Consider the following 127,806-nt stretch of genomic DNA (forward strand, 5'->3'; position numbering starts at 1 on the left):
GACAGCTCCACAACTACAAGGCCAAAATGAACAACCTTGGACTCTGTCAGGGATCAGCAGGGAAGGACCCAAATGCAGACACAACAAGCAGGCTGGTGAAAGTGACAACAAAACTTTAATCAGAGAAACACTTTGCAGGGTGAGGAGGAAAAACCCCAAACTAAAAAGTCCATATGAATTTCTAAAAGGTAACTAATCCAAATGCAAAAAACACACAAGCCTGGTACACATGAAGAGCACTCACTGGTGGTCAAGCTGGGATTGGTAGGAGAACCAGAGATTACACATGAGACAAAAGAGGAAACACAACGGAAAACACGGGACCATATAGTTACATGTGAACTAGTTGAGAGACAAGACACAGCTGAAACAGGTGAAACAGATCAGGGCTATCATAAGGAAGGGAAACAGACAAAACGAGGAAGTAGAGACACGTATCGGCAGGGATTTAACAAATGAAACAGAATCACAGACAGACTCTATGAATAAGAGACACTTGGCAGAATTTTAAGATTCACTAAGTCTCTGTATCTCCATCACCAGGCCGGAGTGGAATCTACTTGCTTCCACCTAACCAAAATTGTCATTTTTAGAGTGAATAACAATTTTTCAACAATGAGTCATCGACGCTAATGTTACAGAGCCTGTTCAAAGATTCTCATCCACAACTCTTTCAAATTTGAGGTAACAGAATCACACAAATTCTGCATCCATTTCCATCCCAGTGCTACCAAACAGCACTGAAGGCTCTGCAACTTTTTAAAAAGTGGCAAAAATTGTGTTTTAATATCAGAAACAGCCTGTTTCAGGTACAGTGGGTTAAGCAAGTGAGGATTAACACATAAATGATAGATTTGTTGAACAGCTGGAAGGCAAATGTGGTTCCTTTGGACAAGCGCAGACTAACTCTAAGTGATATTGATCTTCTCACCCCACTCTTGGCAAGAAAACAAAAAAGGGGTATTTCACAAAATGTCAAACTAGTTTATTTGTTAGTGAGAGTAAGTGAATTCTTATCACAGGAAATTTGTAGCTGTCTCCATCCTCCCCACCCTCAGCAACAGGGAGCACTTCTTGCAAACTAGGAGAACATTTTTTTTATTATTTTCTCATTTATTTTTGAAGCATTTCTTCATCTGTGACCACACTGTCCGCAAACAATGAGTGTGACACAACTTTAAGCTGATCTTTGTCTCATCTAACTGGCTGATAGATGGTCATTCCAGAACTGGAGGACATTTGGGCTTCAAAATGTTTGAAAAATAGACCTTCTCTTTTACAGTTTTCTGCTACATATTCATCAATAATAGTTAATAAACTATCAAAGGCTTGATTGGCTCAGCTTACACATTAATGGTACTATTTTTATCCCATGTTTTATTTGTTGTTTGCTCACCCTACTCTAATCACAGTAACAGGGTTGCTAATCCATGCTAATGTGATCTTTTTCTCAGCAGTAGAAGCTAGATATTTAGCTGCTGTTACTGCTGACCAAGAGGACAAACTGACTGATGGAAAACAGTGAAGAAAAAAGCAAAAAAAAATTGTCTTTTCTGATAATTTGCATAACAAGGTTCCATGAGGTAGAGTGAACCATTCAATCAAGGCTGACAAAGTTATGACAATATGAAAAATAAAATAATACCAAAAAAAAGTAGATTTATATTTCATTTAACAGCTTTTTTTTAAATTCAATTTGGTCATCAGAGGGGTGGGACAAGAGAAAAATGGCATTTTAGGGGGATCTCCAGACTTATCTAATATTTGAAAAAATATTTTCAAACATTCTTTTCTCCTAGTTTTTTTAGATTTGGTCTCAGGACAAGTACATTTACACAACAACTGCATGTTTTAGTATTTTGTACATGGATAAATTTAAAATTTGATGGGTGGGATGTAAAATGTCCTCCAATTCTGGAATGACCCACATGACTTTTAGTTAAAGTCTAAATACTGAATGATGAAATTTTGCTTTTGTTATCACTCCGTCACCATGCTCACGCACATAAAACACATGCACAAAAACAAAATGTACACAACCTGTATTTTCTGATGATGAGCAGCTGTTTTGCATGTTTAATCCCCGTAGGTGGGTGTTATTTTGCATGATCGTTGCCTGTGGACGGAGTAACAAACACTCCTGCTTCAGGATTGAGGAGTCGAACTTTAAACAAAGGCCAAAAATGTCCTTCTTGTGACACCAGAAACAGTTTCTCAGACACAAATGTCAAAATCTCTGGGACACTCACAGACTCGCATGTAGGCCAACTAAGGTGCAGTTCAAAGGGGACGACCCACTGTGACCACAGCAGCTGAGAATTTTATAAGAGAGGGAGGAAAGAGGAGGAGGATGGAGTGAAGAGGGAAGATCTGAGGGAGAAGAGACACAGAGGAGGATCCAAAACAGAAAATGAACCGCAGATATTCTGCTTTTTCAGACAGTATCTCTAAACACCGCATTAATTTCAAGAATAGAATAGAATAGAATAGAATAGAATAGAATAGAATAGAATAGAATAGAATAGAATAGAATAGAATAGAATAGAATAGAATAGAATAGAATAGAATAGAAATACTTTATTGATCCCCAAGAGGAAATTCTGTGTTTAGGGTCGTAAGCAGAACTGCAAATACAAATATATAAGCAGAAATATCCAGTTAAGTAAGATAAAAAAGTAAGAAATCAGAAAAACAAACTGAAGTACAAAATGCACAGTAAGTGTAAACTATACTGTGAGTAATACTGTACTAAAATGTCAAAGGCACCAATATACTATAGTAAAAATTAGACCAATAATAGAGTTCAGATAAATAACTCTTAAAGTAAATGAAAATATAGTTTGAATAGCATCATTTGTCACTTGTGATCTCACAATAATTTGGTTAGTATTGAATAAAATACCATCAAATATTTCGGTTTTCAGATTGAGCATCTTAGTATTTCCAACCAAAAATTCCTTTGTAGTATCTATTGTACCAGTGAAAGACGCAAAATGAGCGACAAAACAAACATGTGCTTTGTTCCCAACTGTATTTCATTTCCTTCACACTGAGCTTGTAAACTGCATTTCCAGGTCACACCCATCGCTTTTTCCATAAACGGCTCACTTCCTCTTTCCTCTTCACTCGTGTGACATCTCTGCCACATCCAAACACCCCTTTCTGTTCTAATCCTTATAGGAAAAGTGTGAGTTATGTTAAGGCCGGCTGTGTAAGTGTGTGTGTGTTTGTGTGGCATTGTTCCCAGTGTGACGGCTTAACTTTTGTGCTGAGTAACTCTGTGACCACAATCTGACCTGAGTCCATGAGTGTGTGTGTGTGTGTGTGTTTTTGCAGACCACTTGCTGAATCGACAAACTGTGTGACTTCATGATGCGCCATCCAGAGATTTGATGGTTGATGTCATCAGTCAAATGTGATGCCTTTACACAAACAAAGCAACGCAGTCCACAATTAATAAGAAAGCCAAGTATCATATGACTGAAAATGTCAAACTATTCCTTTCAGTTATACACTACCGGTCAAAAGTTTGGGGTCGCTCAGACGATTTCATGTTTTCCATGAAAATATCATACTTGTATTCATGTGCTAACATAATTGCGAAGGGTTTTCTAATCATCAATTAGCCTTTCAACACCATTAGCTAACACAATGTAGCATTAGAACACAGGAGTGATGGTTGCTGGAAATGTTCCTCTGTACCCCTATGGAGATATTCCATTAAAAATCAGCTGTTTCCAGCTACAATAGTCATTTACCACATTAACAATGTCTAGACTGTATTTCTGATTAATTTAATGTTATCTTCATTGAAAAAAATGCTTTTGAAACTTTTGAATAGTAGTATATATGGTTGTGGCTTCAGATCATTCAATTAAAATCTAGTTTTGTTACAGAGAATAAATCCTTAATTTATTACAGAGAATAAATCCTTAATATTTTATACATGTGTATGATTTTTTCCTTATGCTGGCAGTGTGAGTCTGATATCTGTCCATTAAAATTAAGGCTACAACCAGCAGCGGGTTTCAAACTGCAGAACTCCTCCAATTTCTGCAAAAATGACAATTCAAACACTGGACACAAAATAATATTATCCTTTTTTTTTCTTTTTTTTTTTAAGCAATATTGCTTTCTCAATAGTGCAAGTTTTCACAGTTGTGTAAAAGTTCAGCAATGTGCATTATTCTTAAATGTACCATCAGTTACCCTTCTGTTTTTATAGTGAACTGCCCTTACAACAATAAGCTAAATCACTGTTCTCCTTGATTACACTTGTAACTACTTACTGTTTTGCACGATATATTTTCCATCTTTATATTTGCACAACTCTCACTCTGCTTTTTAACTGTCATCTGGTTGTGTGAATGCCCGGTATTGTGTGCAGTACTTCATCATCATCTCCAATATTACTGCTTCTTACTACTACTACTACATCAGTATAATTGACAGTGCTACTTCTATTTTTTCTATTCTACTTGTACTTTAACTTATTTTTATTTTTACTAATAGACAGCATGTTCCTAAAGCCGGGACACATAGGAAATATCATTAACTATATTTTTTTTGCCTCCACAGATTAAATATGGCTTTGTCCATCCTTCACATGTACTGAAAGGTACCAGTTCACCTCCTTTTTGTTTCGACAAAGCCATAGTTAATCTGTGGTAGTTTAAAAAAAAAAAAAAAAAAATATATATATATATATATATATATATATATATATATATATATATATATATATATATATATATATATATATAGTTACTGAGATTTCCTATGTATCAAACTTATATCTTATTGCTGTTCCACTAGACACTGCATGTATTATTATATTATCGTAATTTTTTTCTATGAGCAATATTAAGTTCAAGAACTTCCTTTGGGATTAATAAAGTCCAATTTATCTTATCTTTTAGCTGAACTTGGCATAAAGACTGGAAGCAGAAAACATATTTCTTTACAATCAATCTTGTTGCTCTGGCCGTCAGGTCATTTATGTCATTTCTGTAGTCTACAAGTTCACTAGATACACATTGGCACTAACTGGCAGTGTCCAATGTGTGATATACAGTTTGTTCTTTCCCAGTTAACAGATTCATCTGAGCGCTGTCCACTGGATAATGTCAGCATCTTTTCTCTTTATTCAAAGAACTACTTCAGTATTTTCAGTGCTTCCATTAAAGGGTGCAGCAATGCAGGGGAGGATTAGTAAAAGAGAAAGAGGAAGGATATTAAACCCATGTCTAGTTCTGTTGTTTTTCCTCTTCACTTCATACAGCTATGACACATCAGGCACATTTCATTGGAACATCTTATTTTTGTGATTGTGTGTGTTCCATTTGTTCTTTAAGGTTGCTTTCGATCTTTAAAATTCTAGTTGAAGCATCCACCACTATGCACAGATCGGTGCCCAGACTATACAATATGACTCTGGCTTTAATACACTGAAAGCAGCGTTGAGCAGTGAATGAAGCTTATTAATGGCTTGTGTGAATAAAGCTTGACAGTTGAGTCAACACAAAGAAAATATCACATTACACAGTCTCGACAGTGCAAACAGTTGGAGGCGGGGAAGCCACATGTACATACAAACATACACACACACATGCACACACACACAAACACAAGAGCGCTGAGCTACACAACCTTAGAGCTCTTAGAAACTGTGTGCAGACGAACGTCGACTAGGATCCTTATTTCAAGACTCTTGCACATACTATTAGGACCTCGTTTTCCAACTCACACACACAGTATGTGCAGTCATGCACAGACACACATGCAAATTCTTGCAAACACATCTCTTTTGTTCTCTGATTACAGCTACAGACAAGAGATGCTCTGTCAACCAATCAGCTCCTCCGGTACTGTCAGTGAGCCAATAAAACAGCTTGTTCATAAAGTTTAGATTTGTATGAACCATACAGAAAGGATTTTAAACTGACCCACAAAAATGGTGTGAAAACCTTTGTAGCATTTTTAAGAAATATAGCATCATTGTTAAATCAACTGTCTAATTATATGTAGAAAAGCCAGCTGTGTTATTGAGGCTTCTGAGGATATTATTACTCATTGGACTTTACAGTAAATGCGTTCAGAGGTTCTCCTGAATCATTCAAGTCTAGTCTCTATTATGACTTCAGATTTCCTCACATTAACATGAACATAATGATGCAAAGCCAAATGGAGCAGTTTTATGATTACAGCATACTTTGTGAAAGCAGACACTGTTGGAAATCTCTTCATTTCAACAGCTTCAATTAAAATTTGTATTAAACTTGAATGTGCTTAACTTAAACACTCCCTTATCCTTTTTTTCTGTCTCTTTCTTTTTCCTATGTGTTGCTGATGTGAGTGTAACACTTCTTGATATAACAGAATCAACATCACTCCCTAGTGGACACAGTTGCTCTAGTTTTGGAGCAATAAATGAACTTCCTGCTGTTAATTCAGTTAATTAAAACATACCTGTTAAAAACGACACAGGGGAATGCAGAACACTGTCAAATACTGACTAACACTAAATATTAAATACTTAAAAAAAATTTCCAGCTTACATTTCCCTTTATTTCATTTTTGGGAAAATGGCAAAACAGACTTCTATTTTGTTAAAAAACCAACAGACTAAGCAACTGTCAGTAGTACCATTTTACTGTAAATAATGGAAAGTGTAAAGAGGTTGGAAGACTGTGGGGGACACATATATTGTCATATTTTATTATATAGCACAGTGTATTACATTTCATCACTTTTTTCATCATTCCAGAATTAGAGGGCATTTTACATCCCACCCATCATATTTCAACAATATATGTACAAGATACTAAAACCTGCAGCTGTTTTGTAAATTGACTTGTTCTGAGAACAAATCTAAAAAAAAAAAAATTAGGAGAAAAGAATATTTGAAAATATCTTTCATTTTTCTATATTTTTGTCAATAAATTAACATTTCTCTTAATATATTTCTGTTTTAATATGAACTTTTCCTGTCTATTTCTATTACTTTTTTCTAAAAATGATCCTACTTTATTTTTATTCTGCATTATTTATTCAGATTATCTTCAGTGTTGCTATTAGGTATGTTTGGTTTAAAATCCAGAAGTAGAAGTGTCCCGAGGAGTTAAAACTACGTATCCGGAACCTTTGAAGGGGAAGACTTTAACGGAGGGACACCTGTGCAAAGATGGGAGACGTACCAGACAACGCACCGGAACGTGAGCGTTTAAACTTACTTTTTTGGGACTTTTATCCGCCAAATAATACAATAGTATCGTTGTTTTGATCCTTGTAAATATTGTCTTTACTATACAGTTGTAGTAAACATTAGATAAACGTCAATATTTCCCTTCTTCGCGGTTGTTTCTCTCACTGGTGGAATTACTGACGTTACACTTATAATAGTTCCTAACTGTTTGTATTTAGGGGAAATATCAGTCAGAATATTTCTGTTTGTGCTTTTGGCGGTGGTGTATTTTAAATCAAATTTAAGAGGAATCTATTGTTGTCTTCAGAAGTTAAATGACGCAGTTATTAATGTGATTTTCTGGCGGCCATCAGTGAATTAATGTTACTGCAGTAAAAGGTCGTTTTGCCTGACGAAGATGTAAAAAAACACAGAGCTGCTTAAAATGCTACTGAATGTATTTGTCTGATGAAATGCCTGAAAAGTTTGCTGAGTCATGGTGACAGTCCTCCAGGTTCAGTGTGTGAAATTACAACCAATATAATCTGTTATTTCTCGATGATCAAAATGTTGAGCATTATGAAATTGTGCAAATGTTGTAAGAAAATATATATATTCTTTATCACACAACGCATAACCCCTTTAATATAAATTTTCCTGTGTTTCACCCTTTAAACTGCTTTGGTAAATTTGTCAGTCACTTCTGATTTGAAGTGTGGAACATAGTAAAAAGAAAAGTACAATAAAACAATAATAAATATATGACTCGATGTTAGGACTGAATGGTTGAGTGAAAATTGCATTTCTTCTGACAGATCTCGCAACTGCAATTTGAGTAGCAGTTTTTAAAAACTTCTGTTCAATATTTACTGTGTAGATTGAAAACAAGTTATGAAGCATTACTACATTAGAAACCATCAAAGCTGTGACTGTCACACAAGGAGAACAGCGTGAATACACAACAGTTTAAACCCTGCATCCATATGCTGCAGTATACCCTGAATTGCAGCCTTTTTGCTTGGCATTGCTTCAAATTGTGATTTTAAACAATTAATTATTTAATACCTTGTTTAACATTTCATACACCAATATCGCAACATTCCCTGTTGCATGCTTGGGGTGTTCAAAAAGTCAGGCGTCTTCACTACGATCTAAATAAAGTATGAGTTTGACAACAGTCCCACTGGTATTCAATAAGGTGTAAAGAAATTAAGGAAATACTTTTTAAACATGGGCTTCTGTTTAGCATCAGGCACCAGAACTGGGTCCAGATCATGTATAGGGTTCTGATCAGTATGCGATGCTTAAACAAAAACAATATCCTGATTTCTGGACTCTGTTTTCCCCTTTTAGACTGCCCGGGCACAAAAAGTGAACAAGCAGGAAAGTCTGCATCATGTCAAGGCTGTCCCAACCAGAAACTGTGTGCTTCTGGAGCCACAAAGGCCCCCGACCCTGGTAAGACCACATCTGATTATATATCTCTGTGATATTTTGATATATAGATAAAGGCAGGATTGTTCAACAAATGCATATTGGATTAATAATGGGCTGAGTTAAGCCTTTAAACAACAGATTTTAATGTCATCCTCTCTGTCTCGATTATTATAACTCCCTCCTTTCTGGGCTTCCTATAAAGCTCTTCTGTCACCTCCAACTTGTCCAGCAGCTCGCCTTCTAACTGGTTTTAACAGATGACATCACATTACACCTATCCTGGCTTCCCTCCACTGGCTCCCTGTTCATTTTAGAATTGATTTTAAGATTTTAAAGATCCCTTTTAAAGCTCGCCAGACTCTTGCCCCAAGTTATATTTGCGGTCTGTTGACTCTGTATGAGCCTGCTGGCAGCCTTAGATCCTCAGGCGGATCCCTTCTGGTCGTTCCAAAGTCGAGGCTTAAATCTAAAGGGGACTGAGCTTTCTGCGTCAGGGTCCCTCGGCTTTGGAACAACCTGCCTGAGGAGATAAGGCTTGCAGAGTCAATAACTTCTTTTAAATCACTTCTTAAAACCCACTTTTATACACTCGCTTTTATGTGACGTTTACTTTTAGCTTTAAATAGTTTTAATGTTTTGTATTATGTCCTGTTTATTTTATATGTTCTCTCCTGTTTTATTTTTTATTTTAGCTGCCTGGTTCTTTGGTGTGATGCCATTTCTAGTTGTTTAATTGTCTGATTTTTTTAGATTTTTAATTTCTAACTTTTAACCCTCCAGCTGATTCTTTAACTTTTAAACTGCGTAGTTCCCTTGTTTAATACGAGTGCTAATCTAGCTAATTGTTCATTTAACTTACTATCATCATGTTTTAACTGTCAAAGCACCTTGTGAACGCTGTTCTTAAGGGTGCCATATAAATTAAGATCTGATTATTGATATTATTGTAATGTGAAGCCTTCTTTTGTTTAATTTGTCACTTTTGCTTCTGTGTCACAAAACTTATCTCCGTCCTTCATGTCCTCCCCATATCTCATCTCAGCCATCGCAGAAATAGGAATAAAGCTGTCAACAGTCAAACACAAGATCCTGGTGCTGTCTGGAAAAGGAGGAGTGGGGAAGAGTACTTTTAGTGCACATCTGGCCCACGCCCTCGCTAGTGACACTACGAAGGAGGTAGTATTTCAGTTTTCATTTATAGACTGTGTCAATCACAAAGCTACCAGCTCCAAGGCACCAGTTTATTCACACACTGTTCAACAAACAAAACTATTACGGCTACTAAAGTATTTTGTTTAATTCAGATTTGACATATGATTGCTGAATTTATATTTTTCTCTGGGGTCAGAGAGGGAGGGCATTGCATCACAGCTTCTCTTTAACGGTTTACGACGAGTTAAACTGTGTTACCTGAAACAAAACACATGATTTCTTCACACTCCGCTGCTATGCCATATGACACTGCTGCTTATGCAAATCAAATAAATGCCACTAGAGGTCGCTGCAGACGTGGCCGAACCGAGGATTAAGGTGGTAAAGTCAACTACAAGCACAGGTGTCTACACCTGAAATCATTTTAAAGTTACAGTCTTTCACTGTGATGGCAGCATTAAGTTTCTAACTAATGAAATTCTATAAATTAGTTTATTTAACGATTGTTTTGAAACAATTCATAGCAGTCACACACTGTAAATATTTAATGAAGCTACAGTAGGATACTGTTTGTTACCTGAGGTTACTAAGGTTGCAGAATGTCTAAAACCGGGTTTTTTTGTGATATATACATTTCATGTCTTAGCTGTTACAGACTTGATGTGGGGTGAAGAGCCAGAGCAGCTTATCATCAGATTAATTCAAAGTACAGATTAATCATTTGAGTGTTTCTGGTTTGCTCTTATATCAGTGTCTCTATGTTCAGCTATACATATAACTGCTCTGGCACAAAGAATATGGATGCAACCTTGCAAGAAATTCTCCTCCTTTTTCAGATGTTCATTTTTCTCTATTGACTTTCTAAACAAAAATACAAAGCCATCTTCTAACTGACTAAGTTAGGAGAAACTCCTAAAAATAAGGGGGTTTTAGTTATGACTTGAAGCCTTAAGATTTTCATAAAATTCTACAAAATAGACCAGAAACGAATGGATTAATTCACTAAGCATTTTAGCATTTTGTCAAAACACCAGTTTTATTTATTATTGTTGAGTGTCATTAATGTGACATGTTACACACTTTGTCCTCATTGCAGTAGAATTTTATTTTTATGGAAATTTCAGTTTTTAATAAATGTGACCTTGCACAGCAAAGTTGGTGAGAGAAGTGTTATGTGAGTTTTGGCACTTTTTGTGACATTTTTTGATCAATATTGTGCTGAAATGTTGAAAAAAAAAAACCTTCATTAAATCCATCCATTATCTATACATTGCTTAATCCTCATTGGGGTCGTGGGGGACTGGAGTCTATCCCAGCTGACTTAGGGTGAAGGCAGGGGACACCCTGGACAGGTCACCAGTCTATCACAGGGCTACATATACAGACAAACAGTCTCACTCCCATTCACACCTCCGGCAATACATTGTATTATAGCACCGCTTCTCCTATCAGCCAGACAGATTTAGATTTACTGAATCAAAAACAACAAAAAGCAAGTGTATAGAACTGGTGTAAGAACTTTATAGACTTGCTATGAATGCAACAGGATGCTCTAAGTCTCCAAGACGACACCTGAAGACAAAATGATCCCTCGAAAGTCATATCCTGTCTTGAGAGGGCGTAAACTTCCATCCATCCATTATCTATACGCCGCTTAATCCTTATTGGGGTCGTGGGGGGCTGGAGTCTATCCCAGCTGACTTGGGTGAAGGAAGGTTACACCCTGGACAGGCGGACAGTCTATCAGAGGGCTACACATAGAGACAAACAGTCGTACTCCCATTCAAACCTACGGACAATTTAGAAGTACCAATTAAGCTCAGCATGTTCTTGGACGGTGGGAAGAAGCCGGAGTACCTGGAGAAAACCCACGTATGCACAGGAAGAACATGCAAACTCCATGCATATCTGGGAAAGCTGGGATACAAACCGAGGATCTTCTGGCTGCAAGGCAAAAGTGCTAACCACAAAGCCACTGTGCAGCCCCGCCTTCCTTAAGTTGCTTCATACAATTCCAACTATGTTGCTTCTTGCCGCCTATCTGTTAATACAACCACATGCAGTTCAGACTTTTGCTGTGTTGAAAATGATGAAGAAATGTGCAAAGTAGTACACTGGAAAAAATGCCCCTCTCAAAACAAGGAAAAAAAAAAACTTATTGCTAAGAACTTCTACCTTGAAATAAGTGGAAAAAATCTGACAATAGAACAAGTGAGAAATGGCTTGGTAAGATTTCTTGAAATAAGATATGATATTTAGAATGTTGAGATCTTAAAATTAGCTGGGAAAACTTATTTTAAGCTATATTTTATCAGGATTGTCAAGCTTAGGTGTATTAAAATAAGCCAGACATGCTAAAAAATAGTAGTTTTTCACTCAAAAATAGATTTTTGTTTCCATGTAACCTCCTAATTTGAGATGTGTTAAACTCATTTTGAGTTGTATTATAGTGTCACTTCTCTAGATTTAAGACCATCTTGTACTTGAAATACAAAGATTAATTTAAGCATTTTGAGATATGTCCTCTCACAGTTAGCAAGAAATCCTAATATTTAGTCATGTTTTGACAGCATTTGGAAGTGTTGCGTTTCAGGGTAAGCCAGCTATGCCCAAAAGCAGCTGTTTTTAACTCAAAAGTAGACATTTGCTTTTTAAACATTCATGTTTAGTACAAAATGTAAGATGTATTTTACTTATTTTAGGTTGTATAACAGTGATATGGCTGTAGATTTAAGACCACCTTGTCCATGAAACAAGATTAAAAAGATTTAAGCATTTTAAGGTATTTGTCCGCATACAGTTGGTTGAAAATATATTTGTTGCTAATATGACCATGGTTCTTACTCCCTCATTTATAAATAACTCTACACCATGTAAACAAGTCTAGTACACTTCACTTGATTCAAGTAAATGCGTTTTATTGGAAAATCACCAATTAGTTCATATTGTCAAATTTGCTAATGTGTTGCATGCAAATTCGAAAATAAATTGTTGATTTCAATACGTATTTCTTAAATCAAGATTGTGTAGCTTCTACAAATAACACCTCAGCTTGAAAAACGTATGAAAAGTAAAATGAACCTTGTTCCTTGTAAAATACAATAATAATTTCAAGATTGTTTGACTTAACAAGATATTTAAGATGCATTGTCTTAAAACAAGTCCCTCCATCTTGCTGAAATGTCACTTGTTAAGTGAATTTATCTTAAATCAAGTGCGATGAGACATTTTGACTAAAAACAAGACAAATAGACTTGGTAAGATTTTGAGTTTTTGCAGTGTACGATTGCATTTGCAACTTTTCACAGCCAAGTGACCAGGATGCTCCTTTACACATGATGCTGACGTGTTGAGATGCTGTTAGATTCATGGAAAGGAAAGCGTGTCTGAAAGGAGCTTCAGTTAGCCTCAGTTAGTGCCTTTTTAAAGAACTCAGAGTGGTAAAATAAGGCACTTTGTGAATACAGCCCCTCATCAGTGTGACCTAAGACCCGGTCATGTAGTCCAAAAAAAATCCTTTGTTTAGTCTATGAGAAATGTCAAGAGTTCGGCTTCCTCACCATCTATGCTTGTTCCAGACGTTTATACACAATTGCAAAACTGGACCTAAGTTTAGCCTGTCGCAGACTCTACTACTCTGGAGACTAAAGAGTGTTTGTTTGTCTGCTCTCTGTCTCTTTTTTTGGTTTTAGGTTGCACTGTTGGATGTAGATATCTGTGGTCCATCCATTCCTCGGATCATGGGCTTAGAGGGAGAGCAAGTAAGTTGTCAATAAGAGTCATATCATTGTAGTTCATCTACAAAATGTTTTTAAAAAGTAGCTCAGTTTGAGATCCTTCCCCATAAATGACTCCACTTTTTCACCACATGTAATTCTCACTAAGAACACAAGGAAAAATGTTGTCTGCTTTGACATACAGTGCCATGAAAAAGTATTTGCGCCCTCTCAAATTCTTATTTTTTTTCTATTTTTTCCCCACTTTAATGTTTAAGATCATCAAACAAATGTAAGTATCAGACAAAGATAACCCAAGTAAATACAAACTACAATTTTTAAATGATTACTTTTTTTGATTAAAGAAAAAAAAAGCTATTCAAAGCCACCTGGCCCTGTGTGAAAAAGTAATTGCCCCCTAAATCTCATAACTGGTTGGGCCACCCTCAGCAGCAACAACTGAAATCAAGCATTTTTCAAGAACTGGCAATGAGTCTTTCACATCCCTGTGGAGATATTTTGGTCCACTTTACTTTGCAGAATTGTTCTAATTCAGCATCACTGAAGCATTTTCAAGCATGAATGGCCTTTTTAAGGTCATGCCACAGCATTTTCAGGTTTAAGGTTAAAGTTCAAGTCTAGACTTTGACTAGGCCACTCCAAAACTTTCATTTTGGTTTTTTGAGGGGGGGTTTTGGTTTTATTTGACAGGTTAGTGAAGAGGCAGATGGTAGGGAGTAGGGAGAAGAATGGGGGGAAGACCTGCAGCAAAGGGCTATGAGCTGGAATCGAACCCAGGCCACTGCATTGGGGACTATAGCCCCTCTTCATGGGTCGCCTGCTCAACCAGTTGAGCTGTCTGGGCACCCATTTTGAATTTTTTTAAGCAATTCAGAAGTCGGCTTGCTGGTGTGTTTTGCATCATTTTCCTGTTGCAGAACCCAAGTACGCTTCAGCTTGAGGTCACAAACTGATGGCCGAACATTCTCCTTCAGGATTCTGTGGTAGAGAGCAGAATTCATGGTTCCATCAAAGCAAAGCAGCCCCAGACCATCATACTACCACCACCATGTTTGACTGTTGGTATGATATTCTTTTTCTGAGATGCTGTGTTTCTTTTACACCCGATGTAACGAGACACACACCTTCCAAGAAGTTCAACTTCCATCTCGTCAGTCCATAGAACATTCTCCCAAAAGTCTTGGGGATCATTCAGATGTTTTTTGCAAAAGTAAGATGAACCTTTATGTTCTTTTTGGTCAGCAGTGGTTTTCACCTGGGAACTCTGCCATGGATGCTATTTCTGCCCAGTCTCTTCCTTGTTGTTGAGTCATGAACACTGACCTTAATTGAAGCAAGGGAGGCCTGCAGTTCTTTAGATGTTGTCCTGAGTTCCTTTGTGATCTCCTGGAAGAGTCATCACTGTGCTCTTGGGGTAATTTTAGTCATTGGTCCACTCCTGGGAAGGTTCACCACTGTTCCAAGTTTTCTTCATTTGTGGATAATAACTCTCACCTTGGGTCGCTGGAGTCCTCAAGCTTTAGAAACAGCTTTGTAAAAAAAAAAAAAAAAAAAGAAACAGCTTTGTAACCCTTTCCAGACTGATAGATGTCAATTACATTATTTCTCATCTGTTCTTGAATTTCTTTGCATCGCGGCATTTTATTGCATCTTTTTAAGGTCTTTTGGATGACTTCATTTTGTCAGACAGGTTTTTTTTTTTAAGTGACTTCCTGATTGAACAAGTCTGGAGTTAATCAGGCTTGAGTGTGGTCAGTGAAATTGAACTTGCTTTCCAAAAAATGTGATTAGCCACAGTTAATTCATGATTTAACAACTACTTTTTCACATAGGGGCAGGTAGGTTTGGCTAGCTTTTTTCCCTTAAAGCATTAAATCATCATTTAAAAACTGTCTTTTGGGTTTATTTTGGTTATCTTTGTCTAATATTTAAATTTGTTTGATGATCTTAAACATTTACGTGTTGGAAATATTGAAAAAAATAAGAATTTGAGAAGAGGCAAATACTTTTACTCATGGCCGCTGTACATCATGTTAAGCTTTGAGCATTTGTATTTTCTGTGCAGGTTCATCAGAGCGGCTCAGGATGGTCTCCTGTGGTGAGTCAGTTCAAACAATGCTTAAATGTTTAATTCTTAAAAGAAGCCTCTTTTGTTCCAACTCAAACTGTGTCTGTGTTGCAGTACGTGGAGGACAATCTGGCAGTCATGTCTATTGGCTTCCTGCTCGGTGGCCCCGATGATGCTGTGATCTGGAGAGGACCGAAGAAAAACGGTGTGTTAATGTGTGTGTAGTTGTTTTTTTATGATTTCCAAATGCCACAAAACAACAATCAATGTGGCGTGTGTGTCCAATTAGGGATGATCAAACAGTTTCTGAGGGATGTTGACTGGGGGGAGCTGGACTACCTCATCGTGGACACTCCACCCGGCACCTCTGACGAACACCTGTCCATCGTCCAGTATCTGAGCTCCACCCATGTAGATGGAGCCGTCATCATCACCACACCACAGGTACATAGTCAGTTTAAAATCGAACAAAGATCATTAAAGTTTCAGCTTTGATGTGAGCTACTTGAGTAAAGAGTAGAGCAGAGTATAATTTCTTTGTTGTCTTTCCACAGTGTGCAACGGAATTTAGCAGCAATCCCATCAACGCATTTTTAAAAAATCAGACAAAATTTTTTAAGTACAGTAGGAAATGTACAAATATAAAATATGAAAGCCTATATACCTATGCAAACAGTTGGATAGCATTCTTTAAGATAGCTTATTTTGTGTATTAAGAACAATAAAACCAGTAATGGAAGTGATGTTGCACTGCTGGATATTGCATATTGCTGAACATATACGAAAAATAATGCCTTGATGTGGTGCAAAAATGACAAACCAGGTGCAGTCGCATGTGCTGTTTCCATAGAGGTGCGGTACTTTATATTGTAAGGGGAAAATGAGCCCAAAATGATGGGAGCAAAAACTGCTCAGAGGCTGTTTGATGTTCAGAGAGTTAATGTATACCTTTTAAAATTATAGCTGGGACTGGTGGTGTGTAGTGAAGCACAGCCTGATGAACAAGAACTTCTGAACTATCCAAATACTTATAGCTTGCACTGATGACAGTTACTTCAGAAACGAAGACCAGTAACCGTTAACAAAGTCCCACCTATTAATAATGTCTGGGTCTGTTCTCAAAATTGTCTGCGGCTGTTTTCACTGCTTGTGATCTGCCTTTTTGTTCTTCACTTGGTGATTTCTTGGATTTCCCAAAATGATTTACAACCACCTCAAATTGCTCCTTCAGTTGGTGGTTTATATGTAACTTGAGTAATTATGATAGTGACACTACAAGCCACATCAACGGTAACAGATGGCAAACGACAGCTGCCGGGGGACTAAAAGACTTGAAACGCACACTTTAGTCAAAATGTAACGGCTGTGTCGCATTATGCAGCTGTGCAGCTCCCCATAGGGGAATTAGTACCTCTACGTCTTTGTGATATGACAATGTGCTGATATATTTGTAGCACATGTGCAGTGTGAGATGTTTCTAGCTTAGAGACCAGTCTTCTCCTCGCCCACAGGTTTAACCCACGGCAAAATGCACTTGTGGGGGCTAGTGGAAAGTAACACTGTAAAATCTAAATAAAGGAGGCAGATTAAGAGGAAGCAATCATTGCTAGTTCTTGTCTTGCACTTTAATATCTTGTCCTAATGAAAGCAGTTTTATGAGCATAAATTTTATTATTCTTAAATTATTTTTGTGCATATTTTAGATGCATGATATAAAAGATTTTCTGTGATACACTGTTGTCCGGGTGATATTATATTGCTGATAAGTGCATCATGTAACTCTTAACCATGGGACTGTGGCTGATTAAACTGCTTTTATTTCACACGATGCTTTTACAGTATGGCAGCCAACAGAGGATGCTGTTTTATCAGAGACCCATAAAAGTCTGTTCTGACGAGACAAAGCCTGTATGGCACCAGAAAAAGTTACAATACTGCCTGTTTAGTAGATTTTTGTTTGCACAAAACACAGTATATAAAATAAAAATTTAGCAACACAGACATAAAATACAGAACAGTTGTGCAGAAGAAAAGCAAACTTCCTCTAAGGTTTACATTATATACAATCTGCAGGCAGTATTCAGTACAAGAATGAAATCATTTTATTGTCACAGATATAAAGACAGCAATAGTTGCTGAGTGCAGATTCTTCAACACCTGAAGGCTACACTACGAAGCAAGTTTGACATAGCCGGGCTTTCTTTGTGGAAGCCAGTTCGACAAAACTAAAGTCCCAGATGTCATGAAGGTGGTTTTCGATTTTCTTTGTTAATTCCGGCTTTCTGATTCAAACTCTGTTCACATTAAAGGAGGCTTTAACACATCACGAGACTCTTCCTCCACAAAAATGAAGTGATCAGGTTGCTATAATGGAGAACTATGAGAAAAATAAAAAATTATGCTGGTGAAAAGCGCTGCTAATGCAAATGAGTCAGTGCAGCCGCTTATTTCTAGCTGACAGCTGCGCATTGAAACTGTTAAACTACAGACTTCATACACTACCGTTCTAAAGTTTGGGGTCACTTAGAAATGTCCTTATTTTTGAAAGAAAGGCTTTTAACAATGAAGATAAGATTAAATTAATCAGAAATACAGTCTAGACATTGTTAGTGTGGTAAATGACTATTCTAGCTGTAAATGGCTGATTTTTTTATGGAATATCTACACAGGGGTACAGAGGCCATCACTCCTGTGTTCTAATGCTACATTGTGTTAGCTAATGGTGTTGAAAGGCTAATTGATGATTAGAAAACCCTTGTGCAATTATGTTAGCACATGAATAAAAGTGTGAGTTTTCATGGAAAATATGAAATTGCCTGGGTGACCCCAAACTTTTGAACAGTAGTGTATATTCACGCATGATATTGTACTGAAGTGCATGCATGTCTGACTGTTCCAAATCACTTATTTTTTGCCAAATCAGAGTGAAATTATTATGATTGATTGAATATTCTCTGTGATTAATACCAGTAGAATAATCAATTTTCTAATCAGTGTTCTACAGACAAAACCTAAAAATATATTCATGCACTTTCTGCATCACGACCTGAATACATGTTGGGTTACCGTGGCAACACGATGCATACAGTATGCGATACTGTAACCACACAGCTTCATTTGGTGATATTGATAACGCACAGCTGAACAAGTTTGCAAATACAACATTTTCCTTCAGCTGAAAATCTGTCTCGCTCAAAAAGAAACAATTTGGTTAAAGGGAGACGCTTCTTACAGCCGATTTAAATCTGAAACTCTGAACACAACCTGCTCCCGACAAGGTTACCTCCACAGCATAAGTTACCATGGAGATCTAGCAGGTTCAAAGAGACACTGAAAAACTGTGACTTTTGGCTCAACATACCTCATAACTCGCTAATCTCCCTGCGTAGTTCAGCCCTCTGGTTTGGTAAAGATATATTTGTATAACAAGGACAGACGGCTTAAGCATGAGATTAGGTGTGTGTGCTGAACAGGCACCACAGAGTCTGTCACCATAGCAATAACACACATTTAGACTCCTGCATAAACACGCGCACCTGTAAATTCACCCATTATGTTCTTACATGCAGGTAAACTGAAATAATAAGCCTTCACACAATTAGCAGCCAGTTTCTACTTCATCTCAACAGAATTCAGTGGTGTTTCTTGCCAGAGTCCGGTTCCATAAATGTGACTTATTCCTCTTCATGCACAGCATCAAATACAAGCATTTTTATGTTAACAGTGTCCTAAAATCTGTCTGTACTGTCAATCAGTCATTCGAGTGCCACGCCATTCAGCGTAGGCGATCATTCCTCTACATCTAATCCGATCTTTTGCTTTCTGAACTGTGACTGTTGGTCATTCCATGTGTAGCCATGATGTCATTCCATCTATCAATTTCACTCTCTGTCTGCCTCAGCTGCATTGCGTTGGTGGTTGGCACTTTTGCCTTGCAGCTAGAAGGTCACCAGTTTGCGTCCCGGCCTTCCAGGGATCTTTCTGCATGGAGTTTGCATGTTCTCCCTCCTCTGAGGTTCATTGGTGATTCTAAATTGTCCGTAGGTCAAATCCATAGGTTTGTCTGTATATGTAGCCCTGCGATAGACTGGTGACCTGTCCAGGGTCTTCATTATGTCCAGGTAGGATATAAGTAGCATGCGTCTGTAAAACCACATCTCTGCTGCAGTGATTTCGTTTGACATTTTATTATTTATGTTCCAAGAATCACCTCCGTACATCTGAAATGGTAGGATGCAGCAGCTGAGAATTCTCATATGGATGGCAGTTGCTATTTTCTTAATTGTCAGTATATTTCTTTTCATTTTCCATTCATTATGAACTCCAGTCAGTGTCGGTTTGTACTGCACTGAGTGAAAAACTGATTGTCAGCAGACATTTCCTGATGCTTTAATTAGGCTGGAATCTATGAGGTCAGATAGCAGCAGAATCACTTCCTCATTTCTCCAGCTCTCACATAACTACAGCTAACAACACGGCAGAATGGAATTACCCAAACGAAACAGCCAGTCTGTTAGATATCAGCGTCAGGTATTTCTTTTACTATGAAGCATTTCAATACTTTTACGTGTGGAAGCTGCCAAGTTTATTGGTGCCAACAGCTTTCAGTCATTGGTAGCAGTTAACCTTATCCTCTTTTGTTTCCTGTCATATTCTGTGCCCCCCTCCCCAACACTCTCTTTGCCTTTCTCTTTCTGTCTGCGTTTCCGTTCCTCTGTCTCTAGGAGGTGTCGTTGCAGGACGTGAGAAAGGAAATCAGGTTCTGCAAGAAGGTGAAGCTGCCGATCATTGGAGTGGTGGAGAACATGAGCGGCTTCGTCTGTCCCAAATGCAAGGTCTCTGATAGATCAAGTCAAGATTCTTTATTGTTGTTAAGCAATTATGTAGTTTTTACTAGTCACATGACGAAATTTTTTTGGTAGCACCGGCTTAAAAGTCCACACTAAAAGACGTGGACGGTAAAACATACAGTGCATTAAAAAAAATAGTACAAATACATTAAAATTAAGAAAATATACACTGGCATTAAAAAGTTGGGTCATCCAGACAATTTCATGTTTTCCATGAAAACCCCCACTTTTATTCATGTGCTAACATAATTGCACAAGGGTTTTCTAATCGTCAATTAGCCTTTCAACATGATTAGCTAAACACGATGTAAGGATAAGGATAAACTTTATTGATCCCACAGTGGGGAAAGTTCACCGTTACTCCAGCTCCAAAGAAAAAGTATAAAGGCAGTGCAGGAATAGATAAAAAAAAAGAAACACAGTGCAAAAGTTGCAGAAAAAACATTATATACAGATGATTTTTTTTCTTATAAATATGTAGAAGATTATATAAGAGGATGAGGTATCAGTTATTGCACATAAGTAGGAGGATGCGTGTCTAAAATGGGGGAAGAAAAAAAGTGCAGCAGTAAACAGCATTAGAACATGAGTGATGGTTGCTGGAAATGTTCCTCTGTACCCCTATGGAGATATTCCATTAAAAATCAGCTGTTTCCAGCTAGAATAGTCATTTACCACATTAACAATGTCTAGACTGTATTTCTGATTAATTTGATGTTATCTTCATTGAAAAAAACTGCTTTTCTTTCAAAACAAGGACATTTCTGAGTGACCCCAAACTTTTGAATGGTAGTGTATATGCAACAGACTGATTACCTCCCTCCTGAGGACAGAGACACAAACAGTTTGTTACCAGGCTGGGTTGAATCTGCTGCAGTGCTGCCAGCCTTTCTCTGGAGGCAATCAGCATAAACAGAGTCCAGTTTTGGCAGAGGGCGTCCCACAATCCCTTGAGCTGTCTTTAGCACTCTGGCCAAGTCCAAGGTGGTAAAGATGCACAGTGATGCAAACATGGAAAGATAGAAAACCATGGCGTTGTAGTTAAACCAGGGGTACAGCCACACTAGTATGTTTTCATTTTAAAATGCGTCATTTTTGCTACACTTAAGCCTAGCATCTGCATTACTTGAGTATTTTAGGACCCCTAAAATGGAGACTTTTGGAAATGCACCCTATTTTATTTTGCTATGTTTTGGTCTGTATGAACAGAAAAAGAGACTTTTGGAAGCGACTACAAACCCCTATGTTCACTTCTTGATGGGCTACTATGCTCTTCAATTCTCCATACCCATTTCACAGTACCCTTTTCTGGAAGACACCAAAGGCATCAGCCTGTGTAATGTAATCTGAGTAAAATTTTCACCTCACTGTCAGTACAAATATAGCAAGCTCTGATCTGTCTTCTCACCATTGATGTTCTTTTCCTCTGTAGAATGTTTTTCAGCCAAACAGCCAGCCCTCTGTTTTTTGGTGACAAATAGATAGACATGTCATATGTATTTACAGGAGTGTTAGTATGGACAGAAATTATTTTTGGAGCATGCAAAAACTCTGCAGAATTGGGGTGAATGTATCCTTTGAGTGCAGGTTTCACCATACATCAGTAAACAAAGCATATCTTTGCCTACAATGCTAATTTACTTCTTACAACTTCCCCTTCTTTTTAAAATAGGGTGATTCTAATTCAGTAGCCTCTTTTTAAGCCAGACTTCTTTTAAAGTACTATAATAGAATGTAGACCTTTTAAAGGGTCAAAATGTTGTAGATTTAAAGCTAAAAGTACTCATAAACATGTCTTTTTTTGCACAACAAATTTTTAAGAGACTGACTTGTGTTTCTTTTTCCACATTGAAATCCCCTCTCCTGTAACTGAAAGTGACAACAAAGAAAAAAATACTAGTTTCACAGGCCTTGGATGCTGTGGTGTGACCAACTTCCTGGGGATTTCAGCAGTACCTAGATTTCACTGTGGAAAAGTGGCTTTGTAACTTTTGTCACATTTATATTCCTCCACAATTCAACATGCATTTATTAGCACCGTTAGAGCCGTAGAATCAGAAAATGCATCCATAACTGGATTTTTTTTGTCTTTTCTCTTGCAGAACACGTCACAGATCTTCCCTCCCACCAGCGGGGGCGCTGAGAAAATGTGTGCAGATCTAAATCTACCGCTGTTAGGAAAAGTGCCTCTAGACCCCAGAATAGCACAGAGCTGCGACGAGGGCAGGTCTTTCCTCAGTGAAGTACCTGACTCTCCTGCTGCTCAAGCCTATCAGAGAATTGTGCAAAGTGAGTGCGTTTGATAAGAGATGCACAATACACACACGTACGCATCCTCAACGTCAATTTGCTGCCTCTTACATCATATTTTAGGGGTTTTCTTAACGTTTCAGAGTAAGGAAGTCGGATGCAGACTCAGACATAATCCGTCTTCCAGTGAAGTCCTTTACTATTTTTGATGACTTGATAGTTTGTGTATTGGCTCAACTCCCGATTAAACAATGCGAAAGAAGAAGTGACGACTTTATAAATGGGAAGCAGTAAAATTAAGAGGAAGAAGACGGATTGTATCGAAATTCAATCGCCCACCCACGGCTAGAAATTAAACATGTGGAATCAAATGTGGTTTTCATAACAGACAGTTGACTCGCGGCTTTTTGAAAATGCAAATGCACTCACACACAGGTAGATTTGTTTGTGTCCTGAAAATCTTCACCAAAAGAATCATTTTCAACATCTTTTCCTCAGGCATCCAGGACTACTGTTCCAACAGAGTGACGGAGGAGCAGAGTGCAACCTGAACCCAACGAATGGCGGCCATATTGGAACAGACAAATCACATGACAAGAGTGTGGTAGAAAACTACTGAACAAAAAACACACACAGGAAAGCTCAAAACAACAATATGACAATGTTTAGTGAAGCTTGTCAGAATTATCTCAATATTATAAGGAATTCCTGACAAGTAGTGAGTCTATTAGATCTCGTTGTGCCATTATTCTTCTGTCAGTACAGTATTTACTTGAAGAGTTGACCAAAATAGATAAATATATGATAATTAATAATGTTTCAATTGTAATACAATTCAAGTTAGTTCCACTTTGTAATGAAGTAGAGAATTAGTCTTGTTGCATCTTTATAATAAAAGTGGTCCTATTTAAATAAGCACTTTGGCCTAATTTTGAACATGACTGTTTGCATTTTATAATGATCCTAATGGAGATAAATGGGTTACACATTTAGAGTTTCACTTTTAGGCAATTATTTTGTAAAACAGCAGGGCACCGGAGTTTTTATTGAGCTCAGACATGAGTAAATAGTACATTTGTTGGGTGTGAGTTCATCTACAAATACACATTTAGCGCATGAATAAGTATTTACAGCCGAACAATAATGTTAGTGGGTCAGACAGTGATTAGTTAGTGGTCATGAAGGGAAAATATTGCAAGGTGTGGCTTATTACAGCACAGAGAGGAAGGGTTTATGTGTGTTTTAGGGTAATTATAAAGTTTTTTGACTCCAAGAATAGACTTTATCAGCCGTTGGCTACACGAATAACACATGTTGTAGGATACATTCCATTCAAAGTTTGTCTTTTCATGCTATGCTAACAATAGGAAAAATGCAGAATATAAGACTTTCCTTTATGGCAAATAATTTAAAGGAGGAACATTTACAGGAGTAATGGCTCATTATTTCAGGACCCTACATGATAAGAAGGATAGTGTAGGTTATTGTCCATGTCTTATATAACAATGTTTCCAGAAATGTTGGAATGCTGTGTAAAATGTCAAAAAAGGAAAAACTAAATGCAATGATTTTCAAATCCTTTAAACCTCATTTTTATTTACAAAACTGCAAATACAACATAATAAATGTTAAAACTGTGAAATTGTATTGTCGGGGGGTTTTTTATTAGGTTTTTTTGTAATGTTGCTCATAAATCAAAAAAACGCGATGAAGTTATGTGACAGTCGGCGTCTGTTTGTCCATCTGTGCGCAACATTATTCAAAAGCGGACTAATAGATTTGGATGAAATTTTCAGGGAAGGTCAGAAGTGACACAAGGACCACCTGATTAAATTTAGGCAGTGATGCAGCTTATAATATGGATCCATGAATTTGTTAAAGATTTCTGTATCATTGCGAGATAGCGGCACAGCGTCACTGTAACTATGACTACAAGTGAACAGTACATCAGCTGTCTGCTGATGATCACATGATTGCGATCCTCCTACAAATCCGCCGCTGTGGATATATCGGGACTTATCCGTCGGAAATCATACAACTGAGCAGCCTTGGCAGAGTACTGTGCTCTTTGAGTGCTTTTCTTGTTTTGAATTTGATCCCAGCACATTTTTTTTCCAAAAAATTGTGACAGTAGCGTGTTTTTTGCAATGTTGCATCGCCTCTTTTAACAAACCTGTAAAATATTTAGGTACGTAGCAGAACTACTGCTGCAGTTTGGAAAATGAAAAGTTTTCCCATTCTTCATTCAGGGCCATCTTTGTCGTGCTTTTCCTTTCATTCTGCGACAAATGTTTTCAATGCTGACAAGTCTGGACTGCAGGCGGGCTAGTTTAGCTCTCTGGGTTCATGCTACCTTTACGGATGTGCAAGTCACACCTGCCATGTGCACTATCACACCCTCATACCATCATGTTAGCTGGTTTCTGAACTGCATGCTGGGAACAACCTGGGTGGTCCCTCTCCTCTTTAGACTGAATGATACAGCATCCACGATTTCCAAAAAGAGTTGGTCATACCACAGCACAGTTTACCTCAGTCCATCTTAAATGACCTCAGCAGTATTTTCCTGATCTTATTTGTATGTCTTTACTGGTGTCGTGCAGTTTTAACCTGTATATATCATATGTTGGTTTTTTGAGATGTTCCGGAGCCCATGCAGTGATTTTCTTAGAGGATTATGTCTGTTTTAATGCAGTCCCATCTGATGACCTGAAAACAGCTATTCAGTTCGGGAGATTTCTCCAGACTTTTCGCATCTTCTAATGATATGTACTGCAGATGATGAAATCTGCACAATTTTATGTTGCAAAACATTATTCTTACATAATTGAAATTATTTTCTCCTGCAGTTATAGCGCAGGAGAAAACCTCTCGCCATATTCACTTCTAAAAGACTAATTTTTTGTAGTCAAACATGTTGCTGACCTGCTGCTAAATAACCTAATCGACAGTGAGATGTTCCACCAACTTCTCCAGTCTTTTGTTGATCTTGCTGCAACAGTAGAAATTCTCTGTTTCAGCATTTGATATCTTTCTATTTTCAATTCAATACGAGGTTTAAATGATTCGCAGATCATTACATTCTGTTTTTATTTGCATTCTACACAGAATCCCAACAGGATTATACGGTATATTAATTTGCTCACTGTGCTTTAGCAGGCGAGAGGATGTTTGTTCAAGGTAGACTTTAGATCATGTAGTAAGCAATGTTGGAGAGACATTCAACCATTTCCTACAGGAATATTTTGCTGCCCTAAATCTAAAAGAGAGAAAGTCAAATGAGTAAAAAGAAGTTAACCTTCTTTTCTATACCGTTAATTCTAATAACTTTGAAATCTAACAATGCACATTGTGCATGGTAGGAAGCTTAAATTTCACTTTTACAGGTGTGATGTTTGTTCATTTCATGAAATCTGGAAACACTGGCTGTGTTTTGCTCATAAGAGCTTTCAGTTTTCTTACAAGTTTAGTTTACATCACATTTATTTACTACTTAAGTGATTCAGTTTTTCCTGATTTGCAGTAAATATACCAGCAGCAACATTACATTTAAATGTGGATTCCCTGTTTTGTGTTATTTGAGCATTGATTTGTTAAATACACCAAATGTTTTGTTTAATGGACTTGCTTTAACTGATTTGCTAAATAAATGACCGAACCAATGTCTCAATAAAATAGACGTCCATGAATTTTCTATTACCATTTTTAATCCGCTGAGGAATGCGGTGGAGTTATGTGACGATCAGCGTTGATTTGTCTGTCTGTTTACAACATTACTCAAAAACAGACTAAGGGATTTAGATGAAATTTTCAGGGAAGGTCAGAAACGACACAAGGACCACCTGATTAGTTTTCGACAGCGATGCGGCTTATAGTCTGGATCCACAGATTTGTCAAAGATTTCTGCGTCATTGCGAGATAGCGGCACGGCGTCACTGTAACCGTGACCAGTGAACACTACATCAGCTACCTGCTGATGATCACATGATTGCGATCCTATTACAAATCAACCGGTGCAGACCATGAATTTTTTTTAAAGATTTCATCCGTCACAAATGATACAGCTACTGAGCAGCCTTGGCAGAGTACTGCGCTCTCTGAGTCAGCAAAATTCTGGTAAAACTGCCCAGCTGAATTTCATCAAACTTGATGTAAAGATGGAGGATGTCCAAAAGTAAAACCGGTTAAATTTTGGTGCAGATCCAGATCGCTTTCTTTAAAACTGTCTTGGTGGATGACTGCACTCTCAAAGTGTCCTTCCAGTTGAACATATTTCACTGATACTAACTAGTTAGGCAGTTTTTGTATAAATGTTGTGGGCACACGTCCACCATGTCTACTACGTCCTGCCAGAATTTAGTGTGCGTGTGTGTCCTTGTTTGTACTTATGTAAACATAGTCATAGTTCCTCCGGGGTTCACAAGAAAACACATGTGAAACTGTATCTGCATCCTGCCAACAAACAAAACAATCATAGCCACAATCAGAGTATTTCACACACTTATGGCACACAATGCGTATTTTATACAGTGAGCTCTAGTTTTTCTTAGCAATATTAATGCTTTAATGCAGTTAATTGAGCGTTAAGAGTCCAAGCACTAAAAGGTTCCTCTTCACTTATTTACAGCTCTTCAAAGTCTTAAAAAGCACTGAATTCAGTTCTTTCCAAAAAGAGATCTTATGAAGGTTGAAAACAAAAAAAAGGTCAGCAACATTAGTCAGTTTTGTATGAACCACAAGCACAAGTTTGTTGTGACAATGGATTGTACTTTCTGAGGCTGTTGTTTTTGTCGTGGTTCAATTCATCACTGTCAATTACAATAAAATTATAATGCCTAAAGGATGTCAGCCGGATACAGGAAGCTTCATAGAGGAGATGAAAAACTGGATTGTCACTAAATAAAATACTGCAGTGGGCAGTTTTCAATGAGGGAGATCCTTTAAAAGTCCAGGCTGCCCTGAGGGTCTTAGTGTCTTCCCTTATTCCAAAATTTACCATTCCACTAGTAAACAATGAGAAAGTTAGAAAAATCTTGACCTTTAAAGTTAACCTTACAGTTAAACAGTGTTGTGTTGAGAGAGGTTTAGCTGATTGGTTAGTAAACAAATGGAGGATGATGATTAATGGGTTTGGTAGTGAGGAATGCATGGTTTTGTCAAACCAGTTCCAGTCCTAAAATCCAAACAACACAACAGGCTCCTTTTTTCCTTCCTACGACATATTTGCGCACCTGCATTTGTGTCGTGAACACTGACCATATGTTACTGATTGCAGGTAAATGTGTAAAAAGCCATGTTCAGGGAAATAGATGGGGGGAATTAATTCATTTAGGAAAATGAACAAATGTATTATCTCTGTGGTTAGGATCTGTTACACAAAGTAATTTTAAAAAAAACGAACCTGATTTATATCCGAAAATTAGGTGATTCTGTGAGTGTTTGTATCGAGGCAATGGAATAATGAACAATACTTAAACAGATGGCTGTTTGTGCTTTGTAATTTTGTTAAAAAAATATATTTTTTAGTTGGAAAAAGTAACTCTGTGGTGTGATATTTGTCTGTTTAAAAGTAGCTAAAAAAAATTATATAGAAAAACTTACAACCAGAGTGATTTTCTGACATGAAATGTCTGATTTGTGTGAAACCAAAAGGATGTCTTCTTTCAGATTCTCTCTCAGTGTAAGCATAATTTAACCTCACTTCCTAATAATATTAGCACAGCCTCCTAACACGAGTCTTTCACATACATTTCCACACATTTCATGGAACAGACCTCCTCCGAAATGACAAAATCACCTCCCTCCATTAATAAGAACGCCTCCTTGATAAAATCATTGTGTCCCTTTAAAAAAAAAAAAGACAAATATTCAATCCTCTCTACTAGTAGGTGCCTCTTTTGCAAGACCTTGTGAGCAGATGTCACCACTATGACTCAGTTCGAAGAGGTTCTGGATAACGTGAGGCTGGTTCTGACCATGGCCTCTCCTGCTGAGGTCCAGGGTCTACTGGAGGGTTTGGTGGAGGAGGGGATCATCTCAGAAGCCTACAGCAAGAGCCTGAGTCTGCATGGACTTACTGATCGGATCGCAGCAGAGCCAGCATGTAAACCTGGATGTGATTCTCGAGGACCCAACTCCTACCAGCACCTCAACCAAGAAGAGCTCAGCCAGGTGAGCAAATATGGGTCAAAATCTGAGCCGGTTTTGTCAATGGATGAACAGAACAGCACAAACTGCAGTCCGCGTATTAGTCGCCTGCATGGATATCAAGTTATTCACAGCAATATTCAGGAATTGATGGGCAAACACTACCTCAGTCAAATGCTCTTTTCTACAACAGCAGTATGTGACTACAACTGCAGCCCCCGATTAAATGATGAAGTAGCAGAAGTGCTAAGAAGTGCAGAACTAATGCAGAAGCCTGTAAGTGATAGTGAAAGAAGACATGAGGGGATTTTGGAGGATGGGGAGGAGTGGTTAGGGCAGGTAGATGAGGCAGCTCGGAGGATAGCTGTCCCTCTGTGGCAGCACTGGGCCAGAGGAGGGAGGATGTTATCGGCCCTGGTTCCTTGTGTAACTGGCTGTTCAGCAAGTGAAAACAAGTCAACAGATAGCGCGGCACAATGCTCTGCCTCGAATATGGACGAGGAAACGGAGCTTGCAGCTGCTCTGAGGGCAGTCGACGAGTGTGCTGGGAAGTTTATGGACGGCTTCTCACTGGATGCAGAAGGGGCTTCTGTCGCACCGCAAGGCCCTTATTTCTCTCCACTCAGAAACTGGGAAACTTCTGATGATTCTGATATATTTGGAGCGACGGGAAGCGCCTCACCTGTTGAAGCCTGTGCAGCAACAGATGCAAACAACAACATCAGAGACAAACTGGAAGGCCACCTGGATGCTTACTGGTCAGCTGAGAGGACCACCGACACAGCAGATGACCTGTTTTCTTTGACTGCAGACGCACAATACAATGCAAATTCTGGCCTCACACAAGATACTTTTACACATTTTCTCTCTTCATATATGCCAAAAGAAACTCAAACTATCAGGCAAGATTATTCACTTTATTTAAACACAGATTGTAGTATGGCAGTAGGGGTGACAGATGACCTCGAAAATGCTTCCACCACTGGATTTGGTTCAACAACGTGCAGCGGAGATGGAATTACAGACATCCATGAGAAGACGGATTCACACTGGGGTAAGTTATCATCAGCATCACTTATCATCCTATGACTTCAATATGAGCTCTGGTTTAAATTCCTGCGACATTTTCTTCAACGTTTTCTGTTCTTTTCAACAACATCAGTTATCTTGGGGCATTTTAATATGCTAAAATCAAGACCATACAGTGTTACATGGTAGAGAGCAGCCAAATGAATGCAGTGACTTCCTTAGAACAAGGAGGGAATAGTCTGTTTAAGCAGGTAGAAATGTCCAGCAGAACCAAGCTAAGGGAGAGCAGCTATCTGCCTCGCACCTGTTGGGTTTTTGGGCGAGGAGAGAGAGAAGAGGATAGCAGTGACGCAACAAATAAGATAAAAACAAACACCCGACAGGTCGATGAGCAGTAGAGGGAGACGGAGGGAAAGGAAAATATACAAACAGCAGGAGAGAGAGGAGGCAAAATGTAAATGACATGCAAAAGTGCCACATAAATGATGGAGAGTGAAAGAGAAAGTTTTATTGAGTCAAATCCTAAAATCTAATTTGCATGAAATGGCAGGGTTTGCAGGAATACTCTCAAACCCTCATCGTGCATGAGCACCACCACAGAATAGAAAGTAATTTTTTTTTTTGTTGTGCTTTCTGTGCCAGATCTCTAGGTGCTTTCCATTCACATGTTTTGGCAACTGAGTCAATAGAGCCCGTTATTTTTGGTGTTTAGGGTGCAGTCCAGACACGATTTGAAGATGGGCTGTGTCTTTGTTTCACTTTCAGTTTGAGGCATTCTCACGCCAGCAGGAAAGTAAAATTTGGGAAGCTTCCACAGATCCACTATCTTTCCTGAATGTTTTCCAAACCCTTGTGGGTGCTTTAAAAACATATCCTGGTGCTGCACAGCATATGAGTCATACCGATTAGAAAAGAAGGGACTCTTAAAACAACTGAATGCGGTAATAGTGGAGAAATAGGTGAGGGCAGGTGAGTTCATTTGCATTGTACAGTGGTGACTTTAAAGTGTTTTACATAGTGCATTAAAATGTTTAAAAAGAAAGAAAAACAGCCTTCAAAACTGAAGTGAAAGGACAGAAAAAGGTAACCGAGAATGAAGTACAAAACACATGAAAGGAGGGCTTTGTTTCATGCCTGTTCAGGAAATAAACTACCAGTGAAAAGTTTGGACACGCCTTCTCATTCAGTGTTTTTATTGCATTGTTTTATACATTGTAGATTAATACTGAAGACATCAAAACTCTAAAAGAATACATATGGAATTATGTTGTAAACAAAAAAAGTGTTAATCTTCAGTATGAAACTATAATGTGGAAAACAATACACATTTTAAAAAGCATGGAGTGAGAAGGTGTGTCCACCAGATGACCAAAGTAAGATGAACAAAGCAGTGACTTCTTTAAAATATTCATACATAGTATTTAATTATCAGCTTTAGCTTGAGGAGGTTTCAGTGAACCTCGTGCAGATGAAGACACAGACAAGAGCACAAAAGGTTCATCTTTGATTGCGTTTTTTTTTTTTTTTTTGCAAGTGCAGGTCACCTGTCATGATGGACTTTGCCTGGATGAACCTTCCATCCTTCAAAGTTCTGGCAAAGGATCTGGTCTTAATGTTTAGCTGTGTCGAGATAACTGTACTGTGGCTCATAAAGCTTCATGCATGTAGGTGCGACCTATTGTGCTCTCCTTTGACCTAATCAAAGAATACTTTTGTGTGTCTGGTAACTGAAATTCTTTGCATGATTTCCTTGTTCCTGCAGTGATACAGATCGAAAACAATGGCAAGATTTTGTTTTGATACAAAACACTGCAAAGACGATTTTGTATTTTCATTAACGAGAAAGAAAAAGGGGAGATACAGGGTCACCTCACAGAGAGTCAACTTCTGTCTCCTTTAAGTAAATCATTAATTGTTAGTTTGAAGACTTGGTTTAAGGTTTGGTGAAGTTTCAACAACATGAATAATGTAATGTAGTTTGTGTTTATGTGTGTGTCTCTCAGGAAAGATTATATATTTTGTGCGTGCTTGTATGTGCGACATGTTCATGGCTTATAATGACACTTTGTGAGCGTTATATCACCATGTGGATAAACTAGTATTTTTTGCATGACTCAGGGTGTTGCAATGTGTGTGTATCGGATTGTCTTTGGTAATCAGGTAGAACAGGTACTTTCCATGGCAGTTTCCTTGTACACACCAAGGAATGATCAATCCGGCGCGTTGTTTTGCCTTCACTGTGGTGACAGTCATAGCTGAAAGATTTCTGTTTTTTTGTTCGTGTCCCACTCTCATGATTATCTAAGATTCAAATTTTATACAGACGTCCACTTGGACACAAGAATCTGATATTATTTTGGTGATCAAACATCAAGGTCACTGTGACCTCACAGAATTTACACGCAAGTCGTGACAAAAGTTTACACAAATGTCTCATATAACAAAATGATGACGTGATGACATGTAATATCTAAAAGATCAAAATTCAACTTCACTTGTGATGTTCTGCAAAAACAATATTATCCACTGCCATAATTTAAGAGTAGGGTGTTTAGATTGTAATCATAACTTATGCTTGGTCAGATACTGACTCAGTGGCACTCATGTTGGACTTTGTTTCTCTCAATGAATTTAGACACTTTAAAGCAGGGGTGTCAAACATACGGCTCGTGGGCCAAAGCTGGCCCACCAGAGGGTCCAATCCGGCCCACAGGACGACTTTGCAAACATTAACTGCAATTTTTCAATAAAAGTAACTTAACAGTTCCCATTTAGTTTATGTGGTGTGGTGGTCCGGATTACTACACAGATGTGGAAATGAACATAAATTTAAAATCACTTCTAGATCTTGATAAGTTGTAAAACAGTATATTGTTCAGTTCCAGGTACCTGTGACTGAATGTATTTTGCCTTTGTAGACACACTGTGATCTGAAAGTTGTAATGTGCAAATGATGAACTGAAGCATAATATTGTTGAAATTGCACTGATTTTTGTTAAGAAATCAGTTTGTTCAGAATGTTTTGCAAAAAGATAGTTCATTAACTTTAACATTAACTTTTGTCATTTGTCTCGTTTTTGTTGTTTTGTTTCTTGCTTTTGTCATTTTGTGTTTCATTTTTGTCTCGCTTGTGTTTTTTCTCTTGTTTTTGTTATTGTTTTGCTTTATTCATTGCTTTATGTGTCGTTTTTATCATTTTGTATTTTTTTTCTGTCTCACTTGTGTTGTCTATTTTTTTGCCGTTTTGTTTCCTTTTTTGTAATCATTTCTAGATCTTTTTCTTTTAGAAGTTATAAAATACTATATTGTTCAGTTCCACGTCTCTGTGACTAAATGTTTTGTGCCTTTTGGATATACACTTTTATCTGTAAGTTATAATGTATAAATGATAAACTGAGGCATAATATATTGTTGAAATTGCACTTAAAATTTCAGTTTGTTCATAATGTTTTACAAAAATATAGTTCATTAAATGTGAACCTTTGCACAATGTACTTTTTTAAAAACTAAAACAAAGGGAAACATTTGGAGTTGTGGTTATTTATAGGTTATTATGCTGTGATTTTACTAGTCTGGCCACTTGAGATCAAATTGGGCTGAATGTGGCAACAGAACTAAAATGAGTTTGACACCCCTGCTTTAAAGCCTTCATTTCCCATATTATAAGAGTTTGGACAGACAAGGATATAAACAACAACTTGTCTGGTTGGAGGAGGCACTTAAGTGCAAGGCGGTAAAATAGTTGTTTTTAATAGTTTAATAGAGGTCACACAGAGAGTTGGAATTAGGCAGCTGAAAGCACCTCACTAGCATAAACGCTTAAAAAGCCAAAGATGAACATGTGTGCCTCTTTTCTGCAGATCCCATATTCAGATAGCACTGAATAGAAACAAAGTAGAGCTTACATGTTGAATAAAATGTCTTTTAAAAAAAAGTGGCAGGTGAGAATATTAATGATAATAATCATTAATAATCAATATTTTTTTAAATACTGAGATGAAATTTTAAAAATAATTCAAACAGTATATATATCGAGAAGTGATGCATGCAATATGAACAATATTTTTTGCTTTTTGCACTATTCTCACTTTAACAACTGTCACTTTGCACTATACATATACATATATATATATATATATATATATATATATATATTTTATTTTTCTAGTTATTTTATAGCTCTCTTTGCCTTATTCATAGTGTGACACCGACAGCCGAAACCAAATTCTTTGTATGTTGTGTACATACTTGGCCATTAAAGCTGATTCTGATGCGAGGACCTTTTGAGTGAGTGATGACTGTCCTCACATCAAATACTAACACTATAAGATAAGATAAGATAAGATAAGATAAGATAAGATAAGATAAGATAAGATAAGATAAGATAAGATAAGATAAGATAAGATAAGATAAGATAAGATAAGATAAGATAAGATAAGATAAGATAAGATAAGATAAGATAAGATAAGATAAGATAAGATAAGATAAGATAAGATAAGATGCTTTATTGTCATTACAAGGGTGCAATGTAATTCTGTTCGGCAACATCTCTTGTAGCAGCTAGGTGTGTGTGTCTGTGTGTGTGTGTAAACGTAAACAAAAAACTCTTTTTATGTTTATTTTGTTTCCCTAAGCAATTATTTTTAGAAATATAATTGTATTAATATAGCTCCAATATTAACACAAAATCAGTTTATGCTGTCGGGTTGCAGAGTGTTGGTGGTGGTTAGCACTGTCGCTTTGCAGCTATCGGATCCTTGGTTTGCATCCTGGCCTGGGATCTGCATGGAGTTTACATGTTCCCCCTGTGCATGGGTGGGTTTTGTCTGGGTATTCTGATTTCCTCCCACAGACCAAAAACATGCTGAGATTAATTGGTGATTCTAAATTCCCCAGGGTGTGAATGTGAGTGGGATTGTTTGTCTCTATATGTAGCCCTGTGACAGACTGGTGACCTGTCCAGGTGTCCCCTGCCTTCACCCTCAGTCAGCTGGGATAGACTCCAGCCCCCTGCGACACTACAGAGGATGAAGCGGTGTGTAGATAATGGATGGATGGAAGTTCATGCTCTCTCAAGGCAGACGTGAAGATTCTGTTTTGCTGTTCAGCTGATATTCAGAGGAAACGTAATTGGATCATTGGACTGGTGGACAGCAGCACCTAGAAGTTAACAGACTGTTAGTGCCTCAATGAAGGAAAAAAAAAATCTTTTTCTTTGCTACTTCTTCCCATCACCTGATGTTCAAACCGTGAATGTTTGACAGGAAACAGACACAAGACAGTAAATCGGAAAGAATTTAATTTTTATTCCAGATTTTTGGACTGAATCTAACATGTAGCTTAAAGGGACACTGCAGTGATGTAGCAACGCTAAAGTTTGTGGACTCACCACAGTTATATTTACCAAAAAAACAGGAAGAGATCCAAAAATGTTGGTTCCTACAAGTCCCATAATGCCCCTTGACAGCATCTTATTTTATTATCTAATCCTCCGAATCCTAACACCCATTGGCAGTTTTAAAGGGCATGATTTCTTTTTGAGAAAGATCACACAAATTATGCTGATTTATCAGCCAGAAACGTAAAAATAGAAAGAAATGGGACATTTTCAACTTTTTGATGGTCCTTGAACTAACCATCTCTTACGTTTGAGCTTCAAATCTTAATATTTCATCAAAAATAACCCTTTTGAGGGATCATCTTGTCTTCAGGTGCCATCAGTATGTTGTGTGGGATGCAGGCCTTCCAGTATTTACAGCATCTGACACAATGTCATGTTTTTTAAAGCATTTTAAGCACTTCATCTCATTGTGTTGTAGACAAAGATATACCAACGACACATTCCTTTTGTAATTTAGTTTGGAAGTTGCTGTCAGCGGTAGCAGGATGCGACAAAATATACCTTACTGAGGATGGGATTTGCAGAGAATAAGGGAGGGAAAGGTGGGAGCTCTGCTCTCCATCTCAGTTTTAACTCATTCTGACTGATAAAATATTTAGAATTTTTTTAAACTCACCCTTTTTTAGTCCTTAATATATATAATGTATCTTTCAGAAAATGCCACATGTATTCAAGAAATGGCAATATTTTTACTGATTTAAATACAGCAACAAAAAAAGTCTAAAAAATACAATCAAATACTGCAAAAATAATGAAATACCACTTTATAAATAAAATACTTTTTTTTAATGTGGACACCATGTAATGCCTGAGTAAGTAGTGAGTAGTGATGGTCATATACAGGCATTCAACCTTCTTCTTTTTGGCCTGTTTGAACTGGTCGCCTGTGCAGTGTCGATGGGGAGCTATAAAACTTTTTTCCCCGTCTTTACATGAACACTGAAAAGAAAACTGTTGTTTTCCCTCCTGCTGGTTTGGACCCTCATCTTGCACATCGCTGCGCCGGAGGCTTGGCATCTTTTGTGTTGCAAAAGTGAAAGTAAAAGCAGAGTTTTCTTATTAGACGGAGCAGGTTTTGCGCGCTGGCTGGATGCGTAGGTCATTTGAGGATATAGGGTTTGACTTTACCGCGCTGAAAACATACAGCAGCCAGATTTACGCAACTGAGCATCATCCAGAGAGACTCGACAGGTAGGCAGAAATATTTTCCTCTGATGGCACAGTGTGGGCGCACTTATCCAAAATGCGCATTCATGGATACGCAAAGATGTCGGGGGTTTCCCTTCTATTCACACTTATGTATTCGGTAATTTATGAAACATTTTTCCTGAGAGTTTATAGCTTCTATAATGAATTATGTAACTCTTTAATAATGTTTTTTTTCTTTGACTTTACTTGAGATACTTAGGATGAAGTTTGCAGAAATGCCCTTGTTTTTTTTTTTGTTTTTTTGTTTGTTTCATTCTAACTTAAAATAATCTTAAAGTACCATCTACATTGATATCAGTTTTCATAAGGGTCGAAGTTTGTTTTCAGTGTGATGTTTCATATGTCTTTAAACCCACAACTTTCAGCCTTCATCACGCAAATCAATTGCATTTCACCTGCGCCACTGTGCGCACTGGTGTGGGTGTGCCCGCAAGCGTTGCCCCCCATGCGCTAAAATGGTGCATGAATCAATAAGAAGAGGCGGTTTCAGGGAAAGTTGTTATCAAAAGGGTATTTGGGGGGATCTCCAGGCTACTTGAATGATAGAACTGCTAGGAAGCACTGCTTATGAGACAGTGAGGTGGTGGCCACATGTGTAGGAGTCTACTGTCTGTGCTCAGAAACATGGATTTTCACACAATCCTGGCCAAGTTTTAGCTGTATTTAAGCTTTGCCTTTTCTTAGGTGTAGTTTTTCTCACCTGTTTTATGTTGTATGCAGTTATGTGTCTTTGACTTTCTGATGAGGATTTTGCTATGGAAGCATGTGCTGTGGTGCATTGTTTAATCTGCCCAGTTCCTCATAGCTGAAGCAATTTCACCCTAGTGCCTTTCCCTTTGTGAAAACGTTAAAATAGTTCGTGTGTATCCTTCATCCATAATCTGAAGCTGATGCAGATAAATAACAATGTAAGAGAAAACTTTTTATGTTTTGATCATGCGAGGCACAGAGTCAAGATTTATTGGTTCGCAGATAAAGTGATCAGATGAAAGTCCAAACTGGTCACTGGAACCTCAAAATAAATTGATTCCCAAACAGAAACAAAAGTTGGCAGTAAAATCGAGATGCCTTTGTACTCACTTAGACAGGAACATGTTTGTTTGGACGCAGTGGTGAACAGAAACTACATACATTAACTGAAGTACTGTACTTAAGTATAATTTTGATGTGCTTGTGATACGTCCACTCAACTACATTTTTCTGACAGCTTTAGTTACTTTAAGGATGACAGTGTTACATAATGGGTAGTATAAAAACAGTTCATTACATGTAAATCAGTGACATGCGATGTTTTTGCCTTCTTACAAAAAGCAGTGTGACATTTTGGAGTGAGTTGTTAACAGCTCCACCAAACCTTCTAAACTTCTCATATAGTTTCATATCAGTAAATATTCAGATGATCCAGTAACTCACCGAAAATCAAAGATTAGAGAAGAACTCCCAAAACTAAAAACAGATTTATGTATCAGAACTTTGTTTTCTCTTCTACTGCCCCTGTATATAAAACGGCTACGCTCAAATGAAGCCATAATACATCAGTCAGACAGACTTTAACTACATTTTGCTGCTACTTTTACTTAACTAACAATCTTCATAATACTTTTACTGGTAATGCAGCATTTTTGTGTTGCTGTTTGGGCACAATTTTTTGGTAATTACTCAACTCTAGATCATCTGTTATTTTAGTGTTTTATTGTACTCAAGGTAACGGGTAAAGGTTACCCATCATCAAGACAAGCAGTCCAGTCGTTCCTTGGTACCAGCAGTGTCTCTTCTGTCCCATTTTCAAAACTCGTTTTATCCTGTTTGATTAAACAGCATTGGGAGTTGGAGTGTGGAGGAAAAACAAGACAAGTGCATTTACACGTTGACATTTTTTTCCCCAAGACTGAAGTATAAACTCCCTCAAACATTCATACCAACAGCCGTGATGTTCTAATCACAGAGGCACGGGCTTCACATGTACCTGGATTTCATCCATCCATCCATTATCTATACATCGCTTTGTCCTCATTAGGGTCACGGGGGGCTGGAGCCTATTCCAGCTGACGTAGGGTGAAGGCAGGGACATCCTGGATAGGTCGCCAGTCTATCACAGGGCATTCACACCGACGGACAATGTAGAATTAATAATTAACCTCACAATGTTTTTGGACTGTGGAAGGGACCGGGAGTACCTGGAAAAACCCCATGCATGCACAGGGAGAACATGCAAACTCCATGCAGAAAGATCCCTGGAAGGCTGGGATGCAAACTGGGGATCTTCTAGCTGCAAGGTGAAAGTGCTAACCACTACACCACTGTGCAGCTCTCTGTATTTCATTTCTGATCAAATCTATTAACTCAGGTGTCATTTAAAAGTATCCAAGAGAAAAGTAAGAGCACACAGTAGTACAGTATGTAATGTGAACCAGGTTTTAGTCTTCATCAGTTAAAAATGTTGCAAGTCCACACCAGTAAAAAAGTTAGTTTCATCTGAACAGTGACAAGATCTGTTGTGTACTGATTGTAATCAGTTGTGTTGTTTGTTTTTTGCCATGATGCAATAGGTCAGTCTTTCTTTCTTTCAAAGATCATTTGAGTGTAGTTTCACTTTAAAACAGTCCAGGATTATGACGCACTTCCAAGTAATATGAATGAAGATGAAAACCTTGCTATAATATTAACATTGGTACAGTAGTTCTCTGCCAGTAAAACCGTCTGGGTGTCGACAACAGAAACCTCTTTGTTGCCTTTTCATGGTCACTTCCTTCATTCTTTCCCACCTGACTCTCCCAAACTGCTTTTCTCTGTGCTCTATATTTGCTACTTTATTATTACCTTCATGGGCCTTTTATGCCTGTGACAGAGACGCAAGAAAAAATAGATTCTGACAAGGAAGTTGTGGTTTTGGTGAGCTTTCACCTCGAACAGGCCTCTTGAATCACCACTGTACAACTGTACTCTGTATTTCTGCCGCACTATAAGTCCAAAAAAAATATATACAAACAATGGACTTGTATTTATCAAAGTGTACAGTAGGGCCAACTGATTAGTGCATCTGATAAACAGCATTATTGCAATTATCAGCCAATTAAATAAATTATTTTAAAATGGGTTAGTTTGGCTCTGGTGCAGTGACATCTCTCTATTTGTACTCATCGGAATGTGGTCCTGCCCACTGCACTTCGATTAATGACATATCTGGAGTGATAGCATATCAGCATTGAAGCATCTTTCTTAAAACTGGTGAAAAGCAGCTAAAACCTCTTCTTTTCCAGTAAAAAGCTTCTTTGCATCGAACAAATATTGGTATTTAGTCAGTTTTCTGTCTGTTTTTGTTGGAGAGGTTTCAGAAAAAGACGTCACTGGAGAAAGTTCGGGAAATAAAATAACATTGGAATAGAGCTGCAATGATTAATCGATTAGTTGAACAAGAGTTTAACAACTGATTAATCGATTGGAGAAGGTTTTTACTTTTTTTTTAAAAGTCTAAATTCTGTGATTGCAGCTTCTTAAATGTGAGTATTTTCCAGTTTCTTTCCTTCTTAGTGACAATAAACTGAATATCTTTGGACAAATCAAGGAATTGATCAACATTTTTCATCATCAACTAATCAATTAATTGAGAATATAGTCATTAGTTGCAGCTCTATGTTGGAATAACGTTTGGCCACAAACCTTCACCGATAAACAAAACAACATCATGTTCAGACAAAACACAAAGAAAATGTTATTTCACCAAACCCATGAAATTAAGTTAAGAAATATTTTTCTTTGTAAGAAGTTTGGCTAGTCTTTGATCACACTAAAATGTGCTCTTTTAATTAAACACATTTAAATTAGTGAGCGAATTTGGAGATTTTTTTGTGTGAAACTTTGGGGTATTACAAATTTCGACACTAAGGTTTTAAATTTCTCTACAACTGTATATTGGCTACTGTTTATCGTTATAGGTCTTCTTGATTATGAGTCATCTTTATTGATATTAATCGGTCAACCATCACTGCTCAAAGTAAAATTTTGACTTGATTGACAGGTGGTACTAAATTCCTCTCATTATATTTAATTTGTTCAGATTTTCCTCCCCACTATAGTTTTGTTTTCATTTTGGACATTTAATTTGAACAGTTCTTTATTTTGGTGATAATTTTATCTCTTGAATTCTAAGCATTCGATACAACTAAAATTCATATTTGAATAGTAATAACAAAAATATAGTTTTTTGTCATGCTGAATCCATGTGGCATATGTCTAAAGACACATTTACACTAATGAAGGTTTTCTTAGATATTTGTGAAGCACATTATAAAATATTACATATGTTACAGCGTGAAAGTTAGGTAGATATTCTTGAAACAGTTGTACAGTAAGCAGGGCTCACATTATAGGAGTTTTAAATCCAAACTGATTTTGTAATCGACTTGCGTCACACGCTTAACCCTTAACCCTTTGATGCACAGTGTGGGTCAGGAGATGCCCATTTTCCATTGGATTTGGGTCACTTTTGGCCCATGTTGCGCATCAAAGGGTTAAAGAGAAACTTCACAGATATTCTTCTCTCTAATCTGAGACATGCATATGATTGAAAAACAATGGTGCATCCCACAGTGCAGGTAAATATTAAGACTATCATACAGGAAAGAGCAGTCAGGGAGCAGAGCAGCAGCTTGTGTGATCTCATGGTGAAGTTGACAAACAAAATGGAGATGGTGGTGCAACAACCTGCTGCAACACTAAGAGAACTGTTGTGGAAAAAAAAGCTGAAGGCTAAAGGAATTTTGGGTGGGAAATGTTGTTTATTGAGACCTGAGTGCATCATTTTAACAGTTTTAATATCTAATGTTTATGTAAGGGCCAGAATGTTCATTTTGTAACAGCATCCAGTGCTGTGGGCAGTAGCATGGAAATTGTACTGGTCCAGATTTTAACTTGTAAATGTCAAACATCATTGATATTCATCTGGACAGCCCTGCAGCAAATCAGGAGATTTAGGACCAGATCTATTCTCCCTATTGCATAAGCAAACAAGAAAAGCACTCAGAGAGCGTAGTACTCTGTCAAGGCTGCTCAGTTGTTGTATAATTACTGACGGATGAAATCTTTAAAAAAATTTGTGGACTGCAACGGTCCATTTGTAGTAGGATCACTATCATGTGATCGTCAGCAGGCAGCTGACGTAGTGTTCACTTGTCATAGTTACAGTGATGCCGTGCTGCTATCTCGCGATGATACAGAAATCTTGAACAATCCGTGGATCCAGACTATAAGTCGCAAATCTAATCAGTTGGTCCTTGTGTCCTTTCTGACCCAGTGGGCCAGAAATTCCCTGAAAATTTCATCCAAATCCTTTTTTCCATTTTTGAGTAATGTTGCGAACGGACAGACAAACCAACACAGATCATCACATAACTCTGCCATGTTCCTTGGCGAAGTAATAATTTGGGCCAAACATCAGGTCATACCAAGATCCAAGACCAGATTTTTTCTTCATGTATCAGGAGGGCTGAAACAGAAGTTAATTAGCCTGAAAAGGAGCAAGATATTCCTGGACGTTTAGCAGAATTACCTGAACGTTAAATAGATGTATAATAAGGCATTAAGAATAATTCAATTCAATTAAATTTTATTCATATAACGCCAATTACAATTCAATTGTCTGAAGACACTTTGCAGAACCGATATGTCTGAACACCCAGAGTAGCTTTCAATGGGAAGAAACCTTGAGCAGAACCCGACTCATATGGGGTGACCCATCTGCCGCTGGCTGGCGGGTTGAGAGGGACAGAAGAGGTAGAGGGGGTGGAAAGGGGGAGCGGGAGGGAGAGGGAGAAGAGGGACGTCAAGGACAAGGAAACATATAACACACATTGGGATACATAAGAGTAACATAGATGATACATACAAAGTACAAGCCAAACATTGAAATGATTCATAAGTTTACTGTTATGGTGTAAGGCTCTTCCATTAAATATTCTACATATATAGCTGGTAGTAAGATGCAAACAATGTGTAGATGAGCATATCATGTACAGAAAGGGTGATAGAGAGTAGATTGGTGGAAATGGGCAGCTGGAAGCAGTGGGCTGGAGGAAAGTCAGCAGCAGCATCCCACAGTGGGACATGATGGAGACTAGACCAGTTGGTGGGACAGCAGCCACAGATCTGAAACATCCAGCTCTGGGACCAGGGACACTCGGAGAAAGGACACAGGGGGACGCATATGAATGCAATGCAATAATGGTATATATAGTAAATACATACAAATGAGAGAAGGGCTCAGTGCATCCAGAGAGGTCCCCCAGCAGCCTAGGCCTATAGCAGCAGAACTAAGGGACGTCAAAGAAGAAGTCAGTTGTGCCCCATACATGCGGACTCCCAACTGACCCCTCAGGGTCACCCGAGTCAGCTCTAACTATAAGCTTTGTCAAAAAGGAAGGTTTTAAGCCTGGTCTTAAAAATAGAGAGGGTGTCCGCCTCCCGAACCCAAACTGGGAGCTGGTTCCACAGGAGAGGCGCCTGATAACTGAGGTCTCTGCCTCTCATTCTATTTTTAGAAATTCTGGGAGCTACAAATAAGCCTATAGCAGATGCAAAACAGACATAATCTGATAAGTGAAAGTCTAGATGATCAGCATGTTTAATAAAAATGAAAACCAAAATGAGAACCGTGGTACAGAGTGATGCTATTAGTAGGACTGGTTTCCTGTTACGTTCTTTGTCGAAGTGAAGAAAGTCTCTTACTACAAGTGCTCTTTTGTGTCAAGATGACAAATGATGATCAAATATTTTGTGATTTAGAACATTACATTCGCTTGAAGTATTTACTTTTCATCCTCTATGATTTTTGACAGAGCTGCAGGAAGAGCAAAGAGGAAGCTTAATGTGGGAACATGTGCAAAGCTTGATGAGAAAAAAGTTGTGGTTGCAGTGATGCTGCTAAATATAGGCAGCTGTTAAGTTTAATACATTTAATACAGTGTTCAGGTAACTTGTGTCTAGTGTCTGATGCTTTTATGCTCTTTGTGCTTCAATATTTACATTTTTTACGGATTTTACAAACATTCTTTTTCTTTCTGTGTGCATGTGTGTGTTATCAGATGCCAAGATGCAGGAAGTAGACTACTACCCCTTTAGCCCTTCTGACTTTGGAGATCTACCAGGTTGGTGTTTCTTATCAAAGGTTCCTGACAGATTTTCTGCATTGTGAAGAAACATGAAATGCTTGTTTAGGTTCCAGAAACAAGTTTATAATAATTGTCCTACACAAACCAACAGTATCAATATAATATAGAAGTAGTAAAAAATCTTTTATGGGGTCATGACGAAATCTTCTTTATTCAGCGACTGGTTGAGCCAATGAGAACTCACATGAAATGATAAAATAAGGGAAGTAGACTTTGTTAGTTCCAACAGTCTGTTGAATGAAACAAAACAGAAGCTATAATATAATTTTGCAAGTCCAACACATACTGATATTGTCACAGAAAAAGACAAGAAAAGCACTCAGAGCGCGCGGTCGGATGATTTTAATCAATTGTTCCCTGTATCATTTCTGACGGGTAAGTCCTGATAAGACCGCAGTGGTGGATCTGTTATAGGATCACAATCATGTGATTGTCAGCAGGCAGCTGACGTAGTGTTCACCGGTTGTCATAGTTACAGTGACGACGTGCCGCTATCTCACAATGATACAGAAATCTTTAACAAATCCATAGATCCAGACAATAAGCTGCATCACTGCCAAAATCTAATCACTTGGTCCTTGTGTCATTTCTGATCTTCCTTGAACGTTTAATCCAAATCCATTAGTCCGATCTTGAGTAATGTTACTAACAAAAAATAAGACATTTTTTTTACTCAGTGAGCCACTTGGCATTTTCAAAACATCAGCTGGATCAAAAATATCCTGTATGACTCCAGTTCGGAGCTGTAGTAAGTTTTGTTTCTAGCTTGCTGTGCTGTTGTGTGGTCTTCTTCTGGACATTCAGTGTTAGTACTCCTCTAAAACTTGGAGATCACTTCCCCATATACTTTCCACTGTTGTCTTGATTAATGCTGATAACCTGTTGGGACGTCTGACTTCAAAAAAATAACAGTTTAGAAAAGCAGTTCCAGAAACTGATGTGAAGGGACAACAAATTGTGAAATTTAACTGGTTCATTAGGAAATGTGAATGGAAGTTAGGAAATAAAACTGTTGTCTGATAAAGTTTATTATTTGTGTTTTAGATGATTTAACTGAATATCTGAACATTGACTTCCTGGGTAAGTTGCAACCAAACCTCTGCACACATGTTCACTTATTATACAGGGTTAGGGTTAGGGTATGTAAGATTACTCATAAAAGTGGTCTGTCACATGACTTACATAGAAACTCACATGTATGCAAAAATAGACTGTTGTCTAATTACTTCTCTGCATTTTGTCATTTAGATACAGAAAAGCTTTTTGACGATCCCACGTTGAACTGTGTGGATGAACAAGACGACTGCAGTAAGAATGTGTTGTTATTTTGCAACTGTTTGCCCCCCCCCAAAAAAAGAATAAATCTTAAATAAATCTGTTTGTAGTCACTTTTTTCTTTTGGTATGTTATATATAAGCATTGTTTTAAGTCTGAACTGTTTGGACCATAATTAATCCATAGCTTTGATAAATTTGTTCATATCTTTTATTATGAACTGGGAAATAAATGAATACATATTTATTCATAGAGCCCATATAAGGCATAAAGAATAAAATATTTCCTTATTTAGTGTAATTTCTGTATTTTGTCATCTTTATCGTCATGATTTGGAAGCCCAGTTTGTAGCAAGAAGAATGCTTAACACTTCCTTAATTTTCACAGTGCTGGGCTTTAATGAAATCAAAACAAAAATAGAACCTGTGGGAAAAAATTCAATTGTTGTTTTATTTTTTCAAGAGGTGCAACAGTGTGGTATTTTGAAAACCCCAAACAGTGAGGAAATAAAACCAATGCCAGCAAAACACATGATTAAAAAACTTTTTCAGTGATGTTTTCAATTCATTGTTTTACCCATTGTGTGCTACTTCCTTTTTTTTTTAAAATTGTCTAGAAAAACATATTTCTCTGCCTTGATTTTCAGTTCAGTACTGGCATGCATGATACCAACAGTCATTTCTGGTTACTGTGTCTGCTCACCGCTTCACTGACTCTTTTACTTCCTCTAAAATGTACTTCAGGTGACATTCAGAAGGCGACCGAAGTGCCTGGCGAGGAAAGCCAACCACAGAGAAACCAACGAACAGACAAACAAACCAAAAACAGCAAAAAGAGACAGAGAGGTAGATAACCAGAGAAACCCAACTAATCAAAGCTCTACATCTCTTCCGCTTTACAGAGCACTTTTTTGTCACATAAAATGTCATTTTCAGCCAAAAAAGTATGCAAACCTGCACTAAATTACCAGTTTTGTTTGCTTATGCAACACAGTTACATTTATCGTCTTCTCTCTCCAGTTTCCCAGCCGCTCTGCACTGATGAAAACACCAGAAGAAAAAGGCAAAAAGTAGCAGGTGACGAATCCAGACTTTGATTTTCTAACTATTTCTGATATTTTCACTTCAAATGTGATCATTGCGAGACATACAACCCTCACTTTCTGCTGTCGGCCATCAACTGACTTCATGACCAATGTTTTATTGCTGTCCTCACTATCATTTTGATAGTCATGCATTACATTCCAGAGTCCAGGTTGCGCAATGACAATATCTTCAAATCAGCTAAAGATAAATGAAGGATAGTCATACAGCCGCCATGTTCCTTTCTCTCTTTTCCAATCTGATAACAATTATGGGCATTATTCTCTGCAGAATATTTCAATAGAGTTGAGATCATTAAAGGATTCTGACTTTGTTTTAGTAGATTTTTTTTTGATTGTTTTAAAGTGTAAATGTATTTGCTGTAGTTTCAGGCAGCTGTTAGTTTCCATTCATATATGTTATGACGATCCTTGAGCAGAACTTGAATTTGCTTCAGTAGTCACAGTGATGAACAAAGGAGAGTCCACCTGTTGTGTTGGTTCACCACATATGAATGGTTTTGTGGAAAATTCGTAAGATCTTCTCCTTACTATGTGAAGTGCTATGAGATGATGTATGTTGTGAATTGGCACTATATAAAAAGAAAAGCACTCAGAGAGCACAGTACTCCACCAAGGCTGCTCAGACATATCAGTCTCAACAGAGGATATCTTTAATAAAAAAGGACCTTGTACTGAGCACAGGCGTGTGTTCTGCATGTGTACGTTATGTACGGATACCGAATCGTGTGACCTAAATCTGTAGGAGCGGCGGGAATTGATGGGACTCAGAAACACCCCCACTATTACTCAATTGTTCCTTGTATCATTTCCGACGGATAAGTCCTGATAAGTCCGTTGCGGTTGATTTGTACTAGCATCGTGATCATCAGCAGGCAGCTGACAGCGCAGCCACGCTCCCTGGCGGAGTAATAAAATTGAATTGAATTGATGTTGTGACTCATTTATAATACCTTAAACACATTGCACATATTTAAGCATAATTTCTTGGCTTCAATGCAATACAGCAATAATGTTTACTTCACAGTTACAGTGAGTTTAATAGTTCATTTTCATTTCATTGGAGATGGAAATTCAAATAATTTAAAAAAACACATATCGTGACTAATCATGAAATAAGTCATCACAGGTCATATATTTATATTTATTAAAGAGTAGGCCACAGAGACATAAAAAAAACTTTGTCTATAGCAATAAGAAAAATGTTTAAGAGAATGTTTGACAGTCTCACTTAAATGCATTGTTTTCGGTTCCAAGTTCGGTTTAATGAACAAAACCCAATTCTACACCCTCTCTGGCTCATAAACATCTATTCATCATTCATAATGGAGCTCTTTTATCCTCCATCCCTCTCCTTCCTGGACCTCTAGTCATCCCCATACATCCATGCAAACCTCCCCACGGTGAGGCTGCAGCTGGCAGGGACTGGTGGTTACCATAGCGAGACAGGGTTCATAGTCTAAAAACACATCCACAACTCTATGTGCCCCGTCACCTCCACCTGGTGCACTCCTGTCAGCCTGCTTTGAGGCCAACATAAGAAACCCAGAAATCCAAAGATTATGTTTAAACAAGCTCTTTGTCAACAGTTAGTAAAAGAAAATTCCATTTAACAGGTGGAACAATCCAGTAGAACCAGGTTCAGGGAGGGCAGACGTCTGCCTCGACTGGTTGGGGTGAGGGGAAAGTCAAGAGAGAAGAGATGAGCAGTGAGATATAAAATGAGAAAACAGTATGAATGGAAACCAGTAGCTGCCTGAATAAGTTGGAGAAATGCGTCCAAACCCTACAACAGCATGAATTCAGATGGCCACCTGATTCATTGTTGAGAAGCTAAGGTATTTTAATCTGTTTCGATGAGTTTTCTCGATAAAAATCTCCATTAAAAGGCTGTTTTAAAAGACTAATCATTATCTTTTGGTCTGAGCTATAATGTTCAGACAGTTCTGCGGCTCGTTTTTATTGTCTTTACGTGAAGTAAGCTAAGAGCCCTGTTGTAATGTTTCTTCTTTAAATCTTGTAGGTCAAGCAAAAACCAAAGAGGTACAGGCTGAGCTGACATCTATCCTTCCAGGTGAGTTGTTGTGACTTTTTAATAACATTTTTGGTGTAAACAGTTAAGATTTTAAAAGATTAAATCGGATGTTAAAATCTACAGTGGGTGGTTAAGGAGAAAGAATGACATCACTGCTGCTGCATTTTGAGTGTGCAAGCAAACAGTAATATATTAATCAAATATCAACACCAACATAATGTGTTATATGCAGCTGTGATGTTACAGAGACATTAATCAGACCACAACAGAACTCTGAGCATGTGTACTTCAGAGATTGAATGCCATTTTACAGACAGCGCAGTTGACTCATAGGTGAAAGCGATGCTGGTTGGTTTTGCTTGACTTCTCCAGGACTGAATTACAAACAAAGAAAACAAGAAGTTTATTTTAGAGGGCACCAGATGAGCGGTCGTGTTGATGAATCAAAAGAAGAACTTTTATGTCAGTCCACTTCCTCCACATCATTTCAGTGCTTTTTACATATCAGATTTGGTTCTCAGTATGATCAGAACTTGCAGCTAAGTGTTGACAGTTCATATGTTTAAGCCGAGCTCACTTTGCTGTCTGCTGTTGACCTGATTTTTTGATGCCCAGCATTTTATTTACAGGATACCCATTCGCTGAATGCCATTGCAATCAGCAAATATTCCTGGTCTCTCAACATTTTCAAGTCTCTCTATCTACAAAAACATTTTGACAAAAAAGTCACTTGTTATTTGATGAAAAGCTAAACCTTCAGCTTGTTTTCATTGTTCCGACTCCTTTCTGACACGCTCAAGGTTAGCAAAACAGGTTTGCTGGAAATGATAAGAATGTTTCCTCTGGTTGCAGAAACCGATGTGGGATCAGTGCCAAATCCAACAGATTCGTTAAGTGGCCTTTCCACCACTCCACCACCAAGAATCGTCCATCTCTATCCCTCCCATTCAGCACCTCCCATCCCCATCCAGATCATCACCATCCCAGATGCCGCAGGCTATCAGGTGGTCCAGCTGTCTCCTCCTCCTCCTGTTATTAGGTTTCCACTCTCCAACACAGCTACTGCACCTACATACATATTTGGTAAGTTAATTATTCACATACACAGAGTTAAAAGTTTTGAAGTTTAACGAAGAACATTCCAGCGCAGCAGCCCTGAGAAAAGTAATGTCTGTGAAGCTTATGGTGTTCAGTTTTTGTTGTGGCTAAGAGACTGTGTTGAGGAAATGAAAGAGGAGTCAGATGATATACAGTTCTGACTGCCCTAAAAAAAATCAGAAAAGTTTGGCTTTGATACGGCTGTGATTAGCAACCACAGATCTATAATATAAACATATGTGTGTGCATGTAAAATACCTGAAATAAATGAGAAACTTTTCATATACACTGCCAGTCAAAAGTTTGGACACATTTCTCATTTTGACTGATAGTGTACATAAACATATTTTTGATGCCAAAATAACTCTACATATTCAGCTTCTTCCAGCTAATGTCTGTTTCCATCTTAATACATTATTTAGCCTGTTGTTTCAGTCAATTTCTTGTTTTATTGTCTTAAATGTATATCAGTTTTATTTATTATTTGATGTCTATTGAGCATATTGCATCGGCAGTTTATACTCTTACCCCTGTTTCTAATATAGTTCCTGCTACCTCGCCACCATGCAAACGCCGGCTGCCACCACTGTCCCCAGGTGAGCAAAAAACTCAATAATCTGTGTTCGCAGGAGTCTGTTTACATGTGCACATGAGTGGGGATCTTACTCCGACAGTGGTTTGTTAGTTATGGTTCCACCGATCCAATTTTGCTTTTGGAAACTATTCTTCAACAACTGCTGTGCTTGAATGCAAATTTTTTTTTTTTTAATGGTTTACTATTATTTTTTCCTTTGTGTTTGTAGTGGGCGGTGCAGTGGCGCCAGTCCAAATGAGTTCATCCCCAACAGGTTCTCTGTCAGACAGTGCTAGCAAAGCCATGTGTCCTCCCTGTGCATCACCTCTTTCCCCCAGTATTGGTGAGCATTAATTATCTGTCTTATTTTCCCCCCATGGAGTTATTGACATGTTTCAAACATCATGATTTGTTGTGCTTCAGAGATGTCCCAATGTAAGGAATCGCCTCCTCCTCAGTCTCCCACTGTTCCCGATATTCCACGTAAGTTACCACATGCTTTGAAGCCTCTATTTATATTTTATCTACAATTTCCTGAAAAAACCTCATGTTTTGTGGAGAAGCAGCTGGAAAGTCCTTTGTATTTGTTCTTCAGAAGGCGTAAATGACTACATTCAGGAAGCCAAAGCCCACATGAATCAAGTCTGCCAGGATATGGAAACAGGTATCAGCCTGACCTCGCATTACGTAGATGTGCAAGTGAGCCAAAGAGAGGCTCTGCGCTCTGGCAAAAACACAAACAAGTGCCTGGAAAAGGAGTTGGTTATCATGGGAGATACAGATCGGCAAAAAAGCTTGCTGGGACAGAGTCAGGTAAGAGTGTCTATGGAACGAGCTGTAGACTGATCACATCGAGTTGGGTCATTTGGATGAGGGGTTGTGAAGTTTGAAAGAACATGTGATGACGCCAATGCTATGACTTTTATTGGACAACTTAAAATTAATCCTCCGAACCCCACAAACCATGATTGTGAAAGACATATTTTCTTAAAGATATCATCCAATGACACCATTTATCAGAGCCAGAAATTACAAAAACAGAAGGAATCATCAGATTTTCAACTGTCAGAATGTCTTTAAATTAGTCACCTGTGAAATGCTGGATACTTAACCAAATAAAGCTGAAAATTGTGATATTTCATCAAAATTACTTTGTACTTCATGTCTCAATTAATTATTTGCCAAAAAATACACCATTTGCTCTAAACAGAATCTGTAAAAAAAAAATAATAATAATAATAAAATATAAGGTTCCGACCTCATTGATGCAGCTGTAAAGTCATAGCTTACTTTATATATTCAAGTAAGTAAATATAAAATAAGTTACACTCAATCTCTCCTCCTTTGTTTGACTGTTGGTCACTCAGCTGTGACTAAGCCAAATGACAAAACTTCAGCGACTTTAAAGCTAAAACCGGGTTTAACTGCAGGCTGTGTCTACACAGAGAAGATAAGAGACAAGTATGGAAACAATTAAAACAGTTATTTTTAACTTGTTCACAAAATGACAATAAAGCTTCTTAAATATAGTAAAATATGCATTTTCTGAAGAACTGCCATTTCTTTTCCAATGTCGATAACACCAGTGGGCACCTGGAATATAAATGTTGCACATTTTATTAAAATAAATAAAAGAAATATTTATTTTTATGTTTTTTTATTTTTTATGACATGAAACAATAGAGATGCAAGACTTTATGTTGCAGTGAAAAATGGGACCATTGAGTAAAAATGTAGCAGAAGCTAGAAGTACACAAACATTGCTTGGAGTTCAGAGGGTTAAACAACAACAAAAACAGTATTCATCGATTATTATGTTATTTGTACACAACCAAATTTCATATCTTTGACCACTTTAATACTATGCATGTGCTTGTTTATTTGACTTGTGAAACTCATGATTGCTATATTTTATCCTTCTCCACTCAGATCTTTGGAGGCTCAAACGGAGACAAAGACAAACGCTACATTTTGCTACTTGGCAACGCTGGCATGGGAAAAACTAGTCTGATTAAGAAGCTGTGTCTTGACTGGTCCAGAGACTGCCTCCCCCAGTTTGACTTTGTCTTCTTATTGGACGGCAAACAACTCTCTTTGACGGAGCCCATCTTCAGCCTTCAGACACTCCTACTCAACCTCTCCTCCTATGCTCCTTCCTGCATGGACCCAGAGGCAGTGTTCACTCAAATCCTTGCAGCCCCTAAACGCGTTCTCATCATTTTTGACGGGTTTAACGAGTTGCGAGAGTATGAGATGCTACTCCAGACTCAAGAAAAAGACTTGGTGACATCCCTGCTGAAAGATAGTAAGGCACAGACCTTCGCAGTAAAGCAGTTATACTCTGCCATCCTTCAGAGGGTTCTGCTTCCAGGCTGCACTCTTCTACTCTCCACCCGCCCCAGAGGCTCTGCCCTCCAGGTACTTCGGCGCACAGACAGTCTTCTGGAGATGTGTGGCTTCACCTCAACAAATGTAGAGACATATTTGACCCAGTACTTCACTGATCCTGCCCTCAGAGCATCTGCCCTGGACTGCTTGAAAAGCAGCAGCTACCTCCGTCTCCTGTGCTGGAACCCCGGACTATGTCGGCTGGTGTGCTTGGTTTTGGAACAGTGTGCAAGTTTGGAGGTCCTACCAAGAACTTTAACTGGGCTCTGTCATCAAGTGCTCTGTCTGAAAATGGAAAAAGAGAGGAAGAACGCATGTGCTGAAGCCCAAACACAAACACCAGGGCAATCCGTACAAGATAAGACACAAATCTTAAATAGCTGTCAAGTGAAGAAGTGTGACGGAAGCAATCAGAAAAAGTCCAGAAAACAGCAGCGCACTTCCTCTGGCAGCCGAAGATCAATGAGGACAAAAAAGACCCAGGTAGACGAAGTGGATGAGGAGATGAAGAATGATGTTGAGGGAGCAGATAGAACAGAAGAAGGAGAGTTGCTGTCCCAGCTGAGTTCTTTGGCCTGGGAAGGGGTCAAATCAAACTCTTCCATCCTTCCAACAGGGCGAGCTGTGCCCAGTAAACTCAAGGCATTTGGCCTTAGGATGGGACTCATTCTCTGTCATCACCTCAGGAAAAGGCCATTAGTCTCAAACAGTGAGAGTGAGGGAGGAGGAAGAGGAGACAAACATGAGATGGGAGAAGAAAAGGGAAACAGAGGGAGCACAGACGTTGATGTTGATGATGACCTCATTCTGTTGTGGGCGAACCCTTTCCTTCAGAGTTACATGGCAGCGGTCCATTTGTCTTTGTCAAGGTAACAATAAACAGTTTACTGATTCTTTAGAAAATAATTGGATACCATGACAAATAAATAAATAAAATGTAGCAGACAGGCCTTGATGCAGACTAAATAACTTTCAGCCGTCATATCTGCTGTCTATAGTGTGTTGTTTGATTAAAAATGAAAGAGTCTCAATCCCGTTTCATTTTCAGTCCACTGGCGTCTCTGCAATTCCCTGACCAACTCTCACTTTCTGTTTCCTAGAACTGTGACAGATCGGACCTTTCTCCAGACCCTCCCTTTCCAATTAGGTGCAAAGGGCCGCCGGCGGCCTCAAAGGGAGGAGCTCGAGCTCACTCAGCGATTCGTCGTCGGCCTCCTGTTCCACAACAGGACGGAACTGCAGAGGCTTCACTTACACTCAGAGAGAACCCTCAGAGATGTGGTGGTCAGCAAGCAGGCTTCAGTAATTAAACACCTGGAAGATCTCTCCTACAGTGACCTGAGCCCCTCCCAGGTTCTAGAGGCCTGCCATTGTGTTTATGAAGCGAGTCACACGAGTGATGAAAGTAGCAGAAACAGTGGCAGCACGCAACTGGTGACTCACCTGGCAGTGAATCTTCCGGAGTTCCTGACGTTTCAGGGAGTTCCACTCAGTCCACCAGATGTGTTCACGGTACAAAACGCTGTTGAACGAGGTGGAGCTGAAGGTAGAAGCTTCTGTTTGGATCTGGAGAACTCTCTGATACAGATCTGTGGACTCAGAGCTCTTGTGGGCCTCAACAACATCAACACATACAGGTAGTGTATTCTAAAAGCTGTTTGGTATTTGGTTTGTTTGCTAAACCCCTCCCCAAAACACCAATAATCCAATCACACCATGCCATTCCTATTAAGGTGGGTCTGCAGACCTAATAGGCAAGGCTATAGAATAGAATAGCCACTTGACTGACATTCATAACACACACTAGTTGGTGCACATTTGAATGAAATTTCTGTGCATTTGTTTGCCATCAGACTGGTAAAATTTAATTCAAAAAATATGTGTGTAAAATATCACACTATATACATTGTAAGCATTTTAAAGTAATATAAATAAAAAGCAATATATCAGCGGTTAAAATAGTATAGCAGCAGTTTGAAAACAGCACTGACTGTCTTGTGCAAAAGATTAAGATATGAAAAATGCTGCACATTCAGATTCATGTGCAGCATTTAAGATGTTTAAAGGTCCCACATTGCGTCCCTTTTCAGCAAATTTGAAAAAGTTTCACATATGTCCAATTTTACTCTGACCTCTAACTGGTTTTAGCCCTGTTCTAAATGGGTTGTGTCAGTGTCTGAAGCTTTAAAGGGTTGTGTTGTCTTTTTGTAGCCTTTCTAAAACCAAGAACACGACTAAAAGTGCAATGAAAGGACTGAAGTGTAAGTTCATCTGTTCTAACATATATTCAGTGACAAATTAAAGGAAAGGCCAACATAAAAAGTCCCTGCCAGAACAACTATAACTTGTCTTGGCATTGGGAAACGCATCTCTGGAACTCTACTGCAGCACCATTCTTCCAAAAGATTTTCCCGCATTTGGTGTTTTTGTGATGGTGGTGGAAAATATTCTGTGGCACATCATTCCAAAATCTCCTGAAAATGTTTAGTTTGGTTGGACAAGTGGGCCCAAACTATGCAGCAAAATGCTTTCTATAAAAAAAACAGAGCCATGGGATCCCTTCACGGTAGAAATCAAAGGCTCTGGGGTTGTCTTGCTTTTGGCACCCATTTGGAAGTTTCAGTCGTGAGCATGTCCATTTAGAGAGAGTTTACAGAGAGTCCCAAGACTGAGGATCGTATAATAATAAACACAAAATGAACACTTTGTGGAAGACTATCCTGGATGCCTCTAGAGTTTAGTGATAGCTCAACACTGACGTTTTTCACATTGGCTATTTTTATATGACACATGAGGTGGGTACAGGTGTTGCAAATTACATTAATTAAGGTCCCATACCTAATTACAACACAACTTTCAATAATGTGATCAGTAACACCTGTGTTTAACCATTTCATGTGAAAATGGCTACTTTGAAAAAGGTTTGTTGGAGTTAAGAAAGTGTAGTTTTGAACAACCCAGACCCTGTCTTACAGAAGACAGTGTTACGTTCGTCCTCATCATGAGAGTGTGTATCCTTGTACTTATAAACATGAAAACATACAAGCAGCCAGATAGGGCAGAGAGAAGATATTTTAAAAAAGCATAAATGCAATGCTATAATTAATTACTCTGCTATACAAGAGCACCTTTCATACACATGTCTTTTATATAGATCATCTGCTGGAGAAGATGCTGATATTTTACATAGAACCTGCAACTTTAGTTTTGAATGTTTATTTATGTCTGGATATATTTATGGAAACTGGAGCTGGACATTAAAAGTCAGTCAGAGACAGTGTTTTCATGCAATTAGTGGAGCTAACATTACACTATTTGGAAGTCACTGGCAAAACTGCCAAGCCTGCTTTTGTGTTTTGGTCTCCATCAATGTTCTATATCATCCAGTGAAACCAGTGTAAAAAAAACAACCCTCTTTGTGTGTCTCTTAGGGCATGCATTGCTGACGTCGTCGCCCTCTGGGAGCAGCTGGAGCAGGCTGGTGAAACGGGGCTCCTACAAGGGGCAGTGTCCACATTTAAGATCCATCCTCTGAGAGCCACACAGGTGTGTCACATTGAGCACCTGGAAAAGCTGGTGAAGATACACGTGCACAAGAGGCTCTCAAACAGGTAATGCACACACATACACAAGTGCATTCAGATATACTTTACTACATACTAGCATTAGCGGTCTTGTTATTGAAATGGATGTTATGCTGAACTGCAGTTCCAGCCAATCAGAGTCTATCCTGGCAGAGGGGGTGCCTGCAGTCAAACAGCTGCACAAGCTGGAGTTTGAGTGAGTAGCTCTGGCATTCGATGATAATGATAAAGACAGTGACAATGATGACGATGATGATGACATTGCCTTTTCCTCTAGGCTCGGTCCAGAGAAGGGTCCCCTGGCTCTTCCTAAGCTATGGGAGCTCCTGCCAGGGCTACCCAACCTACAACACTTGGAGTATGTATATGCATCTTTATTCCTGGTTGTCTCCTATTGCATTATTTTCTGTGTTTATGAGACTGCATGTGCTTCTCCTATCTGACAGCTTCTCTGTATGTTCTCTTTCAGTCTAGAGAACTGTAAGATCGGGGACAGAGAAGCAGAGAACCTGGCTAATGCATTAACTTCCCTCTGTTCCCTGGAGAAACTAAAGTGAGTGCATGCTGACCCCATTCTGATACTTTATTCTGTTTAAAAAGCAAACTATTTCAACTCATGGCGCAAAAAAAAAAAAAAAAAAAAAGCCATGTATTTTGTAAAGTAGCATCATCTTCTAAGTTTGTATTTTCTCTTTCTGGTTTCCAGTCTGTCACAGAACTGCATAGGAGACCAGGGAGTCAAGAAACTGACAGCCACACTGAAGGATTTGCCCAAACTGCACTGTTTAAGGTATATAATGTGCACACACACACACACACACACGTACACCCCTGCACAACACCACCCATAAAAGGCACAAACTGTAAACCCACATGATTTCACTTCCCTCTCCCTCTCTTTGTTTTTTCCAGCCTTTACAGCAATGTGATTTCTGATGAAGGGGCAGAGAGCTTAGCAGCTGTCCTCCCACAGATGGCCTCCCTCACTGATCTTGAGTAAGAGAACTCATTTTTTTATTGCATCTGTATATACATGTATATATGTGTGTTTGTCTGACACAATGTAGAAAAGTTGTTGTGACTTTATATGTATCCCAGCACAAAACACAACAGCTGTCGATGAAACATACGTTTAATTTACACATAGGCTACATGTTTTATATATTTGAAAAAGAATCAAACAAAATGTGATTTTGAGCATGCAACAACAAAAATCTGAACCATGCATCAGCAGAAGAAACAGTTTATGATGGAAGATTTTAATTCACAGTTGATGTATTGTTCCATATTCCTTGATATGCTGGATATGTTGGACTTCAGTAGAGATGCACTGAAAACCCATCTGAAGTCTTATTCTGTCTCAATTCTGTCTGACAGTGTGAGTTACAACAAGCTAACAGATGTTGGAGTGGAGAGTTTGGGAGCCAGTCTGAGAAACTGCAATGAAATGAAGACTTTGAGGTGAGCTTTCATGTCATGTTACTTCGTATTATGTCTTCTTCCAGTTGTGTGTTCTTTTTTTCTTACCTTGTTTTGTCTCATCTCATTGCAGGATGTGGAACCAATGTATTCCATACGGAGTTTTTGAGAGGCTTCAGCATCAGGACAGTCGGATTCTATTGAATTAGAATAACATAAAACCTCTTGTCTGCAAGCCTATGAACTTATTTGAACATGTATCCTAAGCATACTGAATGCGTTTACACCACACAATACATTTTCCAAAACCTGTATGCATATGAGAAACTGACAATCAGGGAGCATTAGAAAGTGATTGCACTACAACAAATAACTTATTTGCAGCTTCATCTGCCTTGTTTCTGATGCTGTAATTGATACATTTGCAGCAAAATATGTATTTCATCTATGCATAGGTGCGTGGTGGCACTTTTAAGCAAATTTGCACTATTTGTCTGATGTTTAAGGTTAATCTGTACCTATTGTACATAGATTTTTCCATATTTTTGTCATTACCTAAAAAGTCCTTTGTTCTGCATTTGACTTTTCTTGTGACAAAAACAGTATTTTTGTTTGCACTTTCTGTGTCTGTAAACTACATGTGTGTTTTCTATTTTCTTGTTTGACATCGTGTTGTGCTTCTTGAGTTCATGAGTTTAATAAAAACTCCATTTCACTTCCTTCTCTGCAGGTTTCTGTTCTTTATTTTGATGCAAACTGACCTTTACCAGTACCTTGGTGTCTGTAACTCTTTGTAGTTTAACATGTTACTCCTATGTGCCTTGTAAAACAAAAAATTACATTTTATATGGAAAATTCATGAACTGTTCCTAGAATGGAATTACAAGTATAACAAGAAAAGCACTCAGCAGAGAGCGCAGTCCTCCACCAAGGCTGTGCATTCTGCCATGTGGCATTGTCAGAAATGCAGTCCTTTTTTGTAGAAATGCAGCATTTGTTTATTACTGATGATCAGAAATCACAGCAACATAGAATGTGGCCATTTAATACAGATGTACCACAAAAAAAATGACCTCGTGCTGAGCACAGGTGTGTTATTCATGTGTACGTTATATACTGATACCGAATGGTGTGACCTAAATGTGGAGCAGGCGGTGGGAATTGATGGGACTTAGAAACACCCCCACAATTAAATCAATTGTTCCTTGTGTCATTTTGGTCAGATAAGTCCCAATCAGTCCGCAGCAGTGGATTTGTAGTAGGATCATGGTCATGTGATCGTCAGCAGACAGCTGGCGTAGTGTTCACTTCTAGTCATCGTTACAGTGACGCAGTGCCACTATGTCGCAATGATACAGAAATCTTTAACAAATCCATGGATCCAGACTATAAGCCGCATCACTGGCAAAATCTAATCAGTTGGTCCTTGTGTCATTTCTGCCCTTTCCTGAAAATTTCATCCAAATCTGTTATCGGTCTCCATTTTTGAATAATGTTGCTAACAGACAGACAGATAGACAAACCAACGACAATCATCACATAACTACTTGGTGGAGTAATTACCAACATAACAAAAAAAATAAATAAACAACAACAAAAAAATTGGTTAACCTCCCTTTCCCCTTTTTTTCTGCCCAAAAACTAAATTTTTGTGATTCTAGGAGACCCCAGTCAAAAGTACTTCATTCACCCTATGCAGTTTTAATAAACAGAACTATTTACTGATTTCCTTTTTGAATGGGCTATAATTTGCAGGATCACACACTTCTGTGAAGGGTGCTCTGTCAATGACTCGAAATACTGTTCTTCCTAAAATATGATGGTGTCTAAAGTCAAATATGCTATAAATACTTTCATAATAAAATGTTTTACGGCAATCAGATTAAATCTGTATATTCTATTATACAGGACAGGGCTAAAACAGTGCATTGTGCATTTGACTGACATGCCGTCAGGGCAAGGTCAGGATATGGTGGGAGTGTGAGACAAAGCATGAACCTCTTTGAGGTTGGAAAGGGAGGAGGTAAGAAGGCGTGCAAAAAAATAAGATTTGAGATTGGCTCTGTTTCTCAAAACTTAAGGATGTGTTTGGCTGCGTTAAGTCCAGAATATATCTCTGTAAGATAGCTTTTGATGGCATCAGTGTTCATTTATTAAGCAACTTCAAGCAGATCAACATTAGCAGATTTGGCATTGCTGAAAAAAAATTTACTTTAAAGGAAATTAAACCATAATCAATGGATGGGAAATAGGCTTTTAATTTCTGTGTTGTGTTCAAGCTGAAATTTGTACTGAAGAAACGTACACTAAGTTTGAGATCACTCAGACAATTTCATGTTTTCCATGAAAACTTACTTTTATTCATGTGCTAACATAACTGCACAAGGGTTTTCTAATCATTAATTAGCCTTTCAACACCATTAGCTAACACAATGTAGCATTAGAACACAGGAGTGATGGTTGCTGGAAATGTTCCTCTGCACCTCTATGGAGATATTCCATTAAAAATCAGCCGTTTCCAGCAAGAATAGTCATTTACCACATCAACAATGTCTAGACGGTATTTCTGATTAATTTCATGTTATCTTCATTGAAAAAAATAAGGACATTTCTAAGCTACCCTAAACTTTCAAACTGTAGTGTATCTGTTTCCATTTTTCACAATATACAAGTTAATTAGATTCCATTAATTGTATAACTGTTTTTTTTTTTGTTTTTTTTTTAAAACAAGAAATAAGAAAAGGTTTTGCAGTGATGCTTGCTTCTTAGAATATTGTATTCCTGGGGTCCTCAGGGACCAGTGATCCTTGTATATTAAATATATTAGAATGATGAAGGTTAGTGTGTAACGGGACCAGGCTTTAATCTCAGCAAACAGAAAGGGAACATTCTGTACTTGACCACGTATCAAGTAGTTCTACATCCAGCTGCAGGACTCCTCGGTCTTGGATCAGCAGACTGTTTTAGTGTGTCACATCAGGACACACCCGGTAGTGTAAGCTGTTAGCTACAGACATTCCCAGCATTGCAGAATGGGACAAATGTGAACGCTCAACTCTGTTCAGGATTTCTTTTACCAAACACTGGTGCCATCAAAGCATTCCAACAGACTTCTGCTGTTCTCTGGTGCAATAACTCTCTCTTGTGGATGAAATGTCACATGGCACCAAAAGAGCACAACATTCAGACATGAACACTTTATCAAATCCACAGGCATCTAAAGTGAGTTAAAAATTAGAGGCTAAAAGCTGGCATTCACTCAAAGTTTATTAAATACACTGGAAAATAAAACTCTGTTGCAATCCATAGCTTATTAGAGCATGTGCGTGTCTGCAAAGAGGCAGATGTGGCGGAATGACAATGCGTTTAGGTCGTATGTTGATGATATCGTGAGCGGAATTGATCAGATATTGACCAGCACAGTGTGGTATCATACCTGGGAAATGACACAGTCTTTTAACAGCCACTAACATCACTGATTTATAACCAGTTTTACATAAAATTTGGATCTTCCCCATGAAATGGCTTCACTTGCCACTGATTTCATTGTGAGGAGCGATTTTTGTACTTGAATTGCCCAACTTGTTGTACTGACATTGACCTTTAGTTAAAAAAAAAACAAAACACATATTACATTTCCAGCATGATCAAATATTGATTAACCATAATGGTCCATTTCGTGTTCATCTACACAAAGCCCTTAGCTGGTATTGATTGAACTACTTTGTGATCAAATTCCGTACAAACATATTTTACAATATTTAATGAATATTAGCATCCTGAGTTTTAGCATCCTGTGGGTTTTACAATTCCAAAAAATTAAAATCCGGATAAACTGATTTATACATACAACTCTAAACAAAAACATTTCTCAGTGGCAGCCTTAATCCAAAAATAAAACAGAATGTGGTCTCAGCTGTCAATGCTCCATATTGGTTGAACAGCCTTATAATAAGATGTGATTTTCCTTTTTACATCCATGTTCTTGAGTTCCAACACGACTTTTTCACTTGAAGTCAATACTTGGTGTGCCTGTGGATAATTATCTAGTGACATTTAGCAAACCATTTGAGCTGATGAGGCAAAGTGTTGCTCGAAATGACATCTGAACAGTCAGTATGGTAAAGCAGAGCCATCTTGGTGAGAGGTTGTCTAGCAGAATGTACTGTTTGTTCAGTTACAACAATGAAATTCTGCACTAAAGCTTGTTTACAGGGTGAAACATGCATGTACAAAGATTTTGAAATGTTATCTGTATCTATGGCTTCAGGTATTTTGGTTGACAACCACCACAGTGTAATGATTATCATGCAAGATGTGTGAATTTAATCAGACAGTTACTGTATAAGAAAATACTGGTTCTTCTGTATTGCCTCAAAAAAATCAATATTTCGTTAATTAGCTGGGCTCTAAGTGCTCTTCTCAGATTTACAGCATTTTCAAAGCTTACAAATGTCTCATAAATCTTTCTATCCCTTTACAGACTGTACCTTTCCACCCATCCACAATCAATGCAAGCACACGGATGAAATATTTACCTAATTCTGTGAACAGTCTCATTCGTATAGCTATCCAACTGCCCCACTGCTTGAATCCAGTTTATTATTGCTGTCAAGAACGTACACTTGATGAAAAGGATTCTAAATCTGTAACAACGTAAACAGCAGGAAGCGCAATAAAACAGAACCCTGACAACTAAACCAAATTCTTTAAAAACACAGTTTATATCATGCACTGAGTCTGGTCTATGTCTCTCCAAGTCATCATAAAAACAAAACTGTGCAACAAATAGAATGATGTGGCAAAATCTAAAACACTTTTTTGAGGTTTTCTTTCATGAGTTTTGACGCGTCGTCATATTTAATCTACTCCTGTTAACTTTTGTGGAAAGCTACATTTTCATTTCCTAATTGTTAATGCAGACATAGATTAAACAGACATACTGTATCAAAGAAATATCTGTTCCTGGATACTTTAATGTTTCTTCACAGCCTACGTCCAGTGTCAGTGTTATGTCTTGTCAGTGCGCCCAGAGTTCCTAACTGTGCTCCTGAGAGTGTACATCCCTGATGCAGAGATACAGTATGGATGACCTCAAAAGACACATTTTAAATTAAGCCTTAAGAATGCAAAACAGATTCTGTACTCACAACTAAAAGACAAACTGTTAAAACAAGTTGCTCTGTGAGGGATTAAGTATACAACAGGTTGACAATGGACACGGTTTTCCTGCACTTTGCCAGTTCTTCTGAGATGTCTCACTGCGTAGGACATCACACTGTGAGTCAAGCGGCAGGTTTCAACTTATTTGCTTGTAGAATTAACTACCAGGTCCTGCATAGCATAGATAATTATTCGGTGTAAATGCCAGGCTGCTGTGTGTGAATGACATTAACTCTTCTTCCAAAGGGAACAGCTGTCTCTCTTCTCTCCACCTGCAGCACATTGTGCTTCCTTTTCTTCTCTCAATGCTGCAGTGTCCAAAGTACGTCTCACAGATGCCAGTTTGAACCTCCTGGTGTCCAGTCAGAGTCGACTGCTATTTGACTGACAACACGCTGACAGCTGATCCAGTGCAAGCCCTCCATTCATGGGGCACTCGCTGATCATATGGATGGTGGTGTGGAATCTCTCTCTCAGGCTACCTTCCTTTGAGCCGAGACAACCTATAAACATGGACACAATTGTGAATGAACACTTCTAATAAATTACCTCAAAATATTGCACAATAAAGGTGAGTTTGTGTACAACTTGTGCTTAAAGTCTTAAGAATCTCCCTGAAAATACAGATTTCAAAGTTCTATGACCCCAAGGTAAGGCCTGAGCATTTTCCAGAAACAAACCCCTTTATAAAGACGGAATTTCTTGAGTTCTACTTACTTTTTGACTGATATGTCTCTGTGAGGAAAAGGCTGCAACAACATCCGCTTTGAGACATTTCTTGTCACCATCGCTGACCAGGGAGAGTTCACACCACACCTGTGCATCGTCATCATCACCTCCTGAACTTTCTTTTCGTCCTTCAGCACCGTCTTGTCACTCCAGATACCCCTCAAACACATCCAGCTCCGTGTCCGTGTCGTAGGGGACAGAGGCCGGGTCGGACAGCACCCCGAGGTCCACCAGCGCCTGGTCCATGTCCTCAGGCAGGAACACTATCCCCACATTCAGGACGATGTACTCCATCAGAAAGGCATAGTAGAGGATCAGGACGTTCACAAAGAACAGGCCCAGATAAAACATATATGGGAGTTCGTCCAAGAGCGATTCCACCGAATCTAGCTGGGCATAAATTGGGTCTGTCATAGAAAAGAAAAACAGCCACTGTTCGGGTTCTTGTGTTTGCGTGGTGCCAGGATGGAGCAGCTGTTGTCACCGCTAGAACCCTGTGTCGGGTGATGGGACCGGGGAATCCATTTCGGCTCGTCCTGACCTGCAACAGTGATTCAGAGGAAGCCTTTTAAGTCGTACTTTATCTGTACGGTCCTGAAGAAATTGAAAGAAAAGCAGGTAGACGAAACAGCATAGCTATTAATAACCGACGGACAGTATTTAAAATGTCATGTTAGCGAGCTCGACGCATTCTTGACATTGGTTCCTTGGCTTTGCGGAATTCACGCCGTGCCAGCTGGCTAGGGCTAAAAACAGTAGCATGCAACGCTAGCCGAAGCAAACACGAACAGTTCGACAAGAAAAGTATTGTAGTTTTCATATATTCACATTCGTACCGGGAAACAAACGACATGGATAAAAATCCACGCTTCTGACGATGTTCTTAGAGCCAAACGTCCCCTCTCACATTTTTGCCAACTGCATCAAAACAGTCCCGACCACAAAACGACATTTGAAGCCTCTTGTACGTGATTGGCTCACCGACCGGCAGGTTCAGCTCTGATTGGCTGTTGAGGTGTCAATCAGTATAGTGGTACCTCGTCGCGTGTTTAAACCGTCACTGACAACACAGGAAGTTGGCGTTGTAGTATTTTCTTCATTATGTAAAGTCGCTGTCGAGGCGGAAAAACTACAACTTCCAAAGAGCCCAGCTATTGAAGCTGTTACGCAATGACCCTTCGGTGCTGCCATCGCCGCCTATCACCCTCTGTTTGCTAAGTAGCTATCTGTACGGGAAAGTGGGTGTAATGGATAGATGCGGACGCTAACATTAGCAAAATAACGCGCCTGGCAAAAACAGCAGCACCCCGAAAACTGCAAATATGTTTGGCCGGTCACGGAGCTGGGTTGGAGGGCAGGGAAAAACGAAAAACATTCACTCCTTGGACCATTTGAAGTGAGTAGTTAGCACTGGATAGGCTAACGTTAGCCTCAATAATCACACGATTGCCAGCGTTACCATTAGTCCACTTATAGACACCTAAAATAATAGCAGCTAAGTATTCGTATAGATGTCCAGTCAGCTAATAAAGTTATCTGTGTTTGCTGTGTCGTTTTTATTATGTTTGGCAAAGTAGATAATTTATGAACTAGCTTGTACTTGCTGTACCCTACAACTGATTTGACATTGTTGTAATAGTTTGGACAATTCAGCCAGTTAGCTAACATCGACTATTGTCTAAATGTCCATATTAGCTAAAAGCCTGTGCATCCGAAATGAAATGTTCTGCACAAGTGCTTTCAGTGTTTCAGGCTGATTAGACCGAGGCTGGAAATTACTGGGCTTACAAGAGTCCATTAACTAATCTGAATAGCATAACTCAAAGTCGTCCCACCCCAACAGGTGCATCAAATGAACAAGAAGTGTAGATATCAATCATGTTCAGTATGCATATGCCTATGCGATTCAGAGCAATCAGGCAGAGTAAGTGAAACCTTTGGTGTGGCGTACACAGGTGTTTAATTTGGTGCTTAGTACACAACTGTTTGGACACAATATTGCCTCCAAATTACAAGCCATCTGTAGGCCTGTAGCAATAACCTTTTATATCCAGATGAGTTTTATAGCCACATCATTCGTTTATTTTTAGGTCAGACAAATCATCGCCCGGTAAAATCAGCCAGTGTTGAGTTTATTATTTAGTTGTGTGGAACAGCTTCCACAGCTGCTTTTGTACTGTGAAGTTGGAGCATGTATTTGTGCATATTTTAAAAATGTAAGCAGAACTGTGCTTTTTCCGCTTCCTTCCACATTTTCCGTTTATGTTTCTGTATCAGGTATATGTACCATGTTCTGACCAAAAACACCACAGTAACAGACCACAACCGAAACCTCCTTGTGGAGACCATCCGCTCCATCACAGAGATCCTCATCTGGGGAGACCAGAATGACAGCTCTGTGTTTGAGTAAGTCCCATTTATTGCTTCTATCACCCCTAGCTCTAAATATGCAGATGTGACTCCAGCATAGTCAGCCAAAGTAACAGCTTCATAATCACTTAATCTCTCTTCATATAATGAAGATTTGCTGACATGCTCTTTTATAATCTTGCAGTGGTACATTTGAACAGATGCACTCTTGTAACCTAATGAACTGTGAATTTTCAAAGAGTGCCTTGTTGTCAGTCACAGAAGATTGCTCCTTGTGGATTTTTAAGAGTCACATTTCATCAGCTGATCTGGAGTGCTTGGATCAATCTGAAAGCTTTTGTCCAACTTAATAACTGAAATACAGTAGTAATCCTGCTCCCCCTTATGCTTACAGGTCATGTAAGACCCTGTCTCTTTTTTTTAGCCTCTGCCATCTCTCTGTGTGCCAACTTTGCTAGAAATGAGCCACAATATCAGGCTTCTTTCTGACTGCAAGTCATTCAATACTAAGCAAACTGTCTGCAGTATGTAGCAAAGACATTTGATTTACTTCCTGTCAGGCTGGCTCTACACAAACTCGTAACATCTTGATATGAGCAAACTTTGAAACACGTGTGAAAGTCTCATATCTGTACTATTGTGAGTATTTATACAAAAACTGAACAAAAAAGAGCCAGTAATGCAAAACAGAATGGATAATTGCCTAATGATTTATCCAGTTAAGATGCAGTTAAAAGCCGGAAATGAATCTAATTCTAATTTAACTCTTCAACTGTTCAAACCACAGAAAGATTTTAGTCATTTTCAGGGACTCGAGGTCCTGAAACCAGAGTGTTTTGTTTAGTTTTCAGTAACTTCTATTTCTTGCATGAACAAGAAGAGCAGAAAAGCAACTGAGGAGTTTGCATAAATAGTTAGTGCAATCAGGAAGCTCTTATAATAAGCATAGACATGACTGGTTAAGTTTGCAGTTTTTCCACGATAGTTCAAGTGAGATCCAGACATAATGGGGCAGTATAATGATGATCTTTATCCAAAAAGAATTCACTTTCTATGGTGCAAAGTACAGCAGTGTTTTATAGGATAGCTTGAGATAGCAAATCTAAGATCTGGTTCAATGAGCAGCAAATGATTAATCACAAGCTTTTTTTGGAGTAAAATGAGCAATATGTGAGCACAGAAAACATCAGCAAACTGCTGCACAGAAATCATCACAGTCAAACACACATTCTCCTTTTCTCAAAGTTTAGTATTATGGCTCATTGCCTTTCATTAGTTGCGACAAAAGAGTGAGGATTTGAGGTTGGTATATAATGAATGCAACAGCTGGAATCATATCTGAGACATTGTGGGTATATGGTGTCCCATCTATCAGGATGCTTCAAAAGACAAATATTCTTCTCTTGATTATTATATTTTAGCATCAAGTCCCCATGAATTGACTCCTTTATTTCTTTGTGTCTACACTGCTGTATATGTTCAGCTTCTTTCTGGAGAAGAACATGTTTGCATTCTTCTTGAACATCCTACGTCAGAAATCCGGACGCTACGTGTGTGTGCAACTCCTCCAGACACTTAACATACTGTTTGAAAATATCAGCCATGAGACTTCCCTGTGTAAGTATTTGCATTTGCATTCACTGACTGAAAATAATAATGCCTGTATGATGTTAAAGGGATGGATTCCAAAAGCTGGTTCTGTTTTGGATCTGATGCAAGGTCTAACTATTTTCACTTTTAATCTGTTTTTCTTCTGTTAACAATGAGCAATAAAAAAAGTCACCAGTAGCAGATGAGATCAGTTGTAGCTAATTAATGTTAATTGTTAGTTTGACTGTTCCCTGGATAATGTTTTTCCTGTATCTGATGTCTTTATTCAGCCACAGACTGTTTGTGATTGAAATACCAGTGTATTGTTCTTCCCTGGAGTAGTGATGCAGCTAATCACCTGATCTAAGCTGGTAGAATGTTCCAGTTAAACTTGTTTTAATCTCATCAACGTTGTTCTGATTGAGATCACTCTTTATTTGGAGTAATTCAAAAGTGGATTTGACACTGGTATTGAATTTGCTAAAACACTATCGTACTGCGTCATTAGATGTCATGCACTTCACTGACATTCTGTTGCATGTTTTATGAGACTGCTGCTGTAGTGGTTTGATTGGTGGCAGATGGTACATTTTGAGGCTGTGCTGTGTAGAGTTCTTGTAATTAAAGATGGCAAAATTTTGTAAATGTGTTAGAATACAATGCATTTTAGACCTGGAAATAAGGGTTTATTTATTTGTTTGTGATTGTATTAGATTACATTAGTCCTCAACCAATAAATCAAAAACTAAAAGAAAACTGTGAATGATGAAAGCAGTAGTTGTTATTCCAGTAATGTTGTATTGGATTGCAATCAAGTGTACAGCGAGTTGTGTACCTATTTTTATCCTGTTTTGTAAGCTAAAGAATGCAAGCCATGTTACACTGCCATTCTTTGTTGAAACATACAATGCATAGCAGCCTGCAGATTTTTTTTCTTGTTGCTAGGCAACCAAAACCTCAACAGATGATTTATTCCAAGGTTTACAGTGAGGTGATATTTTCTATAAATAACGTAAGGTTTGCATTTAGATGAATTGCGGAGATATTTAAAAGCTGTAATTGCAGTGTGCCAAAAATGAATTAAATAGCCTTTCGTCGTGTTTACTGTACGCAACTCTCACTGCAAGAGTCCAACCTCACTGCTGATTTGATTAAGCAAAAATGAAAGTAGTGCATTGAAGCTATCCGCTCGGTGCACTGTTCTATAAACACTGAGCTTTTTGATGGTAAATTGCCAGAATGTCAGCAGATTACAAAAAGCCGTCTTTGTAAAATCCACTAAGATGTGTGTCACTCGAACAAGTCTAATTAAGTTGATTATGAAGTTAACCTCCTCTCCTCTCCTCTCCTTGCAGATTATCTCTTGTCAAACAACCACGTCAACTCCATTATTGTCCACAAGTTTGACTTCTCAGATGAGGAGATCATGGCTTACTATATATCCTTCCTCAAGACCCTGTCACTGAAACTGAACAACCACACTGTGCACTTCTTCTACAATGAGGTGAGGCCACGGAGGGACGCGAGTGTGAGAGCAACGAAAGAGGGAGGATAAGATTGGTGGACGATCTTTAATTCAGTGGCAAAACCTATTACTGTGTATTCTGTAGGAGGAGGGAAGGAAGGTGTGAGTTATGGAACAGAATCCAAACTATGAATATTGGTGTGTTTCTGATGTTGCACCACCTTATTATATTGGTTAAACTTAAATCTAGAACATCTATTTGTCACATGCATTTTGAGCTGCCTCTGTTTACTAGTTTGCAGCACGCTTCCTGTGTCAAAACATTAGCTTCCTGTGCAGATGGTGTGATGAAGCAGATCTTGTCCACAACAAGCTTCTTTCAGTAAATGATGCAAACACATGAGCGTCAGTGTTTTTTTCATTAATTACAGTAATGCTAAAAAGTGGCCACTGTGTTCACAACAAGATTTTATTTGGCTAAAAGAGATTCAGAGCTGTTATTTTACCTTATTTTAAAATATTCATTTGTGTGAGTGTGTTTGTGTGTGTGGCAATGCATGTTAACCACCAAGGAAACCACCTGAATAATTTGTAATGTTGCTCTTCATTGTTTCAGCAGTATCTATAGTATTTTCATTGGCCTGTGTGTGCTGGGGAAAGTTATTGGTGTACTGTCGATGGTAGCTTTACCCTGAAGCCAAAACCAGACTCATTGTGTAGGTCTGACAGTATTTGTCTGTGTATTTAATTGACTTATTACATATTTCATCTCACTTTGCATTATTCATTGTTTGACACCAGAAGTAAAATCTGGATTTCTGGATTGCATGTTGTGTTGTGAGTAACTTGCTGAAGGCAAATTGCATTTAAAATGCAATAGAACTTCATCCCTCATTGGTCACACATTTATAATTTATCAATCACTTTATTTAGTGTAATTGATTCACAGTCTATTTGTTTTAAGCCATATTCTCCTCTAGGTGGTGCCATTGGATTGGTGCTCGATTTTCGGTCCTCTTCCTGTCAGATCTACACAAGTCACATTTTTTAAAAAAAACTGGAGCACAAAATCTTGGTCTGGGTTTGGTGTCAGGGTCAGATTTCTTCATTTGCTGTGATTTCTGGGTGACTGTTCAAAATGTGACTCTCCACTGTGATTGCCTGGAGGTCGCAGTGAGTGAGGAATAATTGGGTGGAGGATCAGGCACTGGCACAGAGAGAGACGGCTGTGAGATCCCGAGTTGTTGGTTTGTTGTAAGAAGAATTGCTGATATAATAGTACATGCTGAAAACTGTAAAGTACTAGAAATTGTTGGAAGTAAAAGTCCTTGCGGTTCTGCTCTTCATCCAGTGGAAGGAGTACAGTACTACTGTAGTTTGTCTTTGTCATATGAACTGAAAAAGTCAATAGCTAAACAAGCAACACTGCATCTTCTACTGTTTATCATGAATTTAGTAGGATTTAAGGTCCACAAGGTTAATCATGGGCTAGTTACTTAAAGACAATAGGGAAATCCTTCTTTAGTTTCATGCTATAAAGGCTTCACTAACTGTGGTTCTTTTACACCTTAAAATAACTTTTGTGTTTTGGTTTTTTTTTTCTTCTGAACAAAGAATTGCCCCAATTTGCATATTTACATTTACTGAGCATTTTCTCAGTAGCTCAGGAGTGGTAATATAACTATGTTTCTCTTACTTAGCAGTTTCCTATCATAATATAATACTTTTCAGCATTTCTTTCTCCACTAGCTGCTTCATTTCTCTCTCTGTGGTCACCGGCAGCCTGAGCGTGGCGGTGCAATGCCTTGCCTTGCTCACCGGCGCCCCCTCTCTTGTCTCCCACACACAGCACACTAATGACTTTGCCCTGTACACCGAGGCCATTAAGTTTTTCAACCACCCTGAAAGCATGGTCCGCATCGCAGTCCGCACCATCACACTCAACGTCTACAAAGGTGAGTGCCAGGAGCACGCATGCGCACATGCTAACCATACGTACACGTGCGCCTAAACACACACACTTACGGGATGCTGGGACTGCCTACCGCCTTTCTTTGTGCGCCTCCCCTCTTCTTGCTGCTGCTTCTGGTGCATGAGCATGACTAACAGGTAACGCTGTAACAGATACACACAAATATACAGCCTGGTGAATTTTTGGCTTTTAATGTTTCCTTGTCTGGCTCTTTTTCTGGTGAAAGAGTGACTCTTCAGATAAGAAATCCAGTTCATATTTCCTTTTGTCTTCACTTTTAACCTCTAACGTTGCGCTGAAAGGACAGAATGACATGACACATGTAGAAATCTTTACAGTTCGTTCAGAATCTACATACATCCAGATCTAGATGGGGCCGTTGAAGCTCTGGTGTCACCCAGCAGCTGTGTGGGTGTTTTTTTTTTTGTTGTACACACAAACTTTACATAGAGGACAAGTTGAGATTTGTTCTGTGATGTCAAATAATTATTAGTTCAAGCTATATTTATTCTGTATATTTGTTGTATCAGCAACATTACTTGTTTTTCTTTTAAACGTTCTCATGATATTTAAGTAATTGCAGTTGTATAGGGAGATAAATGGATTTTAACACTGTATATGGTGCTAGTGTTTACGCTCATTTACGCACTGCAAGTTATTTTTCATGATTATCATTTTTCTTCCTGTTAAGCCACCATCGTGTTTTCATACTGGAGAGATTTACAATCTATAAATTTCGATATATAAATTACAAAAATGTCATGTTTAAGGCTTTCAATGTCCAAGAACATGCAAATGAGCAGTTAAACTTTTTGGAGTTGTTTATTTTGAACTCAAGTACCTGAGACAGCAGCTAACAGGGATTAGATTCAATTAATGTATAATGGTAGAGCTACCACAAGATTCAGCATCACTGATTCACTGATCTCACATGCTTACTAACGCCAAAGAAACTAACTTTTCTGCAAAGCAGCATTAACCAGCATGCACAGTTGTTGGTGAAATTCAGTCAGTCATACGACAACAGTACATTAGTGCTGCAGGTCTTTCAAAAGTAGTGTCTACAGTGTGTAGCAACCGTGACGCTGAGAGTCCAGAACATCAAGACTTTCCAGTAGCTGTGTTCTTTCTGCCCTGTGCTTGTTGCCGTTCTCTTCCTGCCGTCTCTCTGGGCTCCTCTGGGATCGGAGCTGGCTGCTGTCGCTCCAGGGGAAGCTTTCTGTGGGTTTGGCTTTTCTCCACATGTTTCCACAGTAACTAAATACTAAGTCTCTGCAGCTCTCCAACTATGGCCTCCTGTCTGTTTCCTTGTTCGTTTGTCTTGTCCTGCATGGAACACTTGTTACCGTACAACTTTGCGTCGATCATGACATCCTGATTCTGCAGCTCAACAGCAACACCTGCAGTTAGCGCGACACATTTTAACCATAACACAGCTGGAGTCATGTATAAAGTAACCAAGTGGTGTGGGGAATGTATCATTGCTGACCTGGCCATGGCCTCTGCTATAGTAAGGAATCTGTCAAAGAGGGAAGCATCAGTTCAATGCAGCAACTGTGTCTGATGAGAATTGACCATACAGAACAGCTGTAGCTTGTGATGCAGAATAATAATTGCCAAATAATTCCTTTTGCTAATTTAATTTAGTTTATCATCACACTGCAAATGGCTCAGTATGTTGCAATGAAGACTACTGTAATTCTCTTATAGCATCGTAATATTGAAAATGTCCCTGTTTGATGCTTCCTACTGATTCCTTGGGACATGCACTGCAACAAATGACAGCCGAGAAAAGGATTTCATTCAGCACTAAGACTAAATAATCAAATTATGCCATTGCATAAAGTTGTTTGTTTCAGTCGAAAACACTGGAGAATCCTGACGTACGCTACTGTTCAAAAGTTTGGGGCCGCCCAGACAATTTCATGTTTTCCATGAAAACTCACACTTTCATTCATGTGCTAACATAATTGCACAAGAGTTTTCTAATCATCAATGAGCCTTTCAACACCATTAGCTAACACAATGTAGCATTAGAACCCAGGAGTGATGGTTGATGGAAATGTTCCTCTGTACCCCTATGGAGATATTCCATTAAAAATCAGCTGTTTCCAGCTACAATAGTCATTTACCACTTTAACAATGTCTACACTGGATTTGTGATTAATGTTATCTCCTTTGAAAAAATGCTTTTTCTTTCAAAAATACAGACATTTCTAAGTGACCCCAAACTTTTGAACGGTAGTGTAAGTTTAATGTGTCTTCATATTTTTGAAACTCCTTTTGTAGACGTGCTGTTGTTTGCAGTTTATTTGTTAATATACCTGCGGGGTCCTTCCCAACCTCCACCCCTCCACAGCAGCCCCTTTACTCACATTAACCCTGTGTCTGTTTCCCCTTCTCCCTCCTCCTCTTCAACAACCACTCCTCCTCCTCCTCCTCCTCCTCCTCCTCTTCCTCTCTTTGTCTCTCTCCTCCTCCTCCTCCTCTCCCTCCTCCCTCTGCGCGCCCCATCTGCCTAACTCCAGTTTCATGTAAGTTGGTTCCATTCATTCAGTCTTTATCTTGGGGCTGGGTATCCTATGAGCATGTTTATTGATCTACACTGATGCCACTAATTCTAAAACAAGTGCATTTGCTGTCAGTGGGAACTTTTGGATTTGATTTTGATGCCACAAATTTGAAGTGATTTTTAAAATTTTATCACATGATGTTACCCAGCCCTGTTTGTTTCTAAAGGTGTATTTGTTATAAATGTATGGGTATGACTATCCTTGCAAATCGTATTTTTGTGAATCGTTCTGTATCACCTACCTGCATACATGCAGAACAACCCGCATGCCATTCTAATTTTGTTTTCCTGGGTTATTAATTCCACAGACTTAATTCCAGCTGAGCACCTCATAATGGTTCTCATTTTGGTGATGGGTTTGACAGTTTTGGTCACTGTGGTTATTTATTCAGTGTCTCCCTCCTACATCGTGTCATTCATTAATTTGATTTGGCTGCCCATGCATTACTTGTCTCAGTTTGCCCTGTGTGAATTAGAAAAGTACAATCTGCTTTTATTTGCACTTTGATTTCTACATGAGGATGTTACTACAACACAATTGACGTTTAAAGTGGAGGGCTTTCCTAAATGTTTTATTAGGTGCTTTCTGTAGTTGTCCTCAGTTTTTCTCTGAAGCGCCCTGTATTTTAAACTGCAATCAGTTTGAATTCCAAACAAATTAAGCATACAAATGTTTGAAAATGCAGTGTAGTGCAAGTGCTGTTCTTGCAATGTGAGTTTCAAGACATATGAAATATCCTCACCTTCGAGCCGTGTGCTGTAGATTTTTGCCCAGTATTAAAACTGCATTGCACCGCTTTAGCAACGTACAGTTAATAACAACATTTGAAATCAAGTCAGCAGTACTAGAAATGATTTCTTTTTTATTCCTTGCATTCTTTAGCTTTCTACTTACCTCGCCCACAGTGTAACTTGAGCACAGTTCAGTGTGAGTTTTGGGTGTGCCATGCCACAGTAGTTGTGGCTCATGTAGCCTTGAGGTGCTTTGGTTAAAGCAGAGATGAGGAATGGGCTTCAGAGGTCTGGTACACTCACCTCTCCCTACCCCCAGATTTAGGTTTTCTCTTTGTCAAATTTGTAGTCTTCAGATTCATCAGCTTTCATGCAGCTCCCTCTGGAGGCACAAAAGGCAGTCTTCCCCTCAATAGCTGTAAATACATCAAAAGGTGCAAAATTTTTTGGACTTTCCCTCTAGTATTTGCATATGAATGATGTTTGTAACATTTTTCCAACTTTACACAAAGGCCATTATTGTAAATTTCATTACCCAAAGAAAAGTTTGACAGCACCTCTTTAGGAAGCATCAGTGAGTGTGATTTGGATTAAACAGTCAGGTGAACAATGAGAGTACAAGAAACCCCAATCACACTGTTTTGTGTAGCTTTCCTGTTCACCCCACTCCGGTAGTATTCCCTCCATGTTACATTAAAAGGTGATCGAGTTGGTCAATTTGTGTCCTTAATATTGATTTGATTGGCTAATTTCCTTAATTTCTCTGTAATTCAGTTGTTTTTGTTTTGTTTTTAGAGTCATATTTACCTGTAACATTCTGGTAATTCTGCGGAATCGCAAAGCGTGTATGAGAAAGTGTGTGGGTGTTTGTGGATTTGACGCCTGTGGGCAGCTCTGGTAACGACTCCTCTTCCTGACCCCTGCTCTCTCCAGTGGACAACCAGCACATGCTGCACTACATTCGGGATAAGACAGCGGTGCCGTATTTCAGTAACCTGGTCTGGTTTATCGGCAGCCATGTCATCGAACTGGACAAGTGTGTGCAGACAGATGAAGAGTAAGTGCAATCTGACTTTCTCAATGTCTCTGTCACTGTCGCCTCTAGGGGTCAGACTTGTCTCTGGTTTGAAACCTTTATTCTGGTGCTCATTTGATTAACAGTATGTTTATATACAAAATGCATGGTACGCACTGCATTTTAATGTAGTTGTACTTGTGTTGTCTGTCATATTTTTCTTCATGTCTAAATCTAAGCCTGTTTATTTTTTTATTCTATGCACATTCAGAGTTAGAAAACAGTTTTTCACAATACACCAGTGTCCTAAGCCAGTACCAACACTATCTAAGCAGCATCTCAGTGTCTGCCTCTCTGAATGTCATTGTCGTTTTCCAGGCATAAGAACAGAGGAAAGCTAAGTGACCTGGTAGCGGAGCACCTCGACCATCTCCACTACCTGAACGATATCCTCATTATCAACTGTGAATTCCTTAATGACGTTTTAACCGACCACCTCCTCAACCGTCTCTTCCTGCCCCTCTATGTCTACTCTTTGGTTAGTCCTGAGACGGTATGTTACCCTCAAGTGCATTTCTACATGAATTAGGCTCCGCTGCTGTTCACAAGGTCAAAGTGGAAACCTTGTGCTGTGTACAAGTTGATTTCTTCCTTTTATTTCACACTTATATATACCTATATTTTCTTCTCTAAGCTTAACATGTCAGGGAATCTTTGTGTGTGTGCATAAATGTACAGTTTCGTCTTTTTGTCTGTGCCATGTCTTGTTGTAAACTATGTCACAAAGAATTGTTTAGTCACTTCCAAGGTGTAAAGTTTAAATTGCTTCTTCTAATTAAACAGCAGTCCAATTAATTAGTTGGCAGCAAATCCTATGTGCTTTCAACTTACATTACTACTAGCTCTATTTAAAGCTAGCTTTCAAAATTAACTCAGTGACTTCAAACTTCCTCAACAGGGCTGATGCTTCATAATGAAACGCACCTTTTCATTTAAGTTACTTAATATTAGAAAATTAGACAGCATTGCAATCTGGAACATTTTACATTCACATGCTGAAGTGAAAGTCTGACCACAGATTTTTTTTTTCAATTTTTCACAAGCAGTAGTGTTGCATTTATACACTAATATATTTGGAAACTTCAAGCAACGATAAGGCATGAATGCCATGAATTTGACACTTGTATTAGAAAGCCAGCGAGGAGGTGGATAAAAGATTGATTTACGAGCGAAGTCATAATTACCATGAATAATAAATGTGGACGTGGGTGAAGGTGACAACTAATGGCGAATGCAGATTGTGGTTTTAACGTTTAAACTTGCAAAGCCTCCTAAATGACTATCAGACTTTCCACCATTCCGGGTCATTGTTTTCTTATGCACTTTGCTTTTTCATTTATTTTCTATAAGTGTGATCATAACTGGCCTTTTTTTTTCTTCTTAGTCTGAAGAGCGAAAGATCAACCCTCAGGTGTCCCTCTACCTGCTGTCTCAAGTAAGCAAAAAACACACTAGATGCCACCATCTGCCATCACCAGTATAAACCTGACAAATGTAGTCCATTAATTTGCCTCAAGATTAGATTGAAAATTCAAACATGTACATACATCACTTTTGTGTGCAGTAGTCTCAGGTATAGTCACCTTTGGTGCATTCACAGTGAAATTTTGGGATTGTATTTTAGAATCAGTTTATTTGCAATTTGGCCATCATCATTCTGTTTGTTTGTTTTTTTTCAAACCAGAAGTGGCAGGTCAGTGTCAGGTCAACAAACCTTAACAACTTGTCAATCAGAAGGTATTCACGTCATAAAGCACACCCTGCTTTTTAGGAAAATGTTTACTGAGGGATCAAATCAAGTGAGAAGTAGATAATTGTCTCAGATTTCTCTTCATTCTGACATCTTTTTTGTAACCAAAGTCTTTGCCCCCTGCTGGATATTAGAAAGAATGCAGGTTTAAGTCACTTCTACATTGGTTTCACTTTTCATACCCAGGGGCTACATGCGTCTTTTATGTTCCGTTTATGTACAAACCACATTTTAGAGAAGAGGCAGCGTCACAGAAACTCCATTTCATTTTCAATTTCTTGCTTTTGACTTTTTATGTGTTTTTTTTTTTTTTTTCCAGGTGTTTCTGATTATCCACTATCAGCCACTGGTTAATGCCCTCGCAGATGTTATCCTCAATGGAGACTTGTCTGTCTTCACACCACAGGCAGACATACACAGCACGCACAAAAACACGGTAATGCACACATACAACACACGCATTCACATAATCATCCGTAGCACAGTTTAGTATGTCAAATGAACACACAGTACAGAGCAACATGCAGATTATGTACACGTTAATATTTGAAAACAGAAACAAGACTTAAAAAAAAAAAAAAAAAAAAAAACACCAAATGTAGGCCCATATATTCAGACTGTACATTGTGAGGGTAGGCTGACACTAAAAAGTAAAACACAAACACAAAGAGTACAGCACACAAACAAGAAATGCACACAAGCACACCCACGCAAGCAACCGCATGGACACACACACAAACAGTAGAGTTCCAGGAGTGCGTGTAGGTGGTTATGAGATCGCGGGGTCATGGTTTTCTCCATGATTCACCCACATCAAGGCAGCAGTATGCAAATTACCTAACATAGTTTTTTCTTCTTTCCATTTTTTCGAACACTCTCTTCCTTATTTGCGGCGCTCTGTCTCTTCTCGTCTCTAGGCTTTGGATTGAAACGTTTTGTCCCGTTTTATTTCCGCCTGTAACTTTCATGTAATTTCCCTCTTCGGTTTTTACCTTTGTTCAGTCTCCCCCTTGTATCCCCCTTATTTTCCCCACGCGGTTCCCCTCTTCTATCCTTTTTCTTCTCCTCCCTTGATTCGTTTTCTCTTCCCCCTCTTCGCTCCTTTTTGACCATCTGTTTATAAAGCCAGGTGGGTGTGCTGAGGTGGTGAGCGTTTCTGAGAACCCTTGTGGTTATTCTCTGTGCTGTGTGTGACTGTCAGTGTGTGTGTGTGAGCACTAGATCTGTGGCTGTTGTAAGAAGCAGCCTACCCTTTCAGTGAATGTGACTTGAGGTGTGATGTTTTAACACTTCTGGTCTACCACAGCAGGAGACAGCCAGACCCAATCTAGGACTGCCAGCAAGTGCATTAATAGGGCTTTTAACTCTCTTTGCACTTTCTGGACTTGGGAGGAAAGTGTGTATAGAAAACGGAATCAAGAAACTATTGAGATTGTTCTGATTTTAGGATTTTCCATCAAGTAAAATTAGTTATAGTTGGTATGAACAACAAATTCTGCCTATTTTAAGGGATAGTTTTTACAATTTGTTTTCTACTGTTCTGCCACAGAGAAGCTCACAACAGATGGTCTGATGGCTTGTTTTTCTTAAAGTAACAACAGCATTTAACATTGTTTTAGAGGAATCATAAGGTTTTTATTCTGGGTAGCAGTAGTAGACTATTTACTCATTCAAATGTTGTCACTTGTATTTAATCAGCAGTGATATATACGCACATTGTGTTCTTGTTCATTGCTTGAATGTGCTCGTACCTTTGTTTACACACACTGGTGTTACGACAACGATTTGATGAGGAAAAGCTCATGACAAATCCCAAAATTGGCAAATGGATAGAAAAGCAATATAGATGCACAGAAAGCATTCTCTCTCTCTTTTTTTTTTTTTTTTACATGCATATTGGATTTATATCCACCACATCAGATGTGTTGTTCTGTTGTTTGATTTACTGTGGATGAAAAGCACATGTATGAAGCACGGGCTGCGTTCCTGCGCAGGTGGTCAGATGCCACTTCTTGTTTGTCTGTGATGTGGCAGGAAATTAGGTCACATGATGGAACACTGACAAAGGTGGCTCACCTAACCCAGATCTCTTTCCTGGAAGAAGTGTTTTTTCTCTCTCTCGCTTTTGAAGATGTGTTAACTTGCAAGTGCACCAGTTAGATACATGATGTCGATATTTGCATGTGTGCACCAGTATATTTTTTTCCCCAAAGCAGTGGTTTTAGTCTAAAACTGTCACTTTATCTTGGAGCTGCAAAAGGTGCCCTATTTTCAAAGTGTTGCTCAGTGTGTATGTGCAAAGGCAAGGTGTGTATATGTAAATCTGTCACACATGCGCTCTGACCTCCATTAATTTCTCAGCATCGGCTCAGACTGTGAGCGGTTTACCAGAATATAGTCAGCTAACAGGTGCGACACACACACACACACACACACACACACTGCTACTAGTTTGCGGTTTATGTCTGACGGCATGCACACTTTGTTTTCAGCAGCACTTACAGTACAATCCTGCTCAGGCATACCAGCAGCACAGAGATACAGATACCAGTGTTTTGGCTGTTTGCAGGTTTAGAACAAGTTCTGTGGAAAGTAGAAGCTGTAGTTTTTAGCTTTATTGTTTTTCAGAGTAGGAATTTTAAAATAGGACTGACTTCGTCTATAACACGTACTTGAAAACCACTTTCCTACATTATCTAGTTATTCACAGTACAATTAAGTAACACTTAAAGGGCTCTTAAAAATTGCCAGCATGACATCATTTGTTAGAGAAAGAAGAACTGTCAGGTTTCCACCTTTCCAACAGTCCTTGTCGTAATAATCTGTGATGTGCTAGTTTGTCAGTAAGCCTAGCTAAATCTCAGGCTGAAATTGTGTAATTTCATCAAAATCACCAACAGCAACTCTTTTGCACCAAGCAGACTCAGTAGAATAAAAATAGAACCACCTGTTCTCCTCTGTGCAACCATGAAGTCAAAAAAAAAAGTAAAAATGTGATTAGTAAAATATTGGAAACCCGATAATTGGGTTTTTTTTGTTTTTTTTTAACCGTTTTTGCTCTTGTAAATGTGTATATATGTCTTGCTCGCAGAGGCGTTTCTGTGTTTTCGATTTCCAGGAATTGGTTGTGCTGTTTCCGTAAAGGTGCAGGATTTCATGTTATTTCATATTGCCATGAAATATGAGCCACAGTGAGCGAAAATGTGACAGGAGCAATAAAAAGCCCATTTAGTTTTGGGGCATTCAGAGGCTTTTGTGAAAGCTGAGATAAAACGGAGGACTTCATTAAGTGTTTATTTGTTTAAAGAACAACTTTCCTCTCAGAAGAAGGCCAAGAAAAGTCAAAGAAGTGTTCAAGAGCACATTGAGGAGGAAGGAATAAACCAAGAGGGAGAAATGAGGCAATTTGAAAAACTTTCTCTCAGCTGTGTATCATGAGGAAGACAGCTGCTTCCAGGAAGTTGCTGAGATGCTGAGAAACTGCAACAGAAGCTGTTCTGAATACACATTTGATTATGGAGGCTGGGCCTATGGCTTCAGTCTCATGTACATGTATGCTTCTATGTTCATACATGGTCATGTGCTTACGTGCTTAGTGGTTTGTGTGCACGACGTTAAGTGAATTAGGGCTGCCTAGTTTCAGTGTGAGATAGTGAAGGCCTCTGGTTCCTAGTCTTATCTAACAAAGTTGAACTTTTTCCAGAAATGAACCCACAGAGACAGGACTTGGTTACAGTCAATGACCTCCTATTATGTAGTACCACTGTACTCACTACAATATTTAGTTACCTCACCACAGAGTTTAATTATTTATTTTTGGACTGCAGCTAACATAGTCAACATTATCTAATAATCTGACAAGTGTTTTCGAGATTAATCAGTTGATAAATGAAAAATGTCCATCTCCTCCCAATTTTAAACGACGTATTTTGTTCAACCAGTGCTCCAAAAGTCAAATATTCAATTTACTGTAATGCAAGATGAAGAAAACCAGCAAATCATTTGAGAACCTGCCTCCATCAGATTGTCTGCACTTTTCAAAATACCTAAGATAAATAGGTTCTACAAACACTTGTTGATTGATTAGATGTTGATCAATCAATAGACTGATTAAATTTTGGAGCTCTGATTTATTTGTACTCTTTTTAGGTTTTCCTCTGAAATCTATCAAAAGACAAATGAAAAACAGCAAAGAAAGTATCGCATACATATGTATATCAGTATACACACAACAAGGATTTCTATAGGACCTATACATACTGATTCAAATAGACCATTAAAACCAACATTTCAGAGTTAGTGGTGCAGTTTAGCGGTGCACTCTTTAGGTTAGCTTGAATGCATAGTAAAACTGGTGCAGATGACGGCTCACCTCTCGATGCCTCTGCCAGAGCAGTCTCCCCAGCAACACAAACTTCTGCTCACCAGTCTGATGTAGTGTGCTCGACCCTTCTCTCTGAAGAGCTAAAAGCAATAATTTAACACATACCAGAGCCTTACCACATGAAATGGCACTATAAGCGAGACACTAAGTCAGACATGCTGAAAAATGAGTGTGGCTTTGAAATTATTAGGCTGGACTTATGTCAGTCAAACTACAGCATGCATGTCTAAAATACATAGCATGCATTGAGCAATAAGGCAATGCACACGCACCGAAAGTTTCAGTCCCCTCGAATTCAATACTATTGAATTACAGCATTAGTCTCATAGTTGTTTGATTGACCCCAAGTCGACCAGATTTTTGCCTCACTTCAATATGTCTAAAAGTGCTGTAGGTGAAGTTTCAGTTGGAGAACAATGAAGTTTTGAAATAGCTAAGTATATATTGCTAAACTGCTTGCAGTCAGTAGGAAAGACTGTCTTAGGACACAGGCTAAAGGGAACTGATTCAAACTGTAACTTGCCAGTGCTCTCCACTGACACGAAGACCAAATCATACCATGTTGAATCTTCTGACTGAGGCCACCACTGCTTCACAATCAAAAGTCCAAATTCCTTATACACTTTTAACTAAGCAAATAGGTAAGAACCTTCCATTGGATAATTACTGCAGAGATGAATATGTTTCAGCAGGCAACAGCTTATTTAACTCTACCTAATGCAGTGAGTAGCTTTTCATTTCTTGTCAGAAGACATATCCTGTGGTTGTGGAAAGGATGTGTTAATCTGTTTCAGGAGGGTCAAAATATTGGCCTGCATCAAGCAAAGAAAACAACTAAGGAAATGTCTGAAACTACTAAAATCCGGTTAAGAACCGTCCAATGCATCATTAAAACCTGAGGGAAAATGGTGAACCATCATGTTCAAAGAACAAATATGGTCGAAACAAACTCTTAGATGATCGTAGGAAATCAACAATAGAACTCACGGCTATGTTTAATAGTGAAAGTAAAAACATTTCCACATGCACAATGCAAAGGGAACCCAACGGTTTGGGGCTAAGCAGCTGTGTAGCTGTAAGAAAACCACTGATCACCAAGATTAATCAGGAAAAAAAGGCTTCAATTTGCTAGGTAGCATAAAGATTGGAATGGGGAGCACTGAAAGATGGTCATGTGGTCTGATGAGCCCAGATTTACCCTGTTCCAGAGTGATGGGGGCATCAGGGTAAGAAGAGAGGCGGATGAAGTGATGCCCTCATCATGGCTAGTGCCTACCAGCCTGTGGGGGTTAGAGTTATGATCTGGGGTTGGTCAGGTTCAGCAACGTTATGTTCCCAAAGAATGAGGTCAGCTGACTACCTGAAGATACTGAATGATCAGGTCTTTCCATCAGTGGAGTTTTTCTTCCCTGATGTTCATGGACATGTTCCAAGATGACGATGCCAGGATTCATGGGGCCAACAGTGGTTCAGGAAGCATGAGACATCAGTTTCACACATGGATTGTCCTCCACAGAGTCCAAACCTCAGCCCCACTGAGAATCTTTCGGATGTGCTGGAGAAGACTTTGTACAGTGGTCCGACTCTCCCATCATCAATATAAGATCTTGGTAGAAAATTAATATAACTCTGAACAAAAATAAATGCTGTGACATTGCAGAAGCTTATTAAAACAATGCCACGGTGAACGTGTCGTTCTCAGAGCTAAAGGCGATCCAATGAAATATTAGTGTGTCGCTTTTTTTTTTTGGATGGGTAGTGTATCTCAGTGTCATGATAGACAACAAGTTCAGTTTGCTTTTGGTTTGCACAGTTTTATAGTGTTTTGCTAACTGCAACTCCTTGTTGCACACACAGACACACCGTGTGTTTTAACACTTGTGTGTTTTAAGTTGTGTCCTTTTCTCTAATTAAACTGCTGTCACAATCCTTTGAATATGTTCATCTGAAGCTGTAACTAAGCAATTTTATTATTAGAATTTGCAGCCATAGTGTCATCATCATGATTACTCAGTTTTCCTGTCAGTCGGTGTTGACATCACTTCTCAGCATCTTAACGTTGACCAGCTGCTTCCTGTGGGGTCGTGTATGCGCCTTTTGGTGTAAGTTTTACAGCTACATTCTAAAAGTGTTTTTTTTTTCTATAGTTCCAATGTGGCCTCACAGAAATAGGCCTCAACTGTCAGCGTGTCTCAATTGGTCATTTTCTCTTCTGCTCTGAAAAAATTTATCAAGAGGAAGTGGTTTGCATTTAACGGACTTAGATCAACATGATAATGATAGAAGCATTTACTGTAAGGCTCTTTGTTTTGCATGAGTAGCAATTATTACTTTGCTGTATGCATGAGTTCCAGTGCATGTGCGTGCCTTTTTTTTTTTTTTTTTTTTTTTGGCTGCACATCTACCGGGGACATATTGCTTTCTGGAAACTGGACAGCCGTTTTTTTTTCTGAGTATTCCAGCCTCTAGCCATGAGAGCATTTACTTTGGAAAATTTAAAAAACTACTAAATGAACTCCTTAAACCATGATTGGACATACCTCCCAGTATTTATTACATACTTCCAGTTACTGTGCGTTGTGACTCCTATGTGACCACTGAATTACCAAATTCACAGACTGGCAACTGTTTTATTTTGACTTAAGGAAATGGTTTGAAATGCACAATAAACATGCTCGTTATTTTGTGATAACCAAAAAGAATTCCGACATAGTACTGAGTTGATAACATAATAGATTTTTCACCCCAGACTTGTCATATATTCCATCTCTTCTCTCATCCTCACCTCTCTGTCCACTCTGTTCTTCTTTAATCCAACAGGCCAGCGCCGGAGGCGTACGTCGGTTCATCAAGCCCCCAGAGTCTCTGGAGCGCTCGCTGGAGCTGTCCCGCCACCGTGGCCGCAAGAGAACACAGAAGAGGCCAAACTACAAGAACCTGGGCGAGGAGGAGGATGACGAAAGAGCTGGGGGAGGAGGCAGCGGTGGAGGAGGATTAGAGGAAGGCTGGGACGATGACAGTGGCAGAGGAGGAGAGAGGGAAGGAGGCCGAGAGAGGGAGAAGGGAAAAGGTACAGAGGGAATAGGAGGAGGAGGAGGAGGTGGGAGTTCTAAGGGAAGCAGAGCGAGTGGTGAGACGGCGGAAGGTGAGTTTGTGTCTCACGGACACAGAAGTACAGGACTGTGATTGTGAGTGTTTCTTTACTCCCATCAATCAGACGTGGTTTCCCATGCACCCTGATTTATCCAACAGCCACCACAGCAGCAGCCCTTGTCTCTGGACAGAAAAGAGAGAGAGCTCATTTCAAAAAAAGAGCATCTAAAAACATAATTCCACCTCAGTTTTTTGTTCACATCAACATTTTAAATGTTAATGTGCTTTGCTTTGCATTTGATTAATTAAATGTTTACCTGACTGTCGTCTTCATGCTTTTGCAGATTATACAACACAGCCTCCTCGTCAGTAATAAGACAGTTTAACTCATGCAGGATTCCTGACAAACACCAGTGGTTACAAACAAGCTAAAAAGAAGCCTAAAAGAAAATGCAGTGGGGGAAAAAAAAAGCAAAAACAGAAAGAAAATCTGTCAAGTAAAAAATTCTGTTTGGCTAATTTTTGTATGAGGCCTCTCCCTCTTTCTGCTGCATCCCTTGTGTGGCACCTTTTGATTTCCCCATGGTTACCATGGCTACCAATTGTTCAATACAATCTCCATGGCAGCCAACTGTCCATTTCCACGGTGACACACCATCCATCCTGTGCTCCTCACCTCTCCGCCTGTCTCTCACGCCTGCTCTGTGTGTGTTTGTTAGTATCCGTGACCATTTCATTCATCTGAAATTATTCCTTCTTCACTCTGACAGAGTTGAGTCGTTGCAGTGCTACACTTTAAGGACCCCAATGCACAGAAATGTTGTTGACAGCATGGAATTCAACAAAAAATAGTGTTGTGGGCTGCAGAGGAAGAGAGAGTTTCAAAATGAGATGTGTACCCTTTGGGGTGGAAAAATGACACCTACTCTATTTAACAGATTGATAAGAAAAACAAAAGGAGAAACCTTTTAAACCATAAATGGTGACTTAGCTGCCATTCTGTACATAACTGATTGAGTTTTTCTTTACATCCTAATGCTCCATCGTAAATTTTACCTGTTCTCTGTTCAGTAGTAGAGACATTTAAGATGTTTCTTCGCTACCTCAGTATATTTCGTCACTGAGCTATGAAGGGTGAGAAGGAAGCATTTCAGCCTGTACATTCATAGTCACTGGTGACAATAGCCCATTTTCTTCATAGCAATGGTGTGTGTTGAAGGTGTGTGATGTGAATCATTCGTACAGTATACGGAGGAGAGGGTGTCCACATTTATGGACCTTTACGCAAGTATGTACAAACTATGCATGTGTGTGTGTTTGCACAGAGATAGAGATGGTGGTGATGGAGAAGTGTAAGATGTCAGAGCTCACAGAGCAGAACATCACCGATGAGGAGAAAACCGCTGCAGCCACCCGCACACACACTCAGAGGAGCAGGTACACGCTGAAGCATAAAATTGGTCCACCAGTGGAAAGAGTGAATAGCAGACAGAAGTCTGTGTGAACTGATTTGTTCTCTCTGCCCTGCAGGCCGTTCTTAGACATGGTGTACAGTGCCCTGGAATGCACCAACGATGACTACCACGCACTGTTTGTCCTCTGCCTCCTTTATGCAGTCTCACACAGCAAAGGTTGGCCTTTCTGTCCATTTACTAGCTCAGTGTTCACTACAAGCAGCGAATGTCTCTAGCTTATTCAGACGTTGCTCTGTGAACTTTAGACGTTGGCTTTTTTTATTGAGGTTTCCTTTTTTTAAAAAAAAAAATAAATAAAAATAGTCCTGCATGTTACTGTCTTTATGTTTACAGCTGCAATTAGTCATTTAGTTCCATTTTTTAAATGGTTCTGTTTGTTTGTAGGTATAAACCGTGATCTTCTGGAGCGTCTGCAGTTGCCAGTTCCAGACCAGGAGAGGAGCTCTTACAGCCTGGTGCTTGTAGAAAGACTAATCAGAATCATGAACCAGGCAGCACAGCCAGGTAACACTTGCACACGCACAGATTTGTATTTCCTGTCATGTGTGATATAGTTAATGATCAGTTTAGGTCCTCAGTTTCTGTGCCTGGCTGTGTGATGAATAGGAAACACACAGTTTGAGTATTTCCTTCCTAAAGAAGTACCTTTTCTTCTTTTCATGTTTGTATCATTTGCATATTGCCAAAGTGAACATACAAGTATTGATGCACATAAGCACAACATGTGTTACCTGAAGTTCTGCAAAAGGGAAAGTAAATATAGTAGACATTTTTTTCTTTTTAGCTTTAAAAACGACGTGTACGTTTCACGCACAAGGTTTCATCAGCACATTTTGATAATTTAGTTACAGAATTGATGTTATTTCATTGTTTTATGTAAACCCTGCCATGTTTAGCCAGTCCTCATGACTTATTCACATTTTCTGTTGTATGTGTAGATGGTAAAGTGCGTCTTGCCACCCTTGAGTTGAGCTGCCTTCTATTAAAGCAGTCTGTGCTGTCTGGAAATGACTGTATAATCAAAGATGTCCATCTGGCCTGCCTGGAGGTACAGCACACGCGATCATCTCCATGCTACTTTTACACACAAACATTTTGCCAACAAATCATATGCAAGTGGGCTCAAAAATCTCACAAACACACACGATAAATGTCAGGGAATGAAGCGTCAGAGCAGGCAGCTGAGAAGTTTGATATTGTACAACTCATAGAAGTGAAACAAGCCCTCTCCATGAGGATTGATCAGTTCCACAGAATGTGTAGCCACTGAGGTTCTCTGTAAGAGCTAATTGCTGTTATTACTCAGTATAATTTTATGTTACAAATGCAGAGGCACTTCGATGTTAATTTCCTCAGCACTCCTGCCAGACCTCTACATTTACTCTTTTCCTTATTCAATCGCTTGGACTCCTCTTCCTCTTGGCCTCTTTCTCCTGCTACTTGCGTCATCTGCTTTGGAAGACTCCATATCCTTTATTGCCATTTCAGGGAAATCCTCCTAACAGTTTCTTTACATTTGCACCAAGTTACAGGAAGTCATTATCCAACAGCTTATGTGATTTTTCTAGATCTATTTTTTGACAAAAATTATTCTCTAAAAGTGAATCAAAACCTTCTTTTGGTCATTTCCAAACCACTTTATACCTACTCTTGGCATCAGTTTATCATCACTGAGGATTTCTGCTTGAAGAATTTCCTACTTGTGACAGTTCAGTGTTCGTGATTGGACACGTGCCCACAATCGATCTCTGAAAAACAAACGGGCAAGTGCTTCAGACATGGCACAGTAGGCAATGAAAATCAGATTTTGTGTGTCAGTATGAAGGGCAGCGAATTACGCAAATACTGGGAGCACATTTTTTGGTCAGAGATGAATTTATTTTTCTCAGACCAAAACTGGTCAGGAGTACCACAGTTTACACAGAGTCCTAACAGTGAAGCTCAAATGTGGGAGTGAAAAAGAAGAGAACTATTCCAGCATGATAACGATCCAAAGCACCCCACCAAAATGACTGCAGTTTCTACAGAACAGTATGCTACAATATTACCAGGTATGCTGCCTGACTTGAATCCATTAGTGTTTCAAAGAGAGCAATAGAGCAACACAAACCTTCCAGCACAGAACAGCTGGAAAAACTGGTCTCTGAAGAGTGGCAGAGGATTTCTTCAGAAATGTGGCACCCTCCATGTTGAGGAGAATGGAGTCTGTCATCAAAAATAAAGGCAGACATACGAAATCATGAAAGAAATAAAAGATTTGACTCAGTACTGTTTTTTTGTTGCATTGAGCACCTACTACAGGGCCTATATTGTTGGTATAGTTAACTTAAACAGCCACAGAGCAAATATCCTACTGTTTTTCCCTGTTAAAAGGGTGTTTCCTTGCCACTGTCGCCTTTTGGCTGTGACTGTAATTGGTGCTATATAAATAAAATTAAATTGAATTGAATTGTTCCATTTATACATTTATTATATGGTGATACAATTTTGAACCATTTTACATGTAAGTGATATAAAACAAGGATCGCTTCTGTTGTAAACTGTCTGCTCAAAATCTGAGAACTGACAATAACAAACTAATTTCTGTTAGTTTTAAGTTTTTCCAGACTCTGCTGATTCTCTTCCTGCTGTGGGAAAACAGGTGGCTGTTGTGCTGATTGCTGATACTAGTGTAAAACAGGACAGCTTGTTCAGAAGAACATTGTCTACCAATCACTATCATTTATCTAGCTCTCTAACAGGATAAATCCAGGAAGCATGTTTATCATTTACTAAGAAAGTTATGTAAAACACCACAGGAGAAACAACATTACTGCTTTAGTACTATAAAGAATGAAATTCTTGGAAACACTTGGTCATGCAAGTGTTGTTGGCACACGCCAGCCTTTCTGAGGAGTACCAGTCGGCAAATGTTACAGTACAAGATAGCAGGTTCAAGTATAGTGAGCTGTTAAGTGTTGTACATTGCACTGCAGAGCGTGTCCTTACTGAAAATCTGCATTATTAGATACACTGTATTCCAGTACACTATGTTCCTCTGCAAGGAAATGTGGTAATATTTAAACTTGTGCCACATTATAGGAAATACACTTATTTCCTTTCTGAGAATTAGATGAGAAGATTGATAGGACTATCTGTTAACAACCTGGAGCTTCCTGGAGATCCACTTAGTGCCTTGCAAAGTTTTCAGTTTTTGTACTTTGAACCAAAGTCATGTAAGATGTCTTTAATTACTGAGTTAAGCTTTAGCTTTAATAACTGCCAGTCAAAAGAAACTTTTTTCATATATGTATCCATGTTATATGATAGCTTCTAGTTGGGTAGAAACAGTTTCAAAATCTAAAATATTAAATATGATTGGCAGTATTTTCCCTGTTTTATCTGACCCTGTATCCAACAATATTATTGGCAGTATGTTTGATACATGTTCATTACTTGTTTGTGTGGGTGTGTCACCTGAATCATGGCCCAAACTGCTGTGTTTACAGGGTGCCAGAGAAGAAAGTCTGCATTTACTGCGAAGATTCTACAAGGTGAGTTTATACAGTGACACACCCTAATACACATTCTAACATGTTCATGCACTTATCTACACAATAAATGCACATAATCACCTTTAACCTACAGAAAAGAGTGCCTCTCTCTTTGTCTCCCACATACCAACACACAGTGCACAGCATATAAACACAAAAAGTGTCAGGAAGAAGAGGAAAGGTTAAAGGACAACTAACATTTAGACAAACAGACATTGTCTAACAAATGATGTTATATATTTTTCATTCCTCCTCTAGTGGCTGCTATAGCACAATGAGTTGTCAGCTCTCAGAGAGTGGAAACTTTAACTGTTGTGCTTCTTGCTGCCAGGACAGATGGGCAGTTAGCCAGTGGGATTGCCAAACAGTACTAATACAGGGTAAATCTAAAAGCAAAGCAAAAAAAACACAGGTAAACAGGTGTTCAGTTCCAGTTTTTGTTGAGAACAGTGTCATATCAAGAACTGAATCAACACCTACCCATTAGGTTTGTTTTTCTCAAGGAATCCCTGTAAGTGAAAGTAAAACCTCCTGGAGATAAAACTTTATTGTAGTGTGTGTGATTGTGTCCACTGACTAGAACTGAGGCCATTTCTGTGACGGTGCAATAAACAGAACTGAAAGTTTTTCCATAAGCTATATAATTATGTATGATATAAACATTAAAGCTAGTTTCACTTTGATGGTTTCTGGATATCAGTTTTGGAATCAGTCATAGGAGCTGATTCTTTCATGCTTCTCCAATGTGGATGAATGTTTTGTTTTTTTGTTTTTTTTTTACACCTCATCTGGAAAAATATCTCATGTCTTAAAACTACATCCCAAGTGGAATATTTTAGCTTGGAAGTAAGAAGGAGGTTAGATGAACACGATAAACTGAGTGGAAACAGTCACTGTCCTGTACACTTAAATGTTCAACTGCGTTTCCAAACAACTTGTTTTTTCTGTTCAACATTTCCAGTTTTGGGTCATGACATAATGTTGTTGATGAAATGTCATTTAAGAATCCCTCTCCAGCTAATGTTGTGTTATGGTGATAGAACACACAGCAGATAAGATGGACTTCCACACATTGCTCTTGATGAGTACAGGGGGGGTTGCAGTAGTTTCATTTTTCCAGAGAAGAAGCAGTGATTGCTTTGAAAGTCTCTGATTTCTGAAAAAATGTGGTCACACTGGGTAGCTGCCATGGAAAAATGACCACAAACAGAAAGACCACGTGCACAGTATTGTTAGCACAGAGAGCGATACTTATCCAAAAGTGTAGTGATGGTGTGTATACTGACAAACACTGTTTTTACACAGATAGATGATTCAGCTAGGAATTAATTATTAGCATGAAATATGACTAGCACTGCAACTATGTTAAATACAGGAAAATCTGCAGGATATTTTCTCACTAAATTTATTAAAATGTTGAAGTGTCTAAAGAGTGCAAAAAAATGCTAAAATCCCATCTTTCCTAAAATCAAAGAAAGTGTTTTCAGTCTTTTGTTTATTCAACAGTCCAAAGACATTCAGTTTCATTTAAAGAAAAACAACAAATCCTTTCATTTGAGAAGCTGGAACCACAGAAAGTTTGGCATGTTTACCAAACAAAAGACTGAACCAATGAATGAAATGAAGAATAAATCTGGGCAAGTAGTAATCTTTTTAGGATATAATGGTAGCTTGATAAGCATCATCAATATCCGTTGAGAAGGGAAGTTTTAATGCACCATTTTCTTCTCTCCATATTTCCTTTCTGTCTCTCTGTTGTTGGTATCAATTGAAACAAAGCTATGAATCACAAAAAAATACAAAACAAGTCCTGTTTTTTTCCGCACACACTCTGTTTTGCTTTAACCGACTTCCAATTTTATTGTCACGACAGGGGGAGGAAATCTTTCTGGACATGTTTGAAGATGAATACAGGAGCATGACGGTTGGTTCACCTTCATTTGACATGACAGTTGCTATTATTTCACCTTTCTCATAAAACATTATCGACCTGAGCTTACAAACTGCTACTGCTGCTATTGTGTGGATGTTCGTGTATGTGGACCCTCCTTACTGATCCACATGTGTGTGTTTCAGAGTAAACCACTGAATGTGGAATATCTAATGATGGATGCCTCAATACTGCTGCCACCCACTGGCACCCCTCTGACTGGCATCGACTTTGTGAAGCGACTGCCCTGTGGAGATGTGGAGAAGACACGCAGGGTGCGTCCAAACACAATCAAGCTCAGTCCACATTCTTAAAGACACCTACACTACCGTTCAGAAGTTTGGGGTCACTTAGAAATGTCTTTATTTTTGAAAGAAAAGCATTTTTTTCGATGAAGATGGCATTAAATGAATCTGAAATCCAGTCTAGACATTGTTAATGTGGTAAAAGACTATTCTAGCAGGAGATGACTGATTTTTTTTTAATGGAATATCTCCATAGGGGTACAGAGGAACATTTCCAGCAACCATCACTCCTGTGTTCTAATGCTACATTGTGTTAGCTAATGGTGTTGAAAGGCTCATTGATGATTAGAAAACCCTTGTATAGTTATGTTAGCACATGAATAAAAGTGTGAGTTTTCATGAAATTGTCTGGGATATCCCAAACTTTCAAACAATAGTGTAAGTCTGATAACTTATTAGATTCCAAGGAAATCTGATCTTGTTGTTGAAATAGGAGTTTCCCTTCATGGCTGATTGGAATCAACCCTGTGGAATTATGTCTAATAATAGCTCACTAAGTTGCCCTTGCAAGTTCATTTAAAAACTCATTAGCAGGTGTCCCCCACAGCATATATGTTGATTTTCTGCCAAAAATGTTAAGCTTACTACAACTGTATCCTCTCACACACTCAAGCTGAGTCAAGATTCCACATAGCAGCCTGACAGGTTTTTAGATTCCAAATAAATCAGCTCACATAGTTAAGTTTCCCTTTAAGGCTTTGTTGCACCTGAATTGACCCGTCAAGATTAGTTTTGCTTTAATAATCGGTGGCACTAGGAACATCTATGTAATTACACTCTAACAGTCACAGCTGGTGTACTTCATGTTGCATACTTTGGTTTTGTGCTCTGCCAAAAGTGACTTGCTTTAAACAAAGCATGGTACCAAAAGATAGATTGTACTAGCCCGTTAGAGAATAACTGATGCCAAAGCCAAGTTGGAGCACAGCCAAGGCTTTGTTCTTTTCTCTTGTTTGTTGTAGCTGCCAGCTTCAAACAGAACATTTGTTTCAACAGATTATTTCTCTGTTTGTTTGTGTGGGATCTTGCTTCTCTTCACCCAGGCGATACGGGTGTTCTTCATGTTGAGGTCCTTATCGCTTCAGCTTCAAGGAGAACCAGAGACTCAGCTCCCACTGACCAGACCTGAAGACCTTATCAAGACAGACGACGTCTTAGACCTCAGTAAGACACGGTCATACAGTACTCCACTTGCTACAGCTGATGTGAATATTGATTTGTCATCTGAGACACAAATTTAAATGGTGGGAAGACGCAACCTATAGACAAAAATGAATCTAATTATTGCAATGGAAGTTTAACCTAGGAAAGTCACTGAAAGAACATGACATATTTCCTCCCTAACTACAAGAACAGGAGAGAACAATAACAACCACGCCTAAAACCTTGATCTGTCAGCAATTACAGCATAGATATCTGACAAACATGAGTGATTCTCTCATCTGCTCTCTTTCTCACTGTTTTCTGTGAGAAAAAGTAGTAGATCTGGGGCGCAAGTATGAGTGCTGTGTTAATACACGGATACATTCACATGCAAACATTCACAACCACAACAGCGCAGAGACGAGCACAGGGACACTCACAAGCCTCTATGCAGACTGTTTCCCACACACACACACGCACACACACACTGAAATACTCTGAACAACCTGCTCTTACTGTGTACAGGTGTGTGTTATGGAAACTTCCACGTGGTTAGCTCTGCTGTGGAGGATATCACAAAGCGATGTGAATCATGGTTATGACACTCACACACTCAGCATACAAACTTTGCAAATCCATGTTGACATGCATGCCCACGTTTGTGGTTCCTTCATGTATTGTACTGAAGTTTTAGACAATTCTCATGTAAATGTCTTACTGTCACAACCTCACAGCTCACCATTACTCAGTTTGCTAAAGCTATGGTGCAACAATATGGGATGAATGTTTTAAAAAATGAAAAAAAAGCTGTTTAAAAGCTTTAATCTAATAAAAAGGGTTTTGCAAGATTGAGACCAAGTTGTGAAGGCTTGTATAATGTTTTGATGGGCCCAAAAGAAGTATAAAGTAATCATATTACAGGATTTATTTCAGTTTCTTCTTCACAACTGAAGCATTCTTTTCTAGCGTTTGCCCAACACATTTTCAGTTTCAAGTATACATCACTGTCATTCCCAGTGCATTAACTCATTGTCCTGGTTTCAGCCTTTGTAAATGTTGGGGACAAAAGTTCTGAAACTGGCTTTGAAAGGGAAAATCCTCATTTGAAACTGTTGCACATGTGTGTTAGCACATATAATGCAGACTGTTCTGGCAGAGCTGAGTTTACAACACCCACTTTTGAGAGATTTGCCCACACTGTGGCATACTTTCAAGTCATGTGATTTCTCGCCGCTGTGGTCTGAACTCCCAGACAGATAGTCGAGTTTGGGGGGGGGAATACAAAAGGCTACATCTTGGAGGCAGTGGAATTTACAATTAATCTGTTGTTTGCTCTCTGCTGAAATGTAATCACGTCATATTCACGGGAACCAATAATGATGCCCACAGGATCCAGAACAATAACTCGTAGTGTTGGCTGGCTATGGCAAGCCAGTTAAGTTAAAGTAAGATAAATTAGCTTGTTGAATATGTTAACTAGTTATCAAACTGTGAAAAACATTGAGTTTCATATTATCACGATATTCATCCCATGCAAGTTTTGTAGCAACGGTAACTGGAAATAAGTACAGATTTTGAAGTGTGTGTGTCTAAGAGGTAATTAGTGTTTGTCAAACGTAGCATAAGTCTGGCTTCATTTTCTGTCTCTGTGTTATTATCACAAATCCAGCAGTACTTGAACCTATCCCATTAGCAAACATTATCTGTGGAGCAGAGGTCTGATGTAACGTTTTTCTTTATGCCAGAGAACTAACCATAGTATGGAACATATATTGAAGGACAAAACTGTTGCTTTGAGGGACATCTGGGAGAGAAAAAAAGGTAACAACCAATCACAACAAATGCCAGTGCATTTAAAGATGTGCAGAATATATGAAAAGCAGATTCACTCCAAAAAGAACAGAAACAGATTTGCTGATCTCTGACCCACCAGCAGCTGTTTTCTAACATCTCTCTCCGCTCCTTTATTAATAAGTGGAATAATCATGAAATCCTCGTCGGTGTCAGGAAAAGGCCAAATGACAACTCTGTTGCTCTGCCAGGGAAAAGGCCTTTTATCATTAATAAACAGCATCTTTTGCACATAGTTTCCAGTTTATCTGAAACACTTACAATTTAGTGCATTCCAGTACTGATACCCTGGTTTTCAACTATGAAAACAACAGCAGTGTGACTCTCAGAACAATCTAATTATTTTAGGCCAAATAATGAAGAGCAGCAGCATAAATATCTTTAAATACCATTTCTTTGATTGGTCACCAGGAAGTGGTTGTTGTACAATTTGCACAAAATAATAGTCAGCAAATTTTATAGACACCGTTTACGTGAAACAGACAAAAAAAATTTACAACATACATTGCTGTCATAACAACGTTACTCAGTTCCTCTTTGTTATTGTGTGACTCAGCCGTGCTGATGACTAAGATTCTTTTCTATAGAATCTGAACTTTGTAAGTTTCTATTCTTTTTGGAGTGACTGTACTTTTCACCTATTTCAGCATATCTTTAATGGTACTGACACTGGAGAGCAATCATGCTTATTGTCTGGATCGCCAGTGTTTAGTTAGTTTAGGTAGCACTTTTTTTAAATCATAGGTCCAAAGACATGCAAGTTAGATGAATGAATGGCTCTAAACTGCCTGTAGGTGCAATTGTGACTGTAAATGGCTGCTTATATATGTCATTTTGATAGCCTGACCATGGTACATCCAGCCCCTCTCAACTCTAGATGAGTGGGTATATGTATATTTAAAAGTGTTTGACATGTTTCTAGTGTAACTCAGATCTGTCTTTTCTTTTGCCCTACTTACAATTTCATGCCACAAAAGAGAGTAAACATGTAATTTCCAATTAAATTCATGGACAAGGTTAATAAAGAACCTGTGAACACCATCTTTCTTAGGTTTTACCTCGGCTGGGACTGCTGCAGTGTTGTGCCACATGATGAGGACTTGACTGAGTAAGAAAAGAAACCAGACTGTGAGACTTTAAAAAGTTAGCAAATGGTACAAGAGCTTCAGTAGTCTACTAAATATAAGCTGAAACAGAGTGGTAGCAGTGGTTATGAGATATTAAAAAAACATACTACCAGTTACAGTAGACGCAGTGGCCACGCTCACAAAAATGACACCAGGCACAATTCAACATTTACACAATAATGCACTGAAAAGCAGACAAATCCATCTGACTTGGCACAAAGATTTTCTGTGGAAACTGAAATTTCAGTGACCCGAAATCAACCTTTGCCGAACGATTATTGATGTAACCCTAACATTCTTCAACAAAAAGCACAAAACTGCAATATTATGCTTTTCCAGAGAACGTGACAAGAAGCTTGATGAATAGTCTTTAGTCAGATGAAACCAAAATAAATTTTCTAACAAAAGTGGGCTAGCATGTTTGGCATGGAGCTAAATAAGACTACCACAATAAATGCATGGTCTTGACAGTGAATCACGGAGGTCAGTGTGTGCTGATATGGGACTGTATTGATGAATAACAGCGTAAATGCAGATATGAATACCCAAATATTGAATGAGTCCTAGTCTCGTAACAGTGAATACACTCTACAACACTCCAGAGTTTTTAAAGATGAAAAAAGTCACAACTACGACTGCGTGCCGTGATGTAAATCCAGTCTAACTGGAAGACAGAGAAACAAAACCCCACTACCAAGAATCATCTGTGAAGAATGCAGAGCATCTCCACAGATTTGTGCAAATCTGGTACCATCACTGCCCAGGAGGGTCCAATCTGTCATGAAAAATTCAAGCAGACATTGAAAATCTTACGAAATAAAGCAATGGAAACCAGCTAATGGGATGCATTCACTTCTGCTGTATTCAGGCTGTACTTTGGGGCCTGTACTTTCAATATTATCTAACATTTGTTTTAGTTATATAATATCAAATACCCATTTTTTTTTACTCAAAAATAATACAATTATTGTAAGATGACATTTTAGTGATACTGCAAGAAGTTTGTTGTGTACTGCATTTAATTGTCTTTGTGGAATCAAGTTTTTAAAATGGTCACAGCATACCATTAAGTCCACTTCTTAGAATTATACACTAAGAAGAGAGTTTGTGGTAGACTCCACTGGGTTGCTTACTTGGTAATGGTGGGTGTACCATCCTGGCAAATTTAGGTAGTTGTGGCCTTTAAACGTTATCATGTCATCTGCATTGAGTCAGCTACAGGTTCTGCACTTTTCGGAAACCTGTTTTGCTGAATGATTAATGATGTAACCCTATGGCCTGATAAATGGAACAAACTAGTGACTCAGCAATGTGCACCGAGTTACTGTAGTGCTTTCAGGAGATGTTAGAGTTGAGTTGCTGTTACATTCTTAATATGAAATTACCTCTTTTTGGAAAGGAGTGTGTGTCCTAAAAAAAAAAAAAACAGCTCAATAAATAGATGGAAACATACCTACTGAAAGCAAATATCTCCCTGGAGCTTTAGTTTCAAGTTTATTTCAGTTGTTAAAACTGTGACTATTATCATTCCAAATGCCAGTCGAAAAGAGTGTGTGTCAGATTTAGTTAAAGATAGCCTTTAAAAGCTATCACATCATGTGTGACTCAACTTCCAGTAGTTTTGTGTCACTTGAAAAGATCATGAGATCACCAATCTGTTTAGTAAATATGATCATCTTACTTGTATTTAATTCTCCCCAAGTGTGGTTAAAAAGACTTTCCTTTGTTGGTTTTACTTTAAACCGATAGGGTTGACTAAGAACACACTTTTACAGAGTAATTGCAGGGGGGAGGGAGGGTTTTTCCTCGTGTGTTGGGGGATTTGAACTTGCAATCTTCCACCCACAAACACCTTTTTTTCTGACCATCACGCTGCCACTGCCTCCCTTTCACCACATCCTCTAATAACAGGTGCTTTACAGAGGATTTTGCCAACGTTTAAATGTTGATTTTGTACGATCCAGTGGCACATATTTTATATGTTGCATATTCTTGATTACCACACCCAAGTGTGAGTAGTTATCACTTGTGGGTAAAGTGCTCAAGCACTCAGAGGCATGACTCTAAACCGTAAAACTGGAGCCACGTGTTTTCTATTTTGTTTTTTTCCCACACCAGCAGGTATAGTCACTCCATTGTCAACCTTAGTTGTGTTTTTGCAGCCTGGGAACACTTATAGCTCAACATAATTCTTGAATAACGGGGAATGTTGAACACATTCAGGCAGGGTGGCAACTTGTACACTACACTGTTGTCCGGTGCTTTTTATACTCAACAACTTTACTGTTGGAAGACCAGAGAGCATCTTCTTTTATTTAGCTTGTCAACCAGGTCAGAAAAACAAAACAAAATAAAATATTCACATGTCTGAGCAGATTCCTTCTTCTGAGAGGAGGCAGGGCTGTAAAAATTCACGTTACTAATATATGGAAAGATACTGCACCTCACGAATAGTGAAAGTCTTTCATAGAAGTCTGTTTCTTTGCAAGTTGTCTGCTTAAAAGTACCGTCAAAACAGATTGAGTGGTTGAAACCATCGCAGTTTCAATAATCCTGAAAAAACTACTGGATAGAGTCACCTGTTTGTGTATTAAATGTCCCACATTTTCAAATACTTTTTTGACCACGGCACTCTGACCACGTTCTGTAGAAGTTGAGTTGACGTTGGGGGTGGGAGGGTTTTTTCCTCATCTCATCTAGGTATTCAGTCTATATAATTTCCCCTAATTTTTCTGACCGTTTGGCTCTTGGTGTCCCTTTGGTGCCATAGAAAACCAGGGACTACCTCATCAGCTGTCGGTACTTTTTTTTTTTTTTTTTTTTTTTTTTTACTGCTTTTACTTTCAGTAGGTACATTTGAGTGACTGGCAACCCCCATTGATCTTTTAATAGGCCACATGTATGAAGCTGCATCAACAGCTGGCTACCCTTTAGGAAAACACCAAAAATAGCGTGTAAAAATAGTGAGACAGCAGTGCTGTGAGCAGTTGTAGGGGCTTCACGAAGTAACAAAACCCCAGTTTCACTTGTATTGCTTTAGTCATACAACATTTTAAAAGCGGTTGGGTCAAAATACTATTATAGAGGAAGAGACGTGTGTAAGAAATTCGTCGGGGTTGTACATTAGTCTGTGGTGTTGTACATTACATTTTAAAGCAGAGTAGGTGGTATGTAAACCAAAACTAGTGTTAAATAAGGCTGTCATCAGTTCCACATTTCGTGTTAACTTTTGCTGTAGGCTTTGTGGTAAACTGAAGTGAAGAAGTTGAGATGTGGGCTTATCATTTGTTCACGCTCCTCCTAGACATGTGGGAGCAAAGCACCTTGTCTGGCCTTTTAAGTGCAAGTCGCAGTCTGACTGACTGTCTGCCAGAGTGTGTGTTATACATCAGTGTGGACGCGAAGTTAACATCTACTCCTAAAATAAAGTCACATGCAGCTCAGTGGTAACACATGACTGAAATCCATGAAGAACATTTTAGAACTAATGCCTTCATGATTTCAGGGGTAGCATTTTACCGCCTCCTTTCAGGAAGCAACTTTTTTCAGTGACATTATATTTGCCATTTATAATTTGCACCAGGGTTTTTCTGAAGGCGGCGATAACACACTGTATAGTCAGATTTCATGTTTTATAAAACAGAAGTACGTTGTTAAAGCTAGTTTCCTCATTTTATGGGGCCTGTTGCAACAACTATTTATTACTGTGCCAAGGGGTGCAGCCTCGACAGAGTTATGTGAAGACTGGCATTTGTCTGTCTGTCTGTCTGTCTGTCTGCAACATTACTCAAAAACTGACAAGCAGATTTGGATGAAATTTTCAGGGAAGTTCAGAAATGACACAAGGACCAAGTGATTAGATTTTGGCAGTGATGCAGCTTATAGTCTGGATCCATGGATTTGTTAAAGATTTCTGTATCATTGCGAGATAGCGGCACGGCGTCACTGTAACGATGATTGCAAGGGAAAACTACGTCAGCTGCCTGCTGATGATCGCATGATTGCAATCCTAATAAAAATCGACCATACCGGACTGATGGGGACTTATCCATCAGAAGTGATACAAGGAACAATTGATTAAATTGTGGGGGTGTTTCTAAGTCCCATCAATTCCTGCCCCCCCGCTACATATTTAGGTCACGTGATTCGGTATCTATGCATAACGTACACATGCATAACTCACGCCTGTGCTCAGTGCAAGGTCATTTTGTTTGTGGGTACATCTGTATTAAATGGCCACATTCTATGTTGCAGTGAATTCTGATCATCAATAACTAATAAAAAATGCTGCATTTCTGACAATGCCATATGGGGGAATGAGCAGCCTTGGCGGAGTACTGCACTCTCTGAGTGCTTTTCTTGTTACTATTGCAACAGCACATCATCAGTAGGATAAAACTAACCTGTCTCATGACGGTCTAAACCCAGCTCACGGTCCCTATTAGTGGGTGAACAATCCAGCGCTTGGGGAATTCTGCTTCACAATGACAGGAAGAGCCAACATCGAAGGATCATTAGTATTCAAGTGTGTTCCAGTGAATTTTTCATCATTAACTTTGTCTGCCTTTGTGTAGTTGTGTAGCAATTATGTGTTAAGTCATTGTAGCCAGTGTTAGCAGAATCATCACATTTTCTTCTTTTAATGGGGCACTTAAAAAGACATACCCGTTCATAATTTCTGCCTTATAGAATGTCTCCATTATAACCTTTATTAATATACTTTTGACTCTGTTCTGCCACATTATTTTTATAATGCAAACAATATTTTTCAAATGTTCAAAACCTACTACCTGTTCAGATCGCTTCACTGGCTTCCAGTTGCTGCCTGCATAAAATTCAAAACTCTGACACCTGCATTGAAAACTGCAATGAAAACAGCTCCCTCCTACCTGAACTCTCTCATTCAGGTCTACACTCCCTAGCGCTCTCTACCCTCGGCCAACAAAAGGAGCCTGATACAACCACCACAACAGGGCTGGTCGATAGCTAGACTCTACTCCTCTCTGGTTCCCTGGTGGTGGAACAAGTTACCAAACTCTGTTCGATTTCCAGAATCTCTCTGTCTTTAAGAAAAGACTGAAAACCCAGCTCTTCACTGAACACCTCTACACTTGACAGACTGCAAAAAAAAAAAAAAAAAAAAAAAGTCCTATTACGTCTGCACTGCCTGTAGACACCATGGTCCTGTTATCACACTTGAACTTATCCACGTTGTTTTGTCCGAGAAAACCTGAAGACTAGATCTCTGCTTGTATTGTATCTACTCTCAGATACACTTCACTTTGGATAGAAGCATCTGCTAAATGAAATTGTAGAATTGTAACTACACTAACAAATTGCTTTCTTTACTAATTAAGCTACTTATTATCTTTTTAGTATTTGAAATGTACATTGAAATGTCTATAAATATCATAGCAGTACTGTATTATGTTTGTCTTTTTTTTCAGATAACAGTGATCTAATAGCCTGTATGGTGGTCAGTAAAGATGGTGGCCAAGCCCAGAGATTCCTGGCTGTAGATGTGTACCAGATGAGTCTGGTGGAACCAGAAACCAAACGTCTTGGATGGGGCGTAGTCAAGTTTGCCGGCCTCTTGCAAGTAAGAGAAAACTGGTACTTTCTTGCCCATGTGTGTCTTTGTGTTAAAAAAACTATGAAATGTTTGGTTTTGCCTTTTTTTCCCCTTTTGTTTTCTCATTGTATACTTGCTTAATTCTCGGTTTCTCTTGCAAACTTATGCAATCTCTGCCGTGACTCACTCAGCTGATCGTTTGTTTGCATCTTACACCACTGCTGTCTTCTTTTTTTAATCCTCTCCAACATCTCTGTCGTATTATGTTTCCCCTCTGTCACTTTGCACTGCCAACAAACTGTCCTCCCTTTGCCCATCTGATGTTAATTTATTGTTTCCTAAGTACATCATATCATTTTCACTGGTGAGATATGAGACTTTCCAAACACCTGCTGAGGCACACAAACAAAACACTGCCGTTGAAAAGTTTGGTGTCACCCAGACAATTTCATGTTTTCCTTGAAAACTCACATTTTTATTCATGTGCTAACATAATTACACAAGGGTTTTCTAATCATCAATTAGTCTTTCAACACCATTAGCTAACACAATGTAGCATTAGAACACAGGAGTGATGGTTGCTGGAAATGTTCCTCTGTATCCCTATGGAGATATTCCATTAAAAATCAGCTGTTTCCAGCTAGAATAGTCATTTACCACATTAACAATGTCTACACTGGATTTATGATTAATTTAATGTTATCTTCATTGAAAAAAAAATGCTTTTCTTTAAAAAATAAGGACATTTCTAAGTGACCCCAAACTTTTGAACAGTAGTGTATATGAATTAAAGTTGTCCTATATTAGTTAAAGTTGCTCTATAATAGTTAAATTTCCTCTATGTTAGTTAAGGTTGCTCTAAAATGAGTTAAAGTTGCTCTATATTCGTTGAAGTTGCTCTGTATTATTTAAAGTTGCTTTCTAATAGTTGAAGTTCCTCTATGTTAGTTAAACTTGCTTTATATTCGTTAAAGTTGTTCCATATTAGTTAAAGTGGCTTTAAATGAGTTAAAGTTGACTTAAATGAGTTAAAGTTGACCTACACGACTGTTCAAAAGTTTGGGGTCACCCAGATAATTTCACTTTTTCCTTGAAAACTCACACTTTTATTCATGTGCTAACATAATTGCACAAGGGTTTTCTAATCATCAATTAACTCTTTCAATACCATTAGCTAACACAATGTAGCATTAGAACTGTGTTATTTACAGTGTGTCAATACTGTACTTATTAATTTCCATTTCTCATCCCTGTACATAATTTTAATATTATTACTGTTTTATCATTATTTTATTACTACTACTATGTTTTTTGCTAAATATACTTGCTGTAACAATGTGAATTTCCCCAGGCGTGGGGAGAAATAAAGGATTATTTTATCTCTTATCTGAAGGTTGCTGGAAATGGGCCTCTGCACCCCTATGTATATATTCCACAAAAAATCATCCTTTTGCAGCTAGAATAGTCATTTACCACATTAATAACATCTAGACTGTATTTCTGATTGGTTTGATGTTATCTTCATTGAAAAAAACGCTTTTTTTTTTTTTTTTTCAAAAATCAGGGCATTTCTAAGTCCATCCAAACTTTTGAACGGTAGTGTATCTCTTGGTATTTTAAGTCTAAGCACGCTTAGTCACCCTTTGTACTGTTTACTATGTATTTTTCAAAGTCAGCATGACCCTAGAAAAAGTTGTGATGTTGCATTTAAGTTTTCTAGTCTAAGCTTTTCTGAAAATGCAGAGTATGTATATTATTGTCATCCTGATATTGTGGAAAGTTTATTACGCTGTGTTTCCTGTCTGTCTGAGTCTTACTTGAGTATCTTTCATTCCACTTTACCCCAAATTGTGTTGACTATATTTCTTCTGTTCTTTTCCTTTCCCATTTTAAACTCTCTTTGTTCTCTTTCCTGCCTCCGTCTTTCACCAGGACATGCAGGTGTCTGGTGTTGAGGACGACAGCAGAGCGTTGAACATCGTTATCCATAAACCCAGCTCCAACCCCCACGCCAAGCCCCTGCCCATACTGCAGGCCAACTTCATCTTCGCCGACCACATCCGCTGCATCATCGCCAAGCAGAGGCTGGCCAAAGGTCGCATCCAGGCGCGACGCATGAAGATGCAGAGGATTGCAGGTGAGTAAGCAAAAAGCTTTTTAAGCCCCGTAACAAAATGACCCTTTCGTTTCTGCATAAAACCGCAGAGTGGCTTTTTTTTTTCCCTCAGAGGCTCAAAATGTTTCAGAAGCTACTTTCAAAGTGTTCAGTACAGTTTTACAAGGAAACACACACAATGTTCAACTGAAAGTATTAAGTGAAACTCAAAGCACCTAAAGAAAGAAGTGCACAATGTTAAAGTATAACAAAAAAAAGTAAAATCAACAGTAATATGAAACAAATTTTACTTGTAGGCTTCACCATCCTCAACAAAAGGATAAAAGTCAGTTTAAGTCAACTTAGATTCAGACAATTCACAATAAGAAAGCTAAATCAAAGTACATTTACATTAACTAAATTTAGTGCAAGTGAAACTATTGTCCAGCAGAAGTGAAAACTAATCTTCATTAAGAGCATCAGAGTAGCAGTCATTTCCTTGAATTACATGTCGTCTTTCTTTTAAATTTAAAAAAGTGACTTCCTCCTCTTTGGGTCTTATTTCTGTTTTTTTTTTCCTTGTATGTCAGTCAACCATAACAATTCACAGAAATGGTGGCCCGAAACCACTGTTTAGATTGTTTCACCAAAATGAATGCTGAAGATGTGAAAGTTAGATTTAATCTTTAATCTTGATAATCTTTACCATTTTATGTTTTTTTAGGTACTTTTGAAAGGTCCTAGTCAAAAGTCTATATATGTATTTATCGTGTACTAGCCGAAGTAGCTGTGTGTGAGTTTATGCTATAAGTAGTGGATTTACCCATGGCTCAGCTGTACTTTCCCTCCTGATGGTCTTATTCTTTAGAATTACACATAAAGCTAATAACACAAATTTGAAACCTTGCCAATGCAGCAAAGGCTGGGGGGATGTGAACCCTGCCAAAATATCCACTGAGCAGTTTCACATCAAGTCACACAAACAAAAACATTTCTTACTTAAGCTAACCATAGTGAAAAACTAAATCTTTTACTGATCAAGGTCTCCCAGAATTCAGTCCTTTACTGTACCATGAAGCAGACTGATGCTACATCCTCCTCTTATTCCACTTCCCCTGTATTCAGCTCTGTTGGACCTGCCTGTGCAGCCCAGTGCTACAGAAGTGTTGGGTTTCGGTCAGACGGCCAACGCCTCACCCAGCGGGCTGCCGTTCAGATTCTACGAGCAGTCACGGCGGGCGCCCAATGACCCGACGGCAAACAGATCGGTGTTTGCCTCCGTTGATAAAGTACCAGGTAAAATACAGACATGCATACTGCTCCTGCCTGCACACTACTGCAGAAATAATGTATGCTCATACAAACACAACGATACAATGGTAGTTAACTCGTTACACACACTGAATCTTTACATAATGAAGAACATTGGATAATTGTATGAAGACATTTGTTTTTTTTCAATCTTAGGAAAACATTTTGTACTGAGTTGTACTGACCTTCAAACCAGCTGGTGATAACATCTGAGCAGTGGGACTGGTTGAGTGATTTGATCTTTAGTGGAACAGTAGATCCGCCTTGTTTCCACAAGCAGCCAGCTTAGTTTTATGTAGAAACACAACTCCTCAGAATATTACTGAAAACCTCCCTTAGTCCCTTCCTTTGTTTTAGTTTTCTGAATTCATGTAAAATGCCATTTTCTATAGTTCTTGTCTACTGCGCTCTCTGTTCCTAACATATCCTTTACCCTGACTTATGTTACTGTGCCTCCAGGTCCTGAGAAAGGCTATTAAGTTTCTGAGTAAATTTAAAGCACTGCCATGTTCAAAGTCTGTTGGTTTGTGTGTACTGTTGTTTGCATCTGTTGGATTATCTTTGAGCTAATGAAACTTTTTTCTTCTGTGTGACATAAACAGAAATAAATGCATCCCTTGCAGCAGACAGACACTGAAACATATTGAAATATATTCATATACTTAAGACTTGTTCAGCCTCAACTGACTCATTAGTAGCTCTAAAGCAGGCAAAGAATGTCAGCCAGTGACTCTTACAGAGATCGGCTGAGTCTTTCACTTTTCAGACGTTGTAGTAAGACTCGCGAACCATGAACTCGTCAAAGCAACCGGCTGAGTCTGACAATGAAGCTACAGGGTCAAATCTACAATAAAAGTTATCCAAGTGCATATTTAATGCAGTTTCCACCATCCAAAATGTTATTAGGAAATGACAACTTCAGGAAACTTTAGAAGTCAAGACATGATCTGGTAGAAAAGCAGTGATGCACAGTCTACATGGAAGAGTCATTCAAGAAAAGACCTTCAGTGCAATGTTCGCAAAATGATCACAAAAGTAAATATGCGAGGTAGTGTCTGGACAAGCCAAAGTCACTTCTGAAACACATAGAAAACATTTCTTGCTTAAATCAAATCTGATAATAGTGAACACTACATGCTGTGCAGATGACATTAAAATCGAGCTATTCCTTACTTGACATAGGAAGCCTTCTATGGGCAAGCAGGGACATCCACAACAGGAGGGTTACTAAGTACCGTCTCAGCTGTTGCACAATCACTGTTTAATTTGTTCCTGTTTTTAAGTTATAGAAATAAAAAGACAAGGAAAGCTCATTTTTCAAGTGCTTTTCTGCAGGGATCATCTGTACTCCTTCACATGACAGACAGCGAACCCCAAAACTTTGTTAGGAACCGTCATGTTATACATTATGCTAGCAGCTGTAACACATCCAGTGTGTGCGTGTTTGTGTGTGTGTGTCTTTGTTGCACCGTCCTCAGGTTTTGCGGTGGCTCACTGCATGCCACAGCACAGTCCCTCACCCCTCTCCTCCCCCTCGCCTCCCTCCAGTGGGAGTGGGAGCACAGGAAGATGTGACTCTGTCACTGCAAGCACTCCTCATCGCCGCGTTTCCATCTCCTCATCGCCGCGTTTCCATCGCTCCACCATCACCTCCACCCTTACCGACACCGAGCCACAGGGACAGCTAGCACCCGCGGCGGCTCCTCTGCACACCAGCCCCGACGCAACCTCAGCCGGAAGCCCTCCACGCCACCTCTCCCGTAAGTTCACAACCTCCCGTCCACCACTTGCCCCACTCTTCGCCCCCTCTACGCTCATCATTGGCGACAGTATCATGAGAGGCATCAGGTTCTTTAACGCTATCACACTGTCATTCCCCGGTGCTACAGCTGCAGACATCGCTGTTAAAATTCCTTCCGTTCTCCGCTCACTCCCCTCCTCTGTACACCGCATTATCCTTCACGTCGGCTGCAACGACACAGCGCGCCCCCAGTCTGAGCAGACAAAACGTGATTTTCTAAATCTGACGGACTTACTGAAAGACTGCGGAAAGTCTATTTTTATTAGCGGGCCCCTACCAACGGTAAACAACAACTCTGAGCGCTTCAGCAGACTGCTCAGCCTGAACACCTGGATTAGCTCGTTCTGCCGTGCCAGCAGAATTAACTTTATTGACAATTTTAACTGTTTCTGGAACAGGCCAGAATACTTTAACAGTGATGGCATCCATCCAAACAGGTCCGGCAGATCACTTTTAATCTCAAATATCCAATACACCGTCCACACTTCAGACTGACTAGTGCCAGTGTTTACATCCATCTCTTCTTCACGCTCCACTGAACCGCCTCCCAGCTACAGCGCCCCCCTCTGTCCCCACCTGGAACTCCCCCCATTTTCCCCTCCAGCACACCCACTGCCTCCCCCCTCTGGCTCCCCTTGCCCGTCACCCCCGCAGTACCAGAATTCAACAAGCTGCCAAATCCCCACCATCATCAGCTTCAGACAACCTCGGCAGCCCTCCCTCAGAAACTGCCATTTTGCTAACCTTCGCCCACTTCCACGGACCTCACAGCCTTGTCCCCAGAAGCCCTCCCCTAATCACACATCCACACTTCACCTGAACTTTGCCCTCTTCAACACCCGCTCCGTCACCAGCAAAGGCCCCATTCTACAATTATTCATCCTGGACAATAAACTGGACTTCCTCTGTCTAACCGAAACATGGCACAAACCACTGGACTTCTACCCACTCAACCAAGCCACCCCCTCCGGATACACGTACCTCAACTCACCCCGCCCAGAAGGTCGAGGAGGCGGCATCGCAGTCATCCACAAACAGGTCTTCACAACCATCCCACTTTCCATCCCTGCCTCCCCCTCCTTTGAACACCTTGTTTTTAAATCACCCGGTCCCACCCCAATGGTCACTGCTATCATTTACCGCCCACCTAAACCAAACCCCTCATTTCTCCCTGACTTTTCCCACTTTGCCACCCAGCTATTAGCTACATCTCCGTCAGTCCTCATCCTTGGTGACTTCAACTTTCACATGGACAACCTTCACAGTAAATCTGCCTCTGACTTCCTAGATCTCCTACAATCACTCAACCTCACCCAGCATGTCAATTTCCCCACCCACAACCATGGACACATCCTCGATCTGGTTTGCTCCTCTGGTCTTACAGTCCTAAATATCTCCAGCTGTCATCTCTCCATCTCTGACCACCTAGCAATAACTATGGACATCAGCCTCCCCACCCCCCTGCCCAAGGAAAAACGGACAATCTTTTTTAGAAACACCAGATCACTCTCCCCCTCTGTATTCTCCGCCTCACTGACCACTGCATTGTCCGTCTCCCCTCCCCCGTCAATCAATAACCCCACTGACCTCATCAACCACTACAATCATACTCTCTCTTCCTGTCTTGATCAGCTTGCTCCCCTCAAATCCAAATTAGTTACTTTCTCCCACTCTGCTCCATGGTACACCCCTGAACTCCACCTCATGAAAGCCCATAAACGACAGCTAGAACGTCTTGTCAAGAAAACAAACCTGACAGTTCACCGCCAAGCCTACTCCGACTTCCTCCAACAATACAAAGACGCCCTGAAATCTGCACGGTCCACTTTCTACTCTGACCTGATCAATACCAGCTCCAACAACCCCAAATCCCTCTTCTCAACTGTCAATAAACTCCTTGCCCCCCCGGACACAGTCTCAAACTCGTTCACCACTGACAAATGCAACCTATTCCTCTCTTTTTTTCATAACAAAATCATCTCCATCCACAGCAGCCTTGTCACCTCTCCCACTTCACTTGATCCCCCCTCTCCTCCACCAAACCCTCTGAACTTTCCCCCCCTGGCCCACTTCTCGCCCGTTTCCCCCCTGGACCTGCCCAAATTCATCACTGGAACTAAAAACTCCACATCCTGCCTGGACCCCATCCCCACTGCCCTCCTCAAAAACTGCCTCCCTGTTATCGCCCCCCTCATCTCTAACATCATCAACACTTCCCTCAGTACTGGCTGTGTCCCCTCACCCCTCAAGCTCGCCTCTGTCTCCCCCATCCTCAAAAAACCTGGTTTGGATCCAACCTCCCCTCACAACTTCCGGCCCATCTCCAATCTCCCCTTCATATCCAAAACATTAGAACGTGTCGTCGCTGCCCAGTTGAAAACTCACCTCACCTCCAACAACCTGTATGAAACCTTTCAATCCGGATTCCGCTCTCATCACAGCACTGAAACTGCTCTCCTCAAGGTCACCAATGATCTCCTCCTCTCCTCAGACTCTGGACAAGTCACCATCCTCATTCTTCTCGACCTCTCTGCAGCATTTGACACAATCAATCACTCCATCCTCCTGTCCCGCCTTCAATCCTCCATTAACATCACCGGCACCGCCCTCACCTGGTTCACATCATATCTCACTAATCGACAACAATTCATCAAGGTCAACAACTGCACATCACCCACCGCCCCCCTGTCCCATGGTGTCCCTCAAGGATCAGTACTTGGCCCCCTCCTCTTTATCCTGTACCTCCTCCCCCTCGGCAACATCATCCGCCGCCACAACCTACACTTCCATTGCTACGCCGACGATATCCAACTCTACATCTCCACCAACACCACCGCCACCACCACCCTCCCCTCTCTCTCCAGCTGCCTGGCCGACATTAAATCCTGGATGAGGAAAAATTTTCTCCTGCTAAACTGTGACAAGACTGATCTCATCCTTATCGGACCTAAATCACTCACACCATTTCCCCACCCCCCCATTACCATTGATAACACCACCCTATCTCCTTCTGCTCACATCCGCAACCTCGGTGTGATATTTGACAGCAACCTCACTTTTGAACCCCACATTAATCAGATCACCAAAACTGCCTATTTCCATCTCCGCAACGTCGCCCGTCTCCGCCCCTTCCTCTCCTTCTCAGCCGCTGAAACCCTCATTCATGCCTTCGTCACTTCCCGCCTTGACTACTGCAATAGCGTTCTCTTCGGCTCCACCTCCAAAGTTCTCAATAAACTTCAACTCATTCAAAACTCTGCTGCCCGACTCCTCACCCGAACCTGTTCTCACGACCATATCACACCCGTCCTGCGGAACCTCCATTGGCTCCCCATTTCACACCGCATCCAGTACAAACTGCTTCTCCTCACCTTCAAGTCCATCCATAATCTAGCCCCCTCTTACCTTACCGATTTGCTCCTCCCCTACACCCCCCCCAGGAATCTCCGTTCCTCCCACACAAACCTCCTTTCCATCCCGCACAGGACCAGCCGGCGACATTGGGGGGACAGAGCCTTCGCCATTGCCGCCCCCACACTCTGGAACTCACTCCCCCATGCCCTCCGTGACTGCACCAACCTCACCACATTTAAATCCCTTTTAAAGACTCACCTTTTTAGATCTGCTTTCCTTAAGTGATTCTGTATTTTATCTTGAACTTGTTTACTATCTACTGATTTTAATTATCTGTTTTGTTCTATCTTATTGTATTTTATGTACAGCGTCTTTGAGCTTTTGGAAAAGCGCTTTATAAATAAAATTTATTATTATTATTATTATATCGGCACAGAGCCCTACAGGTAGAGCACACACACACACACACACACACACACACACACACACACAGGTGAACAGTATGTCATAGTTACTGTAGAAATATACACACATGTAAAGAAGCACATACTGTACTAATACTATAGAGAATCATAAATTTTAGGAGAGTAAATCCTGCCGACAAGGTGAAAATAATTCATAACAGAGTAACATTTGGGAAACTGTCAGGGAGCTCTCACAAAATATATCTGCACTGTAAAGAACACATACCTCCTTTTCACATTTCGTATATCTCATATATGTACACTGTAAATACACAAACCACGAAAACCACAGCAGTTCACAGGGTTGCATTACTGTGACAAACACAGAGTGTTAACCTCTGTCACAGTGTCCACTGTCTATACATCGTCCATATGAGAAGGTAAATAAACACACTGTTCCCTTCAGAGAACCTGTTCAACTAGTTACAGGGCTACACTGCTCCTCAGTAGGTCCCTGCTGCAGATACTTGAGGGTGGCGCACCAAGCAGTGTGAGAGTTTTCCTTAAAATGAAACGAAGTTCGTTCTCATGAAAGTTAGATCTCGAAGCAGGAATAGAAAAAAATTCCTTTTACTTTGTAATTAGCTGCTAATTCCTGTATATCCTAAAATACTTGCCAAGTTCGACCACTTTCCAGGTGTTCTGTATGAGAGATACTGTCTCACGTATGATGCCAAGCAACAGACTGTGAACAAAGACATCAGTGGGTCACTTCATACTTAGAGAGCAACTATAAATAAGGAAAAAGAAAAGTTACCAAGACAAACATGCTGGGGAGAGGTTGCTGGACTGTTGAGCAAGAAAAAATGAGTGCAGTCAGTCAGAGGTTAACAGGGCTGAAAGAGAAAGTGAACCAAGCTGAACAGAATAGCAGAGCACTGGGAGTGATGAGAGTTTAGTAAGGCTGGGTTGATAGAAGATGAGAGTGGCTTATGTTTTTAGGAATTTACCCGTTTCATTTATTCAGTTATGTGATTGAATGTTGCGTGGTTTGCTACAACTTTGCTAAGAAAGCTCATGAGTATGTTCCACCTAAAGTATTTTATCTGCTCAGATTCTCTAGTTGAAAACATACATCCACTTGAATGGCTTCAAGAACAGCTCTTCACAAAAAGCTGCATTCTGCATTTCCACTTTCAGGAGAATTTTTTTTGTAAATGAACCCAAAATCTTGTGCCCCACTAGTAAGAAAGGTCTGGATGATTTTACTTTAGTTCACATTTTGTCTTGCCTTCAATCAATAAAATAGCTTTTTATTTTTTTTTCCAAAACTGTACCCTCACACTCTTACAATGTAAGCATGATTGTGTTAGTAGTTTACAGATTAGTCCATAGTTACGCTTTTACTCTATTAGATCTGTTTCTACTTATATCACATTCCCGTGTGCTGTTTCCACCCTGTACCTTTTTCTTGCTCTTCAGTCCTTTGTGCTCTATTGACAGACTTAAAAACAGGCTTAAGCTTATCAGAAGGGATCAGCTACCTACCTCTGTACACTCTAAAAAATGAAAACAAAGAGGCACTCTGTGAACACACTGTGCTGTGTTACTTTGCTGTCCACATTCCTGTTTCTTCATATCTATTTGCGGCACGACATTACCACTTACCACATTAAATTCTCTTGTTTGACACAAATCCTCACAGGTTCTGGGTTCCCATTGGTTGTGTATCATTCCATATCGTGACTTGTGTTCTAGGTGAAGGATCTTCTGAAGTTAGAAGAGAATTCCAGTTTATTTCAACCTGGAATATTTCCCATTAATGTGGATATTGTGGTTCTGTGGATAATGTTAATTTTGCATTCTTCACTTCTGCTGGTGAGATTTAGGGAAATGAAGAGCGAAACAAGACTGCTTGTGAACAGTATTTACTGGCTGAGAGCAAATAAAGAGTGGAATGTTAGCCTGACACTGAGCCACAGTCACCACTTTAATAGGGCATACAACAGGATGAAATAAACCAGAGTTCTCCTTTAAATTTTCTGCTCAGTTTGGAAGTTTTTGCTCATATGTTTAACTTTATTCCCACTTTAGTTGCCTATGATGGTACCTTTTAATATGTCACTTTATATTTAATTACAAGCTCCATTGTCTACCTCTCTGGGATAATAACGCAGCAGAAAAGTAGAAAAATTACTTTTACCAGTCTTTGTTGCAGAAAACTAAGGCATAGCCGTATAACTTCAGGGTCCAGCTGCCTCACTCTCTCCTCTACCTTTCCCTAGATGATGGTACGTTCCTGGAGCACACCCCGCCCTCGTCTTCGGGCGGAGAAGGTGAAGGAGGTGCTGGAGAAGTAACGTTAGGGTCCTCTATTCCCTCAACTCCAGTCCCAGCTCCGGCCCTGGCCCCGAGCCTCACCCCGGCCTCCCAGCCCACCATCTCCCTCCTGACCGACAGCAACGCTGACGCCCTGAGCGTGGAGTCGCTGACCCTGCTGCCTCCAGCCGACTCGCCTCACCTGCACCCCTGCACCGGACACATCCTTGCGAGCAGCTCCCTCCAGAGACCAGACGCCTCCATCACAGAGGAGCAGGAGGAAGAAGATGGAAGAGAAGAAGAGGAGCCGAGGGATGAGGATGGATCGCCGATGGATGAGACGGAAACGGACGCAACCGTAAAAGAAGAAACCACTGAGACGACCGAGCTGATCACACCTACCGATGAGGCTCCAGAGGGAGCAGAAGACGAAGTCGTACCTCAAGAGGCCGACGGAAACGTACCGCAAGAATCGGACGACACGACAGCTGCAGAGTCTGCAGAGAAGACAGAAGAAGCAGAGCTAGAGAATGAAACACCAGACTCACCGGAGCTGGATTAAGAAACACGTTCAGATTCATGCACTTGTCTCCCTCACACACAGAGAACAGTAAAGTGTGATAGATAAGCCATCTAGCCTGGCTGCAGAATATTTCCAATGTAGTGTGTGATGCGAGTAGTCTAAGAGGCTTTCGGAGGCATCTCAACATTTGTGTTTGCACATGAAGAAAGACTCTGAGAGAATAGAGGACGAAACAGGCACTGGTCGAACTCAAGCAGAGCTCAAAGCACATTTGGCTTTCTGTGCATTCAAGTGTGTCGGGTCGCGTTTTTAAGCCCGTGTGTGTCGAGGCACGCAACCAGCAACGTTTTTTACTCGTTCTAATCGATTGTGTATCAGCTCAAACACACATACACCAACACGCCACTGCTGTGAGCTGTTCAAACACTTTTCAAAGAACTATTTTTGTGTCTTATGTTCACACAGCAGAACTACTACTACTGTTAAGCAGTGGTGATCACTACTATGCTAAACAACACTCATGGTGTACATACAGCACACACACAGTCAGTTGCACTTGCCTTGTCACCGCTGCATGTCAGATCAGTTTCTGCCACTTTCAGCTTCTGTTGGGCAGGTGTGTGTGTGTGTGTTTCTTCACTTGCTTTAGTTCTTATTGTTCCACATGTGAAGTAATTGTTCCCCGTTTACTTGTCGGAAAATTCATAGAAGAATCCACCGGATTGGCGTTGAGGCAGCAGGTCTCAAACTGTAAACATTAATTTGATGATAACACGACGTCGTAGCTCCCACCTCATCTTTTTTTTTTTTAAAGCTTCTAGCAAACATTTGGATCTTGGGATAAAACATGAAGGCGGCTTTCTGACTGTTGAGGGAAGTTGAAGCGACGAGGTGCTTGAGTGGTTTGTGACAAAGCATTTTTTTTAAATGTGCAACAGAAACTACAACAACTTTGACTTCAGTCAGGTGGCTTTTCTTCTTCATTCATCTGCCAGCACTTATTCCTTCTGAGTGCATAGTTTATGGCCTGCATTGATTAGATAGCAGCAATTTGTTCCCATTCATAGAACGAATCAACAATTGGCAGCATGACTAACAAAAGACAGGATGTGAAAGCTATTAATGGAACGAATGCTGCTGAATTTGTGACGTAGTATTTACACATAATGGATAGTAGTGGTCGATTCATGCAGTGATTCATTCTTTTGGTCTTTCAGTCTGTAGCTACACAGGTTACTAAGTAAGAATCTAAGTATTGTTTGATATATTTAGAAGACAATGGGAAAAGTTAATTTTGTGTGAGTTAAGTTCAAAGAATTCTGCAGCATATTAGTCGGTATGTTAGTAATGTTAGATGTGTTAAGATTTATAAGAAACCATTTGAAATGAGATCTTCAGGTCTGCTCATCACCAGAACAACACTTGGGTTGAATGTATCTGCTGGTTGCCCCTGAGATGCTGACATAATGGCTCAGTTAAATTTAACACCCCACGAAGCATATTTTCTATAATGCCGAAAAACCTTTTAAAAATACAGGTTTCCCAAGAGAGCAAATTCGAAGGTTAATTAATGCTGTAGTGTTTTGATTGTATTGTCATCTACCAGCTGTGTTTAAAACCTGGAAATACTCAAATAACTCCAAAAAAAGACGCAAACATTTAAATTTCTTTCAATTTTTCAGAAACCAGCTGCTGCTCCGAGGTCAGTGTCGAGGGGCAGACCCCTCCTTCTCCTCCTCCTTTAATCAGATGAATGAAGCTTTACTACTGCAATAATCTTAAGAGCTAACCAAGGGAGAGATGAATGTAACGGAGGACTTATCTCTCCTAACAGCAGTGTTTGATCCATTTGAATGGGAGTGGCGTATTTTAACCTTAATTCATGTCGTGATTTGTATATTTTTAGAACGAAACACACCCGGACTCCCATTTTGCCATCTCCGCTTCCTTTTAAATCCTTTTTCTCCTTATCTTCTGCCTTTGCTTTCCAGCTCACACTCTGTTCTTCTTCTTCTTTCTGTGCCATCATCACACAGCTGAAGTCTTAATGCTCGATCATTCTTATTTTTAACTCTGTACAGTCCTCAACAAGTTTATAAATGAGAAATTCAGAGCAATACTCCCTTTTTTTGAGTCCGTCTCTTAGTATTTCCATCTTGCTACTGTAAATAGCAACAGAATGATAGTGATGATCACTGACATGCTGAAGAGGCTCGGCACATTTTCTAGAGTTGCCTGCAACCGCCGGCAATCGCTATGAAAACGTGCCACGACGAGCTTCCATTATTAAGCCTCTGATTGTAGTGTGTGTATGTAATATGTTTGTATGCTCTGTAAATGCTTTGAGCTTTTAAACCTGTAATTATTGTTAATGAACTGAAACAGAGGAATAAATAAATAAAGACCCGCAATAAATTATTCTACTTAACAACAGTGACCCTGCGGTGTGGACCTTCTTACTGTCTTTGCAGGTAAAGTGGGAAGGCATTGTGCTCAGTGTGTCTGTTGCACATGTTTTTTTTTTTGGGGTTCTTTTCCCGTTCTTCAGAGAATCACTGTCTGATAGTAACAGTGCAGGAAATTCTCCTCAGAGTTCGAACAGAAACACCACAAGGTGTATTAAAAGAACTGCCAATCCTAGGAACTCTAGCACCCTTGTAGACTACATCAGTAAGTATGAAGGTTTCCACTAAGGTCTGATGTGTGTTTCACAGCCATAAATGTTGATTTAGTTTGATCTAATTTCTGTCATTTCTTTAGAATCACTCTTTTAAACTGTATTAAAGTTTTAGGAGGCTAAAAGCTATAAAATTGATCAGTGATGATACAAACTACATCAAGATCTGTCTATTTCTGCGAAGGGAAACTGAGTTACTTTCTCCTCCACAATTTTACAACCACGTTAACTTGTGCTTGAAACTAAAAAAAAAAAACTTCTAATCTGACTTGCATGCATGTGTTAAAGATCCTGTTGGAGGATTAGAACTTTGCCTTTATAATTTCTGCCTCTGTGTAATGTTCCTGCAGCGGTTGTAGGAGCCCCCAGCCTGCTTGCGGTCTATACGTGTCACTTATCGCGGTTCCTCTCTTCAGGGAAGTCGACTGGTGTGTGCGTAAACATGAATTGGTTCCTGGTACTGCAGCGATACTGTGTGTGTGTGTGTGTGTGTGTGTGTGTGTGTGTGTGTGTTTTCTGTGTACTAAACCACAGTCACAGCATTATCGAAGTTCAGATGTCAGACAGATTTGAAGATTTCTTCTTGCAAATGTGTTTGCCAGCGTTGGTGTTGAGTGTTGTGATCTGTGATGAGTTTCTTAAATCTAGATGATGTTCCACGAGCTGGCTGATCAAACATTAGTAACAGGCATCTGTTTAATTGCTGCTTTTGTCACCAATACTTGTTATTGCAATTGAGATTACTTTTAAGAACAGAATAAATTAAACATTTTGGTGTGTCTGGGGCTTTCCAGTACTTTAGAAATCTGTATATTATGCAGCACAATTGTAACGGCCCTATTTCCTGTATCCAGAGGTGGGGTGAAGAGGGCAACCAGTATTTTTGTTGGTTTCATCACACCCTGACCTTCCATTCACACTGATTGTGAGTGTAAACTGTCCAGGATGTGAGTCAGCATCTCCAAGCCTCAGGCCTGAAACCAGTGGATTGCTCCCTCTGGGTTAGGAGTGACGATTAAGTATCTCAGGATCTTCTTGAAGTACATTGTGAAGAGGGAGCTGAACTCTCAATTTATCAGTCAATCTACACTCAGTGGTCACTTTATTTGGTACACCTTGCTAGTAAAACGTTGGACCCCCTTTTGCCTTCAGAACTGCCTTAGTTCTTCGTGGCATGCTTTCAACAAGGTGTTGGAAACATTCCTCAGAGATTTTTGTCCATACTGACATGATAGCATCACATAGTTGCTGCATATTTGTCAGCTGCACATCTATGATGCCAATCTCCCGATCTACCACATCCCAAAGGTTCTATAGGATTGAGGCCTGGTGACTGTGGAGGTCCTTGGAGTACAGTGAACTCATTGCCATGTTCAAGTAACCAGATGATTTGGGCTTTGTGACATGGTGCATTATCCTGCTGGAAGTAGCCAACAGATGATGGGTACACTATGATCATAAAGGGATGGACATAGTCAGCAAAAATACTCAGGTAGGCTGTGGCGTCTAAACAATGCTCAGTTGGTACTAAGGGGCCCAAAGGGTGCCAAGGAAATATCCCAAACAGCACCACCAGCAGCAGCCTGAACCGTTGATAGAAGGCAGGATGGATCCATGCTTTCATGTTGTTCACCCCAAATTCCAACCATCTGAAAGTCGCAGCTGAAATGGAGACTCATCAGACCAGGCAGCGTTTTTCCAATCTTATATTGACCACTTTTGATGAGCCTGTGTCACTTGTAGCCTCAGTTTTCTGTTCTCAGCTGACAATAGTGGTCTTCTGCTGCTGTAGTCCATCTTCTTCAAGGTTGGACATGTGTGTTCAAAGATGTTATTCTGCATTTCTTGGTTGTAACCAGTGGTTATTTGAGTTACTGTTCCCTTTCTACCATCTCCAACCAGTCTGCTCATTCTCCTCTGACCTCTCACATCAACAAGGCATTTTGGTCCACGCAACTGCTGCTCACCACTGGATACTTTCACTTTTTTGGACCATTTTCTGCAAACCCTAGAGATAGTTGTGTGTGAAAATCCCAGTAGATCAGCAGTTTCTGAAATACTCAGACCAGCCTGTCTGGCACCAACAACCATGCCACATTCAGCAAGTTTTCTTGACCACGTCTACATGCTTAAATGCACTGAGTGTGATTGGCTGATTAGCTATTTCTGTAAAGAAGCAATTGAACAGGTGTACCTAATAAAGTGGCCAGTGAGTGTATGTCCTATTGACAAGATCCCAGACCAGGAGAAGAAAATGGGTGGACAATTAGAACATATTTAGAGACCTCAATACCAAAGTTTATACCAGCTGCCAGCAAATTGGCTTATTTTAACACAAAGACAAGGGGAAATAACTGGATCATAGGTGTAAGTCTTGTCGTCACTGGGCAACCAGCACAGGCTCCAGGAACTTCATCATGAGCCCCAGCTTGTCTTCTTTGCACAGATTAACCAAACAAGATTTTACAGGTTAATTAGTGAGCTTTAGAGGTGCCGGTAGGCAAATATTGTCACCTTAACATAGAATCAGTTTTCACAAAGCTTTTCTTTTGAGTCTTAAAGGTTATAGTCACTAACTAACTGTAGGCTGTATAGTTAAACAAATTCAAACTATTAATTTATTTGCTTAGTAATTCATGGGAATACACGTGTTAAAATAGACATGTTTTCCATTCAAGGATTCATCAGTCAAAGATGTATTTTTGAATGATTTTAAATGCACCAGTTTTGTACTCTAAGGTTAATTACTAATCTTCCATGTACTGCTTAACGGATGAAGTCAGGCTTTTTGTAAATCACGTCCTGTGTCTTCCCCTAATCATCCATCTGTTCTTTCAGTGGGAAAAAGTCAAGAGGTCAAGGAAAGCTGTGAAGGAGAAATAAGGAGTGCTTGGGAAAAGACGACCACGGTGCTGTGACAATCTGACTTGAGGAAGCAGTGAAGCACCCTTCCTTAGAGTTTGGAGAATATGATCAGCTTTGATTGTAACTTCCACTCAGATACTTCTCAGGCATTTCACTCACAGTCTGGATCCTTCCTAAGCAAAGAAACAGTTTAACTCTTCTCAGGAAGCAAATACAATGAATGTATTACTCCAAATGCTGCCTTAGTTTTCTGAGAAATGAAATGATGTGTGTGTTGGATATTGTTTAGTTTCACAGATCATCTTACAGTGGAAGTTGGGGAATTCTTGGAGTCGCTACTGCATTCACACTGACCCTCCTTTTAGCAAGTCAGTGCCAAAACTCATTCTTCATATCCGCTGTTTCTGCATGGTTTCCAGAAAACCTGTCGTCGTCATACTGAGCTATCTGAGAAAGCACACATACAGGATTTAAAAAGAATCAAAGGGAATAAATGACTAAAGAGTTTTCAAGGAATTGTTTCTTTATCCGTTAGATCATAGTTTTGGTCTTCTTGTCCAAGATAAACTCTGAGTTAATGTCATGGAAGTGGTCTGTTCTTATAATGCTGTTAGCATCTCTTCCATCTGGAGCCACTGAATAAAATCAAACCAAGGTCAAGATGCTGAAAACACTGAATGTCAAAAGAGCATCCGCCTATTTCAGTTTCTCAGTTTATCGTCAGTCTCATTGTGAGCAACCTTTTTTTGAATTCAGGTGTCGGTTTTCAATTTATTTCTATAGAAGGGTGTCTGCGTCTGTCAATAAAGGACAGAAAAGTCCGAGTGGAGGATTCCACAGAAATCAGCTGATAAGTACGCAGTCGCAGAACACCTCACTTCACCTTTCACTTCTCAAAATACTCGGGAATGTCCTGAAAACCGAGAGGGTATGAGTGAAACTGCTACGTATGATTCACTCATCAGCCTCCCTCAGACTCACAAGAACACTCGCATAGACACACTTTGTGTTTAAATATCTTCTCTTAATGTCGAAGACTGATAACGCTGAGATGAATTAAGTCACAATGTGTATCACTGACTCATGTTCCACTGTGCGACTCTATATGTTCCACCCCTGCTCAGCTTCTTCCTCATGCTGAGATAATTATATCCTCAAACTTGTCAGGCTTTACTTGAATCAAACTGTGAGTATTCAGTATGACTCACCGTTGTGTGTTTGTTTGTGCGTGTGTGTCTTCATTCGTCTAGACCCAAGAGAGTTTCAAAAAAATCCCCAGAAGATCACAAAGCCTTATGGTAAGGTTTGGTTTTCAGCGTTGGAGGTTTTGGTTAGATATGAGGAAGGAATCGGAGGCGGCTTAAGGTTACAGCGTCAGATTAGAAAAATGAAATGTATCCTACATCATGTGAAAAGTGACACATGCATCTCACAAATGTCACAAAATTGGAAAATTACACCAAATTATGATGTTTTTCTTGTCTGTCTCCATCTTGATTGCAGTTCCCACACATTCAGATTTTATATCACATGTTGTACCGTTTAGCACTGTCTTGTTTTACCAATATAAATGTGTGTCAAGGAATTGTCTGCCCCTTAAAGCTCACTAAATAAAGCATCTATTTTATTGAATTCATACAAAAACCAAAGTATAAACCAGCAGAGACTAAAGGAAGCAAGGAAGTACATGAACATGATGCACATCCTCAACCACACAGTATGTTTTGTCTGCCAGGATTTGGGTAACTTCCAGTTAAACTCTGGATTTTCAGGGCTTCAATAGTGGTTCACTTCTTAGCAAGAAATCAGCCTGTTAACTTATGTCGAACACCTGTCCTGGAGCAGGTTGTGTTCCAGGTAACAGATATGTGCAGCGCCAAATGATCAGTTCCCTTGAAAAATGGCACCAACATTCCTGTGAGATCAAAATCAGACTGAAACACTAAAGCCTTATTTCCTACTTACTGCCCTAATAAGATAAGTAGAAGATAAGCAAACCTGCTTATCAGTTTAAATTTTGCTTTCATTTTTATTCTTTACTTGCTCCCAAAAACACCATGGTTGCATCTTTTTTTTGTTTGTTTTTTTTGGCCTTTTATAATATAGGACAGTGGAGAAAGACATGAAACATGGTAGAAGAGTATGGGAATGACATGCAGTAAATGGCCATGGGCTGGATTCGGACCCATGGCCACTGCATCGGGGATGATAACCCCTGTTTTTAAGTTACCTGCTCAGCAAGCTGAGCTATCTGGGCACCCACCATGGTTGCATCTTAAAGAGTAAAGCTAAAGTTGTTTTTTGTGCCAGTAGAATGAGACTGAATGCGAGATTACTCAGTTTATCCTCCACTCTTCACCACAATGTTTTATTTTTATTACAAGGTTTTTTATTCTTTACATAATTAGTCTTTTTGTGAACAGCATGAAGGGATTTGATCTATAATTTCATTATACAATTTATACACACCTTCTCATTTAATGGTTTTTCTTTATTTTCAGAACTATTTACATTATAGATTCTCACTGAAGACATCAAAACTATGAATGAACACATATGGAATTATGCAGTAAACAAAAAAAGTGTGAAATAAGTCAAAACACATTTTATATTTTAGGTTCATCAAAATAGCCACCCTTTGCTTTGATTACTGCTTTGAAAAGTCTTGGCATTCTCTGGATGAACTTCATGAGGTAGAACCTGAAATGGTTTTCACTTCACAGGTGTTCCTTGTCAAGGCTCATTTGTGGAATTTCTTGCCTTCTTAATGGGGTCTGGACCATCAGTTGTGTTGTTCAGAAGTCAGGTTGGTTCACAGCTGACAGCCCTATTTGACAACTGTTAGAATCCATATTATGGCAAGAACCAATCAGCTAAAGAGAAACGACAGTCCATCATTACTTTAAGAACTGAAGGTCAGTCAGTCTGGAAAATTGCAAAAACTTTGAATGTATCCCCAAGTACAGTCACAAAAACTATCAAGCTCTACAACCAAACTGGTTCACATGAGGACCGTCCCAGGAAAGGAAGACCAAGAGTCACTTCTGCTGCTGAGGATAAGTTCATCCGAGTCACCAGCCTCAGAAATGGCAAGTTAACAGCAGCTCAGATTAGAGCCCAGATAAATGCCTCAGAGTTCTAGTAGCAGACACATCTCTACATCAACTGTTCAGAGGAGACTGAACCAATCAGGCCTTTATGGTCAAATAGCTGCTAAGAAACCACTACTAAGGAAAAACAACAAGTAGAAGAGATTAGTTTGACCCAAGAAACACCAGGAATGGACATTACACCAGTGGAAATCTGTGCTTTGGTCTGATGAGTCCAAATCTGATATCTTTGGTTCCACCCACTGTGTCTTTGTGCGACTCAGAAAAGGTGAATGGATGGTCTCTACATGCATGGTTCCTACCATGAAGCATGGAGGAGGAGGTGTGATGGTGTGGGGGTGCTTTGCTGGTGACACTGTTGGGGATTTATTCAGAACTGAAGACACACTGAACCAGCATGGCTACCACAGCATCCTGCAGCAACATAACATCCCATCCAGTTTGTGTTTAGTTGGAACATCATTTATTTTTCAACAGGACAATGACCCCAAACACACCTCCAGGCTGTGGAAGGACTATCTGACCAAGAAGGAGATGATGGAGATGACCTGGCCTCCACAGTCACCTGACCTAAACCCAATCCAGATGGTTTGGGATGAGATGGACCACAGAGTGAAGGCAGAAGGACCAACAAATGCTCAGCATCTCTGGAACTCCTTCAAGACTGTTGGAAAACCATTTCAGGTTCTACCTCATGAAGCTCATCCAGAGAATGCCAAGAGTGTGCTCAAAGCAGTAATCAAAGCAAAGGGTGGCTATTTTGAAGAATCTAAAATATAAAACATGTTTTGACTTATTTCATGCGTTTTTCATTTAATACATAATTCCATATGTGTTCATTCATAGTTTTGATGCCTTCAGTGAGAAGCTACAATATAAATAGTCATGAAAATGAAGAAAACCATTAAATGAGAAGGTGTGTCCAAACTTTTGACTGGGAGTGTATATATTAAATTGGACCTTGAAATTTGAATAAGAAATCTGCATCACGATACATCCATTAATTCTTATGCATTCACACAACTCCTCATATTGGTTGAAGAACTTCAGATTTTTTTGAGAAAATTGCAACTCTAACCTGGGTCAGTAGATAATCTGTTCCCAGCTAAGCCCCTTGCATGTGAACATGCTCATGTGACTGCTTTGCCAAACTGTTTGTTTGACTTGATGAAGACAGATAATGAAAAGATAATCTGGGTGTGTTGAATCTGATTCATAGCAGAGGCCTCAAGTGTCTCTCAGTCAAAAAAAGTTGCAAAGGAATGGAATTTGATGATGTCTTGAGGTAGGATCATGCAAGTTGTCTTCACTGCTTGACCATCATCAGTACATGCTAGCTTCATGGTCCTACAACATGAAAAAACAGCATTTTGCCAGGTTAAAAATTACATTTTCTTTGTCTTCATCCGAGATGGTTATAAGCAGAAATGTCAAAAATAAAGTATGTTTGGTGACATTATTACAGGAGACTTCATTTTCTTCCTGTTTGTACAATATTGTATTAACAAAGAGTGTTGACATACACTGTGTGCACTAAAAAGCAGGAAGACCAGAGAGTGACCGTTAACCTAGCACAAGGCCGAAAGACTGGAGTAACAGGAACAGCAAAAATAACAGACACACTGGTGTTATTCTTGTAAAAACGCTGGGAAACCTTGTCATTGTTGTTTGGCACCTACAGGACTAAACCTGGGTACTCCACTTTAAACAAGCTACACCAAACAACTTACACATCCTACACAGAGTCAGTGTTCAGTTTAGTCTGAAAGGTTACAGCAGATACTTGAGAACCTTCTGTCTTTTGTAAGGAGTTGCACTGCTGTGTGAATCCTTCAGCCAAGGTTCAAATGTGATGGAAAACTTTTGAGTGTCTGCTTTAACCTTTAGAACTGATGAATGCTGAGGTTCTGTGAAAGAATGTAAAGTAAATCACTTTCCTTACTGTGTTTCAAAGTGGTCACACTCCTTTAGGCAGTATTTTATTTCTAATAAAGACATGAAGAGGCTGAGGAGGAGTTTTCAGCTGGGCTCTGGTCCAATGTGACAGTAAAAATGAAGAACTGTGCACAACAAATCATTCAGATTAGGTTTACTCTCTGAGGGCTGGACTAGAATGCAAGTTTTACAAAGCCGGGCTTTCTTAGTGTACGCCAGCTCGACAGAACCTAAAACCCCAGTCAGAGATAACAACTATCACAAGAGTGATTACAAGCTTTCATTGATAACTACAGTTTTCTTGCACACTCACATAAAAGGAGGTGTTTCACGCATTGTGTTGCTCTTTTTCTACACAAAATGGTCCAACGTAATAACACATAACAGATTGTTATAATTGAGAGCTATGAAGAATATAAAAATAGATCATGGCAAAATGCTAATTTAAGTGATACGAGAGAGGATTGCTGGTATAAAATTGTTATTTGTGTAGGTTAATGTAGGTATTTCAGTTTACTCTCAATGCAGCTGCACATTAGAGCTGATGATATTCAATAAGTTCATTTAGTTCTGACACTATGGCATATTGAAGGACACCTGGAGATAACTTAAGTTTTAATGTTACTGATTCAATATTCTCTGCACTAGATACCAATTTTTTTAATCCATTCTGCCTATTTACCTACATTTTATCTCTGCGCTACATAGAATAAGTTCATCAGTAAGAACTTGTGAACTAGATTTCTAACTCTGACCTTGATGTACCATGTCTAACCACTAACCCAAAAAATTTCCCACTTCCTCTTGAGGAAATTTTAATCTGCATTGGCCCCTGTTTCTGGTAAGTCTGTGAGTAGCAATCCATTTACTACCAAAGTAACCTCACCCACTTGTCACTTTGCCCTACAGAGATGAATCACTGTGGCGACGATACTGTACACTGCCTTCCACGCTTCCTGTCAGTCTGTCTGTCCTATTGTCTGTGACGGGGAGCAGACAAAGTATGAGGGTGTGTTTTGTCCCTCCCAGTCACTCCACCCACTGCATAAAAAACACTCCTACCGCTCACGAAGCACGAGGAACAGAAATACCACACTCAAGAACCAATCAAATAAAAATCAAGAAGCAAGAAAGTAAGTTTAAATACATTTTTATTTAAAATATAATAGGCAAAAAAAATTTTAAAAATATATTGACGTGTAATTCAGTCATGACAAACTGAATCAGATATCACATGTTGTCTGCCTGGCAGAGACAGTTGAACAAGAGGTGTGATACCTCTAAATACAGTACAATTAGATATCAGACTTCACAGCTCGTGACATGTTAGAGCCTTTCAGTGCGGACAGACATTCATGTGTGATGTAAACATTCAACAATATTAGAGTATTTCAATTTTGCTACAAAAATAAATCTCCCCGGTCTGTGGTGGTTTGTGCCGTACTCTCCACCAAGACTCCATGTATCTAAAAGTCCATCCTACGGGCCCAACAGTTTCCTGAGGAACCGTCTCAGTTGACCCCATCAGTTCTTTTATTTCTATAAAAGCTCTATTGTGTCTGTAGTTCACTCTTAATGCAGCCAACTTCTTGTATTTCCTCAAGACTTCCTCTGTCCATGTGCAAGTGGGGGCTGAGTCTCTAGAGGTAATGTATGTTGAAATATCATCCAAGAACCCTGTCCAGCTGGAGACTGCTGGTGTACAACTGTGGTGATAATGTCTCTTCAGAAACTGTTCCAGCTCAAAGGTTGATTTTATCTGTAACCATGGCGACGCAGACTCCCAAACATGATGGATAGGCTTCACCAACCCCTCCAGTTCACAGTTACTTGGTAAAAGCTGCCTTCCTGTGATTAAAAACAATACTGTCAGGACTTTATAAGGCAAGATGGTCACAGTTTGTAAGGGAATTCCATCAGGAAACCTCGGACCACGTGTGTGAGTGGCAGCTCTGAAACCCGGCCCGCTCCTCCACACAGCTCCATGATGCGCTTCCTGCACATCTCCTGCAGCGTCGGCTCCCATTTCCTGTACGGGACGCTCAGGCTCTTCTTGGGAGAGTTGCTGTAATGCTCCAAGAGGGCAAAGAGCGTCGGGAAGGAGCGCTCGTTGCCCGCCAGTGAGAACTTTTGCCGCTTGTACTCGATGCGCACGCTGACCGGCCCGCTCTTGGCGTGGTAGGACAGCGTGAAGAAGACGTCCTTCTGCCGGCTGTCGCGGATGAGGAAGCTGCCCAGAGGAGCGTCCCTCAGCATGCGGTGGGCGTCCTCCACTCCCAGAGGACCCCAGTAGAAGCCGCAGCGCTCGAGCTTCGCCGCCGTGTCGGTGATGATCTTACAGTCCTCCTTGCTGGAGAAAGTCCGGAAGTGAGTCAGATACACAGACGGGACTGTTCTCGGGTTCGGGCTCGGACCGGCTTGACCCTGAAGCTGCTCCGACTCTGGACGAAGCGATGACGAGGAGGACAGAGAAGATGATGAAGACAAGGACGAGGATGAGGAGAAGGATGATGACGAGGACGAGGACGAGGACGATGAGCTTGAAGAGTGGGTCTTGTCATGGCCTTCCACTGTGCTGTCGGCTACCATCCTACAGGGGAGAGAGGCCCCAAACCCTCTCCCATCTCTGACCACCACACTGACATCCTGAGAGACAGAAGAAGAAGACGAATGGGTTATTATATTGAAACCAGCACCACTTTAACAGCCACTTAAACAAACGTATTCCAGAACAATTAAAAACTGTGGCAGCAAATGTAACTACTGACAACCTTAAAAGTCTCCAGACCATGTAAGGCCTGTTGCTCCAAAAAGAAACTTCCCTGATTGTGTGTCTGTGTGGATTCTGAGTATAGTTTAGAAATGCATTACAGTTTCCACTGAGTTGTCTGATATGACTGGAATCTGCGGTTTAGTAGGTGATGTCAGCCACAGACAGATTACTGTACGCTGTCTAGCCGCATACACACATCCAAAAGTTTACAGTGGTTTTAGCGGCATTTTCCTTTCACCAGCTCCTCCTTCAGGACTCAAACATCAGGTTGAAATCAAACATTTTGAAAAATAGAAACAGATTACTGGTGCATTGGAAATTGAAAATACTTTGAAATACTAAACTTTGTCCCCTGGATCGCCTAATGGAAGCTGTTTGTTAAGACAGTAAATGAATGAATGAATCAATTAAGCAATATAAGTTACACAAAGCTGCAGGCCTGCCCTGTGTGTGATTCATCTTTTTTTCTTCTTTCTGGTTTGCTATGACTGATACAAAACCTAAGCTACAAGCTGATCAAAGTTACACCGAATTCCAGGAAAGGGTAATGATTAACAAGAGATGACTCTGCTGCAATTTTTTATTGTTTTTAAATCATAAGCCCCAGACAATCCTAGTCACATGCTCAAGCCATTTAGATGGATAAAATTAAAATTGTAGTTATAGTTCTGATTTTAAAATATGTTTAGCATCACAAGACTGTTTAGAGTGCACAGTCTGATGAAAGTGAACCATTTCACACCTGGACAGTGGCCAAAGCAGTGTAACAGTGAAAATCTGTTTACTTTTTAAACCGGCTACGCTGTTAAAAAAAAAAAAAAAAAAAAAAAAAGAGAGAGAGAGAGAGAGAAACTTTTTTTAAAAAAATCTATAAGAAAAATAAATATGTAAGAAAAAATGTGAAAATCTAGCAGCAAAGGTGCCACAAAATGTTAAAAATGTAAAAGTATTGACAATTACATGTAAAATACTAACACTTTTTACCAAATCAACAGTGAAACTTTAATTTTATGTTTACACATTGTTAAAAAAGGAAATAAAAATGTTATTATTGATGTGGAGATGAGGTTAAATGTATGTTATTATTGTTATTATTATTATGTACAAGGTAAATCTGTAAAATAACATTTAAAATGGGTTACTATTGTTCAGTACTTAATGTATATAATTTTTCTTTAAAATACCTGCAAATATTTATAAAATAATGGTGCTGTTTGCTGATTTAAAAGCAATTTTTTTAAATGTAGTTTTATGATCGAGCATTGTAAAAGCATTAATTAATTTTTATTTTATTGTGGAGATGATTTACAGTTTTGTCCTGGTTTGTTAGAGACAGCATGTAAATTATTACTGTTTGTTTACTAGCTATCATCTGTCATTTAACCAAACAGGCAGAATGTCATTGCAAAGCTGATTTTTTACAGTGTGCTACAGCTCTGAGAAACTTGAGCTTGGATTACAGTTTAGCATTAGAAATAATAATAATAAAATCAACATCCATGATTGAAGAACAGCCCAACAGTGACGTAGGAGTCAAGTTTGAAAAGAATCTCACCGTTTTGTTCTAACAACGGCGGCGTTTGTCTGTAAATCCCAAAGTGCAAAACGCAGCGAAGACGACCAGCGACTCTCCTGTAGCAGCTAATGCGAGGAGCAGCGCAGTCTGCCGGGGTAGAGGAGCATTAGACAGCCCGGGGGGGTAAC

The 127,806-nt window shown here is 39.4% G+C and overlaps 5 protein-coding genes across 8 annotated transcripts in view; 3 read left to right on the top strand and 2 right to left on the bottom strand.

Annotated features, from left to right (window-relative positions):
* The first annotated feature begins 7,143 nt into the window (after positions 1-7,143).
* nubp1 (nucleotide binding protein 1 (MinD homolog, E. coli)) lies at positions 7,144-24,319 on the top strand. The gene is made up of 10 exons (XM_023272537.3): positions 7,144-7,214; positions 8,537-8,641; positions 9,663-9,796; positions 13,465-13,533; positions 15,575-15,607; positions 15,692-15,782; positions 15,867-16,021; positions 20,302-20,412; positions 22,530-22,716; positions 23,176-24,319. Exons 1-10 carry the CDS (start codon positions 7,184-7,186, stop codon positions 23,226-23,228), a joined length of 969 nt encoding a protein of 322 aa, XP_023128305.2. The 5' UTR covers positions 7,144-7,183; the 3' UTR covers positions 23,229-24,319.
* A 4,261-nt stretch (positions 24,320-28,580) lies between these two features.
* ciita (class II, major histocompatibility complex, transactivator) lies at positions 28,581-57,826 on the top strand. Of its 2 annotated transcripts, none has more exons than XM_055004994.1 (22): positions 28,581-29,878; positions 43,543-43,605; positions 44,674-44,709; positions 44,878-44,937; positions 45,648-45,749; positions 45,924-45,980; positions 48,030-48,080; positions 48,894-49,124; positions 49,685-49,735; positions 49,943-50,056; positions 50,137-50,196; positions 50,309-50,526; positions 51,643-52,970; positions 53,202-53,738; positions 55,533-55,712; positions 55,810-55,881; positions 55,963-56,043; positions 56,155-56,238; positions 56,392-56,475; positions 56,598-56,681; positions 57,063-57,146; positions 57,238-57,826. In XM_055004994.1, exons 1-22 carry the CDS (start codon positions 28,606-28,608, stop codon positions 57,311-57,313), a joined length of 4,926 nt encoding a protein of 1,641 aa, XP_054860969.1. In that variant the 5' UTR covers positions 28,581-28,605; the 3' UTR covers positions 57,314-57,826. The 2 variants fall into 2 exon arrangements, with proteins under 2 accessions (XP_054860969.1, XP_054860970.1); XM_055004995.1 differs by lacking the exon at positions 28,581-29,878 and adding an exon at positions 36,323-36,445.
* Positions 57,827-60,353: 2,527 nt separating this feature from the next.
* On the bottom strand, positions 60,354-63,973 carry dexi (Dexi homolog (mouse)). The gene is made up of 3 exons (XM_023292384.2): positions 63,833-63,973; positions 62,985-63,537; positions 60,354-62,770 (listed from the first exon to the last, which is right to left on the bottom strand). Exon 2 carries the CDS (start codon positions 63,408-63,410, stop codon positions 63,141-63,143), a length of 270 nt encoding a protein of 89 aa, XP_023148152.1. The 5' UTR covers positions 63,411-63,537; positions 63,833-63,973; the 3' UTR covers positions 60,354-62,770; positions 62,985-63,140.
* A 194-nt stretch (positions 63,974-64,167) lies between these two features.
* On the top strand, positions 64,168-115,179 carry clec16a (C-type lectin domain containing 16A). 3 transcript variants are annotated; one of them, XM_023292381.3, is made up of 24 exons: positions 64,168-64,392; positions 65,274-65,402; positions 66,850-66,983; positions 68,312-68,460; positions 70,271-70,376; positions 74,631-74,754; positions 75,091-75,265; positions 76,157-76,207; positions 76,842-76,958; positions 83,727-84,051; positions 85,325-85,436; positions 85,530-85,630; positions 85,859-85,978; positions 86,413-86,522; positions 88,963-89,007; positions 90,881-90,931; positions 91,084-91,212; positions 92,286-92,406; positions 100,811-100,962; positions 102,868-103,072; positions 104,156-104,326; positions 105,820-105,934; positions 109,920-109,942; positions 112,186-115,179. In XM_023292381.3, exons 1-24 carry the CDS (start codon positions 64,319-64,321, stop codon positions 112,779-112,781), a joined length of 3,435 nt encoding a protein of 1,144 aa, XP_023148149.1. In that variant the 5' UTR covers positions 64,168-64,318; the 3' UTR covers positions 112,782-115,179. The 3 variants fall into 3 exon arrangements, with proteins under 3 accessions (XP_023148149.1, XP_054860971.1, XP_054860972.1); XM_055004996.1 differs by having other exon boundaries at positions 75,091-75,250; XM_055004997.1 differs by having other exon boundaries at positions 64,169-64,392; positions 83,727-83,976.
* A 9,284-nt stretch (positions 115,180-124,463) lies between these two features.
* The window catches only part of socs1a (suppressor of cytokine signaling 1a), a 3,482-nt gene continuing 139 nt past the window's right edge, over positions 124,464-127,806 (bottom strand). Inside the window, exons 1-2 of the mRNA XM_023292386.3 lie at positions 127,658-127,806; positions 124,464-125,975 (exon numbers count right to left, since the gene is read on the bottom strand). The exon at positions 127,658-127,806 is cut by the window's right edge and continues 139 nt beyond it. Coding sequence (XP_023148154.2) covers positions 125,223-125,918 — 696 coding nt within the window. The 5' untranslated portion in view covers positions 125,919-125,975; positions 127,658-127,806 and the 3' untranslated portion in view covers positions 124,464-125,222. The remainder of the gene's footprint in view (positions 125,976-127,657) is intronic.

This window comes from Amphiprion ocellaris, chromosome 19 (assembly GCF_022539595.1).
Source record: "Amphiprion ocellaris isolate individual 3 ecotype Okinawa chromosome 19, ASM2253959v1, whole genome shotgun sequence".
Classification (NCBI taxonomy): domain Eukaryota; kingdom Metazoa; phylum Chordata; class Actinopteri; family Pomacentridae; genus Amphiprion; species Amphiprion ocellaris.

Coding starts and splice junctions, on each gene's coding strand:
- nubp1 (XM_023272537.3), top strand. CDS start 7,184: ATGGGAGACGTACCAGACAACGCACCGGAAC. Junction 15,783..15,866: donor GAGAGGACCGAAGAAAAACG/GTGTGTTAATGT, acceptor GTGTCCAATTAG/GGATGATCAAACAGTTTCTG. Junction 16,022..20,301: donor TCATCATCACCACACCACAG/GTACATAGTCAG, acceptor CTCTGTCTCTAG/GAGGTGTCGTTGCAGGACGT.
- ciita (XM_055004994.1), top strand. CDS start 28,606: ATGACTCAGTTCGAAGAGGTTCTGGATAACGTGAGGCTGGTTCTGACC. Junction 56,239..56,391: donor TGTTCCCTGGAGAAACTAAA/GTGAGTGCATGC, acceptor TCTGGTTTCCAG/TCTGTCACAGAACTGCATAG. Junction 57,147..57,237: donor AATGAAATGAAGACTTTGAG/GTGAGCTTTCAT, acceptor ATCTCATTGCAG/GATGTGGAACCAATGTATTC.
- dexi (XM_023292384.2), bottom strand. CDS start 63,410: ATGACAGACCCAATTTATGCCCAGCTAGATTCGGTGGAATCGCTCTTG.
- clec16a (XM_023292381.3), top strand. CDS start 64,319: ATGTTTGGCCGGTCACGGAGCTGGGTTGGAGGGCAGGGAAAAACGAAA. Junction 64,393..65,273: donor CACTCCTTGGACCATTTGAA/GTGAGTAGTTAG, acceptor TTTCTGTATCAG/GTATATGTACCATGTTCTGA. Junction 65,403..66,849: donor AATGACAGCTCTGTGTTTGA/GTAAGTCCCATT, acceptor GTATATGTTCAG/CTTCTTTCTGGAGAAGAACA.